The 120,527-nt window shown below is 41.6% G+C and overlaps 3 protein-coding genes and 2 long non-coding RNA genes across 12 annotated transcripts; 2 read left to right on the top strand and 3 right to left on the bottom strand.

The window, feature by feature from the left end:
• Window positions 1-506: 506 nt before the first annotated feature.
• On the bottom strand, window positions 507-2,855 carry LOC123725477 (uncharacterized). The gene is made up of 2 exons (XR_006757982.2): window positions 2,676-2,855; window positions 507-1,352 (listed from the first exon to the last, which is right to left on the bottom strand). It is a non-coding gene; the product is annotated as an uncharacterized LOC123725477 (long non-coding RNA).
• On the top strand, window positions 1,128-11,613 carry LOC106564804 (TNF receptor-associated factor 5). 2 transcript variants are annotated; one of them, XM_014131213.3, is made up of 10 exons: window positions 1,128-1,354; window positions 2,829-2,892; window positions 3,208-3,309; window positions 3,483-3,647; window positions 6,225-6,302; window positions 7,155-7,229; window positions 8,534-8,626; window positions 8,988-9,128; window positions 9,626-9,797; window positions 10,228-11,613. In XM_014131213.3, exons 1-10 carry the CDS (start codon window positions 1,128-1,130, stop codon window positions 10,827-10,829), a joined length of 1,719 nt encoding a protein of 572 aa, XP_013986688.2. In that variant the 3' UTR covers window positions 10,830-11,613. The 2 variants fall into 2 exon arrangements, with proteins under 2 accessions (XP_013986688.2, XP_013986690.2); XM_014131215.3 differs by lacking the exon at window positions 1,128-1,354 and adding an exon at window positions 1,370-1,811.
• Window positions 11,614-11,827: 214 nt separating this feature from the next.
• Window positions 11,828-14,731, bottom strand: LOC106564803 (nuclear factor 7, brain). Its single transcript, XM_082958891.1, has one exon. It carries the CDS (start codon window positions 14,484-14,486, stop codon window positions 13,122-13,124), a length of 1,365 nt encoding a protein of 454 aa, XP_082815017.1. The 5' UTR covers window positions 14,487-14,731; the 3' UTR covers window positions 11,828-13,121.
• A 3,060-nt stretch (window positions 14,732-17,791) lies between these two features.
• On the top strand, window positions 17,792-29,788 carry LOC106564806 (uncharacterized). The gene is made up of 2 exons (XR_006757981.2): window positions 17,792-20,854; window positions 26,064-29,788. It is a non-coding gene; the product is annotated as an uncharacterized LOC106564806 (long non-coding RNA).
• A 2,214-nt stretch (window positions 29,789-32,002) lies between these two features.
• On the bottom strand, window positions 32,003-120,001 carry LOC100286710 (serine/threonine-protein kinase MARK1). Of its 7 annotated transcripts, XM_014131218.3 has the most exons (20): window positions 119,397-120,001; window positions 99,571-99,774; window positions 92,923-92,976; window positions 76,895-76,918; window positions 67,675-67,723; window positions 61,253-61,318; window positions 60,696-60,766; window positions 58,376-58,432; window positions 57,891-58,127; window positions 43,296-43,415; window positions 42,862-42,961; window positions 42,496-42,608; window positions 41,855-42,008; window positions 38,944-39,116; window positions 38,505-38,596; window positions 37,931-38,092; window positions 37,317-37,574; window positions 35,827-35,853; window positions 35,207-35,251; window positions 32,003-34,519 (listed from the first exon to the last, which is right to left on the bottom strand). In XM_014131218.3, the coding sequence occupies exons 1-20, from the start codon at window positions 119,445-119,447 to the stop codon at window positions 34,174-34,176; spliced, it is 2,403 nt and encodes an 800-aa protein (XP_013986693.1). In that variant the 5' UTR covers window positions 119,448-120,001; the 3' UTR covers window positions 32,003-34,173. The 7 variants fall into 7 exon arrangements, with proteins under 7 accessions (XP_013986693.1, XP_013986695.1, XP_013986694.1 ...); XM_014131220.3 differs by lacking the exon at window positions 35,827-35,853 and having other exon boundaries at window positions 119,397-120,000; XM_014131219.3 differs by lacking the exon at window positions 76,895-76,918 and having other exon boundaries at window positions 119,397-120,000.
• Between the last annotated feature and the right edge of the window lie 526 nt (window positions 120,002-120,527).

Here is a 120,527-nt window from a genome sequence, read left to right as displayed (position 1 = left end):
AAGAATCGCTGGTTTCACCAGCACTAAGGCACTAGGCTAGGTGGATTTCTGAAAGGGAGATTCTGATGAGACAATGCGCCGACCACCCACGGTCCTTCTTGGGTGCTTATTGAGAATCATATAAATATTTGCTTGATTTAATATTAAACATGTTAGATACCTGCACCAGAGTTGGCTAGATGGAAACGAATGCCTTTCTGAACATCCCGACAAGCATGGCTGTAGCCAGGGTCTGAGTTTTAGTGAGGTCTAGAAGCCCCCCCTTCCCATTTCAATAAATGTTAAGACAGGTGAAGCTCATTTACTGCATTTCTATACTATTTAAAAACACACAAATGCTATTTGGAGAACCCCAAAAAGAATTAAAAATGACCCCAGCCGCCATTATCACATTGACTGCTGTAGCTTCATTCACCTCAGTCGATCTACAAACATAGCCACTACACCTTAACTCACATCAACTCAGCATCGGAATTCAAAACTATAAATGTATATGTACAGAGGGATCTGTTGGCAGAAAAATTATTTTATTAACAAAAGGTCAACATATAAGTTTGCTTTACAGATTTGCTGCAGTTTTACAGCCAATTTCCTGCAAGTCTACACATTTTGGCATGACTTATGCCCTGCTTATATGATGAGTTAGAGTGACTACCAGAATTAATGAGGGCCCCTTGGAGGTCAGGACCCCTGGGCACATGCTTTGCGTAATTTACCAATCTATGTTTAACTGTCATGTTCTAATTTAGTGACTGCCAGTCAGTGACAATGTATTTGTATTCAAAAGAATGACCTCTGTGTTATCATATGTAGCTACGGCCCTGGTTATAAGTCCATGTGAATAAACTCCTTAAAAAGATAGGTTTGTTTTAAAATGTGGGGACTTTACTTATAAACCCCTCCCCCTATTTACTAAACACTTTAATGTACAAATGTTTGGCATATATCTCATTATGGAGTGCTTTGAATGGGTTTTTCTGAATGTCAAAGTCATGCAGGTATGCAGTCAATTGCAGGACTCCTGGAATTGGACCTTTTAATGTTAACAGACTCTTTGTAGATGTACATTTGCACAGGTCTGCAAACTGTCCAACATCTACCACACACCTGTCAGTCTACAGGTTGCCATGGCAACAAAGGAGAGTGACCCGAGTGGATCCGGAGGAATCTCCAGGCAGAATTCGGGAGTGGGGGGACAATGGGAATCGGACTTGACTGCGGTGCAGCACAGTTTGAAGTTTGTGAAGAACCTAGAAGAGCACTATGTTTGTCCCACCTGTAAAGGAGTAGTTCTCAACCCACACCAAACCGGCTGCGGACACATCTTCTGCTACCGCTGCATCCAAGGGCTCCTGTAAGAATAGTAGTGATAACAAAACAGCCATTTACTGCATGTTATGTGTTCATATACACAGTGAGACTTTTTGGGGGGGTATGACTTTGCGTCAATTCCATTTCAATTCCAGTCAATCTAGGAGTTGAATCGAAATTCTATTTGTTTTTTGAAAATGGTCCTTTCCCCTCTGAAGATTGTATTATTGTTTTTTAAGTTAATTTCCCAGAGCTGACTGAAATCGAACTGGAATCAGCCCTATGACAAATTACCAGCCCTCAATTGTGCAAATCTAACTGGTCTGGTGTCAGACCAGCACAATTTAAAGTGGAAGTTCATGATTTTACAATTCGAAGTGGTCTCGTGTGGCTCAGTTGGTAGAGCATCGCACTTCCAATGCGAAGGTTGTAGATTCAATTCCCATGGGGGAAATGTATGCAGTCGTTCTGGATAACAGTGTCTACTAAATTACTTAAATGTAAGGTAGGTGGTTCCTCACCCTGAAATTAGTCCATGGGCCAGGATAAATAAATCCGTGGTTTGGTTCTTCTTTAAACAGCTACTGCAAACTTCAGCTAACTTTAGCCACCACAAGATTGGAAATGGAAACTGAGCGGTTTTTTTTTCACCATCAACATCAAACCAAATATGGAGTTGATTTGTAGTTGATTCCAGGTGATTCAGCCTTTAAATATCAATATATTTTAAATGCTCAAGTTAGCTGAAGTTTGCAGTGGCCGTTTGATCTGCACTCGGGGCAGGGGTATAGAAGAAGCCCATGCAGTCCATGTCCAGGCAGTCGCACATGTCCTTGCCCAGGCAAGCAGACAGCTTTTGTACACTTTGCTCTTCGCCCCCATGGTTGATTTGATTATGATCTATTTTAGCCCACCATGGGCTAGTCTTCCAAGAGTCCTTAAAGCTACAATATGTAACTTTTTGGGCAATCTGACCAAATGTGAGATATAGATCTGTCATCCTCATTGAAAGCAAGTCTAATTAGCGGTAGATCTGTTATAAGTTTCGTTTCTGCATCTTTTACTTTCGGTTTTGTAGACCAGCAAACAGCTGAATATACAATATTTTTGGTTATCAAAAAGATAATTCACAGCGTTTTACATGGTACAATGATTCTCTACACTATACATAGTTCATTTTGTCAAACTGAAATTAGGTGAACTATGAGAACCAGGAAATGTAAAACATACAGAAATGTGGAAAAACGACAAAAGCAAAGTTAAAAACAAAACAGATCCACATTCCTATTACGAGTTACACCTGCCAAGAGGCATGTGCACATCATCATTTCAATACAACTTTACATATTACAATAATCTCTTACCGATTCGAATTGTTCAAGAGGCTTTGTGAGTTAATCAAGTTGTACAATTCTGAATTGACTCTTTTAGCCCATTGAGCTAAAGGGCTGTTAGTTGATACTGTAGGTAGCGTATGTCAGCAATCATATTGAAATGCGATGCTCTCTTTTGTGCAGGGAAAAATCCCCAGCCACCACCCCGACATGTCCTTTGGACAGAGGTTTGATCAAATCTGATGAGGTGAGATTAAGAAACCAATGGTTGATTTGGAAAATAAAAAACGAAATATATGAAGAAATACTTTAGGCGTACTTTATTCAGAATTACTTTTGCAGAGTACGTTTTTACTGCTAATACAACTGATGTCTACAATGTATTTTCATTAGTACACAAAAATATTTTTGGGTTTTACTTGTCATGAAACTTTAAGGCACCCAACCTACTTCATTTGTAAGACAAAAACGACTGTATTAAAAGTCTGACAGAAATGAAACATGAATCATGAGCTTCTTGGAATGTAAAACAATGCTACACAATAGTTACCATTTCCTGCAGGTTTTCCAAGACAACTGCTGCAAAAGGGAGATATCAAATTTAGAAGTCTACTGCACAAACTCCCCCAACTGCTCCCACAGAATGACATTATGTCGGTTGCAGGTAAATCCCACAAGACACCACAAGTACCCAATGTTACCCATTGCTGTAGTAAATGCAAGAGAAACGCCAGATAAAACAGGACTGTAATGTATTTCATTAACAAATGCTCAGACAGCAACGTGATCAAACATTTGATACGTGACAGGCTCTCCCCTTCACTCTCTTTTTCTCAGGATCATCTACAGGCATGTCAGTTTGAGTCATTGCGGTGTTCCAATGCAGGCTGCAGTGAGATCTTGCTACGCAAGGATTTGCAGGAGCACCTCAGAATCAGCTGCTCCTATCGTATGGAGCCCTGTCACTACTGCAAGCATCCTTACACATGCTGCCAACTCGAGGTGAATGCCAGAGAAATTGACTGTTTTATAACATAGTCTGTTTTAAATTGATCTTAAATTTGTTTTCTCTTGCAGAGGTCAGGGTTTAAGTTTTATGATATGAGGACCTTCGATTTGCCATTGTAGCCGGTGGTTTATTTGGGATCTTCTAAAATGGTTGAACTGTCCTCAGGCTCAACATAGTATTTTTACTCTGTTACGAAAAACACAACTAGCCTACTGATTTTGCTGCACCCGCAATGTCTAGGGGTATTAGGCCTAGTTAGGTGGTGTGATTTAAGATGTGCATATACAGTATGTGAGAAATCACTGTATGCACCTAGGTGTTGAATGCATGGATCCGGGACACTGCTACATTAACTTACAGTGAGGGAAGAAAATATTTGATCCAAAGCTGATTTTGTACGTTTGCCCACTGACAAAGAAATGATCAGTCTATAATTTTAATGGTAGGTTTATTTGAACAGTGAGAGACAGAATAACAACAACAAAAATCCAGAAAAGCGCATGTCAAAAATTTTATAAAATGATTTGCATTTTAATGAGGGAAATAAGTATTTGACCCCTCTGCAAAACATGACTTAGTACTTGGTGGCAAAACCCTTGTTGGCAATGACAGAGGTCAGACGTTTCTTGTAGCTGGCCACCAGGTTTGCACACATCTCAGGAGGGATTTTGTCCCACTCCTCTTTGCAGATCTTCTCCAAGTCGTTAAGGTTTCGAGGCTGACGTTTGCCAACTCGAACCTTCAGCTCCCTCCACAGATTTTCTATGGGATTAAGGTCTGGAGACTGGCTAGGCCACTCCAGGACCTTAATGTGCTTCTTCTTGAGCCACTCCTTTGTTGCCTTGGCTGTGTGTTTTGGGTCATTGTCATGCTGGAATACCCATCCACGACCCATTTTCAATGCCCTGGCTGAGGGAAGGAGGTTCTCACCCAAGATTTGACGGTACATGGCCCCGTCCATCGTCCCTTTGATGCGGTGAAGTTGTCCTGTCCCCTTAGCAGAAAGACACCCCCAAAGCATAATGTTCCCACCTCCATGTTTGACGGTGGGGATGGTGTTCTTGGGGTCATAGGCAGCATTCCTCCTCCTCCAAACACGGCGAGTTGAGTTGATGCCAAAGAGCTCCATTTTGGTCTCATCTGACCACAAAGCTTTCACCCAGTTGTCCTCTGAATCATTCAGATGTTCATTGGCAAACTTCAGACGGGCATGTATATGTGCTTTCTTGAGCAGGGGGACCTTGCGGGCGCTGCAGGATTTCAGTCCTTCACGGCGTAGTGTGTTACCAATTGTTTTCTTGGTGACTATGGTCCCAGCTGCCTTGAGATCATTGACAAGATCCTCCCGTGTAGTTCTGTGCTGATTCCTCACCGTTCTCATGATCATTGCAACTCCACGAGGTGAGATCTTGCATGGAGCCCCAGGCCGAGGGAGATTGACAGTTCTTTTGCGTTTCTTCCATTTGCGAATAATCGCACCAACTGTTGTCACCTTCTCACCAAGCTGCTTGGTGATGGTCTTGTAGCCCATTCCAGCCTTGTGTAGGTCTACAATCTTGTCCCTGACATCCTTGGAGAGCTCTTTGGTCTTGGCCATGGTGGAGAGTTTGGAATCTGATTGATTGATTGCTTCTGTGGACAGGTGTCTTTTATACAGGTAACAAGCTAAAATTAGGAGCACTCCCTTTAAGAGTGTGGGAGCCAGAAATCTTAATGATTGAGAGGGGGTCAAATACTTATTTCCCTCATTAAAATGCAAATCAATTTATAACATTTTTGACATGCGTTTTTCAGGATTTTTTTGTTATTATGTCTCTCACTGTTCAAATAAACATACCATTAAAATTATAGACTGATAATTTGTTTGTCAGTGGGCAAACGTACAAAATCAGCAGGGGATCAAATACTTTTTCCCCTCACTGTAGGTCTAAGGCCAGCTCCAGCTTGACCTCTTGGTCAGCCAGTCCAAGGAATTATTATTTGTTCAGATGATGACAAATTAAATATGTACAAAAGCCAAACCACAAACAAACAAAAGGGTGGCCGGGGGGCTTCTGGCCTCCTCTCTTTCTCCCGGACTCTCTTTCTCTCGGACTGACAATCACTTTAATTGGCTGCACCTGATGTGTTTATCAAGGCTTAGCTCACCGCCTAGACCCGGTTGCTGCCACCTGGGAATGGAGTGTGGAAGTGTATCCTGGAAATGTGTTTCCTAACTCTGTGCTAACTCTATGCTACCCCCCATATCACAAGTCATATTAAGGAAGTGGATTGTCCTTCAACTGTGTTCCCCCTCTAACCCTTGCACTACATTTAGTCAAAGATTATTTTTACATAGTCTGGGAATTACATACAGTAATTCTCCCAACAGATGGCGCAATTGACTTGAATAGATGTTTGAATTCCTCACCCTTACTGCAGTCTCTTAACAGTTCACAAAACTACAATAAGTGCCTTTGACAACACTTGAATGAAGCTCTTTTCAGTCTATTATGATAAGATACTGTAAGTCATGAAGAAGGAAAATCCTCCTTAATAATCACTTATTATTTCTGTTCGGACACCACCAGGAACATGAGAGGTATACATGCCCAGAGGTTGAAATCAAGTGCCCCAACAAATGCTCCCAGATGATTAAAAGATGCATGGTAAATATTCAGATATTACCAAAATATTTGTTTTATTTGCTAAATGTGTTGTTTGAAGATACTAATTTATTGTTTGAAGAAAGATTTTCTATATTCCTTGACATTTTGCAACAACCACATACACTGATTGTACAAAACATAAAGGACACCTGCTCTTTCCATGACAGACTGACCAGGTGAATCCAGGTGAAAGCTATGATCCTTTATTGATGTCACTTGTTAAATCCACTTCAATCAGTGTAGATGAAAGAGAGGAGACAGGTTAAAGAAGGATTTTTAAGACATAGATTGTGCATGTGTGCCATTCGGATGGTGAATGGGCAAGACAGAATATGTAAGTGCCTTTGAACGGGGTATGGTAGTAGGTGCCAGGCACACCGGTTTGAGTGTGTCAAGAACTGCAATGCTGCTGGGTTTTTCACGCTCAACAGTTTGTGTGTATCAAGAATGGTCCACCACCCAAAGGACATCCAGCCAACCTGACACAACTGTGGGAAGCATTGGAGTCAGCATAGGCCAGCATCCCTGTGGAACACATTCAACACCATGTGGAGCCCCGACGAATTGAGTGCAAAAGTTGCACCCCACAACTCAACAATAGAAAGGTGGTCCTAATGTTTTGTACACTCAGTGTATAATACACTGTACAGGAGTTTGTAGAACTGTATGAGTGTGTAGAACTAATTTGGTTCCTGTTTCTACCTCTCACCCAAACTCCCTTCTCTCTCATGTATCCTTCTCCGTCTGACTTCTCTTCTCCCCTCTCCTTTTCACCATTTTATACCCTCCCCTCACTTTCCCTCTCTGACTAACACCTCTTTGCTTGTAATGTACTCTCTCTCTATCACACAGCTTGAAGACCATGCTGACCAGTGTCCTGAGGTGCAGACGGACTGTGTTTATAAGAAATATGGCTGCTCTGTCCGGGTTGGTGGACATATTCTCCCACTCTCTGTGCTTTGGAATCCAATTCTACGCCCAAGGAAATCTAGTTTTAGTCAGACAATCTCAAAGTCGCAATGATTGCACTATCTCATAGAGTCAAAGTCCTTATGCGACCCTCTTGGATGGGTAGTGTCTGACACAGATGTCGTGTGGTGATAAAACAATGGCCTTGTAACAATTTACTACAATAAGAACTGTCTATACGTTCTCAAGAATGTCTGTATGAAAGCGTCAGAATGAACAAAAATATAAACGCATCAACAATTTGAATGATTTTACTGAGTTACAGCTCATATAAGGAAATCAATCAATTGAAATAAATGAATTAGGCCCTAATCTAAGGATTTCACATGACTGGGCAGGGGAGCAGACATGGGTGGGCATGGGAGGTCATAGGCCCACCCACTTGGGACCCAGGCCTAGCCAATCAGAATGAGTTTATCCCCACAAAAGAGCTTTATTAAAGATAGAAATATTCCTCAGTTCCATCAGCTGTCCGGGTGGCTGGTCTCAGACAATTCCGCATGTAAAGAAGCTGGATGTGGAAGTCCTGTGCTGGCATGGTTACACATGGTCTGAGGTTCTGAGGCCGGTTGGACGTACTGCCAAATTCTCTAAAACAACGTTGAAGGTGGCTTATGGTAGATAAATTAACAATAAATTCTCTGGCAATAGTTCTGGTGGACATTCCTGCAGTCAGCATGCCAATTGCACTCTCCTCCAAAACTTGAGACATCTGTGGCATTGTGTTGTGTGACAAAACTGCACATTTTAGAGTGGCATTTTTATTGTCCCCCGCACAAGGTGCACCTGTGTAATGATCATACTGTTTAATCAACTTCTTGATATGCCACACCTGAATGGAGGTGGATAGATTATTTTGGCAAAAGAGAAATGCTCACTAACAAGGATGTAAAGAAATGTTTACACAACATTTGAGAGAAATAAGCTTTTTGAGCGTATGGAACATTTCTGGGCTCTTTTATTTCAGCTCATGAAACATGAGAACACACTTTACATGTTGCGTTTATATTTTTGTTCAGTAATAGTGATGGGTGTTTTATATGAACTAGTCCTATACATTACAACCAAAAGAAAACAGATATGAATTTGTCTTGGTTCAACAACAGCCTTACCCATCGGGACAAGTTAATGTCAAAACAGTATCTATAATGAGTGTTATAATTTGTATGTCATTGTTTGGCATGTCATTCTTAAACATGTCTAGACATGATAGGCAGTTCTATTGCCATACAACTAATTGTTATTTCTCTCTGTGTGGACAGGAGAGGAGAGCCCAAGTTCAAGTTCACGAGAAAACCGCTCTCAATCACCACATCCTCCTGGTTCTGGGGAGCAACACCAAGCTGGAGACACTGGTAGGACCAATTACTACTCAAAACATTTCTGTTTATGGACCAGGGTGCATTCAGAATGAAGAAAGCGTAGCAAATGTTTAGTTGGTGCTGTTTTGAACGAGCAAGATAATAACAGTCATCATAAGGACAATGCATGGTCACAAAACATTGAAAAGGGCCAAATCCTAACTTGAGATTTGCACACGGAACACACACTTATGTCCTTTCCTTTGGAGACTTGCGCCAACATGAGTTTCTTGCACACATCTCAAGTTAGGATTCAGCCCTTATAGTGCCTAGATCAGTGTGCCAAAGGGCAAGTTGTACCTAGAACCAGTGCGGTGGCAACGGTTTAATTTTGACCATTCCTCTGACCTGCCAGATGGAAATCCTCCAGCAGGAGGTGCTGCTGAGGCACAAGGAGCTCCAGGAGAGGAGCCGCCAGGTCAGCGGTCTGGAGGAGGTGGTCCGCCCACTGGCCCAGCAGGTCAGCCGATGTGACAACACCCTGTCTGCAGTACAGGTAAGAAGCAGGACAGGTAAGAAGCAGTACTGTAGCATGTAACCAATACAACACCCAGAGGTCTGGCTGGTCTAGCGGTAATGCTGCAGAATCCAGCACGTCTACAGTGTAGGTATGAATCTGACCTACTGCCCTTTGACACAACCTCTCTCCATCTTTCCCCATCTTCTCTCTGTTCAATAAAATCTGAAAATACTTTAAAAATGTTTATGGAACACTGCAGGTAAGAAACACTGCTGTTACTGCATATGAAACCAAAGCAGGAATAATTAATTCACACAACACTGCACTTAATAGAATCCATTGGTCATAGGAATCAAAACATTAAGATTCTCATAAGAGGAGAGACTACCTTGATTGTGTTTATTAAGGCATGCAACAGAAAACGTTTTAAAACATTAAACATTCTGTTTGGTGACTAATGATTATGAACGCTACCCAGGTAAATAGCAGTACTGCAAATAAAGTGTTACGGTTTTCTGGACGTCCCTGTACAGAGGTCTCTGGAGGACCAGAGGGACCACATCTCCAGCGTCCAGCTCCAGCTCGAGGAGCTGTCCAGCGTGTTTGGCCCTGGTGTGGCCCGGGAGGAACTGGGCCAAATCAGAGCGTCCCTGGATGCCCTCAGACAGCAGGTGTCCGTCACGGAGGGGCTCAAAGACCACCTGGGTGAGTGGAGGGGGACCTAAATGGTCTGAGTGAACTAAAGGTGGATTGGAGATCATTATAATGGCTTCCACTGAAAGTAAGCCCGTGATGTGTGAAAAGTGGGTCTTGTGAAATGTAACTGCCACTGGGTTATTTGAATTATGGTAAAACTGCCTCTGTCTTTGGCAGCATATTCCACAGAATTCAAGTAACCCAGTAGTTACCAATCCCAGGTTACTGGAAAGATGCTAGACTTTTAGGGCAATAAGCTAAAGTCTCCCAAGGCTTGTAACAGATTATGGAAAGACTCAAGACTGTGTTAGGCCAATGATCTTAAGTCTCTAAGGCTTGTAAGTGATTATGAGCAAATAATTAACATTGTACTGACATTTTCAATCACCAGTAGATTAATTAAAGTATACAAAATTCCATCGCCCATCTTTCCCCCCAGGGGAGTTGAAGGAGACCTACATGCGCCACTCGCGCCTCCTCAGCATCCACACAGCGCAGCTGGAGTGCAACGAGGAGCACTTCAGAGAGCTCGAGTCCACCTCATACGACGGCAAGCTCATCTGGAAGCTCCGAGACTATCGCAAGAGGAAGGAGGCCGGGGCACGAGGCCAGGGACCGTGCCTGAGCAGCGCGCCCTTCCACACGGGCCGCAGCGGCTACAAAATGGCCGCCAGGGCCTACCTGAACGGCGACGGGGCAGGCCGGGACACCCACCTGTCTCTCTACGTGGTCCTCATGAGGGGCGACTTCGACCCCCTCCTGCCCTGGCCTTTCAGACAGCCTGTGTCATTGTCAGTGCTGGATCAGAGCGGCACCAACAACCACCTAACTATGAGTTTCAAACCCGACCCGGAAAACACTAGCTTCCACCGGCCCGGCTCGGCCGCTGCAACCGCCAGCGCCCCCACCAACGTGGCCTCTGGTTTCCAGTGCTTTGCCTCGCATGCCCAGCTGGAGACGCCCAAGAACGCCATCTACGTGAGAGACGATACGCTCTTTGTTAAGGTCAAAGTGGACACGAGCGGTTTGGAGGACTTGTAGAGGGGCCGTAAAGAACTGGTTCGAGATCATTTAAAAAACAGTTAGCTAATGTTACAAAGCTCAGTGCAGGCCAATGCCTCAGCTGTACTCCAAATTTAGACAAGTAAGCTTGCAGAAATAGTGTCAGCACGTCCATGCATTTCCCCCCAGATACTTAAACAATGAAGCAATACAGAAATTGCAGTGAAGTATTTACATTTTGTACTGAGGATTCAAGTGTTAATGTTGCCCACAGATATTATATTGAATAATATTTTGGGGTTAAAGTCTTACAATCAGAGAGCACGCGATCTATTAATTGTTAATTAATGACAACTCAGGGATTTTAATGGACAGCTGTTAAAAAGTTATTAATGTAATTAAAATACACTTTATAATACCTTTACTGAATAAGCCAATATACAGTACATGTTGAACGTTTATTTAAATTCTTATACATTTTGAAATTGAAATGTTAAAAGTAAAAAAGAATGCTTATTCCTGAAAGTTATTGTAAAGTGTTACCATTGATGAATTAATTGTTACACGCGTTTTTCCTTACATTTTGTGGTACATGCATAACAACAATTATGTGCATCACATGTCATATCCAGTCAGTAAATATGTAGACTGTGGTTGTGAGATAACATTACTTTTTGGTGGGGAACAATCTTTAGCGACATTTTCCTACGTACTGTATCTTATGACTGTACTGTATGTGTTAACCTTAAAGCAACATTATGTGAGCTTTCATGTAAAAACATTATGGGATACCAATGCATAATAAAGGATACTTCAGATACAAGTATGCATTATACATTTCTATGGGAATGCAGTGGTCTTTTGGGTAAATACTGAAATACCAAGACTGGGATTCAATCCGAGGCACGTTATAGGGCAGCGCACTAAGCGAAAAAAAAATCATGTGATCTATGCAAAAGAAATTGCCTTTATATGGTGCAATGGCGGCTGTCTAAGGGAAGAGTAACAACACACACTAATGGACCACAACAACCCTATTTATGAATCCACAGTGCTAGTTTATTAAAAAAGATGACACGTTTTGACAGTAGTCTTGTCAAAATGACACTTTCTTTTTGCAGCCTTGTCATTCTGTCTGACTACAGAAACACGTGGTTCTACTTTAAAGAATACAAATATATAAAAAACATGTATGTAAACCTCTTACATCTCATACAGAAAGTTCAGCACAGCAGATTGGAACATTTGGGAAAAAATGATGACAGACACATCCAGTAACTTTCAACAGGTGCTGGAAGTCAAAGTATATGTTTAGTAAAAAGTACAAGGAGACATGGCACACAGATCTTGTGGTTTAATAAAACAAAATGTTGAACTATCAACATATACCATAAGGTGAATGCACCAATTTGTAAGTCGCTCTGGATAAGAGCGTCTGCTAAATGACTTAAATGTAAATGTAAATATACCTAATGAAAACTTAAAAGGGTCAATCTGCAGTTGCTACATCCAATTTGGAATTATATTGTAAGTGATATTTACCTATTGATTCTTGAAGAATATAACTTATAAATGCCATGAGCTTATAGTTAAACTGTCGTACCCCATCAGAACCCAAAATATAAGCTTGCATTTGGGTTCTGATGGGGTACAACAGTTTATCCAAGCTCATGGCATTTATACGTTATATTCTTCAAGAATCAACATGTATATATCACTAATATAGAAGTCCTCCAATGTTTTGTTATCTTGGATGATCCGTCCTTGCATCCATAGCTCTGTCTATGAATTTGAGTGGTTACGTTTTCTCCAGGCCCAGGGGAGACTGCTTTGTTATTGTTTCAGCTGTGGATTTCCCCTTTAAAGGGATAGTTGAAACTAATTATAGATTTCCTTATCTTTTAAGCAGTCTACAGACAATGTAAGACAGCAATCCTGCTTTGGTTTAGTTTCCCTGGCCACTGTCTCCAAATGCTAACTTTTTAGCATTTGTGACACAACACCAATACAAGGCAATATCCCGCATATTAGCATCTTAAAGTATAACTTAATTGATCTACATTAGGAATTTCAGACACTTTAAGATGATCTGGTCATGAAACGTGAACAATTATTAAACTACAACAATGTTTGAAATGTAACAGGGCAGACATCTTATACAGAACAATAATTGTTTGGAATGGTTTACAGAAAAGTCGTATAAGCCTTTTGAAATCTACAATTTAATACATAAATACACATGCCTTTCTGAGTTTTACACTATTGGAGCAGATACACCTGTGAAGATCAGAGAGGATTGGATCGATACACCCGCCAACACGCGCACATACCTCACTGATATGATTTTACTGTCACAGACACCTCTGATGGGCAGATCTGTATATCACGGTTGCTGGCGTCTTTTATCTTCCAAACAGAGATGTATGGGTAGACAGTCTCAGTAAACCTATGTTTATAAGTGTAGATGTGTGTATTGTCTTTGGGGTCATAGAAAGCCACTTCCCCCCTGTCGTAGTTCAGCTGAACTCTGATCCTCTGGGGTATCCTCTTCAGAGTGAGCGTTTTACCAATTCCATTTGTATACTTGCGCCCCCTTTTCAGTATAGCCCAGATTCCGTATTCTGGTGACGCAAGAAGATTTTCTCCCTTCCGATTGACGGACTCTGCAGCCACGCCTAGATTCCACTCAGGTTGGTCGCCCACCTCCACCTCCCAGCTATGCTCTGAACCCTTCACAAAGCCTGCGGAGCCAAGGACCTTTGCCCACTGTGTGAACCGCTCTGGGTTGTCCGGAATCTGCTGCTTCTCTATGGCTGTGTGTCGCACGCTGGTGAGGTCATCAGAGAGAGTCATAGTAGAGGGAGCCGTGTTGGGGTCCAAAATCACGGGCGAGTGTTTGACTATCGCCTGCATCTGCTCCCAGACTTGGAACTGCAGGTTGCCTAGGTGTTTGGCGATGTCGATCAGCGCTCCGGAGACAAGCTGTGGATCCGGAAGTTTACATTGGGCTCTGGCTCTGCTCTGGGTGAGTTTATAACTCTCAAGGAATCTTTCACTGCCTTTCATCAGGTCCTCTTTCACAGCCTCAATGGCATCTGTGAGAGAGATGATCTGCTCCTCAATGCTGTCCTTGCCTCTCTCAATTAACATTCCCTTTTCCTTCTCCTCCTCCCTCAGAGCAGCCAGTCTGGCCTCCTCTTCCTCTCTCAGGAACTGGTGGAGCTTCTCAAACTCTTCCCTGATCCTCCTCGTTGTGTCCACCTGCTGGTCCTTGGTGTGCTGAGTCATGCTATCGTAGCTCTCTAGGGCGTTTTCACATTTCTCCAGCTTTTCCTCCAGATGTGTTAAGTCAGATCTCAGGTTGTCCTTCAGCACACTCACCGGTTCCCCCTCTTCCCTTCTTTTTTTCTGTGCTGGTTCCTCTTCTGGAAGATCTCTCTTTAAAGACATAGCAAGTTTGTTAAGGTCCATGTTGCTTAGGATCATGTTTGTGACGTTCACAGCTCCCTCATCGCAGTAGGTCTCCACCATCCTATCCACAGTGGCATGTCTTGTAACATTCTCCAGATGAGCCTTTGAAATGTTGGGAAAATCTTTCAGATTGCTATTGCACAGCTCCCAGTTAAATCTCTCCAGCTCTTTTTTGTCCAGTTTCTCCAGAATGGCCAGCAACAACTCAGAGACAGATGCTGCCATTGTAGAACACTAGATACACTGCACTAGGTAGTGAAACGTAAAACTTTGTTTAACTTTCACGTTTAACAGCTGCCCTTGGAAGTCATAGTTTTGGTAGAAACAATCCTTTTGTTTCTACCAATAATTCCTGTGTTGCTTTTTCAGTCAGATGGAGAGAGAGTGAAGATTACAAGCAGCCCTAAACAAATTTCACAGAGTTTTAGGAGGAGTTTTTTTTGTGTGTTTTTCTGGGTGTTGACAGGAAACCGTTAGAATGTGTGTGTGTGTGAACTGTATGATAGGTCTGTCAAACTCCCTGCTGTTGGCTGATTGCCCAGAAGCAGCTGACCTTGTCATTGTGCACATCCAATGTAGTCTTTGCGGTTGTGTACACACACGTACATGTCCACAGACCTCATGCATTTCTTGCAAATCGTCTGACTTCCTTTCAGATGTTATAACAAATATATGGACAAAAGGTATAACAAATGTAAATATAAGGGGAATCTGTAAGAGACTATTTAGCGACATCCAGTCCGTTTCTGCTATACTGTCTCGTAGCGTTCCATTATTGTGATTATAAAGACATTAATGTTAAGTATTTCGCAAGAGCTCATATCATCTGTGCAGAATTGACCATAAACCAACAATGGGTCTCATATCTACTTGTAGCATCCTGACATTGTGGGTAGGTGTCTTTGGAAGGGCTAGTATAAGTACTGTGTCAGGGCTTAGCTGGTGTCACCTGGGGGACAATATAAGATACTGTAGGAATGTTCTCCATAAGTTATTATAGTCATTTAGTGGTTCATTCATTTAAAAGGTACATCTCTCCAGGTACATCTCAAACAGACTGTGGATTTCTTATGCTCCTCACGAACTAATGGTAAGAAAATAAAATAATATTCATTACATTGTCTTTTCCACTTCTACAGAATAACGTTTTGGCAAGTCAATGAAATAAATGTGTTAATTTATAGATTCCAAGAGAGCACAGAAATTCTACTTTGCGGAGATAAGGACTGAGATCTCCATTCAACAACAAACAGCAAGTAAAACCGGGATTAAATCCGAGGTGCGTTGTAGAGCAGTGCACTGGACATTCGACAAAGCGCATTTTAAAGGCATTTTCCCCGACATTCACAGATATCGCATTCGAATCATTGTTGAATTGCAGCGGCATGTGCGTAGCTTCGTAATTATCGGACTGATTACTGCTGGAATCCGTGTAGCGAAACAGAACGTAAACTGGCGAGACTTCTGGGTGGTTGTATTTTTAAATGTTTTAATTTAAACATTATTTAACTAGTCAAGTCAGTTAAGAACAAATTCTTATTTTCAATGACGGCCTAGGAACAGTGGGTTGGTTAACTGCCTTGTTCAGTGGCAGAACTACAGATTTTTTTGCGTTTGCAACAATGAAAAACTGTTGTTACACATCATCCACGTTTTTTGCTTATATTGAACTGTTTATCAATAATGAAACATAATGCAAGTCATTTATTGCGCAAAATCCATATTTTGAAGGCCAAGTCTGCAGATCTGAAGGTAACCACCCTGTCAGCTCCCCTGGGAAGATACATTAGATCTTCCTGAATTATGTACAGTGTTGTTTTGAAGTACAGTGTTTTATTTGAATTATGTACAGGGAGTGAATTTTAGAGCAGATGGTGTTTTGACTAGTGGCGCGCTGTTGTGTTTTGACCACATGGGAGAAAAATGCTACCATTCTCACAATCATCCTAAATCTCATAAGAAATGAGGTGGTGTTTTTTGTCTTACAGTAACGTTATACCATGCTATTATATTCGGTTCTGTTATATATAATACTATCATTAATGTGATCTTGCTGACACAGATTCAGTCTTGATTTAACTTAAACAAGCATCATTCTCCATTTATCACAGAAATTTGCCAAAGTAGCCTGTTCCTCTGGGCTACTAAACAAGTAAAGCAGAGACTGGGTGTAAAGTAGAGAATCCCACACATGCGCAGAAGCTTTGGATTTAGCTGTCGGAAAATGCTTATAGAGAATTCGGATCCGCAGCCACTCTGTATTTTCAAACTTCTCTTAATGGTCTCAAGGGTACAATCCTTGATTCTGTTTCATTTTGTTCCCCCAGCTAAATGGCAGCTCTGCTTTTTGGTTTGCTAAAAAGCTGAAGGACGTGGCTGGAGAAATGTAATAAGTGGGTAACATTCATTGAAATTACCATTGAACAGCTGTACATATTGCAGATTTCACCTTTAAAAAATGATTTACACTTTCTTTAGAAATATATGAAATGTACCATACCAGTCGTATGAACACCCATCCACCAACCACCACATGCTAGCAATGCTAATTTACATTGAGTTATAAAAAGACTGACATTGTTAGGGCCACGCAACATGACACCAGCGACCATCGCACCACTTTGTAAAGATGAGCGTGTCAGGTGGGACTTGGACAGTCAAAACTGGGGATGATGAGACTACACTGCTATTCTTAGCTCTTTTGTTCAGTGTTGAGAGAAGAAGAGTTGTGACCCTACTATCACCTCCACTACCACCCTATACTCAGGCCACGAACTCCAGACTTCCAGCCAGCAAAGTAGTTCTCATTATTACGAGATGTGGAAGATCAAACGTAAGTGGCGCCACCATTTTGTGGCATGCATGCATGCTCTTTCACATTCAGTCAAAACGAAAGTAACAAAATGACTGCATATGGCAAGTTGTTTTTCCCTACACACACAGGCTACAGTTCAGCATGGCTGAGAGACATTTCCAGCCAGGCAACTAATAGAACTTGGTAGAACTCACACCTTAAATTCCTTTGCTTTACGATTTTGATTAGAGATTAACCATATAAAATGCCACTGTACTGCATTCCTGATGTAAAACTTCTCTTACAGCCCCCATCACGTACGCTTTGGAAGCAAAGTACAGGCCCTATCTTGAGGTAATAGTTTTGCGAACCATTTTGATCCAATCTAATTCACTGCATAGCAGGGATTGATGTTCTATATTCCTACTATGCAGGGTAACTAAGGACTAAGCTATGTGGACGGAAGCTATCGCAGCCTTGAAATGTTTTCAAATATCTGGTCGAACAACAAGGCCAGCGTTGTGTTCATTAGGCACCGAATGGAACACAATGGACTGAAACAGGGAGGGATTTCCTGGCCTTGCCCCCCCCCCCTCCCCCAAAAATGCTCGTTAGGTACGGAATGGAACACAATGGACTGAAACAGGGATGGATTTCCTGGCCTTGCCCCCCCCCCCCTTGTGCCCTCTTGAAACCGACCAAGGGTCAGCGTCAATTCCGTTTGGAGTCCATTTAAAATATGAACTGAAAATCCACCAGGAAAATCCCAAGATACTGTATGTTGTCATTATAAAACACATATTTAAAAAATAGAGGACTTTATATCTGTGCCATTAGCAGCATGGGCAGCGCCAGAGGCAACAACCCATAGGAATCCCCACCCAGATGACTACTTTCAATACTTTAAAATGGCGCTGCCCATACCACTATGGTGGAGAGTTAAAGGCGTCCGCATACTTCCCAGCCAAAACAGTTCAGAAGTTTGTGCATATATTATGATGACATTTTGTGACGTTTATGTTCGTTTTGGACTTCGGTGAGTGTTTTTCGGCTGTTCGGGCACACAAAATGTTTTCTCGAGGCAAGCCGAAGTCCAAAATGAACATAAACATCACAAAATGTCATCATAATATACAGAAGCTCTTCTGAACTTTTTCAGCTGGGAAGCATGCAGACGCCTTTACAGTGCCTTCAGAAAGTGTTCATACCCCTTAACTTACTCCACATTTGGAATATGGGAAAAAATCCTACCTTGCCTATCACAAGCAGGCTGAAGCTATTACCATATCAAATCTTCCCAGAGAAACACACATGCCAAGAGGTCAATTTGGAAATACACTTCATGACCGAAAGTATGGACACCTGCTCGTCGAATATCTCATTCCAAAATCGTGGAAATAAATATGGAGATACTCCCCGCTTTGCTGCTATAACAGCCTCCACACGTCTGGGAAGGCTTTCCACTAGATGTTGGAACATTGCTGTGGGGACTTGCTTCCATTCAGCCACAAGAGCATTAGTGAGGTCGGACACTAATGTTGGGTGATTAGGCCTGGCTCGCAGTCGGCGTTCCATTTCATCCCAAAGGTGTTCGATGGTATTGAGGTAAGGGCTCTGTCCAGGCCAGCCAAGTTCTTCTACACCGATCTCGACAAACCATTTCTGTATGGACCTCGCTTTGTGCACGGGGGCATTGTCATGCTGAAACAGGAAAGGGCTTTCCCCAAACTGTTGTGTTGGGGTAGGTTCCTTGTTCCTTGTCAATCATTTGCTTATTGGTGAAATCAGCAATCAGACAATATTTTAAGCAAATCAATCAAAAACCTTTATTAATGCAATTGAGGACAGAAGTTGACAACGGGAACATAGCCCGCATGTTTCTGAGTAGGTTCTGCAAAATAGGAAAGGGTCCAAGTTGCTTTAATATGCTTGCAGTCAACCCCTAGTGATGTAACTGCCTACGTAAACACCTTCTACTCATGAGACCAAGCCCATGCATATACAGTTATACAAACTTGCAGGAGAGAACAATAGTTCCAGTGTTTTCTAAGGGCTCAGCAGTAACTTTTCACTCCCCAAGTTGCTTTATAGTGGTATGTCTGACTTGTCTCTTATCTCTTTCACTCCACTGCAGGGTTCTGTGTCTATGAATCTCTTTTAGCCTTGAGGCGCTTTCTCACAGACACCCTGTTTTGACTGCAATAACTCACACATCTCTCAGGCCGTTTCTGATAAGAAGCAGAGACTAGAAAAGAACTGTGGAACAATATTAAACCTTATAATGTATATATATATTGCTACTCTTTAGTCCAGGACCCTATATATGTAATGGGGGTGGGGTCTTATAGCCCTTCCCCTTCTATTAATACAACATAAGCATAATCAATTAGTATAATACATCAATCATTTGGTGCAGCCCCTATCATGACCCCAAGGTGAACCCCATCATTCCCCTCTTTGAGGCTAATTAGTCTCACAGCTTCAATCTTAATATTCTCCTCTGAAATCAAACAGATTAGGCAAATCCCCCGGATCCGTTTGATCCCAGGGATGGCCTGCTAAAGGGAGAAACAACTCCTGAGGTTCCTGGAATGCTGGTGGGGTGGGGTGAGTCTGTCTATACTCCCATTGCGCCTGAGTCCTGGGAAGAACCATACGAGTTGGATAGACAATGGGATTAAGAGAAACCAGAAATGCACCAGTCTCACCTTCAGCACGATTTGTATCAGCTTCCACCAACACCATCACTCCAGCATGTTCAAGAGCAGTGAGTCATTTTCTTACAAATATAAACAGTAGCCAAAATCACCAAACCTCCCACAAGTATAGGAGTAAACAATGAAAACAAGATTAACATTACTTTCCCCAGAACATTTCCAAATTTAGCATTAAACCAGACACCAATTTTGTCAGCCAATCGGCAAATAGTAGAGATCATGGTTGATGGTAAACAGGGCATGCCAGACAAAAGATGTAGCCATAAGCCAGACCTATTAGTAAACCCTATTGCTCTCCAAACCCCACACCATGACAAACAAACCCCAATAGCATATGCTGAGTCTGAGTAGACAGTAAGGGCCTTCCCTTCCCCCAATTCACAAGCTGTGTTCAGAGCTAATAAATCTGCCTGTTGCGCTGATAAATGTTCTGGTAGGGGCTGTATAACCTCAATATCACCTTCCACATCTACTACAGCAAATCCTACATGTTTCTTCCCTGTGCTTTGATCTATATAAGCAGAACCATCAACGAACAGCACCATGTCAAAGTCAAGGAGAGGTTCATCAAACAAGTCTATGTCCAGTACGCATTCCTGGGCTGTCCCGATGCAACTGTTATTGTCATTAACTTGTCCTCCTTGTTCATAGGCATAGGTGGCCCCAGGGGAGCATTTTAAGCTCCGGGCGAGTGGTACGGTGGCTGAGGAGCATATTGTTTCCATGGTACACTCCAGGATGTGTATTAGCAAAGTTCTCTCTTCCTCTGCCAGGCCCAACATTTCCTCTGCCCCTGATGTAACCTCTTCCTCTTTCATTTTCCCCACACTGCGAACTCACATGCCCCAACTGCCCACAGGTCCAGCATTGAGTGTTGTTCCAGTCACAAGGGGGTGTTCTGGCGGGCCCACCTCCTTTTCCAGTCCATGTTTGTGGGTCATCATAATGCTGAGTGGTGAAAAGCACATAACCTGCAGGCACTGGGTTCACGGCTGTGACTGATGTGACTGATGTGACTGTGGGGGAGCTGCAGGCTGTGGTTGTGGGGAGCCTGTAGAAACAACTTGAGCAGCCATCATATTGTGAGTAAAATCACCACTTCCTTTCTCGATCTGTGCAAGCTGGGCCTTCTTCAGTGCAGTGTCTAGTCCTCCTTTCATACTCTTCTATCTCCCTCTGGTATTGTCTTACCATATCTGTGGCTTGTCTGACCTCCTCTTTTAGCTTTTTACTTTCATCCACATCATCTGTGTCCATTGTCTCTTTAATCTTATCAGCAATTAGCACCTGCAGATCTTCTATCAACTTTCTCTTCTCTTTTCGTAATGTATACAACTTATTATTTTCCAGTCTTTCTTCTTCTCTCTTTCTTTCTTCCTTTTCTCTCTGGTCTCTGAATAGGTCACCCATGGATGGTAACACTTTGTACTTTTCGTTTACTTCTTTAGTAGTTCGTTTTCTGCAGGCGGCCATATGTCTAGGGTCTTCCAGTCTGTTCCTTTTTGTGGAGTGAGTTGGGGTGGCGAGGGAAACTCCCTCCAGGAACTGTGCCTCCTTTTTTTCATCCAATTCTATTGTTCTCATGTCACTTGTTGCTGCTGTTGTGTCATCCACCTCCTTCATCCGAGTCCCCTTGAGGATAATTGTGGTTGCTTCTCCATTTTCTTCTGTCAGTGGTATGAGAGGGTATATCTGTGTATAGTCACCCGGAGGTCCTCTGGGTTGAGTCTCATATGGCGGGGCGGTGGGGAGTACTCCTGTTCTGCCTCTGTCCTGACTATTGTTCTCTCCAGCTTTAGTTTGGTTACGGTAGCCTTGTTCATGAAAATCTGTCCTTCCAGCATCATCATTCCTATCACAGTTTCTGATACAAGGGTACTTTTTTTCATCCCCTTCTTTTTGTCAATTTTTATTGTCTGAATTATCTCCTTGACTAAATCCAACCTAGTTTTGTTGAATGAACCATCCATTGGATATCTATTTTCTCCTGCCATCTCTGTCCAGACATGCCATTTCTTAAAAGTGAATGTAAATTCCACAGCAGTTAACTTCTTTTGCATATATTCAACAGGCGTGACAGGCTTCATTGCTCCTATCTCCTCATTCTGGTTTGACTGTGCCATGGTGCTCCGGCTTTTTATTTAGATAGTCTGCGTGTAATATGTAATATGTTATACACCAGTGCCTCCTGGTGACAGCGTCACAAAGTCATTTTCTATGAAATTCTCTACAGAACACAACTTCCTTGTAATAATTTTACTGGTGTACTAAGGGTTGTACATTTCCTATACTGTCCTATGGTAGGAAAGTGTCCCTAACAAATATGTTCAACCTTTGATTCAAATAACTTCTGTCCAACTCCTAACTTTTTATTCCACCATTGGGCCATTACCCAATAAACCCCGGAATAATCCACAGACAAACAAACAAATGAGACATACAACGCACTATTCATAAACAACTCAACTCATTCACTGGGTAATTTTCACAGAATTACCTCTACAAAAAAATAAAAATAAACCACCCTCCCCATAGGTCAAGGTAGCCTGGGTAATTGTCACAGAACTACCTCTACAAAATAAAAAATAACTAGTATTCAGGTAATTGTTGCTGAATTACCTCCCAAAATAAAAATAGATGATTATTGCTAAATCACTTCTGCAAAACTAAGTAGTATTCAGTACTGTTCGCTGCATTACTACCTGAAATAAAATAAAATGTATGATTATCGCTGAACCACCTCTTCAAAACCAAAATAAGTAGTATTTGGGTAATTGTTGCTGAATTACTAAAAAAATAGATTATCATTGAACCACCTCTCCAAAATAAAATAACTAGTATTCAGTAATGATCGCCCGCATTACCACCCAAAATAAAATAGAAGAGATGATTATTACTGAACCACCTCTCCAAAACCAAAATAACTAGTATTCAGTAATGGTCGATGCATTACCACCCAAAATAAAAATCATCAATCATTCATCATATATTGACATCATGCATTTCACCAATAGCCAGTTATGTAATTCTTAAGTAATTTCGCCAATCTAGAATTCGACTATGTCATATTCAAAGTGTATGTATATATTTTAGAGTGAGTGAAGTGCCACTTACTTGTTAGAGGGAAACCACACCAGTGAATGCCAATTAATTACAGACTTAGATTAAACAGGTGTCTGCTTACCTTGTTTAATTTGGAGCTCTGGCACCATGGTGTAGAATCTCCTCCAACTGACAAAATGTCATCATAATATACGCACAAGCTCTTCTGAACTGTTTCAGCTGGGAAGCATGCGGACGCCTTTTACAGTGCCTTCAGAAAGTGTTCATACCCCTTAACTTACTCCACATTTGGAATATGGGGAAAATTCCTAACTTGCCTATCACAAGCAAGCTGAAGCTATTACCATATCAAATCTTCTCAGAGCAACATACATGCTAAGAGGTCAATTTGGAAATACACTTCATGACCGAAAGTATGGACACCTGCTCGTCGAACATCTCATTCCAAAATTGTGGACATTAATATGGACTTGCTCCCCCTTTGCTGCTATAACAGCCTCCACACTTCTGGGAAGGCTTTCCGCTAGATGTTGGAACATTGCTGCAAGAGCATTAGTGAGGTTGGACACTGATGTTGGGCGATTAGGCCTGGCTCGCTGTAGGTGCTCCAATTCATCCCAAATGTGTTCGATGGTGTTGAGATCAGGGCTCTGTCCAGGCCAGCCAAGTTCTTCTACACCGATCTCGACAAACCATTTCTGTATGGACCTCGCTTTGTGCACGGGGGCATTGTCATGCTGAAACAGGAAGGGCTTTCCCCAAACTGTTGTGTTGGGGTAGGTTCCTTGTTCCTTGTCAATCATTTGCTTATTGGTGAAATCAGCAATCAGACAATATCTTTAAGTAAATCAATCAAAAACCTTTATTAATGCAATTGAAGACAGAAGTTGACAATGGGAACATATCGGAAACATGCGGGCTAAGTTCTACAAAATAGGAAAGGGTCCAAGTGGCTTTAATATGCTTGCAGTCAACCCCTAGTGATGTAACTGCCTACGTCAAAACCTTCTACTCATGAGACCAAGCCCATGCATATACAGTTATACAAACTTGCAGGAGAGAACAATAGTTCCAGTGTTTTCTAAGGACTCAGCAGTAATTTTCAACTCCCCAAGTTGCTTTATAGTGGTATGTCTGACATCTCTCTTATCTCTTTCACTCCCTTGTAGGGTTCTGTGTCTATGAATCTCTTTTAGCCTTGAGGCGCTTTCTCATGGACACCCTGTTTTGACTGCAATAACTCACACATCTCTCAGACCGTTTATTATAAGAAGCAGAGACTAGAAAAGAACTGTGAAACAATATTAAACCTTATAATATATATATATATATATATATAGCTAATCTGTAGTCCAGGACCATATAAATGTAGTGGGGGTGGGGTCTTATAGCCGTTCCCCTTCTGATAATACAACATAAGCATAATCAATTATTATAATACATCAATCATTTGGTGCAGCTCCTATCATGACCCCAAGGTGAACCCCATCAGTTGACACAAAGTTGGAAGCACAGAATCGACGAGAATGTCATTGTATGCTGTAGAGTTAACGTTTGCCTTCACTGGAACTAAGGGGCTTAGCCCGAACCACGAAAAACAGCCCCAGACCATTATTCCTCCTCCATCAAACTTTACAGTTGGCACTATGCATTGGGGCATGTAGCATTCCTTCCTGGCATCCGCCAAACCCAAATTCGTCCGTCAGACTGCCAGATGGTGAAGCGTGAGTCATCTCTCCAGAGAACACGTTTCCACTGCTCCAGAGTCCAATGGTGGCGAGCTTTGCACCCCTCCAGCCGATGCTTGGCATTGCGCATGGTGATCTTAGGCTTGTGTGCGCAGCTGCTCGGTTCTTTTTCTTACGTTGCTTCCAAAAGACAGTCTGGAACTCGGTAGTGAGTGTTGCAACCGAGGACAGACGGTTTTTACTCACTGTGTGCTTCAGCACTCGGCGTGGCTGTGTGGCTGAGCTGATGTTGCTCCTAGACATTTCTACTTCACAATAACAGCACTTACAGTTGAACGGGGCAGCTCTAGCAGGGCAGAAATTTGATGAACTGACTTGTTGGAAAGGTGGCACCCTTTGACGGTGCCACGTTGAAAGTCACTGAGCTTTTCAGTAAGGCCATTCTACTGCCAATGTTTGTCTATGGAGATTGCATGGCTGTGTGCCCAATTTTATACACCTGTCAGCAACAGGTGTGGCTGAAATAGCCAAATCCACTAATTTGAAGGGGTGTCCACATACTTTTGTATATATAGTGTATATACCAGGAAAATAGAAAATTGACATATTTTATACCATAGAACTAATCTCTTTCCCACACACTTCCACCCAAATGTGCAAACAAATGGTGGATCAACGAGTGTGAAACTTGGCCTTCGTTAGCCAATGCAGAAAGACCGGGAAAAACTCCCGGTGCATAGGCGTTGGTTTAATCATCTTAATCAACGAACCAATCATCTACCACAACACCTTCCCCATAACCCTCCCCCATACACTAGCAGAACACAAGCACAGAGCCACGCCTCGTAATCGTGTGATTCACTTAAATTAAATGATGATCATAGAGATGGGAAAGAGGCTTCATCATTGTATCCATGCCATTATGGCGTCTGTGACTGCATGGGCAGCGCCATTGAGCTGTCTCCATTTTGAAGTAGTACATTTTCTTCTTTACAACTGGCTGATCCCTCCAGATGGCCCGGTTGGACATGACTCCAACGGGGTCACCAGGAGGGATCAGCCAATGAAGTTGGAAGTCCCACCCAGTTAAATACATTAAAATGGCAGAAGCCCTCAATGGTGCTGTCCATGCTAAAACTGCCTTTTGGCCACTAGAGGCCTCTGTCATTCTCTATGATGATGACAAATACTTTACTCAGTAAGGTCACTCCCATGGAATTCTATGGTCACTCCCACTAAGGCCAACTTTGAATCGTTGATGTACCAGGCTTACATATATGCACTGTGTGCAATAACCTGGGGATGAGGTTACCACAGAACTAACTTATTTATATGGTATTGGTCTGCCTCTGTTTATGTGTAGGCCAATATGGCCATAGTGTATGCATTTCCATTTATGGGTTGAATTTCTCATGCTATTTTATGTAGTCCACTGGTATATTCTAGACAAACGGCCTTCAAGGCCAGTAACATTCCTACTCTATTCTATTTCTATTGTCCCCATGTCTGACCACATCCTGTCCGCCCTTGGTCCCTACAGACCCCATGTCCCTGTTCAACCTGAAGAGAGGTTCCCCCGATAAGGAGTTCCCTACCCTAAAATACAACTACACATGTATGGCGAGAATCCTGACTCCAGAACTGTATGCTCACCAGTTCAACCGCGCCACCCAGAGCGGGGTCATCTTTGATGATGTCATACGTCCGGCCCTCGAGGAACCAGGTGACGTCAACAGGCATTATGCGATCTATAGGGAACTCATGTTTCTAGATCATTATGCGCTGAAAACAATGGAGCCAGGCTCAGTTACATCATAAAAGCCAGGCAATAACGATAGCCAGCCATTTAACAGAATACTAAAACAATGTCCTAACACCTAGCTAATCCAAAACAACTGCTGCTGCTTATGCATCACAACGTGTGACTCTAGTGTGTGTTTCTCTGTGTGAGTGTGTACTTACTATATGTGTGTATACTGTTCCTGTACTGTCCTACAGGGGAGCTTCATGGACCCATGTCTGTGGGTTGTGTAGCTGGCGACGGCCAGTCTTACATCCTCTTCTGTGACTTCTTTGATCGGGTCATGGTACTGCAGTGTGGCCTTATAAGTGTATCTCCATTTCACATAATTAAAAAAAACGTTTTATTATAAGGTTTCTTCATAATCCCAACTACGAAGTTTCATGCTTTTATGAAAAAGTTAGCATTTGTCATATATCGCTTGGGCTATTCACACAATTTCAGTGTGCCACACTTCATAACAGACTTCTACCAAAGATGTGTGATGTGGCATGTCATAAAATCTGTTGTTAGATGTTAGGTCAAGATCTCAGTAATGTTTATGACAACTATGTAGGGCATTGTGGCATAACATTCCAATAGTGTTAGCCAGTACATCCGTAGCAGATTTGTAAATACTTCAATGTGTTTAAAGGCATTTTTTGCTCTCTCTCTGTGTTTGTGTCAAATACGTACTGTGTGTGTATGTCTGGCTAATTAATGTATTGTGTGTGTGTGTGTGTGATGACTTCGGCTTCACTACACACTGCAGCCGGGGAGAACGTAGACAATTCCTCATGCTGGCCAAGAAAGGTACTGCATGCTCTGATCTACAGTAACAATATTGCACAAATAGTACATACAGTTCAGGTTTGGTGTCAATTCCAATTTAATTTGAAATTCCAATTCAATTATTGAATTCAATCATGAAGTGGATAATTTACTTTGAATTAAATTCAACATTTTTAAATCTTCAAATTATGCAATTGGATTTAGACGACTTTTTTTTGGAACTTTTTTAGAATTAAATTGGAATTGTAAAAACATCTTTGGAATTGAAATTCAATATTCCTACATTTCCCAGTTAATAGAATTAATGCACAGAGTATCAAAATTGTACTGTAGGATTTGCTTTTAACAATTTCAACCTCTACTCCAATATTTACAGCATAACAAGGCTGTCTGAACAGTGACATGATCAGCCTGAGGGAATTGAATTAGAATTGTTGGCGATAATATTGATATTAAATTATTGGAATTGACCTAAAATTGGAATTCAGGGGAATTGAATTTTCTCTGAATTCAAAGACTGACCTGGAATTTGAATTTAATTAAATGGAATGTACAGGAAGCGAGAACTGAATTAAAATGTAATTTGTGGAATTGACACCCACCCTGGTACAGTGTGATACTTTATCCTCACCTGCAATCAAAACAAAATGTAATTGAGCACATTAACGCCATCAGTTTAATTGATATATGTTTTAGGCTTTTAGTTTACATTTTCAGAATAAGAATATCTGGGCTGCTATCAATTAACAATCGTGAGGACACCAAGCAAAAGCAATCAATGCCCATCCATGCTCCTTCTCACACAGTAGTTTGAAGTAACATTGTAATGGTACGTGGTGTCAGAAAGAGGACACACTAATTCAGTGGTGCACAACTCAGGGCCGAGTTCCACAACTCGGCTGGTTTTCATTTCACCCAGTTGACGTTACTGAATGGCCCAAATAGAAACCAGTCCCTAGCTAAAAGGCAAGGACAAAAATCTGCAGAACTGCTGTCATCGAAGAATGTATCTGAGCATCCCTGCACTAACCAATCAGACCTATAGCAAACATGATTGGTTGACACTTCTCCGTCCAGCTCTGGACCAATTGGCAGAGGAGTTGCCAGGGACGCTGTACTCAAGGGCCGAACTGTCACATGACAAAAAAGACAAGGGAGTGACCGTGGGAGCCCCTTCCCTTTCCCAACGGGTGGCCCGTGACTGGCCTGACTCCAGAGCTGTCCTTTAAGTGCCACTGGCATGTTCCCTTCTTTACAACCTAAACAATTTGTTGTGTGTGTTGTGTTTGCCTTTTTATGCAGAAAGATTATTTGTGCAATGAAAAATACCAAAATATAATTTATCATTATGTTCCACACGTTAGTGTGGTAATAACAACTGCTCTAGGGTCTGTTTTGCCTTTCAGTCCACATTAGTTGTAAACTGTATGGAGAGGTAAAAAAAACTGCTCTACGGCCTGTTTTGCCTAACACATAGTTCGTTACTAACCTAGTGGAGAAGTGAAGCAGTGCTCTCTTCTTGTAAGTATAGGAGTAAATCCTCATGAATATCTGTTTTAAATAAACCCTGTAGTATTCAAATCATGATAACGAAAAACCAAAAATACCATGGTGTCAACAAACCCAGCTGATTCTGTAGCTCGACCCAGGTACTGTAGTTAATCAATATTACAAACATTTTACAAAACAGTACAACCAAAAGTTAGATGGTGCCTTTACACTATGGTCCTTCTAGACAGATTAAAGCTATATTTTCAGCAAAACAGCAGCACGCCACTTGTTTTATTATACGGCTGAGGGACAAGGCTATATGTAACTACTCTCACATTCATAGACAGCGCTCTAGATGAACTTTGATACTGTTGTGACCATTACCACTCTGCAGGGTTAGTAAAGACGGGGACCCTGGTGGTATGGGTAAACATTGACGACCACCTCAGATTGGTGACCACGCGAGATGACGCCTACCTCGCAGAGGCCTTCCAATGTATCTGTGTCAACATCCTTAAGGTTGGTACCCTCGGAAGGCACAGATCCTGACCGCATGATTACCTTAAAGTCCAACTGACAGCCTTTTAGCAACATTAAATCGTATTACAATCAGAGGACGAATATGACACTTTTTTTTATAGACATGTGAAACTGTTAGGGTTTGACCAACTATTTGTTTGCATAACCTATATAATATAACAAAGAAGCAATGCTATAATATTAAGTTTATACTCTATATGATAAGAGAGGAAGGGGCTCATGGGATGTTGAGTCATATGGAAAGAATGCAGATGCTGTAAATCAGGGATATGGAAGAACTTGTTAAAAGATAAGGGCAGGATATGGGTGAAATGTATATGCAGAGGGGTGTCGGGGTTTTAGAGAACTGTGCATTGTGCAGTCACAAGATAAATCGACTGCCAAAGATAATAACTACGCCCGGCAACAGGAGGCGTCTCGAGGTTGGGACCAACCTGCACGCCAACGATAGGATGAGTAAGTTTAAACCACGCTCATCCTCCCTCTGACAGGCCAGCAGTGAGTGGGAACTCTCTCTGTCAGAGTATTTAATGAGAAGCAAAGGATGTGTAACTCAGTTCTCTGTCTGCCCTGCGTGGTGACACAGCGAGCCCGTATATACAAACATCATATTTACCATAAATGTGTTTGCATTAATTAAAGTACAAAGAAATCAGAAGTTACTCTGTGTTAACTGTTTTATTCCAATACCAGATTGAATTAACGCGACCCGACAGTAACCCATGTGAAATGGCTAGCTAGTTAGCGGGGTGCGCGCTAATAGTGTTTCAAGCGATGGGTAACGATGCTTCGTGGGTGTCAGTAGTTTGATGTGTGCAGAGGGTCCCTGGTTCGGTGCGAGGAGAGGGACTGTTACACATGGTCATTTACAAGTTTTCATAAATTATTTAAATGTTTGGGAATTACGTATACTACGGGATTTGTGAAAATTCAATAGAAATATAGAGTGGGAAAGCGGCCGTGCTTGAGTCTGACTATTTACTCGCCCTAGCAGAGCTGGTTAGGCTGTTTACATGTTATCTAGAACATTCGTGACTAACTATTACCAAAGATTGTTATCACTAAACCAATATAAACCACAGCCTGTCGTTTCTTGTGAACAAACTATAGTTTTGGCAAGTCGGTTAGGACATCTACATTGTGCATGACACAAGTCAATTTTCCAACAATTGTTTACAGATTATTTCACTTATCATTCACTGTATCACAATTCCAGTACGTCAGAAGTTTACATACAGTAAGTTGACTGTGTCTTTAAACAGCTTGGAAAATTCCAGAAAATGTCATGGCTTTAGAAGCTTCTGATAGGCTAATTGATATAATTTGAGTCAATTGGAGGTGTACTTGTAGATGTATTTTAAGGCCTACCTTCAAACCCAGTGCCTCTTTGCTTGACATCATGGGAAAATCAAAAGAAATCAGCCAAGACCTCAGAAAAATAATTGTAGACCTCCACAAGTCTGGTTCATCCTTGGGAGCAATTTCCAAACGCCACGTTCATCTGTACAAATGATTGTACGCAAGTATAAACACCATGGGACCACGCAGCAGTAAAACCGCTCAGGAAGGAGATGTGTTCTATCTCCTAGAGATGAACGTACTTGGGTGCAAAAAGTGCAAATCAATCCCAGAACAACAGCAAAGGACCTTGTGAAGATGCTGGAGGAAACAGGTACAAAAGTATCTATATCCACAGTAAAACAAGTCCTATATCGACATAACCTGAAAGGCCGCTCAGCAAGGAAGAAGCCACTGCTCCAAAACCGCCATCAAAAAAGCCAGACTATGGTTTGCAACTGCATATGGGGACAAAGATCGTACTTTTTGGAGAAATGTCCTCTGGTCTGATGAAACAAAAATAACTGTTTGGCCATAATGACCATTGTTATGTGGGGTGCTTTGCTGCAGGAGGGACTGGTGCACTTCACAAAATAGAAGGCATCATGAGGAAAGAAAATTATGTGGATATATTAAAGCAACATCTCAAGACATCAGTCAGGAAGTTAAAGCTTGGTCGCAAATGGGTCTTCCAAATGGACAATGACCCCAAGCATGCTTCCAAAGTTGTGGCAAAATGGCTTAAGGACAACAAAGTCAAGGCATTGGAGTGGCCATCACAAAGCCCTGACATCAATCCCATAGATAACTTGTGGGCAGAACTGAAAAAGTGTGTGCGAGCAAGCAGGCCTACAAACCTGACTCATCTACACCAGCTGTCAGGAGGAATGGGCCAAAATTCACCCAACTTATTGTGGGAAGCTTGTGGAAGGCTACCCGAAACATTTGACCCAAGTTAAACGATTTAGAGGCAATGCTACCAAATACTAATTGAGTGTATGTAAACTTCTGACCCACTGGGAATGTGATGAAATAAATAAATAACTCTACTATTATTCTGACATTTCACATTCTTAAAATAAAGTAGTTTTACTAACTGACCTAAGACAGAGCATTTTTCTAAGATTAAATGTCAGGAATTGTGAAAAACTGAGTTTAAATGTATTTGGCTGAGGTTTATGTAAACTTCAGACTTCAACTGTAGGTACAAAGACTTATTGCATACAAAAGCTAATTTTTTTTCAAAAGTTCATGCTTATGTGCTGTATATAAAAACTGTTTGACTTAAAAAAATATTTTTGCATAATTTCAACTGTGTTTGCTTTCAATATGAAGTTTGGCACGGCCATACACATTAGGATAACCCACCATCTACAGAGCAATACATGTTTCTATACCAATTACAAAGCTCTTTCCATGATGTATCATTCCTCCATGTTACTCAAAGTTTATGCTAAACTGATTGGCTGTGAAGCCATGGTTTCTCAGACAAAATTAAATAGTAAATACTGGTAAAAAAAAACAAACGACACCAGACATTTGCTTGAGACTCCTTTCAAGTAAGCTTTAATATTGTGCACGAGAGACTGAATCTGGATGACTCGAGCTTTCCTCGCATGTATGTTGTGGTAGGAGGGGTTTATGTGGGGGGAGGGGTTAATGGAGATGAAAAGGGCGAGGCGTAATCATTTATATTTCTTTTAACACTTGCTGCTTCTCCTCTACACTTGATCTGCAAAGGCAACACAATAGACATCCTCTCTGGAAGTTGTACCGTTAACAATTAGGAATATGCATTTTTCTTCCATGTGCACTATATGTCAACGTGCAGTAGCCCCCTCCAACCCTCTCTGCTCCCATAATGCCACAAAGTCAGCGGTGGAGATTTCTCGCTCAGCTTCCAGAAGGGCTCACAGCTTAACCTTGTTTTCATTTATTTCTTTTTTTGTCCACTCGCCTTTGCTTTTTTTTCCTTCTATTGTGCCTTTTGAAATGAGGAAATAAAATGTCTGGATTCTGTTTCCACTCTCTTTGTTGTGTTAAAGGGTGCGGTCTAGGCCCATCTCTCATCTTTACAGTAATACAACATGGAATACCATTGCACAGTTGACCCTCATTACTTTTCATACAAAATAACGAGTAGAAACGTACCAGCACTAGTGGTTATTTTACGTACTCATCGCAATCACTAATTACAAAGGGGAAAAACCTAAAATAAAAACATATGCGAAACTAGTTATATCCTATTTTTCTTCTCGTACAGGTGAATGCCTCAGAAATACCAAGCAGCACATTAAAAAGGCATAATGTGGTGGAATAAATACAATATATTTTGCAAGAAAATAAAATTGAGCACAAAACAAGTCAGACAGGTGTCGCACAGTAACTATCAATTAACTGCAGTTTAGAAGGGAGTAAGGGAAAGAGGGATATAGTCACTAGTGAGGTCAAACTGCTTGGGCATCACTTTGCGTGAACCTTTCAACCTTCGGGCAGTTTCAAGCAGAACATGAGCTGTCAGAACATTCCTGACCTAGAATGGTGCCGGTGCATTTATGCTACTAAATGTCCATGAATAGTGTTTTGAATGAGTAGCTTTGTCCCAGTATTTGTTAGAAGAGCATTTGATTATTAATCGAGTGCAATGCCAGCGACATTTGCGATACCGTGTTCAAGACTGCATAAAGCGGACTTTATGAGAGCGGGCTTATAATTGAGTGCAACTGAAAAATGTGTGGTCCTGTCAGTTTACGCTGTATATTTGGGTTCTCAAAGGTAATAAAAGGACAGAACATAAGATCCCTTATGTAAATTCTATGCAATAAACAGAACTTTTTAAACTGCAGTGCCAATGTCATCATTTAGCTACGCTACATGAAGGAGGATTGTGAGCATGGCCAAAATAGTGCATTAGGAGGAATGATTTGATTAGGGCTTTGGGATGTGTAGAGTTTTGCTTTTCAACACAGATCACGTCATTTGATCTCTCCTGTATTGGGAAAGGAACTTATTGTCCGTGAAAAGTAAAAAATAAGCTTGTTTTTTCTTTTCCTTGTGAGAATAAAAAATGTTTTTTTTTTTTTCCTAAACATTAAACTTCAGTGGAGGCAAACAATCTACAAATGTCAACAATAGAAGGAAAGAGAACTCCAAATAAAAATAAAAAAAATACAGTATGACACATTTAAACACACTTTCTGTACAGAAACTCAAGACTATACAATACCTGCAGACATTATGCTGAAGAGTCTTGTTTTATACAACTCTATGAACAATACAACTCAAAACATTCTCTATTTTATTTTATACTGTACATGTGGAAAAAGTAGCTTTGCAGTCTGTTCTTCCAACCCCCTTTAATGGTAGTTTTGCAATGGAATTGAAATTTTGCGGGCCATTGATACAAATGTTTTCATATTATTGCAATGGTCAGTTCTCACCTCTCGTTATTAACAACAATTTTGGAATACAGGGGTTTGCCTTGGGGAGGGAAAATGGAAGTATATTTTCGCTATGTGTCGTTTCACTAAGCAATACGGCAGTAGCCTCGAATAGCAGTAAACTCAATATTGCGGCTGACTCTCTTGGGCCCGACACTTGGGGCGCCCGCAAACTCAAGGAACACCAGGATTATGTCCTCTGCCCCCTCCATTTACAATGTCGTATGTTAATTCTCTTTAGTTTGTTTAGTCTTCCCAAAAGTCACTTTTCACAGCTTGAGCTCGTTAGCCACTTTGGACGCGATATTTTTGAAGGCGATGGACGTGCCTGAGATCCGCTTGAAGCGCACACCGTTGAGTGAGAGGCGTGGCAGCTTACACACCTCCATCTCCCATTGGACCAGGCTGTCCTGGCGGGCGTCGCCGTGCACGCAGAAGAGCATGAAGCGCTCGCGCTGCTCGTAGTCGCAGTTGTTGGCGTCCAGGACCTTCCGGATCTCGCGCATCATGTCGCCGGGCTCCATGGAAGAGGTGGTCTTCATGCTCCAGGTGAAGCGCAGTGAGCGGGGTTTGGAGTCCCGGGAACCGTCCTCTTTGGGTTCCCCTGATGCGCTCCTGGAGAGGAACAGAACACAGACAATAGTGTTAATTGAATAGGAGATAAGTAGGTAGACGCAAAACCAAAAAAGTTGGTGAGGTGCTGACCCAATTATTATTTTATTTGTTACATTTTCTTTTAAAGAGTCATGCGACTCGGAGTATATAGAGTGTGGGTCAAAGGGCAAAAGGTAACACACAGAACTTGTATAACCCATGTGTTTGAGACCCCATTGTGAAACTGACAACTGAATGACAGTCAAATATATATATTACTCAAAAGATTACGCACCGTGTAACAGACACTTCTAGACAGCTTAAAACACACAAATGGCCCACCAAGGTCTAGCAAGAGCATGGTATTCAGGGTCACGCCACTTAGGCACAAAAAGCACAAACACCACCGCTGTGTGACTGAGGGCATAGGGACAAAGTACACACATAACACAACATGACAACAAAGAACAGCACAACAAGTCCCGGTACGATAACAACAATGAACTAGTAATTTAAGACGGGAGATGTATAGCCACACCTATAATTAGTCCACCTTCCGCAGTGCTAACTATACTCCACAACATGGAACAAGAATGAACCGGTGACATTGGCTTTTGATCCTGGGACTAGTAGGGACCCTCATTGACATGCCATGCTTTCATTTCGAGGTTGTTACTTTTTCTGCGGGCGGCTGTGCCGATGCCTCACCTTGGGGGGTCTGTACTGCCACTGGCCTCTCCTTCAACCGTGGCCCTTTGGGAAGCAATCAGAGTTCAGAGTTCAACAGAGCAGTAGAAGGGGTTGTCAGTGTACACACAGACGATGGGTAGGTGAAAAGGAAGAGGGTGGGATGGGGTCAAACCTATAAACATACATGATCACGCGACTCAACTCGTTCTGGGGAGGCAACTGGTGAGACTGCCAAAAAACCAACATGACGTATATCGGCAGGCTAGCTAAAACGGAGGATGATACACGTGGAAATCATGTGAACGGAGAGCGAGATGGATGAAAGAAGACATCTACAGAACACACAACACACTCAAACCAAAGGACGAAACAAGAAGTCGGAAAGTGAGTGCAGGTGTCTGCAAACTCCAAGGCATCACAGGCAAGGCATCTCGGGGGTCTCAATCTCAGTCTGTTAGTGGTGCAGGGTCAGATCGGGGGGTGGATAATGCGGGCGGTGTAGGGTTTAGGGGGAGGGGTTAAGGAAGGGGGGCTGGCACCAGGGCGTGAATGGTTGCATGTCATTGAAGAGGGCTTGGATTGCGAGGAAGAGAGGGTGTGGCGGGTGTAGACATGGTAACCATTCTGTGCGCTCCTACCTCCGGCCAGCCCTGAAAGACATAGTTCTAAAAAAAAAACAATGAAAGAAGCAATTTAAAAAGAAATTGGTTATTTTCTTTGAGTGTGGCTATGGATGGAAATGGAGAGACATAAAAGGGTGTTGTGGGAAATGTTGTTCAATGATTTTCTCATAATGTGGCAGAAATGTACAAATCTAATGGTGATGGATCCACTATGTCAGCAAAGTCGATCCCAATTTTGCATTAAGAAATGATGTGCTTAAATACACTTAGTGGTACATATGCTTACAGCAAGACACCTAAATTCACTATGGGCTGATTGAAGGCACTAAGAACCAACTAGTTCATACTGGTTGGTTCATACCTACTACACATGGAAAGTCTGATTGACAATAAACTATAAGAACGAAAACAAAACATTTCATCTTAAATTTAAAGAAATGTCTTCATAAAAAAATACATGCATTGATTGCTACAGTAGCATACGATGAGTGTATAGAACCGTTCAGTGATAGGTTAGTTTGTCATGCCCTAAGGGCGGAGCCCCTGGTTGGTGATAAAAATCACGCTCGTTTTACCCAGTGCCCTTGACTGACTGCAGCACGGTCGCAAAAGCCGCACTCTCTCTGTGTGTGTGTGTGTATAAGAGAGAGAGACTGCATGCATTTCTGTATGCGTGTCTGTGCCTTTGCGTGTGGTCCTGCAAGTGTATCTGTAGGCAGCCCACGTCTCTCTCAGACCAGAGCCTGGTCACTGCAGGCTCACCTAGGGGAATAGGGACTGGACACGACATCTGTGGGCTTAGCGCTCCGGGGTGAAGTTTACCCTAGGTACAGGTCTATGATCAGCTTTCCCTCCCCCAATCCTAACCTTAACCATTAGTGGGGAAAATGCTAAACTGACCTAAAATCAGTGTCTAAGGTCAACTTCACCCTTCGCAGTGGTGTCCCCTGCTAATGCAGGATTGAGAGAGAGAAAGAGGAACCCAATCACACTTTCTCTATTATCTCTCTCCACACTCACTCAAAGCAGACTTGTACCTTACATGGTACCCTACTAAAGAACTAGATATACTGACTAGTACAAAATGTGCAGCTGTTACTTTCAATATCAGATGCAAAGGCTGGGTAAATATGGCCCTAAGGAAGGGAAACATGATACATGATGTGTAGCAAGGTTGGGGTCAATTCCATTTCAATAAAGTCAATTCAGGAACTAAATTGTAATTGCAGTTTACTTGCTGAATTGAAATGGAATTGACCCTAGTCCTGCAGTGTAATATTGTAAATATCAGACCTGGGTCAAATACATTGTCAGATACTTTTAAATAATGGGGATGCGCCCGGTAGAATGGAACCTGTAGAATAGGCCCAAACGTGCCAACTCTGCACACCCTTGCACGCAGTTGAGGAAGCGCATCTAAAATACATGAAGGTAGGCTGTCTGTCTATTTGTCCCAGGTCTGGCAAACACATCGGTATGGTGCATTTACGTTCATTTCCACTGACCTGCGGACAAATTTGGAGGTGATCTTGCTGATGATGCCCGTGGAGGTGCCCCTGCGTGCCTGGGACAGAGCCCCCGTGTCGTGGGAGAGCGTGGGCGAGGCGGGTGGACCGTTGTAGGTGGCCGAGCGGCGGTCGCGAAGTTGGGCACCGTGGAAGGTGGAGCGGCTGGAGGAGCCGCGGGGGAAGCGCGTGCGGTCGGGCGGTGTGGCGGCCGTGCTGCTGCTGATGCTGTGCGCCGACGGCGAGGCCGTGGGGGGGCTGCGGAGGTAGAGGAAGTAGAAAGAAGATTAGTGAGAGGCAAGAAATACTGATAAGAAATATCACCTAACATCAAGACATTGGTAGTAATGGAACAGTATACAAATAAAGTTACATCTCTCAATTTTAGGAAATAGTATCATAGGGCAATGAAAAAACATGGACATTATAACAAGTCATTTCACCCAGTTCCTCAACCCTCCATTGTCTTATACCCTTGCTCAACTTCTACCCTTAGGCACTTCATTTAGATCTGGAAAAAAAGGTATAGGCTAGTGTTTAGCAATTCATATAACTTGGGCCCCTTCCTACTTGGGACTTCAGCCCCTCTCGCTCTCTCTAGCCCCCTAGCTCACCCCTTGTACTCCGCGTTGTCGTCTATGGGAGGCAATGGGGACTTGATAGGGTGGCCCGACGCCGACATGGACTTGACGTGACGCGGACGGGTGGAAGGGACAGCTGAGGTTGCCCCTGACGATGGTGAGGAGCCACTGGCCGAGCCTGACATCTCAGTCAGACTGAGAGAGCGAGAGAGAGAGAGAGAGAGAGAGAGAGCGTGAGAGAGAGAGAGAGAGAGACAGAAAGCGAGAGACAGAAAGCAAGAGACAGAAAGCGAGAGTGTGAAAAGGATGGTGAGAGATTGAGAAGGGAAGATCGAGTGAATGGGGAGGGTGGGGGAAGAGAAATAAGGTGAAAGATAAAGGGGTTGAGAGAGGACAAGAGAAGGGTCACAGGAGGAAGAATACAAGGAAAGGAAAGCAGGAGAGAGGGGACAAGATCAGGGAGAGAGTCAGTGCTAGTCACACTCCAAGGCCTATGTATTTACTTTGTAGTTACATAGGCAGGTAAACATTATCAGCAGCAATCAATTGATCAACAGCAATCCAAGTTGCCGTGGCAGCAGCACTGGATACCCATCACCCTCCTCACCTGCTGTCCTTGCCGTTGGGAATGGCCGTGTAGTGATCTGTGCTCGACCGCTCACACACATACGTATTCCTCCTGGTCATAGCGTTACTGTTCTGTGGTTCACACACACACACACACACACACACACACACACACACACACACACACACACACACACACACACACACTATAACTTATTTCACAATGCAGACTATTTCTGTTCTGACAGTCCCACAAAATAAAAACCACAACAGAAGCGAAGCTTCTAGTGACTGGTTACGACAGTTTAGTCTAATGGGTTCTAAATTACATTGGGAATGACTAACTTTCCTGTACATTTTGGCATAGAAAACTACTTTCTGTGCCCGTCATCCCCTGCTTACTTGGAGGCAGAAACTGCTGAAACCTTAGCACCCTGAATATTATAAAACATATCCTGTATAGCACTTTGACCCCTCACCCCTGAGGCGGTGGATGACTTCTTCCTCTCCTGTGCCACCAGCGGCGAGGTAGGCACGTCGGCCTTGGAACTGGCCGTGCCAAGCTTGTGGGCGGCATCGCCCTTGTCGCTCTCCACGCTGTTGGCCTGCACCCGCTTGGTGTAGGACATAGACGGGGGGATAGAGGGCGCCACTGAGGAGCCACAGAGCAATGACATGATTAGTACGGACTTTATTATTCTTTATTTAACATGGAAGTCCCATTGTGGTTTCCGCAGAGTTAGGGCAAATACCATTTAACTTCAGCCAATAAAGAACATTTATATAATAATGATAGTTGAACAGTTGAAACTACATTTGTATATTTTATTGACTGGCTTGAATGGCATTCACCTAAAATTTCTACTGGTCTTCAGTAATTAAACATTTCCATTGGATGTACTATAGTAGGCAACATGTAAAGAAAGCTCTGCTTGCACACAGTTCAAATGTAAAGGGAGCTTCCTTAGGCTAATCAGTTCAACTTAAAGGGATATTTCAGGATTTTGGCAATGAAGCACTCTCTACTTCCCCAGAGTCCGTTGAACTCGTTCAGTTTGAAGGAAGTTGCCAACTACCATCAGCGCAATTGTTAACTACCGTTAGCAAAATGACTGGAAGTCTATAGAGCCCCACAGTGGAGGTGTCATAATACCCATAAAACCTAGCGGTCAAACTGGGAAATGGTTCCAATCCTTTTTGCACCATTCATTTTTACCATAGGGAATTTTAGAAACACATAAAATAAGGGCTGTTTTGTGTAGGCTTACCCTGGCGCGACGTTTTGATAACTATGTAAATCTCTCTCGTACAAGGTGTCAATATATTCTATTTACTCTCAGATTCAAAAATACTACAAATTCCTGCATGCTCCTGCACATCATCTCTAGCTGACACCTTTGCTAAATGGTAGTGTCAATTTCAACTTCCACAAGACATTTCACAGAATTGTACATTTAAAGAAATGTGGCAAATTTATTCATTACTACATTTATCTAACAGATAGTTAATCCATAGAATCTTACCTTTGCCTCGATTTGGTAGTCTCGTTTAGATCATCATGGCATTTGTAGTTCTTATGATAACCACATTAGCAGCTAATTAGAATTTTATGTTTGGGCGGGGGGTAAATATATTTTGATAAATGCCACCTTGTCCTACAGAGATTTACACTGTTATCAAAACATTGCGCCAGGGTAAGCCTACACGAAAACACAGCCCTTATTTTAAGTGTTCCTAAAATCCTCTATGGGAAAAATGAATGGAACCATTTCCTTGTTTGACCGCTAGGTTTTATGGTTATTATGACTTATACTGAGGTACTTATACTGTAGACAAGGGCTTTGCAACCCTGTTCCTGGAGAGCTACCCTCCTGTAGGTTTTTAATCCAACCCCAGTTGTAACTAACCTGATTCAGCTTATCAACCAGCCAATTACATCCAATTACATCCTTCAGAAAGTTTTCATACCCTTGACCTATTCCACATCTTGTGTTACAGCCGACATTTTTAATGGATTAAATTGATTCCCCCCCTCACCCATCTATACGCAATACCCCATAATGACAAAGTGAACACATGTTTTTAGAAATGTTTGCAAATATATTGAAAATGAAATACAGTAATATCTGATTTACATAAGTATTCACACCTCTTAGTCAATACATCTTAGAATCACCTTTGGCAGTGATTACAGCTGTGAGTCTTTCTGGGTAAGTTTCTAATAGCTTTGCACACCTGGATTGTACAATATTTGCCCATTATTCTTTTTAACATTCTTCAAGCTCTGTCAAGTTGGTTGTTGATCATTGCTAGACAGCCATTTTCAAGTCTTGCCATAGATTTTCAAGCGGATTTAAGACAAAACTGTAACTTGGCCACTCAGGACCGTTCAATGTCAGTCTTGGTAAGCAACTCCTGTGTATATTTGGCCTTATGTTTAAGGTTACTGTCCTGCTGGAAGGTGAATTTGTCTCCCAGTATCTGTAGGAAAGCAGACAAGAAGGTTTCCTCTTGGATTTTGCCTGTGCTTAGCTCTATTCCGTTTATTTTTATCCTAAAAAAACTCCCTAGTCCTTGCCGATGACAAGCATACCCATAACATGATGTAGCCACCACCATGCTTGAAAATATGACCCAAACATAACACTTTGCATTCAGGACATAAAGTTCATTTCGTTGCCACATTTCTTGCAGTTTTATTTTATTGCCTTGAAAACAGGATGCATGTTTTGGAATATTTTTATTCTGTTGAGGCTTCCTTCTTTTCACTCTAATTTAGGCTAGTATTGTGGTGTAACTACAATGTTGTTGATCCATCCTCAGTTTTCACCAATCTTAACCATTAAGCTTTGTAACTGTTTAAAAAAGTTACCATTGGCCTCATGGTGAAATACCCGAGCGGTTTCCTTCCTCTCCGGCAACGGAGTTAGGAAGGACGCCTGTATCTTTGTAGTGACTGGGTGTTTTGATACGCCATCCAAAGAGTAATTAATAACGTCAATACTAATGACACAATTTCAATTTAACACATTTTAAATTCAGGCTGTAACAACAAAATATGGAAAAAGTCCAGAGGTGTGAATACTTTCTGAAGGCACTGTAAAGTGCGCTACCTTAGAGTTGGAGTGAAAACCTACAGTACGGTAGCGCTCCAGGAACATGGTTGGACAGAGCCCTGCTGTAGACTTCCAGTCATTGCGCTTACGCTAGATAGCATTAGCTCGCAAAACTACCTCAAACTTCCTTTATACTGGACACAGAGACATAAAAATGCCAAAATCTAGAACTTTAAGCTACGATATTCCAATATATAATAATATTTTCTGTAATAATGGTGATAAAACTAAAATCTTGTTTGAGTTTCAAGATGGTCGAAAATGTTGTCCTTACCATGGTCGCTGAAGCGCCGCTGCTTCTGGTTGGCTGATATGCTGCGTGTGACCTTGGAGTGGGCTGGCGATTGGCTGGAACTGTTGTTGGCCTCGCTGCTGGGCCGTGACCTTTGACACAGGTTGCTATTGGACAGCGACTCGCTCCCCTCAAACTGTCCAATGAAAGGGTGGGGGGGTTTAAAAAAAAAAAAAAAATGAGTCATTGCACACACAACGTGGTGGTCATGTAGACTTAAAGGTAGACTGCAATATGACATCCGCGGGGCGAATACCTGCTTATAGAAATCAACAAGAAAATTCAAACCTACCAAGACTGCCACTATTGGCTCTTCCCATGCTTCAAATTGGAAGAGGAAATGATGGCAGTCTTGGCAGATCAGAATTTTGTTGTTGTTGATGTCTGTAAGCAGGAACTTTCTAAAGTATAGTCATTTTGACCTCATGGACTGTCAGTCCTTGATCCATAGCTCCCAATATAAATTTGATAGTGGTTACCCATTATCTCAGCTTCATAGCAAACCAAGTGGGGCTGCCGTTTTGTGGTTTTCGAATAAAGGAATAGGTCTTTAATGTGTGTATCCATAGGATACATATTGTTTGTGAAGTCTGTCATTAGTATGGCTATAGTGCATGTCTCACCTCAGCTGGTTTCCTGCCCAAAAGGAGGTAAGTGGCCATGGTCTCGTCATACTTCTGTCCCGTTAACGCATCTGTGATGTCCTCTTTGGGGAAGCCCATGGTTATCATCAGTTCTGTAGGGAGAGGAGGGAACATAACACACTATGAATGAATTAACGACATGAAAAGGGTACTTATATAATTTGTTGTCTAATTCGAACGTCACACCTGAAGTTCCCTTGAGAATAATAAAGTTATTGTATTTTATAAATTTGTGGCATGGAATTTATCTTTTTCACAAAATACAGCGTGTTACAAAACAGCCCATAAGTGAGGAAGGGAGAGTGTCCAATCATACGATTACAACATTGGGCGTATGTGACTGACCTATCCGTTTGTTGTCGTTCCAGTCGGGTTCCGGTTCCTGATGGGGCTTCAGCTCCTCCTCCTCATGTCCCACATTCATCCAGCGGTCTCTCATGATTTGCTGGGGGGGAGCCAGATGGTTAGATGTACCAATGGACAGACAGAGACATAAAGATAGACAGAGAGGACGAAACAGATTCAGCATAGTGAAAAACATGAGACTTCACACATCTATACCCTCAAGTTGGATTTAGTAACATCAAAGTGGTTCAGCGGCTAGAAGTCATTGGTTTAACGTGTCTTCTTTAGTTTCATGAAGGCAAGCTGTAGACGTGAACAAGAGATTTCTTTATCTACATGTCTGTATGAGCACGCACATGTGATATTTGTTTGAGTCTATAAGTGTTTTTCCGTGCATGTGTGGTGTTGTGTGTGTGTGTGTGTCCCTCGCTTACCTCCAGACTGCTCCGTTTGCCAGGGTTGAGCACCAACAGTTTCTTCAGCAGGTTTTCACAGTCTGTAGACATGTAGAAAGGAATACGATACTTCCCTCTCAGCACTCGTTCTCTCAGCTCCTATGGAGGGAGATTGAGAGTAGAGGTTTGGGGTCAATCTCTAGACATGTACGAAGGAATACAATACCTCCCTCTTGGCATTCTCTCTCAGCTCCTACACAGGACAATTAACAACAATAACAGGGGATGAGACTTTTTGGCCAAAGGAAGAGACTTTACCCCTCAACATCATTTGTCAGGAAAATGTCAAATATGTAATTGGAGCATGTCAAATAGTGTTACCAAAAAACAGTGTTTTGTTTTGCAGTACTGTATAAGGCCTATTTAACTTCAAGTGTCACCAAAAGCTTTCTAGCAATGAGAACTGCGGAATAACTGACACAGCAGTATTCGACATTGGTAGCAACTGAAGGAGACTGATGTGTCCCACATCGGAAATAAGTGGCTCCACACACGTGCACATGCCTCCCCTTGGGGGAATCAAAGGGCAGGGATCTGCTGATCAGCATAAAGCACGACCTCCAGGCTACCGTCCCTCTCGCTTTCTCTTTAAATCTGTTCCATACATCCATCCATCCATCCCATGCCCCACCACACACAAGTTCTTCAAGCATGAAGGCCTATCAAAGTTTTAAGTGAGAATTGGCATTGGTCTGAAGCCGAACAAGGAAATTCACATCAGCATCAGAATGCCTATTCCAACCATGCTCTACCAAGGTTTTCAAGCACACAGCTTTGACCTACTACTGTAGCTATGTTGGTATTGTACTTCAAACTATGTGTAGGCAGGTTGCTTAGGATTCAAACCTTCTCAAACAGCCTAATTCATACTCTTTGAGGAGGTGCTTACACAATAATGTGATTTGTAACGCATGCAAGGTAAAGTATTGAATTCTTCACACACCACAGTAAGACATCCTATTACACTACCTTTTCATGTTTTTTTTTTATTAAATGAAAGCAAGCTTTTCTTTCATACTTACAAGACCATCGGGCTTGATTGAACTGTTTTGTCTTGTAGTAATGTGGTGCATGCCTGTATTTCCTTAAATATTTCAGCAAAACGGGTATTTTTATATATTTATCATAATACCATCCTTTTTTGGTCAGTTGGTGCCCAACATAACATGTGGTGGTGTGCTAGACACAGTAGCTTAGATAGATAGTCCGTCTGCATTCCTGATGTCCGTCTGCATTCCTGATTTCCGTTACTGTTAGCTTACCTGTGTAACATTGACATAAGCTCAGAAGCACTTGTGTTTCAAACATGGTCTGAGCAATGGACAGTTCATTACCTCTGTCAAAATAATGTGTAGCTTAAAGTTGTTTGTTCTTGTATTTCTCTTCGCAATAAAGATGGTCACGCAAGAAAAACACACATTTACAATAGGTCTATATCTAAAAATACATACAGCCAAATGAGATAGATATACACTACTGTTAGAAATGTCCTTGTTGTTGAAAGAAAATAAAAAAATGTTGTCCATTAAAAAAATCAAATTGATCAGAAATACACTGTAGACATTGTTAATGTTGTAAATGACTATTGTAGATGGAAACGGCAGATTTTTTATGGAATATCTACATAGGCGTACAGAGGCCCATTATCACTCCTATGTTCCAATGGCACGTTGTGTTAGCTAATCCAAGTTTATCATTTTAAAAGGCTAATTGATCATTAGAAAACCCTTTTGCATTTATGTTAGCACAGCTGAAAACTGTTGGTCTGATTAAAGAAGCAATAAAACTGGCCTTCTTTAGACTAGTTGAGTATCAGGAGCATAAGCATTTGTGGGTTCGATTACAGGCTCAGAATGGCCAGAAACAAAGACCTTTCTTCTGAAACTCCTCAGTCTATTCTTGTTCTAAGAAATGAAGGCTATTCCATGCCAGAAATTGCCAAGAAACTGAAGATCTCGTACAATGCTGTGTACTACTCCCTTCACAGAACAGAGCAAACTGGCTCTAACCAGAATAGAAAGAGTGGGAGGCCCCGGTGCACAACTGAGCAAGGGGACAAGTACATTGGAGTGTCTAGTTTGAGAAACAGACACCTCACAAGTCCTCCACTGGCAGCTTCATTAAATAGTACCTGCATAACACCAGTCTCAACGTCAACAGCGAAGAGGCAACTCTGGGATGTTGGCCTGGACTTTTTTGGTTACTACATGATTCCCTATGTGTTATTTCATAGTTTGTCTTCACTATTATTCTACAATGTAGAAAAAAGTAAAAATAAAGGCAAACCCTTGAATAAGTAGGTGTTCTAAAACTTTTGACAGGTTGTGTAGTCAATATAACAATTTGTTAAGCACTTTTGAAATGTTCAGCGACAGAATTCAGAACATGGGCTGTTATTACAATATTCTCCCTGCACACCAAGTCAGAACCGTAGGATAAATAAAGGGGGCATATAAGCAGACAATGAAGCTCTTACAATATTCGATTATTACATTTCTCAAAAACTGGCTATAGGCTACATGGTCACCACCAAGTCAGAACAGTAGGCTAAATTATGAGGGGGAAAGGGACCAAATGATTAGGGTGAGGCACATGGACTACTAACAGCTTACTACACAACATCCACTTAGTCTTAGTTTCTTAGCTACAGTATACATATATCCCTGGCATATTACATAATTTATGCAGCAGCATACAATACATTGTTTGGAAGGTGGTGTGGCGGTCCTTTGTAGGCAAATCAAACTTTGTCATCCAAGTCTGTCATTCTCTGGATTTTTGGTGCTTTCAAGACAACTGGGAACTCTGAAAAAAAAACAAGGTCAAATCATGATGACGTCACTGATCTTCAGGTCGGAGCTCTAGAAAGAGGCCCGAGTTACCTACTTGGAATTCCAAGTCCGAGCTAGTTCTCCCCCCCCCCGAGTCCCCAGTTGTCTTGAACTCACTGAAGTTTGAGATTTCCCAGTTCAGAGTATCCAGTTGTTTTGAACATGACAAAAGTCATGCTGGATTGACAGCATGGCCAATGTATTCAACCTTTTATGGCCCATGGTGTTGAATGTTTATCCTTTTAAGCTTGGAAAAGAGACCCTTAAACCCATACTTGGACCACACACACCCCATTCCACTGAATAGCAAGCTAGTGATTGCTTTGCAACTCTTGCAGTTAGCCACCGATTCCTTCCAAACCACTCATTGTTGAATTTGAGATTTCCAACTTGTTGTGTAATGTTTATGTTCAATGGCCAATGAGCACCAATACGTTTTATCTAGAATTTATCTTCATATGAGAAGGACTGAAAAGGATTTGCCAGTAGATTGTCGACTTGATTCATGATGACTGCTAGCTTGCTAGCTAAGATTTTGAAAGTATCAGTCCAATCAAAGCTACGGTAGATATTGTGCATTCGAAAAGTATTCAGACCCCTCAACCTTTTCCACGTTTTGTTACGTTACAGCTTTATTCTAAAATGGATTAAATCGTTTTCCCACCTCAATCTACCTACAATACCCCATAATGACAAAGCAAAAACAGTTTTAGAAATTTTTGCAAATGTATTACAAATAAAAAACTGAAATATCACATTTACAAAAGTATTCAGACCCTTTACTCGGTACTTTAGCACCTTTGGCAGCGATAACAGCCTGAAGTCTTATTGGGTATGACATTACAAGCTTGGCACACCTGTATTTGGGGAGTTTCTCCCATTCTTCTCTGCAAATCCTCTCCAGCTCTGTCAGGTTGGATGGGGAGCGTCGCTACACAGCTATTTTCAAGTCGAAGCCACTCCTGCTTTGTCTTGTCTGTGGGTTGTTGTCCTGTTGGAAGGTGAACCTTTACCCCAGTATGAGGTCCTGAGCACTCTGGAGCAGGTTTTCATCAAGGATCTCTCTGTACTTTGCCTCGATCCTGACTAGTCTCCCAGCCCCTGCCGCTTAAAACATCCCCACAGAATGACGCTGTCACCACCACGCTTCACCGTAGGGATGGTGCCAGGTTTCCTCCAACCGTGACGCTTGGCATTCAGGCCAAAGAGTTCTATCTTGGTTTCATCAGACCAGAGAATCTTGTTTCTCATGGTCTGAGAGTTCTTTAGGTTCCCTTTTGGCAAACTCCAAGCGGGCTGTCATGTGCCTTTTACTGAGGAGAGGCTTCCATCTGGCCACTCTATCATAACGGCCTGATTGGTGGAGTGCTGCAGAGATGTTTGTAATTCTGGAAGGTTCTCCCATCTCCAAAGAGGAACTCTGGAGCTCTGTCAGAGTGACCATCGGGTTCTTGGTCACCTCCCTGACCAAGGCCCTTATCCCCTGATGGCTCAGTTTGGCTGGGCGGCCAGCTCTAAGAAGAGTCATATTATTATTTTATTATTAACCTTTATTTAACCAGGAAAGGCTCATTGAGATTTAAAATCTCTTTTTCAAGAGCGTCCTGGCCAAGATAGGCAGCGCCAAGTCATTACAAAAATTAGACAAACAACATGAAAAACTACAAGTAATCTAGTAAAAACCATAGAATTAACAAAGAATATAACAAAATCAAAAACAGCAAATTAAAAACATTGACATGTCAGGGAATCAGTCTCAAGATCATTCATCAGTGATTTAAAAATACCAATCGGGACAAGTTCTTCCAGTTTAAAAGTATTTTGTAAGGCATTCCAAAACGATGGCGCAGAGTACATAAAAGCCCTTTTACCAAATTCAGTTCGGACATTTGGAACAGTTAGCAAGATAAAGTCCCTCGAACGAAGAGAGTACCCACCACATTTCTGAACAATAAAAATGCCCAAATAAAAAGGTAGTAAACCCAAAATGGCTTTGTAAATAAAAGTATACCAGTGACTGAGCCTACGAGTGACTAGAGAAGGCCAGCCAACCCTGGTATATAAAGTGCAGTGGTGCGTAAGGGTTTTGCAATTTAAAATAAATCTCAAAGTGCCATGGTAAAGGGTGTCAATTGATCTCAAACACTGAGCGGAAGCATTCATATATAAAATATCCCCATAGTCTAGTAAAGGCATAAATGTAGCTGATACTAGCCTCCTTCTGGCTTCAAAAGAAAAACAAGCCTTATTCCTAAAATAAAATCCTAATTTCAGCTTCAATTTTTTTGTAAGTTGTTGAATATGCATTTTAAAAGAGAGGCCATCATCAATCAAAATTCCAAGATATTTATATGAGGTTACAACCTCAATCTCCTTGCCCTGACAGGTAGTAATAGGTGAAAGGTTCAGGGGTCTATTTCTTGCTTTAGAAAACACCAGTAGTTTAGTTTTGTCAGTATTGAGGATAAGCTTCAATTGAGACAAGGTATGTTGAACAGTATTAAAAGCAGTTTGCAAGTTCTGGAAAGCTTTTGTAAGAGATGAAGCACAACAGTAAATAACAGTATCATCAGCATAAAAATGAAGTTGTGCATTTTGGACATTTTTGTCTAAATTATTTATATAAATAGTGAATAAGAGAGGACCAAGTACAGAGCCTTGGGGCACACCATTTAAGACAGACAATTTAACAGACCTAAGCCCATCAAATTGAGTGCACTGAGTTCTATCAGACAGATAGTTAACAAACCATGCAACTGCATGCTCTGAAAGACCTACACTCGACAATCTCTGCCTTAGTATAGCATGATCAACTGTATCAAAAGCCTTAGAGAGATCAATAAAAAGTGAGACACAATGCTGTTTTTTGTCAAGAGCTTCAGTGATATCATTTAAAACCTTCATGGCTGCTGTAATTGTGCTATGCTTCTTCCTGAAACCCGATTGGTACATTGATAAAATAGAGTTAGTATATAAAAACTCTTTTAGCTGGTCACTCACAAGGGTTTCAAGTATTTTCACCAGGGGTGACAGCTTTGAGATTGGCCTATAATTATTTAAAAGAGTTGGATCTCCCCCTTTTAAAAGTGGCAGGACAAATGCTGATTTCCAGATCTTTGGAATTTCATTACATTCCAGGGTTAGATTAAACAGATATGCAAGTGGTTCAGCTATGAAATCAGCTGCCAGATTTAAAAAGCAGGGATCCAAAAGATCAGGACCTGCAGGCTTTCTCTGATCTAAGGATTTCAGGGCCTTATGTACCACCTGCACTGAGAATGGCAAAAAGCTAAAAGTTTGACCAGCTCTCACTTGTTCATCAACACAAGGTTGTACAGAGACAGAGGACACTGAATCAAACAGTCTACCAGATGATACAAAGTGCTCATTGAAACAATTCAGCATTTCAGTTTGGTCATATATAGCAACAGAGTCCTTCAATACACATGACGGTAATTCATTAACATTACTGTTACCAGACATAGACTTAATAGCCTTCCAAAACTTTCTAGGGTCATTCAGGTTATCAGTGGTAACAGACATAAAATATTCAGACTTGGCCTTCCTGAGAAGAGAAGAACACTTGTTTCGTAACTGCCTAAAAACAAGCCAATCAGCATCAGAACACGATTTCCTTGCTTTAGCCCAGGCTAGATTACGGTCGTGAACAATGCAAGAAAGCTCAGACGAAAACCATGGATTATCCCTCCCTTTAACCCTGAACCTGCGGAATGGAGCATGTCTGTTTACTATTTGGAGAAAACCATCATGAAAGAATTTCCAGGCAGTTTCCACATCAGGGATAAGCTCAATCTTGCTCCAGTCAAAATAAAACAAATCATGAAAGAAAGCCTGCTCAATGAAACACTTCAGATTTCTCTTACGAATAAAACGCGGGTTAGACTTAGAAATCTTAGTATTTCTAATAGCAACAACAGCACAATGGTCACTTAAATCATTACAAAAAACACCAACCGCAGAATATTTATGTGGAACATTTGTCAATATCAAATCAATCAGGGTAGATTTATCAGGGCATTTTAGATTAGGGCGAGTGGGTGAGTTAATCAACTGGGTAAGATTCATAGAATTACAAAACATTTTTAAATCATCAGACACCGGCATTAACCAACACCAGTTAAGATCACCAATCAAAATCATTTCACTGTAAAGAAGTTTAGACATGAGGTGCGTCAAAGAAGAAAATGCATCACCGAGAGCAGAGGGGGGTCTATAACAGCCAATCACAGTTATAGAAAGACCCTTAGAAACCTCAATATTCAAAGCAAGAAATTCCAACTGTTTACAAATAGTTTCAGACTTTGCCACACTTACAGGGAATTTCGTTTTTACATATATAGCCACACCCCCACCTTTCTTAACCCGATCAGTGCGATAAACATTGTAACCAGTTATACAAATATCCGTATCAAGAACAGACTTGCTGAGCCAGGTTTCAGAAAACACAATTATATCAGCATCAGTTGATTTAGCCCAAATCCTAACCCCATCCATTTTTGACAACAGGCTGCGTACATTTAAATGAAAAATACCAAGACCAGATCTTGATTTAAAATCAGAGGGGGTTTGGAGACATTGCATATCAGGGCCAGGGTTAGGCTGCACGTTACCTGATATCAACAAAAGAAGAATAACTATGCACCTCTGTTTAATAACTTTGCACGGCTTCTCTTTTTTAAGAGACCTACTGCAAGCGAAGTCTACAAGTGAGTTTCCAGACAATACAAAAGTCATTTAAAACCATTAGACTTTGGTAGTGACACAAATTCGTAATGTTCACATCATGCCACAAATACATCGGCACTTGGACGAGTGGAACGAGTGAAAAGGAGCGAGTTCCTGCAAACAAAATGTCCAATGGACGGGAGAGCACATTGTCAGATGTACTCACCCAGCGACAATGTTCGTTTTCTCCAGATCTTGTTAAAGTCAGTGCACAAAGCAATACCACGAAAATTGTCATTTTCTCTGACAAATGTAAATAGAGCCCAATGAAGGTAAGGGGAGAGAGGGACAGCGTATATGTAAATCTGAATGTGAGTATTTGCACGTGTGAGTAGATTGGGTGTTGAGGTCGATTGAGAGAGCGGGTTGGGGATTATTGAGCTGCCACTGACAGCCAGACGAAGAGCAAAAAGGAGCGGCTTGGACGAGACACTCCGTGGATGAAGAAGGAACTCAGGCCAGCCAGACATCGGGTTACTTTGGTAAACGTCAGTGCAGAGTTGAAGTGCCAAGTTGAGGAAGACCCGTGATCTTTACAGCAGCAAAAATAAAATAATTTGCACTACACAACAAGGAAGTTACTCAGCCATAAATAAATAGGTTATTAGTAGGTTAAAATGTACTAGTCACAGACAAACGACTTGACATGCTACCATCTTGGGACTTGACATGCTACCACCTCTACGATATGTAAAAAGTGGCTACTTTCAGTTAAGAATGATGGAGGCCACTGTTCTCAGGGACCTTCAATGCTGCAGACATTTTTTGGTACCCTTCACCAGATCTGTGCCTCGACACAATCCTGTCGTCTCGAAGCTCTACGGACAAGCTAACATGCTAAGTAGTTGAAAAGTATCTAAAAAGTAGTAGCAAACATGGTAATTAGCTAAAATGCATGACGAGATTCGAACAGTCAACTTTTGGGTTGCTAGACATTCACGGTATATGCCCATCCTTCCACCCCAGCAAACCAGCCTTGTTTTTGCCTTAAAGGAGATTTTTCCTCTTTCTGAAGTAAATCTCTATTTTTGATGTACAGTGAGAGAAAAAAGTATTTGATCCCCTGCTGATTTTGTACGTTTGCCCACTGACAAAGAAATGATCAGTCTATAATTTTAATGGTAGGTTTATTTGAACAGTGAGAGACAGATAAACAACAAAAAAATCCAGAAAAACGCATGTCAAAAATTTTATAAAATGATTTGCATTTTAATGAGGGAAATAAGTATTTGACCCCTCTGCAAAACATGACTTAGTACTTGGTGGCAAAACCCTTGTTGGCAATGACAGAGGTCAGACGTTTCTTGTAGCTGGCCACCAGGTTTGCACACATCTCAGGAGGGATTTTGTCCCACTCCTCTTTGCAGATCTTCTCCAAGTCGTTAAGGTTTCGAGGCTGACGTTTGCCAACTTGAACCTTCAGCTCCCTCCACAGATTTTCTATGGGATTAAGGTCTGGAGACTGGCTAGGCCACTCCAGGACCTTAATGTGCTTCTTCTTGAGCCACTCCTTTGTTGCCTTGGCTGTGTGTTTTGGGTCATTGTCATGCTGGAATACCCATCCACGACCAATTTTCAATGCCCTGGCTGAGGGAAGGAGGTTCTCACCCAAGATTTGACGGTACATGGCCCCATCCATCGTCCCTTTGATGCGGTGAATTTGACCTGTCCCCTTAGCAGAAAAACACCCCCAAAGTATAATGTTCCCACCTCCATGTTTGACGGTGGGGATGGTGTTCTTGGGGTCATAGGCAGCATTCCTCCTCCTCCAAACACGGCGAGTTGAGTTGATGCCAAAGAGCTCCATTTTGGTCTCATCTGACCACAAAACTTTCACCCAGTTGTCCTCTGAATCATTCAGATGTTCATTGGCAAACTTCAGACGGGCATGTATATGTGCTTTCTTGAGCAGGGGGACCTTGCGGGCGCTGCAGGATTTCAGTCCTTCACGGCGTAGTGTGTTACCAATTGTTTTCTTGGTGACTATGGTCCCAGCTGCCTTGAGATCATTGACAAGATCCTCCCGTGTAGTTCTGTGCTGATTCCTCACCGTTCTCATGATCATTGCAACTCCACGAGGTGAGATCTTGCATGGAGCCCCAGGCCGAGGGAGATTGACAGTTCTTTTGCGTTTCTTCCATTTGCGAATAATCGCACCAACTGTTGTCACCTTCTCACCAAGCTGCTTGGTGATGGTCTTGTAGCCCATTCCAGCCTTGTGTAGGTCTACAATCTTGTCCCTGACATCCTTGGAGAGCTCTTTGGTCTTGGCCATGGTGGAGAGTTTGGAATCTGATTGATTGATTGCTTCTGTGGACAGGTGTCTTTTATACAGGTAACAAGCTAAAATTAGGAGCACTCCCTTTAAGAGTGTGGGAGCCAGAAATCTTAATGATTGAGAGGGGGTCAAATACTTATTTCCCTCATTAAAATGCAAATCAATTTATAACATTTTTGACATGCGTTTTTCAGGATTTTTTTGTTATTATGTCTCTCACTGTTCAAATAAACATACCATTAAAATTATAGACTGATAATTTGTTTGTCAGTGGGCAAACGTACAAAATCAGCAGGGGATCAAATACTTTTTCCCCCTCACTGTATATGGGATGTTATAGAAGGGTCCATACACTTTTTTTGTGATTTGGCTTGCTTTTGAGAAACTTAACCCACTCGTTGTGCAGTATCCTTTTAGAAACAGACACACTCTTAGTATAGTGATGCAGGTCTTTAGATGAAATTGTATCATTCTGAACTTTATCTGCAAAGTTGTATTCCATTTTGTACAACTCGAGCTGTTTCTTCTACCAGCTGTGCTGCGCGGGCTGTGTCCGTGTACTATAGGGACACGCTTGGCCTGAACAGCTCCGTAGGGGAATTTCATGTATACAACATCAAAATACCTACATAACTATACTGAGAGGGTGTCCATTTTTAAAAGGACGTATTTTCAAATCAAATCATATTTGTCACATGCGCCAAATTCAACAGGTGTAGTAGACCTTACAGTGCTTACTGCTTACTTACAAGCCCTTTACCAAAAAAAAAATATATATATCTATATTTGGGTCTTTTTGGAGCCTTTGTTCATCATTGTGTACTGATACTGCACAATGAGCAATGAGGAAGTGAATTGCAGCTTGGGGAAGTTTCTCAAAAACAAGCCAAATCACACAACAACAAAAGTGTCTGGACCCTTCCATAACATGCCATTTACATCAAAAATAGAGATTTACTTCAGAAATAGGAAAATTCTCCCTTAAGTAACCTTCTGTTTTATGTAACCATACCAAAATGTGTCACACCCTGATCTGTTTCACCTGTCCTTGTGCTTGTCTCCACCCCCCTCCAGGTGTCGCCCATTATCCCGTGTTTTTATACCTGTGTTCTCGGTCTGTTGCCAGTTTTTTTTGTTCGTGAAACCTACCAGCATTTGTTCGCCTGCTCCTGTCTGTTTCTTGCTCCTGTTTTCTAGTCCTTCCCGGTTTTTACCATTCTGCCTGCCCTGACCCTGAGCCTGCCTGCCGTTCCATACCTTGCCCCACTTTACTGGATTATTGACCCCTGCCTGCCCTGACCCTGCCGTTCTGTACCTTAGCCCACCTTACTGGATTATTGACCCCTGCCTGCCCTGACCCTGCCTGCCGTTCTGTACTTTAGCCCACCTTTCTGGCTTATTGACCCCTGCCTGCCCTGACCCTGCCTGCCGTTCTGTACCTTAGCCCACCTTTCTGGATTATTGACCCCAGCCTGCCCTGACCCTGAGACTGCTTGCCGTTATGGACCCTTTGCACCTTCTCTGGATTATTGACCCCTGCCTGCCTTTGACCTGTTGTTTGCCTGCCCCTGTATTAGAAATAAACTTTTGTTTCTTCAACACTGTCTGCATCATACCAGAAATGTGATGAAATGTAACATATCATAGTCATTTCAGTGCACTAGATTTACATTTAGTATGTTACTTCTAGTCTATGAGACCAAGCTGGCACACAGCAAGTCGCGTAACCAAGCAATTATTCTGATGTTGTTATTTTAACCTGGTGCAGCGTGTGGAGCCCCAAGACTATGTTTTACTTGTGGATGGTGATTTCGGACTTTCTGTGAACACACTGAAAAGTAATTTGATACAGTGTTGATCAGTCAGCACACATTTGGGTTATACATGTCAAGACGGCAGGAGAGGGAGTTTATGCCAAAGCTGGAATTTATTCAACACATGTTTGAAACAGCGATGCTGTTAGCCTGGGAATGCGCAACTGAGGTTATCTTTACATGTGCGTTCGGGGTTCAATCATTTACTATATGCGGTTCAACATAGCTAACTTACTGTTTCTTAACAAAGCAATTTGTTTTCTCGGCTATTGTTTGTGTTGTGGTCTTGGTTGTTCTTAGTCGACGAAATGTACTGCATTGTTTGTCCTCTCTGCAATCTGGCTACCTCGCCTTAACGTTACCGTAGCTTGGACTGTGCAATGCAAATGAAAGTGATTCGCTTGGTTTCCAAAAGTAACATTAACTAACTAGTTGTGTTTTGCGTAAGAAAGTATGATATATTGTGATGCATGATCTGGCCATCAACGTTAGCTAACCTTTACATTGGCTAAGGTTACTTAGCAAGTTAAATTGGCTCTCATAGCAGCCAATGACGTTGACTTCTTTATTTGTGCTCCGATTACATGCAAGGGTCTAGATCAGCAGTTAACCTGTTGGGGCTAGGGGGCAGTATTTTCACGGCTGGATAAAAAAACGTACCCGATTTAATCTGGTTACTAATCCTACCCAGTAACTAGAATATGCATATACTTATTATATATGGATAGAAAACCCCCTAAAGTTTCTAAAACTGTTTGAATGGTGTCTGTGAGTATAACAGAACTCATTTGGCAGGCAAAACCCTGAGACAGATTCTGACAGGAAGTGGATATCTGATGTATTGTATTACCTTTAAACCTATGCCATTGAAAAACACAGGGGCTGAGGAATATTTTGGCACTTCCTATTGCTTCCACTAGATGTCACCAGCCTTTACAAAGTGTTTTGAGTCTTTTACTGTGAGATCTGACCGAACAAGAGCCATGGAACGGTGATGGCCGATTAGACTCTGGCGCGCGAGTTCATGTTGGGTACCCTCGTTCCAATACGTTATAAAAGAGAATGCATTCGTCCACCTTGAATATTATTCATGTTCTGGTTAAAAAAGGCCCTAATGATTTATGCTATACAACGTTTGACATGTTTGAACGAACGTAAATATATTTTTTCCCCTCGTTCATGAAGTGAAGTCCGGCGGGCTTAGATCATGTGCTAACAAGACGGAGATTTTTGGACATAAATGATGAGCTTTTTTGAACAAAACTACATTCGTTATGGACCTGTGATACCTGGAAGTGACATCTGATGAAGAGAATCAAAGGTAATGGATTATTTACATAGTATTTTCGATTTTAGATCTCCCCAACATGGCGGCTAGTCTGTATCGCAACGCGTATTTTTCTGGGCGCAGTGCTCAGATTATTGCAAAGTGTGATTTCCCAGTAAGGTTATTTTTAAATCTGGCAAGTTGATTGCGTTCAAGAGATGTAAATCTATAATTCTTTAAATGACAATATAATATTTTACCAATGTTTTCTAATTTTAATTATTTAATTTGTGGTGCTGACTTGACTGCCGGTTATTGGAGGGAAACGATTTCCTCAACATCAATGCCATAGTAAAACGCTGTTTTTGGATATAAATATGAACTTGATAGAACTAAAAATGCATGCATTGTCTAACATAATGTCTTAGGAGTGTCATCTGATGGAGATTGTAAAAGGTTAGTGCATCATTTTAGCTGGTTTTATGGTTTTGGTGACCCTGTCTTTGAATTGACAAAACATTACACACAGCTATTGTCAATGTACTCTCCTAACATAATCTAACTTTATGCTTTCGCCGTAAAACCTTTTTGAAATCGGACAACGTGGTTAGATTAAGGAGATGTTTATCTTTCAAAGGGTGTAAGATAGTTGTATGTTTGAAAAATTTGAATTTTTACATTTATTTGGTTTCAAATTTGCCGCTCTTGAAATGCACCTGCTGTTGATGGAGTGCACCACGGGGGGGACGCTAGCGTCCCACCTAGCCCATAGAGGTTAACACATGATGACTTATGTGTAAAACCTTCCTTGGCTAAATATAGCTAGCTAGCTTTCCTCGCTTGTTGGTTAGCTACCTAGCCAGCGTTAGCTTTCATCTAACTGATATAACGTTACATTAGATAGCTAGCTAGCCAAACAAAACTACCTTTATTTGCCTGTTCATTAGATAGATAGCTTTCGGTTGACTGGTGTTAGCTAGCTACAGAGGCTAGCTGCTGGACTTTGTACAAGCAAGCTAATGTTAGCTAGGTAACATTTGCTAGTTAGCTACCTAGCTAATCAAAATATCTGTTTGCATTTATTGATTAACCTCATCTTGAATACCACCATATAGCTAGCTATATACAGTAGCATAGGTTTGTTCGCATACACTTTTTATGACTGGCAGCATGGTGCAAGCAGCTGTATTGTTGCCGGGCAACCGACCTGGTGTTAGAACTGAGTTTCTGCAAAAAAAGATGTTAACATCGTCAGAAATGCTACAAAAAGGTAGCACATCGTTGTTTCTTAACAGATGGAAATGTGCACGTGAGAGCGATAAATTATACATTTAATAAAAACCTTCGCACCCACAAACTCAGTCAATCTGGCATTTGTAAATTCAATGGTCCCTTTATGGGGGGGGGGGGGGGGGGGGGTAAGTGTGTTGTGTACCTCCAATAAAGTTGATTTAATCATTTTTATTGAGATTGATGTCATATTGGCTTAGATATGATGATATAGAGATTTGAATTTAACACTGAGCTTCAACCAATACTTATAATACATGCGACTATCGTTGCTTCTATAATATTATGACCCATAAGCCCCATACAGAAATTCCCCCAACACACACAACCACCCCCCACCAAACACACCTTCAGATTCTGTCCGTCAAAGGGCAGTGAACCGCTGACAAGCGTGTACAGTATGACCCCCAGGCTCCAGACGTCCACCTCGGGCCCATCATACTTCTTCCCCTGGAACAGCTCCGGGGCGGCGTAGGGCGGGGAGCCGCAGAACGTGTCCAGCTTACTGCCCAGGGTAAACTCGTTGCTAAAGCCAAAGTCTGCAATCTTGATGTTCATGTCTGCGTCCAGGAGTAGGTTCTCAGCCTGATGGGAAATCGGGAGAGGGGGGTGAGTAACTGTGTATATGAGAGATACAGCAGTCAGACAGAAAGACAGACGGATATACATTGATCGAAAAACAAAGACAGAGTCAGAGTCAGTCTCTCAATCTGTCGATCGATGTCTACTCAGAGAGACACTCAGACAGTGAGTCACAGACAGACAATGTGTGTGTGACCCTTGATGGATCAAAGTTTCAATGCTACAGCAGCATGTATGGTATTGGTTTTCACCTTGAGATCCCTGTGGACAATCCTCTTCTGATGGCAATACTGCACTGCAGAGACAATCTGAAAGAGAGAGAAAATCCAGTTGTAGAAGGACAATCTTTTTTCAATACATTCCTAAAGGACCCTCAGGGTGTACATTTTTGTTCTACCCCAGCATTAATACACCCGATTTAACTAAATCAACAAATTACCAAGCTAAGCTAACAAATCTCAATGGTAGATTTAGCCGCTACGCTATTGCTCTACTGACGGCTAATGAATCTCTACAGTTAGTCAGCATTAGCCACTAAGCTATGATATGCTACAAATGAAAGCAATTAGGCTATGCTACAAATTAATTAGTCCCCATTCCCAGCAGAGGTTGGATTGCGTTAGCCTCCCAGCAATAACGCTAATCAAATCTCTCCTCAGTCGTTGAGGTAGGGTACTCTGTTTGAATGCCACATAGATAACGCATCCTTCCTCCCTCGAGGTATGCCAACGCTTATCATCAATCATCATAACTCATCACCAGAGTAGGAGTGCTGACCTAGGATTAGGTCCCCTTTGTCCGTATTATCTCATTATGATCTAAAAAAGCAGATCCTAGATCAGCAGTCCTATTCGGAGACACATAATATGGGCACGGATCTGTTAGCTAAGGTGACCAGATTTTATCAACGCGAAAAATGGATTACCCCTCTACAGTTTTGTTAATCGTAGCCCATCACCCATGTTTGGTAACTATGCTGTTGGAAGCACTTTCTGGTCATGGGCATGATTGTTCATGCGGTGGTTACAATGTAGGTTATCACTGATAAAATAATCACATAAAAACGCCTGTGCCAAAGCCGCAGAAGCAAACGAGCTGGGTACTGTGAAAGACAGCATTTTTACATGCAAATCTGATTGGATACAGAGTTTGATTATTTAAATATCAGCCTCATTTTAACTTCAGAGTTGCTTTTTTCTTCGAGGGCTAACTCAGGGACATTTCTGGTGGCCTGTCCCTGGAATCGGGGACTGTCCTGGAAATTGTGGACGTCTGGTCACCAAAGAAAAGGTATTTGAGTAAGGTTAGACTTTTGCCCCATTCCAAATGAACAGCTTAGACTTTTGCGCAAATCCATATTGACCCCTAGGTAGATCTGAAAGGACTGGATAGGTGTCAGCAATATAGTAATAGATTGATCTTGCGCTCAGAATTTTTGGCCATGTTCCTGACATGTATCCAATCGCTTCAGATCTACAAATGTGCCGAGGTGGGTAGTGGATAGGGGCTAGGGGTTGTTTCTGGACAGGGCCATTGACCAACACAAACCTTTTATACTTGGGAGAGACACTTCATAAAAGGATGGTGCTATGCTTAAGGGCTACCACTAGAGTCTAGGGGAAAGGCCTAGGACCCGTTTCTAGACGGGGCCATTGACTAACCTTACATAAGGGGAATCCTAGCTTCCACTTAAGTCAAATTTTCACTTAGTCACGCAAGGATGCTGCGATGCCAAAACACCACCACTAGAGGCCAGTGTGGGTTGACAGACAGAAGTGAACTAGGGGAGTAATAAAGTATTTCTAATGTTCTGTATTTCTGCTTGGTGAATCAGCATGAGGTCTGTTCGTGCTGAGTAACAGATATGGGAATGTCATTGAGCACACACCAGCACACATATGCTTGCGCACGCACACACACTTTACTGAGATGTTATCAACTCGCACACTGCCTAGCTTGTAGAATACACACAAACTGTCAGAGACATGCCCAGCCTCGCCTGTAGGACTCACTGACATGACACACACCCTAATAGACAGCCGGCGCCGATGACGTGGATGTCGATTGAGGCAGCCCCCTGCACCTCTCTGATTCAGAGAGGATGGGTTAAAAGAGGAAGACGCATTTCAGTTGAAATACTGACTAGGTAGCTCATTTGCCTTTTGTAGAACATGAACATACACACACACACACACACAGTCATACACGTGCTGTCTGTTCCCAGGAGGTCATTAGCTCATCTATTTATTCTGAGCACGGACCCGTCTCCTGCAGTGCCTGTGTCAGGGAAGGAAGGGGTCTCCTCTCCCCCCGCTCCCTCTTTCTTTCCTCTTCTCTCCCTCCCTCCCTCCCCACAGGAGATTGATGACAGAGGATATGGCTGGTGACATTGCTGCACCTCTTCACACAGCGGTTTTAGTTTTCAGCAGTGTGCGTGCACACACGTGTGTCGCTGTACTCTGTGTGTCAGTGTGCGTTAGCGTATGGGAGTGTCCGTGTGTGTGTGTGTGTGAGAGAGAGAGTGTGTCAGCAGTTGTGTGTGTGTGTGTGTGTGTGTTAGCAGTAACTCACCTGGCGAAACTTGGCCCGAGCCTCCTTTTCCTTCATCCTTCCATGTGCAACTAAGTAGTCAAATACCTCACCTGGATGGGGGACACAAAGCGAGAAAGAAAGAGAGCGAGGTCTGGAGTGAGCAAGGAAACATCTACCGCAAACCAAAAAGCTTCAGCAGCTCCGGTCCTGGAGAGCCGCAGGTGTGCAGGATTTTGTTCCAGCCCAACTCTAACACACCTGATTCAAGTCATCAGCTAATCAGAATATTCAATTTGTACCAGAATAATTTGAATAATTTGGCATCTTAGCTGGCGTAGAACAAAAGCCTGCACACAATGCGGCTCTCCAAGACCTGGGAGTTGTCTACCACTGTGCTAGTACAGTTAGTCTTAAAAGGTGCCCGCAAAAGATACGAATGTCTCAAAAGAAAGAGAATGTGCGCTTAATGAACAGGGAAAATATAATTTGTCAAAACATATTTTTATCACTTGCCCAATAAAATACTGTGCTTGGAGGGGAAGCATTATAGTGAACAGAGTCCTTTTTGATTCATCCATCGTTTTGTTCATACTCACCACCACTGGCGTACTCCATTATCAAATAAAGTGTCTTCTCAGTCTCAATGACTTCAAACAATTTAACTGGAGAGAAAAGGAGAGAGGAGAGAAATAGACGATTAATGAGGATAGCCAATGAGGACAACACATCCTGTCAAATACTAGCTGACAGACGAAAAGGGTGCATCTACGGAGCAAAATCATAAACGCAACATGCAACAATTTCAAAGATTTTACTGATTTACAGTTCATAAGGAAATCAGTCAGTTGAAATAAATTAATTAGGCCCTAATCTATGGATTTCACATGACTTGGCAGGGATGCAGCCATGGTTGGGCCTTGGAGAGCATAGGTCCACCCACTGGGGAGCCATGCCTAGCCAATCAAAATGAGTCTTTACAACAAAAAGGGTTTTATTAGACAGAAATACTCCTGCGGGTGAAGAAGTCGTATGTGGAGGTCCTGGGCTGATGTGGTTACACGTGGTCTGCGGTTGTGAGGCCGGTTGGACGTACTGCCAAATTCTCTAAAACGATGTTGGAGTTGGCTTATGGTAGAAAAATAAATTCAATTCTTTCTTTTTACCCTGTTTTCTCCCCAATTTTGTGGTATCCAATTGGTAGTTAGAGTCTTGTCTCACTGCTGCAACTCCCATACGGACTGAGGCGAAGGTCGAGAGCCATACATCCTCCGAAACACAACCCAACCAAGTCAGTCACACTGCTTCCTGACACAATGCCCACTTAACCCGGAAACACTGTGCACCTGGCGACCGTGTCAGCGTGCACTGCGCCCAGCCCGCCACAAGAGTTGCTAGTGCGCGATGGGACAAGGACATCCCTGCCAGTCAAACCCTCCCCTAACCCGGACGACGCTGGGACAATTGTGCGCCGCTCCATGGTTCTCCCGGTCGCGGGCTGCTGCGACAGAGCCTGGACTCGAACCCAGAATCTCTCATGGCACAGCTATCATTGCGATGCCAATTGCCCGCTCCCTCAAAACTGGAAACATCTGTGGTATTGTGTTGTGACAAAACTACACATTTTAAAAGTGGCCTTTTATTGTCCCAGCACAAGGTGCACCTTAATCAGCTTTTTGATATGCCACACCTGTCAGGTGGATGAATTATCTTGGCAAAGGATAAATGTTCTCTAACAGAGATGTAAAGAAATGTGTGCATAAAATTTGAGAGAAATAAGCTTTTTGTGTGTATGGAGAAAGAAAAATAAAACTATCAAAGCCATGTGTCGTACAAAGAAAGTGATTCATTCCTCATTGCTCTGGAGGCATAAAGGCTCTTTCAAACGCACACACACACGGGGGGCATGATGTGTGCGTGCGTGCTTTTGACTTACACACACACCCCCACGTCACAGACAAATACATTTTTCAATTAACTACAGCGAAACCACACCAACCCCTTCCATCTAGCCATCTCCTGCCATGACACCTCCAGCCCCACACACGTAGACACATACAGCTGCCTGACAATGTGGAGACCAGCACACCGAGTCTGTTTCTACATGTAAAGGAATGAAATTACCCCCTTCCTGTCACACTCATTTAATTACTCTGAGCATAGAATGGGAAAAGAGAAAGGTAGTAAGAGACTGAAGCTTTGATCAGGGCTGGACTCAAATAAAATTGACCTGACTATTACAATATAATGACAATTACTTAATTGTCCATTTTCTTAAGGAAACAGAGATTTGTCTTCTGCTTTATTGAAACTCCTCAAAAACCCACATGCACATCCCAGGAGCAGTTTAGAACCTAAGTGACCTGTACCAGGTAGATGGCCTCTAAGATTCAATATTGGCGACTGCCTGCCCAACCCACCACACCCCTAAACTATCCCACCTAAAACAATGAGCCAGCTATCAAGAGCAAAGCCACCCTAATAAATCGCCAGCCCTGCCCACCCACTCAACTAGCCTGGTCCCAGATCCGTTTGTGCTCTTACCAACTCCATAGTGGTCATTGTCAACCCAAACATGTTTGACATGACAAAGAGCTGGCATGATAGCTAAAACGGACTGGCGCTCAGGCTACCACTCAACTACTGCTTCGACATGCTCCCATCAGGTCAGAGGTGGGGATGATTTTGATTGAGTTCCCATTTTGAGAACTAATCTAAATTGAACAACAATAATAAAAAATAAAAAGTACTGCAGACATTACCATGATTGGAAACTAAGGATGCACGATATATCGGTGAACATATCGGAATCAGACGATATTAGCTAAAATGCCAACAACAGTATAGGCCCGATGTCTAGTTTAACGCTGATGTTAAAAGCAGATGTCAAAGCTACCGTGCATACCTATATAACGTAGGTAAATGACAATGACACCACGTAAAATTTTGCACTACACGTGCAACACAGCGTTCCTGACCTAGCCCACAATGTCTGCTGTGTGGATCGAGCAGTCAACAAGTCGAGCAGTCACTTGAAAGAGTAGGAAAACTTCAGCAAGACAACTCAAAGGCAGAATCCATTAAAGCCAAGATAATGGAATTCATTGCCCTTGACAATCAGCCATTCTCTGTCGTGGGTGATGTTGGCTTTCGCCGACTGGTCGAGCACCGGTACACACTACAAAGTGCGCCATTTTTCAGAAGTTACCTTACTGGAGTTACACAGTAATATCATCACTGCTATTAGCTTCATGACATATATACTATGGAAAAAAAGATACAGTAGCACTGTCAAAGCTGTACAAAAAAAGTCTGCAAACAAACAAACACCGGCCACGAACGATGTGTTAACAATACTACGTTGGTAATAAAGCATCATTTGTTCGACCGCAACTTTTGAGGTAGCTAGCTTTAGCTTGGTACCTAGCTAGCACTAATACAACCAGCCTGAAAACAATGACCAGTAGAAACTGCAGTCATTTTCATTATTCTACGCAATGATTTAGGAATCCTTGTGAGTAAGTATTAGCTAGGTTGCCACTTGTCGTTTGCCTATTGAAATTGAATTTCAGTTCATGAAAATAAATAAGCTAGCCGGCTACTTAACCCTGCTGCCCAAAGCTAATGTTATAAGCAGCCAGTTAGCTTCATCTGGCTAGTGAAGCTCGACCGGACCGGGTTATGTGTTGTGAAGCTAGCCACAATAAGGATTAGGCACAATAGTGGAATTTGCGAGCTAACTATATAGCTACTGAAACAGATGTCGTTTTGCTATGTTTTTGGGGAAGAACATTGTTTGCATCCATGAGCTAGCTAGCTTTTTTTTAATGACCAGCACTGTAGGACATATGCAATATGAGTGAGTGTAATCAATGTGTAATAACTATGTAAAAAAAAATGTATGAATGTGTTCAAATATTATGTGACGTAAACTCATATTCAGGTCCTGATTAGGCAACAAGCTTATTTGACACGTCAAATAGTGTTATTTGACCCAAAACAGTGTTCCATTGAAATCTTGGTAGAGAATGAAACGACTGAAGAGCACAGCAAGTAAGTGAAAGAAATAGGTTTTGATTATGTTTTACTGGTAATGGGGACATACGTCAATGCCAACAACATACATTTTTGGTCAGAGTGTGTGTGTGCAACCTTTATTTAACTAAGCAAGTCAGTTAAGAACATATTCTTTATTATGACGGCCCGGACGACGCTGGGCCAATTGTGCGTCGCCCTATGGGACTCCCAATCACAGCCGGATGTGATACAGCCTGGATATGAACCAGGGACTGTAGTGACGCCTCTTGCACTGAGATGCAGTGCCTTAGACCGCTGCGTCGATGTGTGTATGTGTTTTACCTATTTAACTGTACTAGAATGCTTAAAAGGCCGCTATAATTTAAATATCAGTTATCGGTATACATTTTTTTAGAGCAAGGACAATATCGGATATCGGTATTGGCCAAAAATGTAATATCGGTGCATCACTATTGGAATCATCCCAAAAACAGAAGGACAGTAAATGCCAGTCATGGCTGAAAGAAACTGATCTGTTGGTGAATAATTAGGTTGTAAAAAGCGACTAGGCAAGTCTGGGGGTTTTAAGGAACAATGGTTACCTTCAGATAAATCTCTGCCCTTGCCTTGAAGTGTGTGTGCGTGTGTATTGTGTAATCATTCCCAGGCCCGGAGTCTTAATGACGCCATTGCCCAGCGGTCAGTCCAAATTATGTTTTATGAGAGTAATTTTGACCCCCCCCCCCCCCCCCCGCGTAGCCGGAATGGGCCGAGCCAGAAAAGGAGCATCTCAAAGTCAACTGGAATGGGATCCGGGCAAAAAACAAAATCATACCAATAAGGCTCCCTTTTCCCTATCCGTCACTGCACATCCTGGAATGCTGTTTCGCTTTCCATCAAGTTTTCTTGTTATTAGTTTGTCATTTTAATTTTATGTATCCTTTATCTAGCCTGGCAAGTCCCATTGATAGAGTAACACGTTTTGCTCTGGACAAGAAGTAGCATAAAAACATTAATAGGAAGACAATACAACATCAAGGGCATACATGTACAGTGCCTTGCGAAAGTATTCAGCCCCCTTGAACTTTGACCTTTTGCCACATTTCAGGCTTCAAACATAAAGATATAAAACTGTAATTTTTTGTGAAGAATCAACAACAAGTGGGACACAATCATGAAGTGGAACGAAATTTATTGGATATTTCAAACTTTTTTAACAAATAAAAAACTGAAAAATTGGGCGTGCAAAATTATTCAGCCCCCTTAAGTTAATACTTTGTAGCGCCACCTTTTGCTGCGATTACAGCTGTAAGTCGCTTGGGGTATGTCTCTATCAGTTTTGCACATCGAGAGGCTGACATTTTTGCCCATTCCTCCTTGCAAAACAGCTCGAGCTCAGTGAGGTTGGATGGAGAGCGTTTGTGAACAGCAGTTTTCAGTTCTTTCCACAGATTCTCGATTGGATTCAGGTCTGGACTTTGACTTGGCCATTCTAACACCTGAATATGTTTATTTGTGAACCATTCCATTGTAGATTTTGCTTTATGTTTTGGATCATTGTCTTGTTGGAAGAAAAATCTCCGTCCCAGTCTCAGGTCTTTTGCAGACTCCATCAGGTTTTCTTCCAGAATGGTCCTGTATTTGGCTCCATCCATCTTCCCATCAATTTTAACCATCTTCCCTGCCCCTGCTGAAGAAAAGCAGGCCCAAACCATGATGCTGCCACCACCATGTTTGACAGTGGGGATGGTGTTCAGGGTGATGAGCTGTGTTGCTTTTACGCCAAACATAACGTTTTGCATTGTTGCCAAAAAGTTTGATTTTGGTTTCATCTGACCAGAGCACCTTCTTCCACATGTTTGGTGTGTCTCCCAGGTGGCTAGTGGCAAACTTTAAACGACACTTTTTATGGACACCTTTAAGAAATGGCTTTCTTCTTGCCACTCTTCCATAAAGGCCAGATTTGTGCAGTATACGACTGATTGTTGTCCTATGGACAGAGTCTCCCACCTCAGCTGTAGATTTCTGCAGTTCATCCAGAGTGATCATGGGCCTCTTGGCTGCATCTCTGATCAGTCTTCTCCTTGTATGAGCTGAAAGTTTAGAGGGACGTCCGGGTCTTCGTAGATTTGCAGTGGTCTGACACTCCTTCCATTTCAATATTATCGCTTGCACAGTGCTCCTTTGGATGTTTAAAGCTTGGGAAATCTTTTTGTATCCAAATCCGGCTTTAAACTTCTCCACAACAGTATCTTGGACCTGCCTGGTGTGTTCCTTGTTCTACATGATGCTCTCTGCGCTTTAAACGGACCTCTGAGACTATCACAGAGCAGGTGCATTTATACGGAGACTTGATTACACACAGGTGGATTCTATTTATCATCATTAGTCATTTAGGTCAACATTGGATCATTCAGAGATCCTCACTGAACTTCTGGAGAGAGTTTGCTGCACTGAAAGTAAAGGGGCTGAATAATTTTGCACGGACAATTTTTCAGTTTTTTATTTGTTAAAAAAAGTTTCAAATATCCAATAAATTTCGTTCCACTTCATAATTGTGTCCCACTTGTTGTTGATTCTTCACAAAAAAATTACAGTTTTATATCTTTATGTTTGAAGCCTGAAATGTGGCAAAAGGTCGAAAAGTTCAAGGGGGCCGAATACTTTCGCAAGGCACTGTACTTATCCTAGGTCAAGTCTTCGGGTGATATTCCATTTTTCTTTTATAGATAGATGGATAGTGCTGTTCTCAAAATGGTCCATGTCACAGAGTATGGAAAGCGATGGATACAAATGAATTGGACGTTGTACAATAGGAGGTTTTGAAAGAAGTCGTGTTAAATGCTGCTATAAGTATATGTAGTAACATGGTAGAGTTAGTATTAGGATTAATACGGTAGCATTAGGAGTAATATGGATACGGTACAATCTCGCTTGACACTGGCATTGCTTTTGAAAATACCTTGCATTGTTCGGATAGAATAGATGTGTTGGTTGGTCTTACCAATATTGGGGTGATTCAAGATCTTCATGATCCTGACTTCACGAAAGAGCTGTGAAAAGAAGAGAGAAAAAAAAATGTCAGGTCATCTACAATCATAATCTTCTGCAATCAAAATCACTGTCAGGGATGGTTTGTCATTTTCATCACAGAAATCAAGGAAACAAAATAACCAAGAACAAAATCAGTTTTGAAAGTGAGATAAGAGAATACTTTGTCTTCTTGCACAGAAGTTGACTTTGTATCTTGACTGGAATGACTGGAGCATATTATTGTCATCTCCCGATGATAATGTGTTGGTACTGTGAGTGTTCAAGAGCTTCACTGACGTTTGAAAAATCCCAACACAACAGGGCCACATTCAGATCATCGAGCAGTTGCATCACTGTTTTTTTGGATGACAATGCAGCTGCATTGATTTTATCTGGCCATCCAAGTTTTCTGAGCAAAAAAAATTTATAAAAGTTCAAAATGAGTTATTATTGCTGGACACAAAAGACAAAAAACAAAACACCAGCAAATCAGCTCCAAGTGAATTTAATTTTGGAAATATGTTCCAAAGAATTCCCACGCAAAGTAGAGAGAGATATGTGATGCTATACAAATGCAAGCAAGGTTTGAAATTATTATGTTTAAGTAAAACATCTCTCTTTGGGCTTCTTGCAGTCTACAAATGATTTCTATTTACGTTCCGGCCCCCAGACCATCTGCTCAAGAATAGATCGGCGTGCGGCTTAGGGTGTACATCACCAATTACACGAGTGGTCTATAGGATACTGTAACAGAGTTGAAATCAAACTTCTGTCTAGGCTCAAGACTTGGATACTGCATTGTGGGTATTACCATTCAATGAGATTAAACAGCACACCTCTGGACATGTACTACACCAGACAGTCTATACCATTGCTGGGCAGCTGCTGTGACACACCTAATTGTAGAACCTCTGGACTTTTCCTTTAATTCCAACAGTAACGGAACAATAGTTGGATGTTATCAAACAAGTCCACATACACATTTTCCAGAGGAGTAACTAGAATACTTGCTTTAAAGAGAGCTGGAGATATGATTGACATGCCTGCTGAAGTGGAGTAGAACATATTAGCATGTTCCTCTTTGACTGCTCATGTGTGTAGCGAATTTGTCACCGCTTCAGAGACGAATGGCTGGCAGGCTTTGTATCTGAGTATGTGTGTGAATTAATAGTGTGCGTGTGCTTACTGTGTGTGTTTGACAGACCATAATGGCTAATGGGGGTCCACGTGGCAACAGTCCCTGTGGCGCACCGTTACCCGGATGATTAGGCAGCTTCCGTGACAGGGTGCTGTAACATGTGTTGGCTGTCTGCCCTCTCCTCCTCACTCCCTCCTCTCCCAGATGGCAAACGATGACCAGCACCGAAAAATTCCATTCACCCTGCCTCCTACACCCCACCACATTGTCTGTAGTGGTCACGATAGCAACATTTTACTAACAATATGATACCAGTTCAAGTATCATGATACCACGGTGGAAAAAAGGCCTAGCGTCCTGTTTGCTCCGTCCTGACACTTGTCCACGTTTTCTAAACGTTATGCACGTGTTACACAAAAATCCTGTCACCGATATTCACACTTCTACTCAATACAACACATATTGAATTTAACGTCACACTGTATAATAGAACACTGCATAGAATCGCTAATTTGCTCATATTTTTATATTTAAAAAATGTTATTTAACCTTTATTTAACTAGGCTAGTCAATTAAGAACAAATTCTTATTTACAATGATGGCCTACCCCGGCCAAACCCTCCCCTAACCCGGATGACACTGGGCCAAATGTGCGCCGCCTGATCACGGCCGGTTGTGATACAGCCTGGGTTCAAACCAGGGTCTATAGTGACGTCTCTAGCACTGTGATGCAGTGCCAGAGACCGCAGCACCACTCGGGAGCCTCCGAGTGGCCTGCCTGTGATTTGGCTGGAAGGAATAGACATTGGATAATGATCAGCATTTCATTGTGGCAGTAAGATGAATACGCTGCATTCAAATTTTACTCTTCAGTTAACAAAAGACACTCAAACACTCACTCTGCTTCCAACTTTAAAAAAGGTTAGGCACCAAACAGAATGTAAGGAGCACCAGAAAGAGATTAATTAGCGGCCCGGGATTAGTTCAAAATGGCCCACGACATGGTTTGTGAAATTATATCTAATGTGCGTGAAATCGCACAGAAAGGAAAAATGGTAGCGCCGGTAATATACGTAATTTCTTTAACCGTTTGAGCTAGAGACAAGACATTTTCTTTGCTGTAAAGCTGCAAGCATGATCGTCGCGAAGCCGTTTTTCCCTCTCTGGCACCGCTGCGTTGCATGACAGAAAACTTGCAAAGCCTACCAGACTGGCCCGTTCTCTTGGTTATAACAGGGATGAAATTATATACACAACGCATCAACTTCGCTCGCTCGGAGCACTGCTCCAATGTATCAAATGTACAAAATGTAACAGAAGACTGATCAGGGTCTGAATAAATTATGTTAAAAACTGATGGCGGAATTGATGCGTAGAGGATGCGGCTGGCGGATTACAGATGCCACACCTGAAATGCGCATGAAACCGGATTACCGGGTTAGCCGGTAATAGCCAGCTATTGGCCTATAAAAAGATTTAAAGGCCGAAATTTTTTTTAAAAGAATTGGGAGCCAGCCACCTGTCCAGTAGAATAAAACGTAAAAAAGCATAGCGAAAACGCTTTTGAACTTATTCATTGATGAAAATACTGGTCGATGGAAATACATATGACTGGTCATGCTTATTTGTCTATAGCTTAATTTGCAGTACCAGTCAAAAGTTTGGACACACCTACTCAATGGTTTTTCTTTATTTGTAATTTTTTTTGTAGTATAATAATGAAGACATCAAAACTATGAAATAAACAAATCAAAATATATTTTATAGTTGAGATTTTTCAAAGTAGCCACTCTTTGCCTTGATTCAGCTTTACACACTTTTGGCATTCTCTCAACCAGCTTCATGAGGTAGTCACCTGGAATGCATTTCAATTAACAGGTGTGCCTTGTTAAAAGTTCATTTGTGGAATTTCTTCAGTTGTCCTGTGACAAGTTAGAGGTGATATATAGAAGATAGCCCTTTTTGGTAAAAGGACCAAGTCCATATTATGGCAAGAAAAGCTCAAATAAGCAAAAAGAAACAATAGTCCATCCTTACTTTCAGACATGAGGGCCAGTCAATGCGGAAAATTTCAAGAACCATCAAGCACTATGATGAAACTGGCACTCATGAGGACCGCCACAGAGTTGCCTCTGCTGCAGAGGATAAGTTAATTAGTTAATTCCACCTCAGATTGCAGCCCAAATAAATGCTTTACAGAGTTCAAGTAACCGACACATCTCAACATCAACTGTTCAGAGGAGACTGCGTGAACCAGGCCTTCATGGTCAAATTGCTGCAAAGAAATTAATAAAAGGACACCAATAAGAAGAAGAGACATGCTTGGGCCAAGAAACGCGAGCAATGGACATTGGACCAGTGGAAATTTGTCCTTTTGGTTCCAACCGCCATTTCTTTCTGAGACGCAGAGTAGGTGAACAGATGATCTCCGCACGTGTGGTTCCCACCGTGAAGCATGGAGGTGGTGGTGTGGGAGTGCTTTGCTGGTGCCACTGATCTATTTAGAATTCAAGGCACACTTAACCAGCATGGCTACCACAGCATTCTGCAGCAATTCGCCATCCCATCTGGTTTGCGCTTAGTGGGACTATTATTTGTTTTTCAACAGGAGAATGACCCAACACACCTACAGGCTGTGTAAGGGATATTAGACCAATGACAGAGATGGAGTGCTGCATCAGATGACCTGGGCTCCACAATCACCTGACCTCAACCCAATTGAGATGGTTTTGGATGAGTTGGACCGCAGACCCAAGTAGTGCGATGGGCCCTGGTCAAAGTAGTGCAGTATATAGGGAGGCAGCCATCATCCTCTGACTGAACCAGCGGGGAAACCCCTCTCAAGGTCTTTCAAGGTGAGGGAAAAAATAAACAATACAAAGAAAGAACTATGGTTCTCCTGTTCAGTGCATATGCACACAAACGCTTACCAGCATGAATTAAACAGATATGGAAATCAACTGAGAAAGTAGATAAGCTTGTACTAAATGTTGCCTTTTGGTTGCATTAACATAGTATTGCGGGGTATGGTGATGCTATTGCTAAAAAAAATGCAAATATAACGCTCTACAATTGATGCTATACGGTTTACACTCTCATCTTATCAGTGTACACACACGCCTGGTGAGAGAATCCCCCCGCATCCCCTCCCCTGAAACAAAGGGAAAACCAAACCATGACCCTATGAGTCATTATGACAATGAATAGATATCGAATTTATTCTTATTTGTTTCAGCGCAAATGTTTCAAATGCCTGTATCGCAAGAATCGAATTCCTATTATGTTTTTTTCATTTTTATGAGCGTTTGTCTTCTCGGTCTCGTCTCCTTCGCTCCTTCTGTGCCGTGTGTATTGTGCACCTTCCCATTCGCACGCAGACCCCAAGCCATTCCCCCTGCCACTCACAACAACAAAGACGAAAGATCACTTCTTCCTCTCTGACAAACAGCTTCAACTCCCTATTTGCATGTGAAGGTTTGGTCCAACAGAACCGGTCACAAGGACTCTGAAACACAATAAGACAGTTTACTGTAATAGAGAAAACCTCTCTAACGATACCATTTTTATGTCTCAGCTCCTCAAATTGCGCGAAGAGCAAAACCTACTAAAACAGGAGTATCAATGAACATTGATTCTGAATGCTAGGTTTGTCACTCGCGGGATTGTGGTACCACTTACCGCTAGCAGCTTATCACACACTGCTATACTAGCTGTCTAGTCTACGTTTTTATAAAATGAGCATAAAAAAAATATTATCTAAAGGAATTGGCAACTTGTTCTCATTCTGAGAAATAAGGTAAACCACTTGATTTGAACATCTGAACAGTGGACAGGCTAGCAAGCTGTTCAAACAGGTGGGAGACAGACAGGTGTGTTCATAACAATTCAACTGTTCTGCCTGGTTACCTAGCAAATAGAACCAAGTTGGCTAGACTTTAAATATAAAGATTAGCTGGCTACCAACTAGCACGTGAACTTCTGCTTGTGAGATTGTTTATACGAGACCTGTGTTAATTTTCTATAATGCCTGACACAAGGAGTTGGTAATTATTAGCGAATGTGCATTATGCATGGTTCTGGTTAAATTTGTAACAAAAAGGACATTTTCATTGGACAGACTTAAAAGCCAGATCAGTGATTGCAAAAAAGCAGGTTAAAAATGATTTTGTTAATATAATTACGTTAGTGGGTCTTATGGTTGTGGAAGGCATATATTTTGCCCAGGTATAATTTCACAAGCCCTGAATTCATTAGACTATTGCTGACTGTTTGAAATGCAGTGTATTTTACCTTTAAATTGTACAACAAAGCTTAGAGAAAACATTAATACTGAGATGTGCTGTATATCGTGAATTGCCCATAAGTCTGTAATAATCGAGATACGATTTTTAGGCCATAATCACCAAGCCCTGATAGAAATGAGTGAAGATGAAGCACCTTCTATGAGGAAAACGTTTTGGGGTAAAGTTTCCTCTAGGTACAGATCTAGGAACAGCTTCACCTCATCCAATCCTAACCTTAAATTAATCACTACCGGGGTAAATGCAATACTGACCCAATATCAGCATCTAGGGTCAACTTTACCCTACACCAGGGAAAACACTGTACACAGGTGCACTACTAGAATGAGGCGTCAGTGTACAGAAGCGTGAAGCTGTAGTGGGCAGGAACAGTGGTTGTATTTTTAGATCCGGGGCTATAAATAGCTCCGCACTTGGATACGGGAGAGCCTTGTAGCCACCGGATTCAACTCGATTCATTTTCATGACATCGCGGCTCGTGATTGGCTCCTTGAAAAGCGAGGCTGGGTGGGAGCAACGAGCATCTGTGAGTAACGGATTGTGTGTATTTTTAACCGTGTGGATGTGTACATTGAATATGTGAACTCCATGCATGTGTGTTTGAGCATTGGGGTACTTCTGCCCAGTACACCCAAACCAGTCTACCACTCACAAACCACCCTCTTTGAAATGCACATAGAAAAATATGAGGAGAGGGGCAGACAAAAAAAAAAAAAAAGACCGAATTTGAGCATTATCTTTGGTTTTTATTAATGATTTGCGTCATTCACTGTCTCGGACCACATATGCGTCTTGCTCTTAAGAGTACCTCTAGAGAGTTCCCCCATACATCACAGCAACGTCAGCCCTTTCACACGTACATTTCTCAATGAACTACAGAGAAACCACACAGCCATCCCCTGTTTATCTAGTCCTCTACTCCCATGACCCTTTGTGTCCGAGGGCCCCCCTTAGGGTGGCCTCTTGATGCCTGACGCGGAGTGACAGACACGTGGGCCAGCCTCGCCTGCCTCCCATGACGCAAGTAGCACAGGAGTCTAGTCTTATCCACTGCAGAGAGCTGGGTTGCGTTCAGCCGGCACCACTGTATGAAAGCGTTCTCAAAACGGTAAATTAAAACTGTTTTATTATCAGTAAATTTTTGGTTAGTACTGCCTCGGTCGGTCCCAACCCACAAAAATTTGGTTTCATGCCCACTCTGGTTGTACCTGTGTTAAGACAAACCAAGAGCCTACTTTAAACCAATCTAATTAACCTAAATGAAAGCTGCAATGTGTAACTTTTTGGGCGACCTGACCAAATTCACATGGAAATGTGAGTTATAGGTCTGTCACTCATTGAAAGCAAGTCTAAGAAGCGGTATATCTGTTCTATGTGAGCAATTTCTATGCTTCCTTTTTAGCGTTTCGTTTTTGCGTCTTTTACTTTATTTTTACCCCAGCATCAAACAGCTCAAAATACAATATTTTCGGTTATGGAAAATATATTTCACAGCGATTTAGATGGTACAATGATTCTTTACCGTGCTTGTTTTGTCACAAACTGAAATTAGAGTAACATTAAGAATTTTTGCAACCAGGTAATGGTGGAGCGATTTCTGCATATCACTCCTTTAACCACATATGTGCCTTCCCACCAGAGACTAGATTCAATTCCTGCATCTTCTATTCCTGCTATGTCTCCTCCTCCCATTATCTCGCTCTCTCCCTCTGTTTCTAAACTACCTGTAATAAAGCATGAAAAAATACAAATGGGAGTGGAATTCCACTCTAACAGAAATAAAAATGATCCTTATAGGACAGTGGTCACCAACCTTTTCTGAGTCAAGATCACTGAGTCGAAATGCATGCATAGATCTACCGCTCTGATTCTTATTAACATGACTTAAAAAATGTAAGCCTATGTACAACATTAACCAATTAAAAACAGTACTGTAGCAACGAGGTTTGTGCAGTAAGCTCTAGGCCCAATACATTATCACCGCATTCTGGCTTTGCTTGAATTTACCTGCCAATGCATTGTTGTTCGGGGCATTTTTTAAAATTATTTTTCAAAATTTGAGGTAGGCTATATGATCACCCTGGTAATAGATCCATTGTTGTATTACTTGTGAGGCACAGCTGAGTGAGCATACATTTAAATTATTTTATTTTACTGGGCTGATGGTGCCTTCATCTGATTGTCAGTCTCAGCGGAGGGTGAGAGCAGCAGACTGAGGGTCCGTCTCTCAACATCCTTCCGCTCTCCCTTTCCTCCACTGACACTGACCAAAAAAGGACACCGTCTTCCAGCTGATGGCGAAACGCGAGTCGCACCACATTATTTTTGCCTCCTGCACAAATTCATGTTGTTACTCCAATGAAAAGAGAAAGTGAAATATTCCTTGATATTAAAAAAGACCCAATCCGCTAATAATAACGCAAACCTATAGATACACTTTCCTACTCATTCATTACTGCTGCACTGCTTGTTGTAGCGCTGAGTGGAAATAGGAAGAACGCGCATTTTATGGGTTATAAAAGTGTTGAATACAAAGTGTTGACATTGCTGAGTAAGAACTTAAACATGAACTCATAAAAACAGCAGCTCTTTGCTGTATTCGTTGACTGTCTCTCTCTCTAGTCATGGTTTTAAAATCTCACAGTATCAATTTTGACGTAGCTTTCTTTTATGCCTGCTACGTGACTGCAGACTCGGTCATCTGAGCAATCTGATTGGCCAGCGAAGGCATAGTGCACTTGATTTCCTTTCCAGGCCCACCGGGAAGGCAGAGTTTGTACCTTCAGACACATGAAATGGCAACAGTTTGCCTACCCGGCGCGCAGGGCAGCTGAATTGGCTGCACCTACCAACAACAGCCCGAGACAAATAAAAAAATAGGAACACAAGGCTTTATCGTTGTTGTTTCTTTACAGAAATGTTTGATGATCGACAAGTCGATCGACCGGTTGGTGACCACTGTTATAGGACAAGCAGTGCTACTGCACTATGACTGGCATGTTGTCCAGACAAAGCTTAGACCAGTGTGTTCCATAAGTGCCAGCTGCCAGCCAAATAGCTGACCACTAACACCTTATGTTACTGGGGTGTTAAAGTGGCTACCAAATTTGATTTTGTAGGGCAAAAGTTTTGTGGTGGGGCATGCCACCGCGCCCCCCTAGCTTGCTCCTTCTATTCCAGTGTCATACACCTATTGGTGCCCAGCCCACATGGCCTTTAATAACACACATATCTATTTAATGAAGTAATATGTGTACAAAACTAAATTATATTTAGTAATTTACACATATAGGACAGCCATCGTAAGAACAGCTGCCATTTTGGCCACATTATACAAACAACACATTTCTCATTCTCCCCCTTTGAAAATACATTTAGCGATATCAAATACAGCTACTTTTTTCCATTATTCTGGCTACTCCAGATTTCCGGGAACACACAAGTTGTTTTTAAATGGTGTTGAAAAAGATAATGAAACACTATCACAGAAGAAGCAGTACAAATGTGTGGGGGAGGGTGATCAGCCACATAGGAGATAGTGAGGACATCCATGAAGTGACGTGCACAGTGCTTTCACAGTGAAAATTGTACGAACTTCAAAAATATGGCAAACATATACACGCGCCCACACAAACCTGTGTGATCCACATGAAGACAACACACATAAAAGAGTAAACGCTACAATGAAAGTGTCGCAGACACGCACAGACAACAGTGTGTGGAAAAGTCCGGGAAGCGGAAAGGTCACCTACCTGCTTAGAATGCAAGATGCGAAACTAAAGAAGAGATGGAAAGAGAGGGAGAGAGAGAGAAAGGCAAAAGGCTAAATGATGGAGCAGCAGGAAGCAGGAGAGGGGTGGGGGCTCTTTCTCGCCACACCCATCCCCACCGGCCCCAACAAAAATCTCCCCCAACAATACAGAGTGACAGATCAATTGATCACATTTGGATTCTGTCCGGTCCCTTTGTTCCCCTCACGAGCACTGTCGCGCTCCAAAATTTCCCGACTCGTCTTTCTTGAGCGCAGAGTCCAGGCCTGACACAGCAGATAGGCCAGAGGGGTACCAGCCCAGGGAACATGCAGTGTTTACTAGTATTGTATTATTTGTACTCATAGTAGTACAACTAACATCATTATCCAGCTAAGGAGTGACACCGGACTGGAGGAGGAGGAGACTGCGTCTGCAATGGAGGACAGGAAGCTCTGGAAGACAGACTTTTCATCCCGTCGACCCCAGCAGATCAGATGATGATGATTAGAGTTTTTATTTTGATCTTTAACTAGGCAAGTCAGTGAAGAACACATTCTGATTTACAATCACAGCCTACCAAAAGGCAAAAAAGGCCTCCTGCCTTTTAGTAGTACAGTTACAGTAGTTTTAGAATGAAAGGCTTTATATGAGAATGATATACAGCTAGCTGCTCAAGTACTACCATGGTAACTGCAGAGTATAAGTGGCCTTATAGCTCAGACTGATGTATTATAATGGAACACGCTTGAGTACACCAACTGAAAATGGACAAGTCAAATCAACCTTAAACTGAGAGGAAACAAACAGAGGAAACAAACTAAGACAAATGAAGCAGCCTTACTAATTAATAATGGGTAGGAATGGGAGATGTTTTACATTACGGCAGCCTTATACTACTACAGTTATGCTTAGGAAATAGTCTACGTAACCATTGGGACCAGAAATTGGCATGGGCATTTCTAACAAACCAGACAGTTTTTTTTTCTCCCTCGAGGCCCCCATTGTTAGACATTTAATGACCATCCTGCGCAAAACCCGCCCACTGGGCTATAGATGGACCAACCCATGCTCAATTGCCAGTCTGTTTCTGTACCAAGTCAAATTGGAGGACGTAAACGACAAAGTAACATCGAATAGTATCCACTGAACAACCAGAGTACTATTTGGGTAATTCAACTGTAGTTTAGTCTGTCGCAGACTACGGAGTTGTGGAGTGCTACCATGTTATTGAGCACCATCAAATTAGAAATATATACATTTTCTCAATTGAAATTAACACTACCCTGACTTCATTCTGTTATCATTTTTCTCAATAGGCTCCTCACAAAACACACCACATTTGACTACCCAACAAATTCTATTCAGAGGTCCTTAAAGATGCTCCTTTCTCCTCACTCTTAATATGCAATTTGTAATGCATTCTTGTGTATTGAGCAACAGACATGGTGAAATCTAGGGGATATTTTTAGAATTCCACCACGATGCCACAACAACATTCCGAGCTGACTTTGACAAGTGTACAACTTCCGGCGAGGGTGGAATTCATTGACAGTGTTCTGGATATCTGTGTCTGTGGGTCCATCTTTCCGACTCACTCTTGGTTTCCCGCTGAACCGCTTTCTCAGGCGCTCATACACACACGCACTCTGATTTACCCCACATCATTAAAAACTCTGTTCAGTGCAGCAGCCGGACTGCACATTTCTCAAGACAAACCACACACACACGTGACAATGACGCACACGCCGAAAAATGTCCGTTTAGCTAGACTGGTTAAGCTAGGCTTGTTAATTGCTTCCAGAAGTCACAACCATTGACACAGTTGAGCCCTCTTTCCATTATGGCACAGGTACAAAGATGAGCCCTCTTTCTAACTCTATGGGCAGACTCTGCATTGGGTTGTTCCATGTCATATCAGCAAGCCATGACACCCACCATCTCAGATTGCTCTGAAATCATTTCTGTAGTTATTTTATTTAACCTTTATTTCACTAGGCAAGTCAGTTAAGAACAAATTCTTATTTACAATGACGTCCTACCCCGGCCAAACCTGGACGACGGTGGGCCAATTGTGCCCCGCCCTATGTGACTCCCAATCATGGCCGGATGTGATACAGCCTGGATTCGAACCAGGGACTGTAGTGACGCCTCTTGCACTGAGATGCAGTGCCTTAGACCGCTGCACCACTCGGGACCCCAGTTAGAAACAGATAAGATTAGCATTCCTGCAAACATTCTTTTGTTGAAATATAAATTTGATCTGAGAAATTAAGCTAATTGATTGCACACTTATAGGCCCTTTTATTTTACAGGATTCATATAAATAGAGTACCTAACATCCGATTTGGACCAAACTTTTGAGGAACCCAAAGAAATAGTCAAAAACCACCCACAGACCCCACGCCCATCCCACCCCTATAACGGTTATACAGCATCAGTTCTCCATGTCTGACTAGTAGTATGGAGTTGCGACTCGGACTATTGTAATGTATTCTCAGTGAATTTAGTGAATTTTTGTTCAGAGAAATTAGTCATTGAAATTGTTTGGTTTATGTCCCATCCAACATCCTGATATTACCAGGTTCTGACCCCTGAATTTGCATTAGCCTTCATGTGACTGGTGCGTTCCAACTATGGGAACTATATCATAACCGACCTGATATGACCGTGGCGGTCGGTGCCGTTTAGATTAGGGAGCACATTTTTTTTTTTTATGAGCATGGCCATATTTCTACTTCAGCATATTGGATAACTAACTCATATTCCATTCACCCAGCTCAATGTAAGGTTTAGGTTTAGGCTACTACATGATACTCGAATTTGCCCTTTATCCATTATGAGTTTGCTACTACCTAGCCAACAAATTAAAAAAAGTTTATAAAGTAAGTGCACAGGTCAAGATACAAATCGGGGTAATCAAGGTGACAGACAGTGAGTGACACATTCAATACCACCTTGCACACTCATCTGCATCTAGCAGATCTGGGGTAATCATTCGTCCAAACAGTTGTAACTAAAATTACTGGATAAATTCAGGTAGGTCCCTCCCCATTTCGTTCCGTTTGTTTTCGTTAAAAAAAAGAAAAAAAAGAAAGAAGTTTTGCAACAGAATCGACAGAATTAATAGAGTTCACATTCATACCAGCCACAAACAGCATCATCCATTTGTTCATTGTACAATTCCTTCTCGCATCTACATGCTCTCCTCCTCTCACCTTTTTCCTTCGCTTGTGGACTTCAGTGCACAACACAGCCGTTTGTGAGCAGATTCAAAAACCTCTAAATAGCCAAACTTTCATACCATAAATCGCTACACAGCCTACATCGTCATCACCATTGTAACGTTATACCATTAAAATCAACAAACTAGAACTAAGGCGTGCGGTACGGTATACAGAAACTACTTTTCCGACGTTGGAACATCAAAAACGGTTCTGTTAAATGTCTCACGGATTATGTCTGTCTATCAGCGCGCCGTGCCTGCTCCACTTAGCCTGCACTGGGAGTCTGGGCTGCAAATAAGTTAACACACATGAATAATGTGACAGCATTTAGAAATGTTGAAACTGTTCATTACTGTTCACAAAACAATGTCCATAAAGGCTAGAACACTTTACAATGCAAGACGATACCAGTAGCTTTCAGCTTTGTAGTCTAACTTTCCTTGCTAGCTTACAGCTAAAGCAAACATTAATTCACTACCCTAGTACTTTGTGATACGCAAAATATGCTGATTTCTGTGACTTTGGCTAATATGCTTAGTTTTTTGCTGTGCTATCAAGTATCGTTATGGTATCGAGTATCGTGATAATAAACCTTGTGTGGGTATTGAAATCAAATTCTGTTATCGTGACAACACTAATCCAATCCATGTGTACAATCACGCGGTAACGTTAGTGTACAGCAAGCAGATTAGCAGTTACACCGGCAGGCCCCGGTGGCAATAAATTAACAACCGAAAGCTTACCTTGACTTGGAAGAGTTGCAGTCTTGGATAGCTAGCTAACATACATAGCATTCCTCTGAGTCAGGCTATTGAGTAGGCTAAATTAGCTGCATTAGCTAAGTGAAAGGTAAACCTAGAAAAGAAATGCTAATTCTCTCCCTCTCTGCTGCTTCTCCTTAATTTAAGAAATTAATTTGTTTAAAACTGTTCAACTATTGTCTTTCTCTGAGTCAACCACAAACCACACTTTATGCACTGCAGTGCTAGCTTGCTGTAGTTTATGCTTTCAGAACTCGATTCATTCTCTGATCCTTTGATTGGGTGGACAACATGCAGTTCATACTGCAAAAGCTCAGACAGGTTGGAGGACATCCTTCAAAAGTCGCCATAATTACTGTGAAAGTCTATGGAAGGGGGTGAGAACCATGAGCCTCCTAGATTTTGTATTGAAGTCAATGTACAAAGAGGAGGATGGGAAAATCGCTGTCATCCGGCTACACCATGGTGCTACCCTAGAGTAGGGTGACCAGACATCCCCGTTTTCCGGGAACAGTCCCCGTTTTTGGTGGCCTGTCCCCGGCTGGAGCTGTCCCTGGAAATGTCCCCGTTTTTAACAGTGCATTAAAAACAGACTGCAAAGTTAAATCATATTTTACGTGGCAAGAAAGACCAGGCAGCAGAGCCTACCAGTTGACGTCTCAATCGCGTTGTGCTTGTTTTGTCCAGCAGAGGGGCTGCTCGCTATAGCAGCTTCATTCACTCTTCTTCTACTAACTACTTGCAAGTTTTAGAGAAAACTGCTGTGGAAAACTCATCCAGAAGCTAGCAAGTGTCAAGTGAATCCAAAACATCACCACAAACGTCTTTTCAAGCCAGGTAAGTTACAATCGTTTGAGATACTAGCTAGATGATCTGCTCTACAAGGTTTTAAATAGCTAATGTTAGCTAGCATAACCTATGTCGACTAAGTTATCTAGCTAGGTTACCTAGCTACTGTCATGGTAGCCAGGTTAAAATACGTTCACATGTAAACATGCAGTGGACGGGCGATTTTGAAAATATGATTATATTAAATGAATATACAATTAATTATGAGAATATTTATTTGTAGATTACAATTTTTATGGTTTGGCATTATAATAAGTAGTGTGAAAATATATTTAGAAATTTTCATTGGTTTACATTAGCATAATGTTTTCTGTTAGAGTGGAGAGGAAGGAGAGGAGGAAGACTGGATAGGAAGAAGAGTGAAGGAGATAGAGGAGGAAAGGTAAAGATATGATTACAGAGCCTGCCAATTTACTATTCCAAACAATGTTTTGAAATAAAATACAAAAATGAGGCAAGCAATGGGAATCTGTTAACCAAAGAATTTTTATCTAATAGTGTACTACTTATTATTAAAGATTGGAGAGGAAGGAGAAGGAAAAATTAAGGGAGTAAAAAGACTGAAGCGAGGAGAGTGTAGAAGAGTGAGGTGGAAAGGTAAAGAAGGAAAAGAAGAAAGAGAAGGAAAACGAATGAAGAAAAGAAGAGGAGAAAGATTGGAGCAGAAGAAAACGTTAAGAGAGTAAGAAGAGCAGACAGAGGAGGTACAATGGCTTTTTCCAAGAAACAGAATGAATTATATCTGGACAGCAACAAGAAATAGGTTCACTGTTCCTACCATCAAGGCTATGCTTATTGTGAAGACAAACTTCATCCTCCCCTGCCAGGAGTTCATGGAGAAGCTGGCCAAAGACAGAGCAATCCTGAAGAAGATACATTCTTCTGAGAAATATACAGATTAGGTTGGTATAAGTATATTATGTAGTTACCAACCTCATCACGGTCTTATTTCTTTATTATGTTGTTAACCTGTTGGGGCTAGGGGGCATTGAGAATTTTGAAAAAAATATGTGCCCATATTTAACCTGTTATGGCTAGGGGGCAGTATTTTCACGGCCGGATAAAAAACGTACCCAATTTAATCTGATTATTACTCCTGCCCAGAAACTAGAATATGCATATAATTATTAGCTTTGGATAGAAAACACTCCAAAGTTTCTAAAACTGTTTGAATGGTGTCTGTGAGTATAACAGAACTCATTTGGCAGGTCAAAACCTGAGAAGATTCTGTACAGGAAGTACCCTGTCTGACCATTTTTTGGCCTTCTTGATTATCTCTATCCAATACAGGGGATCTCTGCTGTTACGTGACACTTCCTATGGCTCCCATGGGCTCTCAGAAGGCGGCAAAAAGCTGAATGATATCGAGGCAGGCTCTGGCTGAAAAACATTAGCGCGTTTGGATAGTGGCCAGTCACAGTACTATGAGACTCAGGCTCGTGCACGAGGGGATCCCATGCTTTTATTTTCTCTCTCTTTTGTACGTAAACACGCTTTCCTGGATGGAATATTATCGCTTTTTTACGAGAAAAATGGTATAAAAATTGATTTTAAACAGCGGTTGACATGCTTCGAAGTACGGTAATGGAATATTTAGAATTTTTTGGTCACGAAATGCGTCGTGCGCGTGACCCTTATTTACACTTCGGATAGTGTCTTGAACGCACGAACAAAACGCCGCTATTTGGATATAACTATGGATTATTTTGAACCAAACCAACATTTGTTATTGAAGTAGCAATCCTGGGAGTGCATTCTGACGAAGAACACCAAAGGTAATCAAACTTTTCTAATAGTAAATCGGAGTTTGGTCAGGGCTAAACTTGGTGGGTGTCTAAATAGCTAGCCGTGATGGCTGGGCTATCTACTCAGAATATTGCAAAATGTGCTTTCACCGAAAAGCTATTTTAAAATCGGACACCTCGATTGCACAAAGGAGTTCTGTATCTATAATTCTTAAAATAATTATGTTTTTTGTGAACGTTTATCGTGAGTAATTTAGTAAATTCACCGGAGGTTTGCGGGGGTAGCTGTCTGAAAGTCACATGCTAATGTAAAAAGCTGGTTTTTGATATAAATATGAACTTGATTGAACAAAACATGCATGTATTGTATAACATAATGTCCTAGGCGTGTCATCTGATGAAGATCATCAAAGGTTAGTGCTGCATTTAGCTGTGGTTTTGTTTTTTGTGACATTATATGCTAGCTTGAAAAATGGGTGTCTGATTATTTCTGGCTGGGTACTCTGCTGACATAATCTAATGTTTTGCTTTCGCTGTAAAGCCTTTTTGAAATCGGACAGTGTGATTAGATAAAGGAGAGTCTTGTCTTTAAAATGCTGTAAAATAGTCATATGTTTGAAAAATTGAAGTTTTTGTATTTTTGAGGAATTTGTAATTCGCGCCACGCCTATCATTGGATATTGGAGCAGGTGTTCCGCTAGCGGAACGTCTAGATGTAAGAGGTTAACTGCCTCCTACAGAAGCTAGGATATGCATATTATTAACAGATTTGTATAGAAAACACTCTGAATTTTCTAAAACTGTTTGAATTGTGTCTAAGTATAACAGAACTCATATGGCAGTCAAAACCCTGAGACAAATTCTTACAGGAAGTGGATACCTGATGTGTTGAATTACTTTTAAGCCTATGCCATTGAAACACACAGGGACTTATTAATCATTGAGCTCTTCCTACGCCATCCACTAGATGTCACCAGTCTTTACAAAGTGGTTTGAGTCTTCTACTGTGAAAACTGACCGAACAAGAGACTTGGAAAGTTGGTCATAAGCGGATGGCCTATACTACTCTGGCGCGCGAGTGCATGTTTGGGTACTCTCGTTCCAATACGTTTTAAAAGAGAATGCAATCGTCCGCCTTGAATATTATTGAAGTTCTGATTGAAAAAGGCCCTAATGATTTATGCTATACAACGTTTGACATGTTTGAACGAACGTAAATATTTTTTTTTCCCTCTTTGGTGAAGACAAGTCCGGCGGGCGACGTTCATGTTTTTGAGTAGCCTACAGGACTCGCTAACAACAGAGCTTTTTGGACATAAATTATGAGCTTTTTCGAACAAAACTACATTTGTTATGGACCTGGGATTCCTGGAAGTGCCTTCTGATGAAGATAATCAAAGGTAAGGGAATATTTACATAGTATTTTTGATTTTAGATCTCTCCAACATGGCGCCTAGTCTGTATCGCCAAGCCTATTTTTCTGAGCACAGGACCTCGTTTATTGCAAAGTGTGATTTCCCAGTAAAGTTATTTTTAAATCTGGCAATGCGGTTGCGATCACAAGATGTTAATCTATAATTCTTTGAATGACAATATAATATTTTACCAATGGTTTTGAATAGTAATTATTTAATTTGTTGTGCTGATTGACTGGCGGTATTGGAGGGAAAATAGTTTCTCAACATCAACGCCATTGTAAAATGCTGTTTTTGGATATAAATATGAACTTGATAGAACAGAAAATGCATGTATTGTCTAACATAATGTCCTAGGAGTGTCATCTGATGAAGATTGTCAAAGGTTAGTGCATAATTTTAGCTGGTTTTCTGCTTTTGGTGACGCCTGTCTTTGCATTGACAAAACATTACACACAGCTATTTTCAATGTACTGTCCTAACTTTATGCTTTCGCCGTAAAGCCTTTTTGAAATCGGACAACATGGTTAGATTAAGGAGATGTTTATCTTTCAAAGGGTGTAAAATAGTTGTATGTTTGAGAAATTTGAATTATGACATTTAATTGTGTTCAAATTTGGCGCTCTTGATATTTCACCTGCTGTTGATAGGGTGTACCAGGGGTGGGACGCTTTTTTTTCAATTTTGCTCATGTTCTCTTATTCTACCCAGACTACCAGGACCACTGAATGGCTGTTCAGATTGGACAGTTCTGTCTTGTCTGTAGTGTTTCTGTAATATAGTTGTTTTCTCTATGACAGTGTGCCTGTTAGGTTAGATTAAATACATGAAACCGGAATTGTCCCCCCCCCCTTTTTTTATTTCATAAATAATAACATTGGATATTTTAATGATATATTGACCGCCGAACTGGAAATGTCCCCGGTTTTAATTTCAGAAATCTGGTCACCTTACCCTAGAGTGCTGCTGAGGCTACTGTAGACCACTGCAAAACAATGCGTTTTAGTTTGGTGACATGTAAATTAGGGCCGTCAAAGTTAACGTGTGACATTTATCGGCATACATTTTTTTGACGCCGTTAATCCATTTCTTCACCACACGGACCCTTTTAAGCGCAGAACACAACACTGATGCAGGCAGTGCTTGCGGCTTTGCATGACTGACGACTGTGTGCCTCTATCCAAAATCATGTGAAAGTTAGCTTCGTTTTTTTTCTTTCTGCTGCGGATTGGTGTGCATGTCACAGGCCGTTTTAAACTACTCGTGAGCCGCTATTTGTTGGTTTAATAAACTTTTTTTTTTTTATAGCTAGCTAGTCATGTTACCTACCTTTGTTACTTAGCTAGCAACCTGATAACTGACTAGGCTATGCACAAATGTAAATAGCACAGGAAGAACTGAAAAGGAATAGGCTCTACAAAGAGATGCTTCAAAAGGTAGGCTGCATATGCAAGAGTGGGGTGCAAGAGTACAGTGAAATGCTTTTCTTGCCTGCTCTTTCCCAACAATGCAGTAATCAATATCACAGTCAATAGTGTGAGAGCGGGAGTAAGTGAGAGTAATTCTTGTCAAGAAAGTTGGAAGGCCCTCTGATGTCACGTAGGTTGATACATTGCTATGTTCTCATTTATAAAGCCCTTTTACATAAAGTCCCACTGTACCTAACATCATTACTAAACTTGAGAAATATGAGTTACCACACCTAGTCTCAGTGATGATTAACTCTGGAAATGCCTTTGGTCACTAGTTGGGTAAATCAGCTTTGAGTTCTCTTGCACCTTATTTGTGGAACAATCTTCAACATTTTCTTAAATTTTATGTTCTGGCAATTCAAAAAGCTGACTGAGGACCGTATTACTGAAAAATGTGTTTTGACCGTGTTTTGGTCTCAGTAGGACACCCTGATAAAATAAAGGTGAAATAAAAATGAGAGCGAGAGTGTGCAGGCCTGTGTGTGTAAAGTTATCTGAACAGTACAGATGGTTAAAGTGTTTTCATAACATTGTTGGACAAGTTTAAAAGCTCTGTTCTTTGTATCCATAGTGTGTCTCCCGCGGGCCGGAACATAATTAATCCTACAAATAATTTGACTGCAAATTGACCGCAAGAATCCCAAACAGACGTAACGTTTGACTAAAACATAATAATTTCAAACCTTGCTTACATTTGTGCACGATCACATATATCCCTCTACTATATGTGGGAATACTATGGAACAGATTTCCTAAACTTGGAGCTGATTTGCTGGTGTTTTTACAGTGCTATGCCCAACAATTATTTTAAATAGTTGATTTTTTTGTTCAGAGAACTGGGGGGCCAAAATTCAGACCACCGGAAGCCAGTTGGGGAACCAAACTAGAGTGACACTCATTTAGAATGCTTGAAGCATTAACAGTACTTAAAGCTGTGTGTGTGTGTGTGTGTGTGTGTCAGAGAGACTGCTATGCGCAAGTGTTAAACGTCATGAACATTGATAAGATGGAGTAGACCTACTTAAAGCTATGTTAGTGACTTTTGTGTTTATGTTGCAAATGCTATTAAAAACATTCTGATGTAGATAATTGTGTTTCCGTACCTTACAAATCAAAGCATAGTTTGCCTGTAACTCAATGCAATGCTTTTTAAAAATGGGGGAAAAAAATATTTTTTAGGGCCAAATTTGAGCACATTTTTTTTGGGGGGGGGGATTAATCGTGATTCACTGATCCTATTAACTTGATTAATTATTTTAATCATTTGACAGCCCTAATGTAAATATATTTATAGTTTATCTAAAAGGAATAACTAACTTTTCACAATTTTGATTTGTATGAAATTCACTGATAGAAGAGGAAGACCATCCTGAGTAGCCTCAACTACCTTGGGATAAAGATAATGAGGATACTATTGTTTATCATCCAATGATATAACGGCATGAAAAACGTACAGGCAACAGCAGACAAATTAAATCCCAAAATAAAATGACATATTTGATACTCGGAGGGCAACACAAACAATTTGGACATTCTCTTGCCAATACATAGCCTACCAAGCAAGTTTCTATTCCAGGGGTTCCCCAAATGTTTCACTCAGGCCCCCCTTCCAGCATTGGGGAACATCCCGCCACATCTATTTCTATGGGCACAAGCACTGTTCATGGCACAAACTGTTTACGCCCCTCTTGTTGGCAGAGAGAAAATGTTGCAGGTTTAAAGGTTATTTCTTGCAATTTTATACATTTTGCCATGTCTAATTTGTTTTCATATGATATTTGAGTGACTCAAACATTACCACAAAATCTATGGGCTAAAAAACATTAGCTGACAAGTTGATCTGGACATTTGACAAGTTATAAATAGCTCTAAGGTATGCAATGACTAACATGACAAGAGGACCTGATGATGCACTACCCAATTTCGAAATGTTACCTTGTGCATTCTACTATTACTTTCAAGAGTAAGTTGAAAGCCCCCCCCTGCTGACCTCTCGTGCCCCGTAGGGGCTGCGCCCCACAGTTTGGGAACCACTGATCTATTCAATGCTGGCCAAATTCCACTCAAGATTTAAGAGGGGTAATTTATGAGTATGGGACTATGGGCTGCACAAATCAAAATGCCCTGGTCAAGTCTACTGCTCCACCAGCGAGCCAACAGAGATGTGTCTTGTGGGGAGTCAGAGCAGTCTCGAATGATTAATCAGAAAACAGGCCCTGAAAATTCCTTCCCTTGGAGATACTTTGCAGCATGGTCAAGTAATTGACGGGCAGACGTTGGGCCATTTTTAGCTTTTCCGACCACACCGGAAAAAAATCATGTAGCAGAATACTAGCAGGGTAACAGGCCTGCGGAGCTTTGACAAATCCCACACCGTGTTTTTATAATGCGAGAACTCATGGCGCGTGCGTCTCGATAGTCCAATGCGGCTTCCTCTCCTCTTCATCTGCGCTGTTCTGAAAACACGGGATAAAGTGAAAGCAATATGTCGAATGCCTTTTAGGAATTTGCTTTCAGTTGGAAATAAAAATGAGGAGAGGTCTCTAAACTATATTCAACTTTATTTCAGGTATGCACAGATGGAAGAAAATGAGACGAGGGGAGGAGGCCTTTTTAGACTACTGACGTGCACCCTTTGTGTTGAAGGACAAAGCACCCTTGGCTGGGGGAGGATGTGGTTAGTTCAGAAATCACTGACCCTCACAGGGCAAATGGGGCCTAATGCGAGCTATTGATCAGCTGGAATACGATAGCGTGGATGGCCCTCGCATTATAAGTGTCTCGGGCCATTATCGACAGATTCTGCCTCCTATGAAGAAGTCACAAGCCGGCCTACGTCCTGTTTCATGTACTAAAGGAAAACTGTACCTAAACGATATGTCTGTAACTCTGTTTGTCCATCTATCTGTTAAGATCATCCATCCCTTCATTCATCCATCCACTCCTTTCATCCATCCATCCATCCTAGACAGGCCGATGCAGGGTGTTCTGAATGACATCCACCACCAGAACTGCTCGTGGTGTGAGAGTATGAGCGAGCGACTCTAGCGTGACTCATTACCGAGCTGAAACACGGAACCAACCAGAAGCCTGCGATGCGACTTCCGCTTTTGGACTTTAAACAAGGCGACGCGCCATCTTAACCCTTGACAATCGTGGGAATGGGCCTATATGGATAGGACTAAATTAAAATCTTTCTTACAGACGAAATATGAAAAGCAGATGCTTAACCATGGTAGCAATTGAAAGTGAACAGTTTGGAGGTTATGGGAAAATTATTAGACCAAAGTTGAGGACACAACAATTCACCTGACACAAGACAATCCAAACAACACTTGATTTTGTGCATTTTGCCGCATTTGTTAACAAAAATCAGAAAATACTCTTGATTTGATATTAAGATGAAAACGCATTGGACCTTTAATATACCACAGTATATAGATATGCAGAAATGAGTTTAAAAGCTGAAAATGCAATGGTGGCTTGACCTCACAAAGACCAGCTAGTTTCACATAGCATATTTTTGAGGCACAAAATAGACCCACATATTGATTTTATACAATCGTCATGCCACAGTTCTCTTCATCCATTAAACGGTTATAACCCATATCCAAAACACTAAGATAATAACATGTCCCTTGGTCTTTTTCCCCCAAAAAATCATTGTACATTTTAGATAAATGTATTACTTGTTAAATTGGTAAATCGCTAGTTTATGAAATTACAGCTCAGCAATCCCAGAAATTCTTGGGTTTCTTTGTGTGCGTTGCTAGGATCCCTCTGCATATAAACCTATAATAATGGTATTGTAATGACCAACATTTCATTCCCCAGGCCGCACCAGATGACATAGCCTGCTAAAGTTGTACCTAGGGGATTTTTGGTGTTTGGATTTCAATGTAAAAAGAGAAGACCTGGTATGCTTCTCTGTCTCCCGGTTCAGGCTCATATTTCCAGTGAACCGAGCACACTTCCCCCGAGACCACTGATTGAGCTCACAAACAAGCTCAGTTTGAAATGGAGGACTGTCAGAAGATTTTGGTTCAGGTTTGTTGTTGTGTCACAGCTAAGTTACTGGAAAGAGAAAGGTCTTGCAGGTGTCGCAGATGCGTTACGTTTCAACACACAGGACAACATTTTAAAATACTTCTGCTGGAAGGGATCTAGTGAGGTTTCTGTTCGACACTGTCTACCAACCCCGCTGTAGGTAGAAGTTTCCCTTAACAACTGATCTAGGACCAGCTTACCATCCCCCAGTTATACCTTTAACCATTAGGGGGTGAAAATGGCTAAACTGATTTTAGATCAGTGTCTAGGTGCAACTCAATCCTATTCCACCAAACCCAGATTATCTACAGCTAAGCCCCTCCTATCAGACCTAGACACAACAAGGTTGCTCTTAACATCACAAGGCCTAGCCATAGGCCCAACCACATCTCCGAACCAATGGAAGCGCTGCATCAAAGGTAATAAGCATTCACTGTTCAACATATTTTAGCCAACTGTGTTTGAGATGTTGAATTTCCATTGGCAGCACGTTGACATCAAAAGTCATGTGACATCACTATCCAATTAGAATCCTTATCATATTGTTGCTATTATGGATGGCTTGGAGGCTAAATGGAGGAAGGTTTTAAATGGCAAGCTGCCAACTTTTCTCATATGCCAACCTGGCAAAATTAGCCATGATTCTGGGGATGGCCAGCTGAGCAGATAACTACATCCAGTAATAAAAAAACAAATAACCTATCAGAGACCTTAAACGGTAGAGACACTATCCAATTGCATTTGTTAAAACAGGTCAACTTGGCCACTAGAGGGATAGTTAAACTATCCAACTAATATATGCCATTTATCAGATGCTTTTATCCAAAGCGACTAACAGTCATGCATGACAACTGCTTGGTTTTTGTTTGTTACTAATGGTTTTGGTAAGTGGAGTGTGCTAATACAGTGTACAAAACATTAGGAACACCTTCCTAATATTGAGTTGCACCCCCTTTTGCCCTCAGAACAGCCTCAATTTGTCAGGGCATGGACTCTACAAGGTGTCAAAAGCATTCCACAGGGATGCTGGCCCATGTTAACGCCAATGCTTCCCACAGTTGTGCCAAGTTGGCTGGATGTCTTTTGGGTGGTGTACCATTCTTGATACACACAGGAAACTGTTGAGAGTGGAAAACCCAGAAGCGTTGCAGATCTTGACACACTCAAATCGGTAATTCATCCGCGTGAAATGGTTGAATGGAAACGTGGTTACTGGCACACATACACTATCCACGTCTCAAGGCTTAGAAATCCTTCTTTAACCAAGCTTCTCCCCTTCCTCTACACTGAATGAAGTGGATTTAACATGTGACAGCAATAAGGCGTCATAGCTTTCACCTGGTCCGTGTCATGGAAAGCAGGTGTTCCTAATGTTTTTAACTCAGTGTATTTGAATGATGCTTCCTTGACCAGGCTACTGTACTGATGTTACACAAAATTCAAAAGGCAGTAAGGCACGTTTCCGCATATATACCAAATTTTGTGCTTTCACGAGATTGTTCTTATTTATTTTTTTAAGAGGATTATACATTTATATTTGTATCTACATCCTTCATAAGATGTTGAAGATCTTGTCAACTGGTTGTATTTTCTCCTGACCATTATGACTATAGTCAGCTAAGACAGTTGGCTCAAAGTTCAATGGCTGTGAGTTCAAGTCACTTTACGGAGCAAGTTTTTCTTTTGTTTTTAAGGAATTACCACTGCTGGTCCTCAAGTCAAATATACGTGTATGTGACGAAGGAGATAATTATAACAATGCATATAAAATGATGTAGGCCTACATTTAGGTATACACGTCCATGCAATATGATTATTAGGTCCTAGCAATGTGTTTGTGAACAAGGCTGAAGATTCCTGATGGAATTCATTCCCAATCTTAATTTTGCATGGTGATGACAGAATTTTTTTCTCTCGACACAACACCTCAATGAATGTTATTCTACATTTCAAAAGAAAAATTATCACCCCATGGGGATCCAAAATTACAGCATAAGTGGAACTAGGCACCATTCACTGAGTTAATTGTCAAGACACATATTTGCATGTGACGTAGTTAATTTGATTATCAGAACGTGCAGTGGATTTCTGGTAAGGATGCTTTAGTGAAAAAGTGTTGGGATCAGGTCCAACTATGTCGACAATTTTAATTGGCTGATAAGGACTTAGTTACCGGATATAATTATCTGCTCAGCTAGTCGGCCCCAGCACCGTGGCTAATTTTGCCAGGTTGGCCTATGAAAAAAGCTAGCAGCTAGCCATTTAAGACCAATGGTTTAAACCAATGGTCTTAGCAAAAGTTCACGAACATGACCCCTGTGTGGCTCTGGTCTTTCATACAATGTCATCCGGTGTCTGACGCAAAACTCAAAAGGGAGGTTGTATTGATATCATCATCTGATCTCTGTGCTCACCCATCATAGACTGTGTTAAACAGAGAGAGCAAGAGAGGGGAGGAAGAGAAGAGAAAAAGGGAGAGAGAGAGAGAAAGAGTTGTTTGAATGTGAGGCCTTACCTTCTGTAGACTAGTGGGGTTCAACTGCGTTTTGTCTATTATCTTCACGGCAACCTACGGAGCGGAGACAAAACAAGAAATAGACTTTACACACTAATCACATCAGGCCAAAGCCCTGTGACATCACCCATGTTGTGTTGACAATGGAAGGTTTTGATCCTCTATCCTAACTTAGGTTTAACGGAGTTTGAGGAGCTTCTGAGAGAGAGAGCTGTGTTACAAATGGCACCCTTTTCCATGTATAGTGCACTACTTTTGACCAGGGCCCATAAGGCACTGGTCAAAAGTAGTGCACTATATAGGGAATATGGTGCCATTTAGGATACAGACAGAAAGTTATGATTAAATGGTAATTTAGCATCATGGGTAGCACCACACGAGGTGTGCTTTCCTCAAGGATCAAGTCACCAGAGTGCAGATTTCGACAGCCTTGGGTTGGTAACTCAAGCTCAAAATCGAAAATCTATTCAGGCCCAATTCTTGCTGTCTGCTGGCGAAACAAAATAGAAAAACTCTGTCCCTGTTATGGAGGCTGCAAATGCACAAACTGATTTATGTTTTGACTGGAGGACAGTTTGAGAATGTAATTTGGACGCACACACACCAACACAATGACACCTCCCAGCCGCGCGCACACACACACAGAGGTGGTGGTTGTAATGACATTCCTCAACCATAATTTCAGGAGAGACTGCTCTTAGAAATGTCTAGAGATGACTGCTGAGGTCAATACAGGCTCTGCTGGTTCCGTTCATATTGGTAAATAAAAATGGATCCTGGCCACTGAGTGAGGGATCTTAAAGGAAGCCTCGGACGCGATGCCGATCTGCCTACACTCTCATAGTGAAAGGCAGTAGGCGGCCATTTCATCTATCAAGGTCTAGACCAGAGGCTCTCGTGCCGATCCGTAATTTCTAAGATTAACCATTCAAAGAGACAAGTTATGGTCCGACAGTTAAAGCGACGCTCCTTAACTTGACTGTGGCTGCTTTTAGGACAATGGATCAGAGGGCTGTTGGTTCAAATCTGAGCTGGTGCAGTGCTGCCGTTTTGTCCTCTTGGTGCAAAAAAATGATCTGCTTCAAAGTGGAATTTAGAGGAGGAATAAGTAGATTTATTTGGGCCCGTGTTGGTGTACAAACTCGTCAGCAAGAGCGTCATTTAAAAGACACACCATAACTCACCAGCAGTTCCATTTGTCCAGATCCACCCCCACAGATTCTAAACTGGTCAGAAGGGCTGCAGCTGCACTTGAGGTGAAAGTTACAGACTGTGCCTTTAAAAGACGCATATGAAATTCTTCTCTTACAACCCAGTGTGCCATAGATCATTTTAAAGCGTCACTGAGAAAGGTTGCATCAGTCCCCGAGACTACAATTAACCATAATCACTATAATCAACACACAATCATTTTTGAGGTAGATGACACTAGCATAATGCGAATCAAAGGCACCGCAGAATATGCCTCCCTTGCAAAAAACAGCCTCTCCTCTTCTGAAATATGGATATGTAATTGGTCACCATTACTGGGTAGAAACAGCAGGCTCCCGACACCATAAGCATTCGCATCCTATCAGCCAATCTTGGAGTAGGCATACCGGAATGTTTGATTTCACACGTAACAACCTCTCTCACTCAACACTCTGGTGCGAGTACTGACGTACATTGCATCAATAATTTAACCTATACTGTGGCTCATGCTGGGTCAGAGTACTCAGCCAAAGTTATTTCCATTTCAAAAGTAGACTTTTTAAACTGCGCTGAGGTCTTGGCCAACACTGAAAGAGAATTGTTGAGTGGTTGAGGTCAATGGGTGGTGAGGGCAACCAGTGCAGCCATATCTTGTTAACTCTTGATTTGTCTTAAAGTGGCTGACAGCATTTTAGCAACATCAAATCGTATTCAAATCCGTTCACATACACCCCCAAGAAGACACTTTTTATTTGTTTTAGGTTCTGACAAGCGACCACTTAGATATGGGAATTTTCACGTTTTCATACATTCTTAGAATGTTTGGGAATTACATATACTAAGGCATTTCAAAAAAATAATCTATAGCAATATAGAGTGAGAAAGCGGCGGTGTGTTTGGACAATTAATAAACATCCGTCTCATCCAGGACCGGAGTCCATGCAGAACAGTGCACCATTGCCAGTTGGTAGAGCATGGCGCTTGCAACGACAGGGTTGTGGGTTTTATTCCCATCGGGGACCAGTACAATAACAAAAAAATATGAAAATGTATGTACTCACTACTAGGGCTGTGGTGGTCATGACATTTTGTGAGCTGGTGACTGTCAAGCAACTAATTGCCGGTCTCACGTTAATTAACATAAACAGATTTAGGACAGCCTACAAGCCACTGATGCAGACTTTTGGAACACCTACATTTTTAAAAAGTCTAATAAATCTATTTAATATAGCCAACACCATCACAATAAATCCAGAAATTGTATTTAAAAAGAGGTCTAAAGAAACATGATATGAAGAGCAAGAACAGAATAGCATACTCTTGAGTTGTCCTTATGCCCTGATCTTGCTATGCCATATGGCTGTGGGCTACACTAGCTCATTTAGCAGACAAGATTTGCTTAGAATACCGTGGCATTATTTTATAGTATGAAGAATATGATTGAACATAGCTGAATAAAATAGAAAGGATATTTTCTCCAAATGACTTGAGTGCTCACGTGTCTATTCTGTGTTGAGCGGTTAACAAAGAAACAGGTACTCCTATATGCTTAATTCAGAGTTATGCAACTTTAGTTGTGATACAAATGTTGGTCTGTGTGTTGATTTTTTAATAGATTCTAAGGCTGCATGATGCGACTGATGATGATTTGAAAAAAGTCACATGAAAGGCATGAGCTCTGCATTGTTGTTTTGCGCAGGCTGTACACACTTCATCAGTCTCTCTGTCACAATTTGACAAGCACTTGATAATGCCCCAAATATCCCAGCCGCATCCCCATTCTGTGACCTTAATGCCACCCCAACAAATCCAGGTCTTTTGTGGCCAGTAGCCGTTGTGCCCTTGGGCTGAATGTAATTATAATTCCCTTCTCCTGGCTGCGTGCCGAAGCACCTCTCACTCACCTGGCTCTCAGTCACATGATCGGGTCTCTCTCACAGGCTACAAATGAAGACCGACACATTAGGGACGCAACTGTGATCGTCCTTATCCAATTCCGAGGAACATATAGAAGATAGGAAGAGCTGTAATTTTCTTTTCATCAGCCAACAAGATGAGTAGGCCTAACGCACAGCAAAAGCTCTAGCCAATTTTAATCTACTATCCCCCATAGTACAAAAGTTGACCTATTCTATTCTAGAAAGAAATCTTCCAAACATAGTCTGGGACAGTTCTGGGATGCGATATATCCCAAATTAATACAACCACTAGCATCAAAAAACAGAAATGTGATTATGCATGTAATGCTTTTAAAAGAAAAAAGGTGCATTTTTATGGTGAAAATTCTTCCCCAAAACTCATGTGCTGCATATGTATCCCAGTTAGAGACTACACCCGGTGTAAAGCGGATTAATGCATTTCATTTCAATAAGTTATTTGGCCACCTTAAAACATATAGACCTATGGGCTAGGCTACATGAGGTGTGCGATTACGATTGGAAAAAGTCACAAAAAAAGCCATGGCTGTTTCTTGCCTTAAGTTGGGCATCATTCACAAGTGATGGGCTAATATTGTCACCCATCAGACTATTCTTGATTTAATCTTGTCTTTACATAGACTAAATAATATATGTATGAAGTTGGTGGTCTATTCTAAATCAAAACTATCATGCACACGGGCAGGGGGAAAGAAATACACGTCATCTATGCACTTAAATAGCGAATAGAGGACGCTTTTTCCACAGTTCATTTTCATGCCATCCAGGTAGTACATACTCCTGTTGTAAAGAGAAGCAATGTGCTTAATATTAGGAACGTTGAGAAATAAATATAGTAGGCCTAGCCTATAAAAAGCTGATGGGATCCTCTTTTTAAGAGGACTGTTTTCTCAAGCAATTGCATAGCCTATAGAAATGTTGTGCAACATGAGCTCATTGGCTCTCATGAAGTGTTTGATTCGATTTTTGATTACTTTTGCATTGATGTCAGAGTGATTAGAGGGACAATAGAGTGCTGAGTACCAGGAAGTGAACAAGTTTGGTAGGCTACTAATGACCACCAGCAGGACCAGAGCTTGGAGAAACCTAATTAACGTGACTAAACAGTCACATGGAATTTGACTGCCATCATGACCACCGGTGTGGGGTGAATAAGTCACCGTAACAGCCCTACTCAATACTGTAAGAGCGTATGCTGAATGACTAAAATGTCAATTGTAACTACAGTAGGCCTTTATGCAAACAAGCTATTTGCCACACAGGCCTGCCATCATTCACTTTGAACTGGATGTGTGTTTAAAAGGAGTTGCGACTTTAGTCTGAAGTATATTTTTAGATCATTAGAACACACCGGAATGGATTTCGGCAAATATATAAATACAACATGAGTCTTCTTACATTCGTTAACTTTACAGTCCTGTTGATCAAACAACCATGAAAAAAAGGTAGGCTCTCTCTCCCTCAGTTACGCACATCAACAACTAATGCTAGCCAGAGCAAGATGAGCTAAAATCTAACAAAGGAACATTTGATACACCCTCTCAAACTTTTTCAGCTAGTTGGCCTTCAAAATTGCACCGATAAACGATGGGAATTGTAGCCTTCTCGTCCTTGTGTAGCTTGCCTGCACCCAAGATAAAGTTGGTTAGCTTGCGACTTACAGACAAATGAGAGAACACCTCACTCTGACCATGATTAGCTAGGCTATTTACATGTTGTTATCTAGAGCGTTCGTGACTATAACTTTTTTGGCCTGTGTTGCGCTTTTGTAAATTCATCAGTTATTGGTCTTACTCAGAGGAGAGTGCTCTGAAATCAGAGTAGATAGCCAGAGTGAATTTGCGAACGCAAGAGACATGCTACCTGGATAAAAGTAATTGAGGTTATTGCTAGCTAACGTTACCGTAACCAAATGACACCTGCATGTCTAGCCGTGTAGCCACCGAAAAACAATGAGGGGAAAATGTCAGTCACTCATTCCTCCAAAGACATGACATCCTCCTAGCAGCTAGCTTGCTAACGTTAGGCTCTGTGTTTTTAGCTTGCTACATAAATAGATACAATCTAGCAAGGGCAATGATCACAAGTCAGTCATAATGTGGATAATAGGCTAGAGAGTATTGTCATTCCCAGACTAAATTTGTCAATTTCTGTCCAAAATATTGAGTAATGGAAACTGAAAAAGTGCATCCCGAATGGAGGCAGCAAACAATGTACCAGGCCAGCTGTGATTTACAACCTGATAGCAATATTTTTGACACTACCAAGAAATGTATTGGTGAATTATATTAATCATGCATAAACTGCATCCATCTTTTCTGCCAACAATGCCTTAGTGTACATAATGGAATGTAGAGTCAAATAGGTTTTAAAAGTAGGTTCTATTATATATAAAGTAGGTTTTGTAGCATAAACTGGGAATTTTATATTTTTGACTGATATGATTGTTTCATATCTGAAACGTTGTTTAAACGCTGTCAATTCCACTTTAAAGGGACAGTTCACTCCAAAACCAAAGTGTCAGATGTTTTCAGACTAAAAGTGGTCCGATGTTGATAAATCCACATCCCACCTGTTGTGGCAATCCAAAATGAAAAGATAAGCACCATATCATTTCTGATCTTATTTGGTGCTCATCTTTTTAAATTCCTTTGGGTTAGAGGGCACAGACTGGATCTACAATACCAAAGGCATGGGACATTGAACTACCTTTAAGGTCAGAAAAAAAGACATACATCTGCTTTCATAGAGATATGGGACAGGACTTTGGTTCTGTAGTTCACAAGATTCCCGCTTCACTCAGTCTTGTTGAGCCCAGAAACCAAAAATCCAGAGAAATTTGGACATGCAAACAATGTAAACTTTAGGAACTCCACATCTCTTTTGAGTCTTTATATGTAATCGCCAAGCTATTGGCATGAATCCAATGTCTAAATATTTGTGTGTGTGTACCAAACAAGACACATGCAATTTTCAACAAGGTCAAACTTAACATACCATGCGCGTGAGACCAATTTGAAAGAAGGAAAACTGGGTTATTTCCTGTTTAGGCATTTAAAATAAAGAAATTGACTCAACATGACCTCTTAGAACAGGGATCATCAATTAGATTCAGCTGAGGGCCGACTGTTTCTTAAGCAGATGGTCAGGGGGCCAGAACATAATTACAAATAATTATAAAACAGATCATATTTGACTGAAACATAATAATTTCGAAATGTACTTATGTTTCTATACAAATCACATACATACATTGGATTGGGGAGGCAGGTAGCCTAGTGGTTAGAGCGTTGGACTTGTAACCGAAAGGTTGCAAGATCGTATCCCCGAGCTGACAAGGTAAAAATCTGTTGTTCTGCCCCTGAACAAGGCAGTTAACCCACTGTTCCTAGGCCATCATTGAAAATAAGAATTTGTTCTTAACTGACTTGCCTAGTTAAATAAAGGTAAAATAAATAAAACATTTCAAAGATACAGTTCAGTAAATGACAGCAACAAATTCATAATTGAGGAAACTTACCTCTCGTCCTGTCAGTATATGCCGGGCCAGCTTGACTTTGGCAAAGTTCCCCTTGCCAATGGTCTTGAGCAGCCGGTAGTTCCCGATGTGTGGCTGCTCCTCTGTCGTGGACGCCACAGAGTTCCGACATCTCGGCAGGCTGTGCCGACTCCCCGACTTAGCCGGCGGGGCCGGGGGCTCCTGGTAGCCCTCCACAGAAGTGTGCTGTAAGAATGTGACATGGGTGGAGAACAACGTGTCGGTTTAAAAAAATATTTTATTGAACAGATAGAGGATCAAAGTGTGGAACGATAGAGAGGGGGCTCCTGGTAGCCCTCCACAGAAGTGTGCTGTAAGAATGTGACATGGGTGGAGAACAACGTGTCGGTTTAAAAAAATATTTGATTGAACAGATAGAGGATCAAAGTGTGGAACGATAGAGAGGTTGTGTCAAGTATTAGGCCAGATTTAAACCTATGCCAACATCAAAGATGTATGCCAGAGGCTGCGGCATTACAGCTAGACCAGCTTCCCACCAGCAACATGCACGTCTCTTCTACACAGTCAGAAAGCTAAAACAGCTAGCGATACTATATCTGCTACATAAATCAGGTTTCCATCCAGTAAAGTACATGTCAGATAAAAATCATGACAGGCCTGATGGAAACAGCAAATGTTAGTCTAAACTTTACAAATGTCAACAAAACAAATCAATTAGACAAGATGGGATCTTTTCGTTCCTGTAAAATTAATTATGCGAGAAATGCAGTGGAAACGCTATTATGTGCATAATATTGATTATTATAACCGTCATATCGAAGTCACGTGATGATATGCTGTATGGTCCTCCCACTACAACTCGGGAAAGCGTGCAGTTTATTAGGCTACTGATGAAATAAGTTATGATATACTTCACAGGGTGGTGAAAATGCACAGTGATGAGCTTCATGCTCCTTTCCAATAAATATCGAGGGTCTTTTTCTGGTGTCAGGATGATCGATGCTTGGCTTCCGTTTATTTTTATTTCTCAATCTTGCTCTTTTGTCAATAATAAAACCAGAGTGGGCACATTCGCTATAGTTTATAACGCAACATTTTAGCGACAAAACAATAGAGTTGAAAATGCATTGGAAACCCATTTAACTTGTCTTTTTTATTTGGTACATTGGAATTTTACCGCAAAAGTTATTGAACTACATCATTCACAACCTTTAATACGCAACAAGTCCATTTGATGGAAACGTCTCTGGTGGGAAAATGCACATTGTTTCTATGCGGATTTTAGAGTATTCGCATGAAAATCTGTCGCCAATTGGATGTATCAAATTGAAAAGTAATGTTATTTTCTACACAGATCATACACAATTATTGCGTGATGATCTTCCCTGATGTTTTCCTGAACTTCCCAATACCTCTGATGCATTTCATTTCAATTCACTTCAAACCATACTTCAGATTGACTTTTTCATTTTAGAGTATTTCAGACTGAGTTTTAAGACTGTCACTGGCTGTTGATTCTAACACATTTTTCACAGGGTGAGGTCGCAATAATTGCCTGATATCAATATTGGGTTGTGGGCCAAAAAAATAGTTACTGGATCTCAATTTGTTGACGTTGGACTTCTAACCTGGATATGTGATCTGACTGTTTACTTTGAAACCCTGGCGGCTGTACCCACCGCATGCATAGCAAGAATTGAGGTGTCACCGTCTACTTCTGAGGCAGCCCATGTGTGATGCATTAACCTCCTCGACATTATCGGACAAATAACTTTTTTTGCAACCACAGGAATTAGTGACCCATGTGTTCGTTAGTGACACATTGATAGTAGTTCATAGACATGTATACACCGTAGTAGTTAGGTCAAAATATAGTACTATCCAGTGTTTATACGAAACATTCATTTGTTTCCAAAAGTCTGAATTTCTTCCCACCGCCATCTTCCCAATAACAAACATGGAGTTTCTAGATTTTTTCCCCCCTCAAAGACATTGCTACTGAGCACAAACCTCAACACACAGCTCCTGTTACAGATGAATTCAGATTATGTGCCTTTGGTCTTGACATTATGATGGACTGATGCCACTGTAATGGGAAGCCATTTTCAGCTTGATTGAATGTCACTGTACTGTATACATAAGCAGTGGGATCGTAGTATACTGATACACTGCACAATAAAATAGGAAATAGTAATACGATTAAGTACACAATGCTATGCCAATGGCTTCATGATAATTGTAACAATTGGTAAAGTACATATAGCGCAGATATTTGTCATGACCATACTTCTCCTTGCACCACGCTGAATTCACATTCATCCGCTGTAGTTCGAGCACTTTCGTAGCACTGCCATTCACCTTTCATTTTAGTTGTAGTTTGGTTGAAGTCGGAAAAACTAAATCAGCTCCTGATTGCAATTAAGTCTAACAGAGAGCCAGACAGTCTTCATATCATTTCAACACTAGAAGCCCTGAGCTACACTCTAGAACAGACGTTGTTAACAAGAAATGTAGCTAATCACGCTAACAACTAAGGACACAGATGTCCAAGTAAAATAAAAATAAAAAGATGTGATGCAAACAGCTGTACAATAAAACACGTATTCACCTAGACATTCCTGTACTCAGGCTGCCAATGCTGGGGTGCATTCATTAGTGCACACCATATCAAAACAATTTTCTACGGAAAACATTTTACAACCTTAAAGTTCAGTTGGGTCCCTCCCCGTTACGGCCCATTAGCTTAATTTTCCTAGTGAATACATCCCAGGACTCAGTCACTTGAGTAATTTATCACTGGTGACTGCGTGAGTGTTTGTCCCAAGAAAACCTTGCCGAAAATATAGGCCAGCACTGTCGTACTTGGGGACACAAGGAGGTCAATTATGGTAATAGTAGAATAAACAAGACGACCCGCCATTGTCAACACTAACTAAATGTAATATATCTGGAGAGGAGAAAAAAAGCTGTGACCTTGGGACAAACGCAGAAGTCGTTAGCCTCGACGCAGTTCGTTACGGCAGATGGGAAAAGGATGGTGGTGGGCAGAGCTCACAGATCATTTAGCGACTGCCGACTGGAGGGTCGTAAAATCAGATTTGTGGAGTGTTGTCTCCTTCAGAAGGGGAGTGATGAATTGCATATTATAGGTAATTCATTGAAAACGTAAAAACAGGTGGGGCTGCACAACTAACAAGTGACAGCAGCATAATAGAGATGGAGCGCTGTCATTATGTTTTTCTTCTGCATCCTTTGGCAGGAGCCTTGTGCAGTTGTGGTCTACTTTGTGAGCAATATCAACACACTACTAGTCACCTCCATATATGGGCTACCATTTACAATCAACCGAGACAAAACTATGAGAAAAAGAGGGATAGATGAGGGACAGTGGCATCTCCCTCCAATAAAAATGGAAAGTATATCATTATACAAAACAGACTGATATAGTCAACAAAATAGGTGAAGTTGGGAAATGCTTAACACTATGGCAAAGTATTATAATCAACAATATCATAATGATTATTATACCGTATACTGGTATTATAATATAATAACCAACTAGAACGTTGAGGTTTCACAGACCACACTTCCTCTCATTTCATTATAGTATTATTATAACACCTTTACTTAGTCTAATTAAAATCACAGATGTTTGATGGATGGTTTTTCAAATCAGCCCATTACACAGCACCATTGCCCACTGTTGTTTTAACCTATTTTTTCCATCCAGATAGTTCATGTTGCCTACCTTCTGAATGGGGGTTAGGGGCATTTTTGGTGTTTGCCCTTGCTTTTAGCCGTTCGCCACTTATTTCTGCTCAACTTGCTCGCTCATTCACGCTCGCATGGCTCGCTAAGCCCTAGCAACGGACCATCGTGTTGTGTAACACACGTTTTCTGAATCCTCCTTCCTCGTCTGCCACTCTACGATCTGGTTTGATCACTAAAGGCAAAATGAAGTGCTCAGGTCCTACTACCTTCATTCCTGAGCCTGTATTCATAAAGCATCTAAGAGTAGGAATGGACTACAAAAAAAAGGAGGGCCGATCAGGCCCCCATTAACATCGACGGGGCTGTAGTGGAGCGGGTCGAGAGTTAAGTTCCTTGGTGTCCACATCAACAAACTAACATGGTCCAAGCACACCAAGATAGTCGTGACGAGGGCACGACAAAACCTATTACCCCCTCATGAGACTGAAAAGATTTGGCATGGGTCCCCAAATCCTCAAAACGTTCGACAGCTGCACCATCGAGAGCATTCTGACTGGTTGCATCATCGCCTGGTATGGCAACTGTTCGGCATTAGCGCTACAGAGGATAGTGCATATGGCCCAGTACATCACTGGGGCAAAGCTTCCTGCCAACCAGTTAAATTCCAGCCTAGTTAAATAAAGGTTCTATCCAGGACCTATATACACGAGGCGGTCTCAGAGGAAGGCCCAACAAAAATTGTCAAACACTCCAGTCACCCAAGTCATAGACTGTTCCCTCTGCTACCGCACGGCAAGCGGTACCAGAGCACCAAGTATAGGTCCAAAAGGCTCATTAACAGCTTCTACCCCCAAGCCATAAGACTGCTGAACAATTAATCAAAATGGTCACCCGGGCGATTTATATTGATTGACACCCTGTTTATTATCGTTACATAGTCACTTTACCCCTACCTAAATGTACAAATTAACTCGCCAATGTGCAGGGGCACAGGTTAGTCTCGGTACCAGTACCCCCTGTATATAGCCTCATTATTGCTATTTTATTGTATTTAGTAAATATTTTCTTAACTCCATTTCTTGAACGGCATTGTTGGTTAAGGGCTTGTAAGTAAGCATTTCACAGTAAGGTCTAAACCGGTTGATTCTTATAATCTTATCCATTATGTTCTAGAAGGCAAAACTGATCCTATATCAGCACTCCTAATCTGATACACTTTGTGGATATGGGCCACAGCATTGTGAAATGATATGTCATCCTATCTATTTTGCACTTAGTGGGACTATCATTTGTTTTTCAACAGGACACTGACCCAATAGGCTGTGTAAGGGCTATTTTACCAAAAAGGAGAGTGATGGAGTGCTGCATCAGATGACCTGGCCTCCACAAATCACCCGACGTCAACCCAATGGAGATGGTTTGGGATCAGTTGCACCGTAGAGTGAAGGAAAAGCAGCCAACAAGTGCTCAGCATATGTGGGAAGTCCCTCAAGACTGTTGGAAAAACATTCCAGGTGAAGCTGGTTGAGAGAATGCCAACAGTGTGCAAAACTGTCATCACGGCAAAGGGTGTTTACTTTGAAGAATCTAAAATTTGTTTAACAATTTTTTGGTTACTACATGATTCCATGTGTGTTATATCGTATTTGATGAATGTAGAAAATAAAAAAATAAGGAGTAGGTGTCAACTTTTGACTGGTACTATAGATATGTTTTGTCACATACACTGGATAGGTGCAGTGAAGTGTTGTTTTACAGGGTCAGCCATAGTAGTATGGCACCATTGGAGAAAATTCGGGTTAAGTGCCTTGCTCAATGGCACAGAGATTTTTAACCTTGTCGGCGACCTTTCGTTTACTGGCCCAATGCTCTAACCACTAGGCTACCTGCCGACCCCTTGTACTGAAAGTACCCTTATACTCAGTGTGACATATAGCCTACTCACATTCTCACACTGTACTCATTTATTTCCTGAACTGAGGTTGACCTGAGTCTATTACTGCAGTAAACAGGGTGTGTGTCTGTGAGAGAGAGGTATTGACAGTGTCAGGTCTGAATGAATGAAACAACGGCATGGGACTCACTCCAGCTGTGGACTCACTTCCCTTTCACTGCCAGGGTTTGTCTCGCACAAAACACGACAGAGGGCTAGAGCGCTGAGGAATTACCTCATAAAAATCAACATCCACCTAGTGCAGAGGCTCGACTAACGGGAACAGACTGAAGGTCATTGTGAGGGCAAGAGAAGTTTATCTAAGCTACTGAGGAAGCTTTGTCAGGTCGATTGACTTTGGCGCTGCTTTTTATTCGTTTCCACCTCTTGGGGATTTCAGAATCAAAGTTTTGAAAATCTATTGTCCAGTGTGGAAAAGTGAGACTCAGATTCAAATAAATGTATCTGAAAAGGGACTACTTCAAGAACTCCTATGGGAACTAATATGGTTTGACCCTCATGACTTTCAGTAAAACAATCATTTGAAACAGAATATCTATATACTGTACATCTGTTGACCTCTGAACTCAAGGACATTTTGAGAAGGAATATAGTCTTGTTGAACAATATCAAAACCACACAAGGGTTGCATATCAGCTTATTACCTGTGCTCATTTTGACAGTGATGCTTCACAAAAGTCGGAAACTGAATTAAATTTACCAATTCCTCCCGAGCTTGAAAGCAGATACCTTCCCTTACCTCATTCATGTCATCTAGAGCACAAATGTCTGTAGGGGAAACTCCAATTATGTAATTTCACCAACATTCTCTTCTTCCTTGCCTTGGCCCTGAGGGAAGCGTTGATCAAATGAACCCAGTCAACTGCCCCAGCGCAAACCTCAAACGTGGTCAATTTTGATGATCAACATGGTTGAGGACGTAATGCAGGCATGCTACAATGGCATCAGACTTCGCGGTCCCATCGATAAGCTGTCCAACCATGCAGAATGACAGAAAACTGGGACCGGTATTGCATAGCATCTGACTATAAGAGCAGCTGTTGCCACTTGTATCTGGGCATTCGTTATGAACCTCTTGATTAGTTTCTCTCACAGATCACAGACATAGCTACTGACTTGTCTGGTTTGTGGGCACAGAGACTTTCCAAAAGCTAGAGTTCCACTGGAGTTGCATGTGGGCTGTATCATCTGCTGCACTTAGGGTCATCTTTTTCTGCTCTTCATTTTGGTATTATCGTATCAATTAGTTTCCTCCTTTAGCTACTAGGGAGATATGCAAATGCAACATTGACACTGGGAGGCAGACGCAATGAGCTGTGATGCAATTAGCTTTACGACTTATGTTAATTAGGGACTGGAAATTTGCATAAGTATACCAGAACCACTGAGCTTTATTACCTGCTGAAGTGAATAAACTTGACTAGATTATTTATGTTTCCATCCAAGTGAGCTGCCATTGGCTGCTAGTAAGTGTACGCAACACTTGTGTTTATGCAGCGCCAAAGATGATCTGTATCGACCATTGCTGGTTCCTTGCGGGCACTAGCTATAAACGTTGCCATATGTGCCACAGGGTTGCAAGGTGACTCTGCTACGGATCAAATGTAATCTAAATGGAACAGGGCGCGGAGTGGATGCATACTGTCAATCGTAAACACATTTACAGGACACCCATGGACCGTTCCTTTTCTTGCTTCACCCTTACGAGTCAGGGCCATTGACTGATGTGTTGTTTGAGAAATGAAATGCATTAGTTATTTTTCAAGAAAAGTCTGTTTATGATTCATTCCAAGGGGACTATTCTGTGTGAACTAAGCTGACCAAGGGTAATTTAATATGAAAGGCGCTGTAGAAAGTTAGCCATACTTTGATGTCCACTGAGAGCCATGTTCTCTTCACAAAGAGGTTATGAGTAGGGTTGCACATTTTGGGGAATATTCAGAGGTGGAAACTTTCTGTGGGAATTAACGGAAATATATGCAAATTAATATTAATACCATTTTAATGTAGATACCTTTTGCATTGGCTATATTTACCATATCATATGGAGACAGAAACATAAACCTTTTACCTTATCATAAGTAGACATAATTGCAAATGATTAAATCCTTCCAATAGAAATAAAAAAAAGCTAGTTAGTTACAAATTGAACTTTAAATGAGTTGACTCTTCACATGGGATGATTTCACTGAACAACAAAAGAAAGGGAATATTAAATGATCCATCGCATCTCCCAAAAACATTTTCAACATACATCTGTGAAATTATAGTCTAGAAACAAAAGCTTTGGTTGTCTTCCATATCTTCTCCCTGGACCTCCTCAATGTCCACCTCTTGAACATAAGACACTGAGGCATCATCTTCACGGTCACTTTCCAACCTAGTTGAGGTTGGCTCATTGTCAGGCTCAAAAAGCCTAAAATTTGCCCGGATGGCAACCAATTTTTCAACCCTTGTTGGTCAGCCTGTTGCGTGCTTTGGTGTGTGTGTTCCTAAACAAGGACCCGTTGCGCTCTGAGGTGGATGAAGTTGGTGGGATTTGGAGGATGATGGAGGCAACAGGGGAAACAGCCTCAGATCCATAAAGTCCCTTCCACCAGGTGGCTGATGAGATATGTTGGCACGACTAAATTGCATCTCCATCTCCATCCCAAAGCCCTTGCTTGGAAGTGTACTTCACCAGACTGCCAAGAACCTTGCCCTTATCCAGGCCAAGGTGGTGAGACACAGTAGTGATGACACCATAGGCCATGTTGATCTCTGCACTAGACAGGATGCTCTTGCCAGAATACTTGGGGTCCAACATGTATGCTGCGGCATGTATGGGCTTCAGGCAGAAGTCTTCACGCTTTTTGATGCATTTCAGAACTGTAGTTTCTTCTGCTTGGAGCAACTGAAGTGGGCAGAGCAGTATGGATTTCTTCTCTTACATCTGCAAGCAGAGTCTGAACATCAGACAGGATGGCATTGTCTCCCTCAATCCGTGCAATGGCTACTGCTACACGGTTCAGGAGTTTCAGGCTGCTTACCACTCACAAAATACATCCTCCAGGAGGATCCTATTGATGGGGCTGTCCATAATCGGCAGACTATGATATGGCCATTTCTTGGAGAGACTCCTTCCCCTCCAGGAGTCTGTCAAATATGACAACACCACCCCAACGGGTGTTGCTGGGCAACTTCAATGTGGTGCTCTTATTCGTCTCACTTTGCTTGGTGAGGTAGATTACTGCTGTCACTTGACCCTTCACATACCTATCCATTTCCATGGCTCTCTTGTAGAGTGTATCCATTGTTTTCAGTGGTCTGATGTCCGTTAGGAGCAGATTCAAAGCATGAGCAGCACAGCCAATGGGTGTGATGTGAACCAGAAATGGACTGGTTCAGATAATCACACCAACAATAAAGTAAGTAAATCAACAGTTTAATCTCACTTTAGAACAAGCAGCCTTCATGTTCGCAGCATTGTCTGTCACCAGTGCAAATACCTTCTGTGGTCCAAGGTCATTGATGACTGCCCTCAGCTCATCTGCAATGTAGAGACCGGTGTGTCTGTTGTCCCTTGTGTCTGTGCTCTTGTAGAATACTGGTTGAGGGGTGGAGATGTAGTTAATTATTCCTTGCCCATGAACATTCGACCACCCATCAGATTATTGCAATACAGTCTCCTTTCTCAATGATTTGCTTGGCCTTCACTTGAACTCTATTGAACTCTGCATCCAGCAAATGAGTAGATAAAGCATGTCTGGTTGGAGAGGTGTATGCTGGGTGAAGAACATTCAGAAATCTCTTCCAATACACATTGCCTGTGAGCATCAGAGGTGAACCAGTTGCATATACAGCTCGAGCAAGATATTCATCAGCATTTCTGACTACGTTCCTCTAATGAGTCAAAAACAACTTCTGATTCCAGGAGGACCATGAGCTGTTGCTATCGATAAGATGTCTGATTCATCATTTTAAACTCGAATAGAAGTAGAGGGCCTTTTGTCAGAGGTTGCTTGTTGTGAGCGCTGAGGGAACTTTATGCACTTGGCCAGATGATTCTGCATCTTTGTTGCATTCTTCACATATGATTTGGCACAGTATTTGCAAATGTACACAGCTGTTCCTTCTACATTATCTGCAGTGAAATGTCTCCACACATCAGATAGTGCCTGTGGCATTTTCCTGTAAAGATTAGAAAAAGAGTAAAAAATTAAATTACAATTCCATGTACAGATAAATAGTTAAGCACTTAGATTAAACAACTCCTTTGTAAGATAAATGTTTTAAAATGGAACATGTATGGAAACAGGTGAATTAACACTCAGGTTCAAGCAAGCTAAAACCCACAGTTTTTGCTACCAACTAGCAGAAATTGTAACAAGTTAGAAATTTAAAAACACACTTTGTAGGCTACTATTTACTAGTTAACAAAAAAAAATAATGTATGTCATAAAATAGATTCACCATTCAAAACTTACCAGAAAGCATGTAGTCCTTGGCTCAGACAGTATAGTAGTGTGGGCTCAATAGCATCTCATTAGTATGCAAGATCTTGAGAATCAGCTGTACATGTGATGGAAGAATGCACTGTACATGCAGAGGGTTGCAATTCCATTGAATTGGGGAGAGTTTAACCAAAATATGCCATAAGGTTCACCGTTATAAGCTACATTTGATGAATTGAAGCAAAATTCCCCAAATTCCAGAAATTTACCAGAAAGTGTCTGACCCTTTGCAACCCTAGTTATGAGTCAATCTTTTTAACCAAAAGGTTAACAAGGTAAAAATCTGTCGTTCTACCCCTAAGCAAGGCAGTTAACCCACTGTTCCCCGAAGACGTGGATTATGGCAGCCCCCCGCACCTCTCGGATTCAGAGGGGTTGGGTTAAATGCGGAAAACACATTTCAGTTGAATGCATTCAGTCGTATAACTGACTAGGTATCCCCCTTTCCTTGGCTTACTAGAGAAGGAATTATTTAGCGTGGTTGTTATCGGCCTATCCCAGGGAAAGAACTTCATTCAGATAACCAGTCAATGTAAAGACTTCTTGACAAACCGTACACTTAATAAACATATGAATACCTGTTAATGGTTTTATGTTATTTTCATGCTATCCAGATGACCGCAGTGAAAATAACCGAGGAGTCACTTCTCTGTCTGCCAACAGTGGATTCGGTTTCCTTTCCTGGGAAGCAGGTAGGTGCACCAGAGGCTCTTTCTGTGGTGCTTTTTACAAACAGCGATGACACCACTAAAATTCCAGCATTTGTGTGACAATGAGCGCACTGCCTGGACACAGCATTCCAGAAAGGTACATTAGCCCGCCCCCCTGGCGCGCCTCTTAGAAAGCCTCACTCCTTGACGCTTGTTATGCAATTGTTGGGCCGGTTGAAAGGCCAAGCAGTAATATGGTAAGCTTCAGTGAACTCCTCTCTCTTTCCCTCTCACTTTCTTTACGGGGAGAGTTACTGGTTCCTTACAGCCTGAGGGCTGTTAGTAGTAGTGCATTGCCTGCAGCAACAATGGGCGGTCTGACGTCAGCAGAGGCAAGATAGTCATCCTAAAACTACACAACATGGAAGTTCTCTTTATGCCAATCTGATGCAAAATGGCAACCTTTACCCCCCCAGGAGGTTAATTTTCTTCTAATTTATGATCATAATTTGTGTTGTAAGACCAAAGGTTACATTTATAGACAGTAAGTAACTTTATACATACCATAAAGTGATACAAAATGATGAAGCCCTTGGACTTTAAAAACACATTTGTCAATTCTTACCAACGCTGTCCTGCTTTTGATAAATATTTTATGAGGTTATTTCCATCTCAATATATACCTTTTAATATGTGGAGAGAGGCAGATATTTGGCAAATGCAGGGCACACAAGTTTATTCGTTACATTGAATCAATGTGGGGGGGGTGAGTATTGAAGCCAGTCAAGCTACTTTACCTGGCCCAGACAAGTTGCAGTCAGATATTCATCAACACAGGTCCAAGAGCCTTTTCACCTGCATTTAAATCACATTACTCTAATACAGGCTCTCCTAGAAGATTTAACACAGACAAAAAGCAAATGCCCCCTAAACTTATTCCAAGCAGTCTTGAACAGTTATAATTTCCTTTAGGAATTCACATTTCACTACATAGAACAGTGCCCTGATTCTTTCAACAGCAACATCAAGGTACTAATCATTAGCCTACTATTATGCTGAACATTCAATAATATTCAAAGACATTGATTTGCAATTTATTTTTCAGCATTACACAATGTCTAGTAATAGGGCACTTAACTGGATTGTTATGGAAATCGGCCCTGCTACTGCAGTTAAGAGGAAAGAGGACCCAGTTCTGTCAACTTGCATGTCTTCAAAACTAATTTTCTTTCAGTGCAGTATTTTACAGTAAGTTGACAAACAACTCGTTCTGGAATCAGAAATGAATTAAAGCACTTCTTTCCCTTTTTCAATTGGCTTTCCCCAGACATAAGCTGGTAATTTCAAACATAACACAGAACTGAAACGTGATAGCTGTCAAGAGAAACTATGCTTTTGATGCCTGCCTTTTCAACATTAGCTTACCTCAATGTAGGAAATGAATGTGTATTTCAAGGATGAAATTCTTACCCGCCTTAGTCCCAAGAAATGAATATGTAATGATAGCAACACAAACAACAAAGCTGTGTCGAAGAATGCACTGTGCTTCAGAACTACTGTAGCCTACTACTAATATATCATTCCCTCCTGACAGCATGGATCAATACCTCAGAGAAAGGGCAATAGCACTTAACTTTTCCATGTGGCATGCCATGCTTAAATGTATTAACTTATTTCATTAGTCAGCCATTAAATCTATCTTGTATTGAGGCAATAAGCAGACTAGAGACAGACAATATAATAATGGAAGTGAGGTATAGCTTCACAACAAAACAAAAAAATGTAGTCATGTGGCGCTCATGGAATGGAATGTCATTCATTCAATGAGCAGTGCATAGACCACAGCAATCAGGGGTTTGGCCTATTTGCTTGTGAAAATGTCAAGGGATGCATTTGCTAAATACATTTTTGGGTGGCCCACTGATGGTTGACTAAAGAGATTTTGTATCCAAATTAGGGCTGGTCGATATGGCTAAAATATTATATCACGGTATTAAAAAAAAAAAAAAAATGTTCTACATTTGCTTTATGAGTAGTGAGTGATCCTAGGGTAGCAACACATACATTCTAAGTGATTTCAATGAGTCTTTCTCCATTCTGATTGTTTTATACTGTTCAAGTCAACCAAAACAAATTTCAGCACTTTAATCATTGCTGCATTTCCTGCACTCAATTGCAGTGGTGGAAAAAGTACCCAATTGTCATACTTGAGTAAAAGTAATAGAAAATTACTCAAGTAAAAGTCACCCAGTAAAATACTACTTGAGTAAAAGTATTTGGTTTTAAATATACTTAAAGTATCAAAAGTAAAAGTATAAATAATTTCAAACCAGCACCATTTTCTTGTTCTTTTTTTATTTACGGATAGCCAGGGGCACACTCCAACACAATTTACAAACAAGTGAGTCCTCCACATCAGAGGCAGTAGATGACCAGGGATGTTCGACAAGTGAGTGAATTGGACCATTTCCTGTCCTGCTTGCATTCAAAACGTAACGAGTACTTTTAGGTGTCAGGGAAAATGCATGGAGTAAAAAGTACAGTATTTTCTTTAGGAATATAGTGAAGTAAAAGTAGTCAAAAACAAAAATAGTAAAGGACAGATACCAACAAAAAAACAACTTAAGTAGTACTTGAAAGTATCTTTACACCACTGCTCAATTGAGAGAATTTCCACACTACCACGTAGGGCTGCACGATTTGGGCAAATCATCAAGGACTTATTTTTAACCAAATGTTGCAATTGCAATTTGACTTGCTAATTAGAGCAAAACTGTTGAAATCATGGAAATAAAATGACTATTCTAATTCTAATAGTTAGAATATAATAGTGGGCACTTTGAATACAGTGTTGTTTGAGATGACAAATTAAAAATGCCAGGGAGAAGTAATTATGACATAGTAGGAACTAAAGTGTTGATAGGTGTTTCCTAGGGGACCCAATAAGCTTTGGCTACATTGCATGTTGTTTTCTCTTAGCTACTTCATGTAGATAACATATTCTTGCATTGCATATTCCTCTGATTGAGAAGATACTGTTGCACAAACAACATGCTGATTTAGGTCTACATCATCACTTGTATTATCAGGCTGTATTAGCTAGCTATGTTTGCTCTTACTCAGTACATTGTTAGCTATGGGCTAGTTAGCTATGGGCATTAGCGTCTAACAATTAGTGTCTCAAGATTTAGGGTAATTTGCTAAGAAAAAACAAACTAGCTGTTTGCTGATGTAAGAAACACAAACCTTTAGTGTCATTATAGAATGCTAGTGGATTTATATTAATAAAGAAGCAAAGTGAAAACAGCATTGTTTTCATCAACATTGTTGCATGTGTTGCATTGACCCTGCAGACTGGATGCAAGTGTTTCCTGGTTGAGGAATGTCAAATGAGATGCTTGAGTGACAGGGGCGTGGCTAGGTCTGTGTGGAAAGTGGCACGGAGAGAGATGACTCAAGTAGCGAAGTAAACTATAAAAATTGACATTACACATGGCGTATCACATTTAACAAACATTCAAATACCGGTGTAGAAGGCAAAGTAAAAACCAAAACCGGTCCCTGCAACAATACCAGTATATCATAAAATTTGGTATACCGCCCAGCCCTAATCCAAATTAATTATGCCCAAAAGCAGTCCACAGATATTGCTGACCCAGTCTAGGTGGATCGATACCAGTTGTAGGCCTATTAGATCGAATGTTAAACCACACCAATTGATTTGACAACCACTGTGTCATGTGACATTCCAAAAGAATGACAGTATGGTTCTGAAAGTTTAGAAAATCTCCACAATACCTTTACTCTCACAAGTCAGTCTACTATTCAGAAGGCCTAAAAGGAAAGATCCACCCACTTTGAACGTTATTGTGCATCTCCGAGTGAAGTTAGTTCCCTGGGTAATTTGATGTTTTCATGTGTACAGTCGTGGCCAAAAGTTTTGAGAATGACACAAATATTAATTTTCACAAAGTCTGCTGCCTCAGTTTGTATGATGGCAATTTGCATATACTCCAAAATGTTATGTAGAGTGACCAGATGAATTGCAATTAATTGCAAAGTCCCTCATTGCCATGCAAATGTACTGAATCACAAAAAACATTTCCACTGCATTTCAGCCCTGCCACAAAAGGACCAGCTGACATCATGTCAGTGATTCTCTCGTTAACACAGGTGTGAGTGTTGACGAGGACAAGGCTGGAGATCACTCTATCATGCTGATTGAGTTTGAATAACAGACGAAGCTTCAAAAGGAGGGTGGTGCTTGGAATCACTGTTTTTCCTCTGTCAACCATGGTTACCTGCAAGGAAACACGTGCCGTCATCTTTGCTTTGCACAAAAAGGGCTTCACAGGCAAGGATATTGCTGACAGTAAGATTGCACCTAAATCAACCATTTATCGGATCATCAAGAACTTCAAGGAGAGCAGTTCAATTGTTGTGAAGATGGCTTCAGGGCGCCCAAGAAAGTCCAGCAAGTGCCAAGACCATCTCCTAAAGTTGATTCAGCTGCGGGATTGGGGCACCAGCAGTACAGAGCTTGCTCAGGAACGGCAGCAGGCAGGTGCGAGTGCATCTGCACGCACAGTAAGACGAAGACTTTTGGAGGATGGCCTGGTGTTAAGAAGGGCAGCAAAGAAGCCACCTCTCTCCAGGAAAAACATCAGGGACAGACAGATATTCTGCAAAAGGTACAGGGATTGGACTGCTGAGGACTGGGGTAAAGTCATTTTCTCTGATGAATCCCCTTTCCGATTGTATGGGGCATCCGGAAAAAAGCTTGTCCGGAGAAGACAAGGTGAGCGCTTCCATCAGTCCTGTGTCATGCCAACAGTAAAGCATCCTGAGACCATTCATGTGTGGGGTTGCTTCTCAGCCAAGGGATTGGGCTCACTCACAATTTTGCCTAAGAACACAGCCATGAATAAAGAATGGTACCAACACATCCTCCGACAGCAACTTCTCCCAACCATCCAGGAACAGTTTGGTGACGAACAATACCTTTTCCAGCATGATGGAGCACCTTGCCATAAGGCAAAAGTGATAACTAAGTGGCTCAGGGAACAAATATTTTGGGTCCATGGCCAGGAAACTCCCCAGACCTTAAACCCACTGAGAACTTGTGGTCAATGGACAAACAAAAACCCACAAATTCTGACAAACTCCAAGCATTGATTATGCAAGAATGGGCTGCCATCAGTCAGGATGTGGCCCAGAAGTTAACCTCTTGACGGTCGCCTAGGATAGGGGGCGCTACAGCGATTTTTGCAAAAAATTAATGCCCATTTTAAACGGCCTCCTACTCAAATTCAGAAGCTAGGATATGCATTTAATTAATACTTTTGGATAGAAAACACCCTAAAGTTTCTAAAACTGTTTGAATGGTGTCTGAGTATAACAGAACTTACATGGCAGTCAAAACCCAGAGACAGATCGTAACAGGATGTGGAATTCTGAATTGCGGACTCAACTTCATCACTTTGCCTATAAATCACACCGTGAGCTATGGTTCATTGAGCACTTCCTATTGCTTCCACTAGATGTCCCCAGTCTTTACAAAGTGGTTTGAGCCTTCTACTGTGAAAACTGACAGAATGAGAGTCTGTGGAACGTGGTCACATGAGGGCCATCACCATTATGACGCCGGCGCCCCTGGCTACCCTCCCCTTTCGAAACGTTTAGAAAGACAATGCAATCGTCCCCCTTGAATGTTATTGGAGCTCTGGTTGAAAAAGGCCCTAAAGATTTATGTTATACAACGTTTGAACGAACCTAAATAAAAGAAAAATGCATTTTGTTGAGAGAGAAGTCCCGCGAACGACGGTACTTTTGGAGCAGCCTTCAGAACGCGCTAACAACAACAAGCTATTGGGACATAAAGGATTAACTTTTTCGAACGAAAATACATTTGTTGTGGACCTGGGATTCCTGGAAGTGCCTTCTGATGAAGATAATCAAAGGTAAGGGATTATTGACAATAGTATACAAGACTAGATTTGATATGCGATTGTTCCGAGATGGCGCTGACCTGTAACGGTAGCACTTAGTCATTTTCATAGAATGTTTGGGAATGACGTAGAGTAAAGCATGTGAAAATTCTATAGCAATATAGAGTAGGAATCAAAGCAGCCGTGCTTTTGGACAATTAATAAAAACACGGCAGTAAATAAAACCTAATAAAAAAAAGCATCTGGCTTGTCCAAGCCATCATTCACTTTGAACTGGTCTGTGCTTACAGGCAGTAGCAACATCGAAACTTTAGATTATTAGAAACCATTCGCCAAAAGCCACAAAATACACCTGAATGGTTTTCTGCAAATATATAACTACAACAGGAGTCTTCTTACATTTGTTAACTTCACAGTTCTATTGATTAAACAACCATGAAAAGGTAGGCTCTCTCTCCCTCAGTTACACAACTAATGCTAGCCAGAGCAAGATGAACTGTTTAAGCTAGTTGGCCGTCAAAATTGCACTGATAAACGATGGGAATTGTAGTCTACTCGTCTTTGTGCAGTTTGCCTGCAACCAAGCACCCTAGCTAAAGTTAAAGTTGGCTAGCTTGCTACTTACAGACACAAATGAGAGAACACCTCACTCTGACCATGATTAGCTAGGCTGTTTACATGTTATCTAGAGCATTCGTGACTATAACTTTTTTGGCCTGTTTACTGACACCGCCCATGTTCAGCCGGTGTTGCGCGTTCGTAAATTCATTAGTGCTCTGAAATCAGAGTAGATAGCCAGAGTGAATTTGCAAACGCAAGCGATATGCTAAGTGGATAAATGAATTGAAGTTCTTGCTAGCTACTGTAACCCTCAGTTGCCTATGCATATCAACAACAAGTTCAACAACTAATGTTCGCCAGAGAGAGAGGAGGTCAAATCTAACGAGGTAACAGTAGATAAGCCATCTGAAACTTTTTAGCTTGTAGTTGGCCGTCAAAAATTGCACTGACAAATGATAACGAATAGTAACCTGCTCACCCTTCTGCAGCATGCCTGAGGGGCGGCAGGTAGCCTAGCGGTTAAGAGAGTTGGGCCAGTAACTGAAAAGTTGCTGGTTTGAATCCCTGAGACGACTAGGGGGAAAGAAATCTGTCGATGTGCCTTTTAGCAAGGCACTTAACCTTTATTTGCTCCTGTGGGTTGTTCTGGATAAGAGCGCTATTTAAATGACTTAAACGTAAATGTCAACGCATGCTTGTCCTAACCAATGATGTATACACACACTGTGTTGATGACACCATGCCTCCTCCTTGGCACTCCTCCAACATTGTAAAAAAATATATGTTGGAAGCTATAGAAACACATTTATAAAATGTCTACATTGCCACATTTATTCTATTACAGACACCTTAATGCATATGTTTAAATTGTGAGCTCAACATTAAAAATAGAAATTGCTTAAAGTTATTTTTAGAGATTACTAATGCTACTGTCCACACAAAACAAAAAACTTAAATGTCATTTTGCCTTTAAAAACATTTCACTTAAAAATTGTAGAATTCCATCCATTCCTATGGAGGACTGGCCTACTGGGGAGTGTAAATATGGCTTCCAAAGCCTGTCAATGGCCAATACATAGCATCAGTAATCCAGGGTTTATATACATCATTGGTCACAACCTACGGTTTGACAACTGAATGGGAACTTGTCTATCTGTCCGCCCATTTGATCGACAAGATATGAGAGATATGCCAACTGTGGATAACATTCGTTCAAGTTCGGATCTGGTCAGCTAACACAATGACACCTGAATCTCTAGCTGTAGCCAGGAAGGGTTAGGCTCCGTGTTCTTAGCTTGCCAAATAAATGGCTACATAAATAGATAAGCTAGCTAGCTTATTAGCCACGTTTTGACTGACTTGTGATCATTGCATTGACATTCTTAGCCTTAGTTACATTCGTCCGTTTTTGTCTAAAATATTGAGTAATTGAAACAGTTCACTCGGAATGGCTCGAGGATGCAAAATGTACCAGGCCAGCTGTGATTTACAACAACATAGCAATATTTGCAATGTTTTGGTACACATCTGCTGAGGAAATTCATATACAGCTATGTGGAAGCAGACTGACCATCCATGAGATCAAAATAATGGTTCCATGTTTTCATAGTGTTTAACAATGACATTGTTTACAAACAGGAGGAATAGCTTATATTTGGGTGTAAGACAGTTGAACTAAACTCTCATGAGGCATTTATGAGTTATATTCTTAAAGAATGAACGGGTATATACAATTCATTAAATTGCAAGTCAGAAAATTGATGTAACAACTAGGCCTACCTGTAACAACTACCTGAAAGCCATGTTAATCTTCTTAAAAATCAGAGCAAAATGCATAATTCACAATTTGTCATCAACGACCGTACGACAGACGATCATTCAGGGCACTAAGAGGTGGATTTCTTCTCGCACGTATAGGCCTACCATGATCTCAAAGTTGAGTCACAGCTTTTGAACTGCATGCCATCATCGATAAGGGGACATGGTCTAGATCTAATGTTGCAGTAGGCTAACAATAGCAATTGTCCTATGCTATGGCACATTCTAACAGCGGTCTCCTCCAGAAATTGAAATACCGTGTAAACTGTAGTTATAATCAGCGAGAACCGACGGACACATAAGGCAACATTGTATCTGATTTGTAGACTACGATATCCATACATAGATAACCGAAAGCATCATTTAGAACGCAGTCTTCCACGCAGACATGGCCCAATTCTAGCTACTACAAATACGAATGTTTCTGTGTAGACTACGATAGTCTACAATGGCATGTGTAAAATTTGATCCGACGAACGATTTCAAATGAGCTAACGTTAAAAAATGACATTAGCAGAAGATGGGTAACGTTAGCTAAATCCCCATTGCCCCAGCGGGCTATGACGCTAGCTTGCAGACCGATAGTTTACATTGACAAGCCCAATTTTAGCATTATTATGATTCACACGCATCACCACACACACTTGGCAAAAAATACTATCGTCATTAGAAAAACATAGGCCATAGGAAAGAATATGCATTGGATACTTACATTCTCTGTATCGCGCTCATTCACAGTGGGCAATGGCGTTCTGGTCGACATTTTGTGTGTACAGGCCGCTAACCACCGAGCTTGGCAGCCGCCGAGAACAGTGTGACGAGGGAAAATATTAATTTGACTTTTTTTTACACCACCGGCATTTCCAACGCGACCGTCCAAACCGCAGTATTCCAAACTACAGCATATCTACCTCAAGGCCCGCTTGGAGCCAGCGCAGGGCTATCTATGCTGATAGATGCGCCCCCGGGTACGAGGCAAGCGAGTGTAGCGGGCCGAGAGAACGGATAGGAGTTTGTATGAAGCAGAGAATCCAGCATTGATCCACCCTGATAGATGGGCTGACACACACTAGGAACGCGAGATGGGGGAATAGTAGTAAAAGGAACACCCTACACAGGAGCGACCTTCATTCTCCCTCCCAAAAGGCTAGGATTCATGCAGGATAACCTACGCGGGTACAACCAGTGTTCATGGAATATCTTTTATAGAACGCATGCAAGCAACAAAAAAAAGCATTCCTTCGCAAAGCTGTAAGAGGAAAGAACATGACAGTAGCAACGCCAGGTGGCGAGAGAGGGATCGAGTGACAGATTAAAGGGAGGGATTTTTTCATTATGAATTTAAGAAAATGTTTATGATGATGACGTCTTTGTAGTAGCAGGAGAAGGTTCTTGATTGTTGACCTATGCTGCCAATGATATGCCTGCATGTGCGAACCTTTTGGAAAGCATCATAATGCATCATTCTTGGGTGGAAAATCATCTCGAGATTTAAATTATGACCTTCCTAAACATTCGAAGAACCCTAATTGTAAGCATACCATAATTTCTAAGCAAATTGGTCATTGATTCCTGGTGAAAATGCATCGATTTCGTATACATACATTAAAAATAGTAATATTAATATTATCACCTTGTTTAGTAAAAGCAGAACTAAAAAGCCATACCTAGGACTATCGTCTTACTTGCAATGTCAAAAACGAGTTAAACATGCCAATGTTGCCATCTAGCGTTTCTATTCCGGGAACTGCATTGAAAAGGGAAACGTGTCTTTATGCTGTACCCTAACACCCCCGAGACTGAATCCATATGCTTGCATTCATTTGTACAACTGACCAGGGGC

This window comes from Salmo salar, chromosome 12, assembly GCF_965601325.2.
Source record: "Salmo salar chromosome 12, fSalSal1, whole genome shotgun sequence".
Lineage (NCBI taxonomy): Eukaryota > Metazoa > Chordata > Actinopteri > Salmoniformes > Salmonidae > Salmo > Salmo salar.
The sequence above is the reverse complement of the archived record's forward strand: the minus strand, read 5'-3'. Positions and strand labels throughout refer to the sequence as shown.

What these genes read in the sequence shown, in the direction of transcription:
- LOC106564804 (XM_014131213.3), top strand. Translation starts at nt 1,128, where the DNA reads ATGGCAACAAAGGAGAGTGACCCGAGTGGATCCGGAGGAATCTCCAGG. An exon ending in TGACATTATGTCGGTTGCAG is followed by an intron (nt 3,310 to 3,482) that starts GTAAATCCCACA and finishes TCTTTTTCTCAG; the next exon opens with GATCATCTACAGGCATGTCA. An exon ending in ACACCCTGTCTGCAGTACAG is followed by an intron (nt 9,129 to 9,625) that starts GTAAGAAGCAGG and finishes GTCCCTGTACAG; the next exon opens with AGGTCTCTGGAGGACCAGAG.
- LOC106564803 (XM_082958891.1), bottom strand. Translation starts at nt 14,486, where the DNA reads ATGGCAGCATCTGTCTCTGAGTTGTTGCTGGCCATTCTGGAGAAACTG.
- LOC100286710 (XM_014131218.3), bottom strand. Translation starts at nt 119,447, where the DNA reads ATGTCGACCAGAACGCCATTGCCCACTGTGAATGAGCGCGATACAGAG. An exon ending in TGGGCAGGAAACCAGCTGAG is followed by an intron (nt 42,009 to 42,495) that starts GTGAGACATGCA and finishes TTCATTGGACAG; the next exon opens with TTTGAGGGGAGCGAGTCGCT. An exon ending in ACCTCCAAATTTGTCCGCAG is followed by an intron (nt 35,854 to 37,316) that starts GTCAGTGGAAAT and finishes TTTTTTTTTTAG; the next exon opens with AACTATGTCTTTCAGGGCTG.